This window comes from Equus przewalskii, chromosome 6, assembly GCF_037783145.1.
Source record: "Equus przewalskii isolate Varuska chromosome 6, EquPr2, whole genome shotgun sequence".
Lineage (NCBI taxonomy): Eukaryota > Metazoa > Chordata > Mammalia > Perissodactyla > Equidae > Equus > Equus przewalskii.
In genome coordinates this window covers 14,975,068-15,090,238 of record NC_091836.1, presented here as the reverse complement: position 1 = coordinate 15,090,238, position 115,171 = coordinate 14,975,068, and the positions used below count along the sequence as shown (strand labels likewise).

Here is a 115,171-nt window from a genome sequence, read left to right as displayed (position 1 = left end):
GGAAGGCCTGGCTGATCTCGAAGAAGAATCCCTTCTGCTTCTGCTAGTGGGTAACACCAGGTTCAAGACTTTCTCCATCCCTCCACGTTGGTTTGGTCCCAACGTGATTCTAAGATCAGCCTCTCCACCTTGTGGAGGTTCTATAAGTCAGTACTTTCATAATGCTCTTGGTGTAGAAATCTGATCCATGGAAACCACAATACTCTTAGCTGCCTGTCAGTCCAGCTAGACAAGCTCCTTGCTGTTCCACTCCAGCTCGCAACTTCTGTAGCTTTTTTTCCCAGCCAACCTTAACTCCCAGGTGCTCCCATCTCATCTCTTGGTCTCAATGCCCTAGCCACTCAGAGATCAGCTCTTGGTTCATATGGGACCAGCAATGCCCCAGGAGTATGTCCTACTAAATTCTCGATGTTATGGTGCATGGGAATCTCAGAGAGCTCTTAGTTATTCCTGATACTAGATTAGGACAATCAGCAGTAATATTCAATAGAGGATACAGATTAAAAACAAGTAGAATTATTTTTATGTATTCATAACCCCGAGCCTCACCCTTGGAGATTCTAATTCAATAATCTAGAGTGAGCCCGAATACCAATATTTCCAAAAGTATCCACTAGCAGAACCAATGTAGATCAAGTGCTCATTCTGGGACCTAGTTCTTGTTAAACACTCAATACCAAATAGCTACTTTAGAGCCATGTTCATGTGACTCACACAAGAAGCCACTTTGGCTCTCTGTTCCCCATCACAGCAGCTTAAATTCCTCACTGAGGCTGAGTGTTGTAAAGCATCATAATCTAGACCCAATCTACCTCTCAAAATTCACTTCTCACTGATCTTAAACAAACACTCTTTGATTCAAGCAAATCTTTTTTTCCCCTTTTTCCTACGATTCTGGTCTCGGCATTTTGTTTATATTATTCTCTTTGTTGGATCACTCTGGTCTCAAATTTCTACTCCCTGTAGATTAAAAAAAGCAGCCATGGACTTTAAAGAATCCAATTATGCTTTGTAGTCCTGGACTCTGCTATTGAGAAAGAGACTTATCCACTCTGAGTCTCAGGGTTCTGATCTTTAAAATAGGGCTACTAGCAATAATTTTCCAGCATCTTTGAGTGGCTGAAAGGACCTATCTCAGTACTAGAACACAGAAATGTCTCAATAAGTTCATTGCTTTTTCTCTCCTACATTACCAATCCAAAAACTAGTTCTCCTGTACCTACAGAGTGTGCCTTGATATCCCCTGCAGTCTTTCCTGATGGATCCAGGTCATATTTAATTGGCTTTCTTCTGATAGCTCACAGCATTTTTATCTATGCCTTCATTTATTGTCACTCTAATTCTTCTCAATGCTTATATTATATCTCCCCAAATTATCAGTTCGATAAGAGCAAGTGCATAGTTCTATCCTTTGCTTTTACACTCTGCATTACCCAGAGCAGTGCACGCTGGGGAGTAGCACATCACACAGGGCAAGTATTGAATGGGGGTACAGCTGGCGTCTCACCCAAGTTCCATAACGTGCGCTTGCCAAGTTTCTGAACCAACTGTTTACCTGGTCTTATGCGCAAAATGGAATCAATGCTTATTTAACTTGCCTAACCTACACAGTTGTTGTGATAAGCCATGAAATAAAGCATAAGAAAAATTTAGAAGCTCTTTAAAAAGAAAAATGTTTTGGTATTACCTTGATTCAGGGATATGGCTCATGACCACACTAGGTGGGAGTCACACCCACCATTCCATCCTAGGAAGTAAGAATAATTATGAACTCCCCCATGCAGATGAGAAAATAGAAGCTTAGAGATGTTAAATAAATTGTCCAAGATCTACAGCTAATGATGGAAGTTGATCCCAGGGCTATTGGACCTCAAAGTCTATGTTGATAAGCTGTACAAAAGGGAAGGTGTTACACAAAGGAAAGATAAAATAACATGTTATGATTGGCTAGTGCTCTTATTAAGAAGTATTAATTGCAATGTTCTAACAGCCCTAAAACCATAAAGGAGAATAAGAAATGGGTAAGCTAAGAGGGTGATGGCTTTCTAAGGGTTGAAAATGGCACAACCAGAACACAGGGATCTTTTGCCTTCTGTGTAAGAGATTTTCATGCCACCTACTGTTATTAAAAATGATATTGTTGCATGGATGGGCTATCACAGGCAATTTCGACATGAGGATTTTTAAATCATCATGCTTCTTTTAAAACATTACTTATAATTGGACAGCTACATTAATTTAAGATGATTTTATCTATGTAATTAATATTCCATCTATGTAATACTATTTTCTAGGTACATAGCTTAGCTGATAAACTGATTACCGCTATAAATTATCCCTATAAACTATTTTTATTCTATCTAAAAATCCCCATTCAACGTAGGTAATTCCATTTTACTCACTGTAAGAACCTTTTCCGCTTACCAGAATTTTGACTGATTTGAGGATGCTCGAGTGTGTCCAGAAAAACAAAGAAAGAAAATCCTTTCCAATCCAGTCTATCATTGCAACCATTGATTTTAGTTTTTTAATTAAAGATTATTGTGGTATAATTTATATAAAATAAAATGTAACCCTTTTAAGGATACAATTTGATTATTACTGACACATATTTTAGTACATCAATATCCCGATCAAGACGGAGAACATTAACATCACGTCAGAAAGTCCCTTCATACCCTATGCACTCAATTTTCCTTTACCTCCTCCTCAGGCAATTAGTGATCTGATTTCTATCACAATACATTATTTTTTCCTATTCTAGGACTTCATATAATTGGAAGCATAAGGCATATATTCTGCTGTATATGGCTTCTTTCACTCATAATAAAAGCTTAACTTTTTCACCTATCTTTTTGCATATATCAATAATTTGCTCCTTTTTTTTTTTTGCTAAGTAGTATTCCAGTGCATGCATATAGCACAATTTGTTTACTCATGCAAGCACCTACAATGGATATTTGGGATGTTTCCAGTGTTTAGCACAATCCTTTTTGAGGAAACAGTGGGCCCTTGCTACTAGTGGCTCTCTGCTTAGCTTCCCAGGGTCAGTGAGATAATCAATTGATCATGAGCTTAGGGTTCTACAACCCCAGGTCCAATGCCTCGCCATCCTTCTCTGGCTTGGATGCCACCTCAGCCTGCTTCAACTCAGTGGTGTTTGGTCCTGGCTGGTGGAAAAACCTTCATGTGAAATCTTTTAGGCATTTGGGAAATAACTAAATAAATATACAGAAAAGTAGAAGGGAGACAATATATATGCAGTTTCTGCTTTTTTCCCTGCAATGTTTCCCTGTGGCAAGGAGCACAAGATTGTGCTGCCAACTGGACTGGGCAAGTAGAAAAGTAAAAATAAAAATATCCTGAGAAAAAGATTAAAATCTAGACAGTGAATTTTAGTTCAATTAAAATAAAGGTAATACTTAGCCTAGAGACTAAGGAAGCAAAACTGGAGCCCATATGTCAAAAGACAAGTGTATTTTTAATTGTATAGAGTTTTAAAATGTAATAATAGAGCTATCAATATTTAATTTAGATATTTCAAGCGCGTGTGCACATATACTCACGTGCACGCATTCATGCACACACACGCATGCATTGAACGTTTTAGTAACTCTGAGTCCTTATTCTCTTAAGATAGTACGGTAATAAATCTAAGAGTATTTTCAGTAAATAAATTGAAAAGTGTAGGGCTAATATCTGCATTTCGTTATTAGTTCATCTTTTATCAAACAGCTATAAAATAAATTGACCATATGGAGTTTATTTCTGGGACGGTCAATTGAACATGTGCTCACTGAAAGCAATGGCCTCTTTGGGTGTTCCTGGGCTCCTCTGCCTTCAGTTTTAATGAGTTCTCCAATATTTCATTACCCATTTCCCTAATAAATTTCTTTTCTTTAGTGCTCACTACACTACAATATTCTGAATATCCAAGTTACATATTGGGTTTCATTTTTGTCTCTTGAATGTGAGGCCATGGGGGCAGGGGACCATTGTCTGTTTTTGTTTTTATTTCTTTTGAGGAAGATTAGTCCTGAGCTAACTGCTGCCAATCCTCCTCTTTTCACTGAGGAAGACCGGTCCTGAGCTAACATCTGTGCCCATCTTCCTCTACTTTATACGTGGGACGCCTGCCACAGCATGGCTTGCCAAGCGGTGCCACATCCGCACCCACGATCTGAACCGGCGAATCCCGGGCCACCAAAGCAGAACGTGCAAACTTAACCAGTGTGCCACTGGGCCGGCCCCCATTGCCTGTTTTGACTGAACCCCTACCACCTAGAACAGTGTCTGGCATGGAATAGGTCATTCATATATACTTGCTAAATGGATGAATGGAAGAGATGCATGAGGATTCTCACAAAAGATAAACTCAATGGATAATCCACAAATAATTAACCTTGGTAATTTTTCTAGTGCAAAATATTGATATTAAAAGTAATAACACTGGGGCCAGCCCCATGGCTGAGTGGTTAAGTTTGTGCGCTCCACTTTGGCATCCCAGGGTTTCTCTGGTTCACATCCTGGGCATGGACCTAGCACCACTCATCAAGCCAGGCTGAGGTGGCCTCCCACATAGCAGAACTAGAAGGACCTACAACTAGAATATACAACTACTTTCTGGGGAACTTTGGGAAGAAAGAGAAGAAAAAAGATTGGCAACAGATGATAGCTTAAGGCCAATCTTTAAAAAATAATAATAATAATTATAACATGACTTATTGTGTGCTTACTAAATGTCAGGCAATGTTCTATGCATTTTATACATTTTCTCTCATTTGATGATCAAAATTGTGTAGGTATGTGCTATTAATGAAAGTATTTTACAGATAGAGGAATCAAAGCATGGGAAAGTTCAATACCTTGCTTGAGAACAGATAGTTAAAATGCTAAGTTTGACATTCTTAGTCCAGGACCTGAGCTTTTAATTTCTACAGTGTCCCTCAAAACAGAGCCACCTGAAAAAGAAAAGCATTATGTTAGAAAAGATTTGATCCTGGTGAAAAATATTTCCTTCCTAAAAGTGGAACTGCTTCACAGGGACACATAGCTTCTAGGACACAGTCTAGATTTGGGGCATGACGGTACAGGTCACAGTGCTCCAGCTTCTCCAAATGCTATACGCTGAATGTCTGTGTCCTCTCCAAATTCATATGTCGAAAATCTAATGCCCAAGGTGATGGTATTCGGATATGTGGCCTCTGGGATTTGAACCAATCATGAAAGCAGAACCCTCATGAATGAGGTTGGGGCCTTATAACAGAGACCCCAGAAAGGCCCTGCCATGCGAGGACATGGCGAGAAGTCAGCAGTCTGCAATCCAGGAAAAGGCCTTCACCAGGACCCAACCTGACCCTGATCTTGGACTCCCAGCATGCAGAACTGTGAGCAATGAATTTCTCTTGCCTGTAAGCCACCCAGTATGTGGTATTTTGTTGTAGCAGCCCACATTGACAAAGAGACCAAAAGATGAGTTACTTTTCTAGATCACATTCTAGTGAATGAGAGATTCACTATTGTGTGAGTTTAATTGTATACATACTTTTCATTCCTTTCTTGTTCTCCAAGCCCCACGCCTTTTCCTACCCTGACCCGATCCAGGTGTGGGTGAAGGAAGTTTCCCAAGGATACACTCCTTGATGCTAAGATTCAACAATCTGGTTAGTTCTTTGGGAAAAAAAAATGAAGTCAAGCATATACATGCACAGTGGGTATTTCGCAACATGTGTATACACCCTGCTGAAAAGGAAGGTGGAACAGGCTTTCAGTTTCACACCGCACTTCAAGGCTGACAGGGAGAAGCCATGGCGGGTGAGTTTCTTACTGTCTGAAAGGACACGTTTTGGGGAAGAAATAGTTTTGGAAGCCATAATTAGGTTCTGTGACTGCTTAAGTGAGCAGAACCGAGGGAGTGGGAAGAGAGGAAGGAAGGAGAGCAGAGGGAAGAAGGGAAGAGGCCCGAAGACTTTCACGGTCTTTACATAGGAAGGGCAAGGGCCAGAAAGGAACTGGGTTTTACTGGTCTCCTGCTGTCATTTTGCAATATTAACTGAATTCTTATATGTCGTAGTCTGATGGAAAGTGCAGAATTGGAACAAGATGGCTACCAGCAGCTGTGGTCCCCAAAGGAAATGGGCTTTCACGGTTTCATTATTTTATCATGCAGAGTTGAATAAACAGGGGGCATGTCAGGGTGATCCCTGGTTTTCAGGTACTATGTAGAGATAGTGAATCTGAGTCTTTGAGCCACTCAGTGAGCACGTGTGGGTAAGACTGAGGGAAGAGTAGGAGATGTGGGTGTCCTCAGGACTACTGCACTGTGCAGAGGGACATTTTATTGATTAAATCTAAAGGAGGTTATTCCCTGTTGCTGACATGAGAGGAAAATGAGACTGTTTCGTGACGTGAGGAATCCTTGTTCTTCAAACAGGCAACGTCCTGAAGGAAAAGAGGAGGCTGTTTATCCGCTCAGTGGGCACGGGTACAGTAAATAGCTTGCTGGATGAACTGTTAGAGAAAAGGGTGCTGAACCAGGAAGAGATGGAGAAAGTAAGAGATGAAAATGCTACAGTTATGGATAAGGCCCGAGCTTTGATTGATGCTGTCATTCGGAAAGGGCCCCAGGCATGCCAAATTTTTATCGGTCACATTTGTGAAGATGACCCCCACCTTGCAGAGACACTGCGCCTATCCTCAGGTAAGGATCAACGACTCAGACTAAAGTTCAGATAGTTCATCGGTCATGTTACTGTGCATACAACTTCCTTACCTCTGGTTTCAGGGTCCTATTTCTATAGCAATGGCCTTATTGCATGTCCCCTGGCTCTTTTACTCTTGATTCTTGTTTCTTTGGCCTCTGTGGCCTTCTTTAGATTGAGGCTCACTTCCCATCCTGGGTATGTGGTAACTCATTTGTTGAAGTTCATGAGAACGGTTTGAGAAGCTTCATACTGTATTCTCCAGTCCTCCTGGCAAGACACCTTATTTATTTATTTAGTTAGTTAGTCAGTTATTTAGTTAAAGTCTAGGGGTCCCTAGGAACTTAAGTAATCATCTGACATGAAGGCTTAAGGTCTGTAATCAAAGACCTTTTAAAAATTCTTTCCAAAATTTTGCTCTCCAGGAGGAATAAAGTATTTCAGTGATGGTGGAACACACAGAGAATAAATTGAGTGCCTCTATAAAAGTAAGATCTTAAGTGAGGCCCACCCACTCTACCTCCAGGCCTCCTGAGGGCCCAATACAGGTTCAAGCTTCTGAGCTGCCCCTCCTATGGTTCCTTAGTCCTTCCATGCAGCAAAGATGGGAGCTCTGGTGGAATCTCAGCTCCTGGGTTCTTTTGCATTTCTGAAAGCCATTCAGAAGATGTTCTTTGAAAGCAGAAAGTCTTGTTTTCTAGGGATTAGGGGAAGCCTATGCCTGTCTGAGTGATGTAGCAAATGTTTTCTGTGTTCATCTATGGGTAATAAACCTCTTGTTTTTCTTTTGATACCACTTTTTCATTTAATCCCCCTCCCCCAAATCAAAGACAATCAATCAATAGCAATCAGGATCTAGAATAATTGTATAATAGCCAAAGTTTATTCTTTGGTGTCCCATTCCTTTCAACTCATAGTCCTTGAATTTTAGCAGCACTTGTACACCCCATTGTGGCAACTCTAACCCCTGGAGTCTGCCTCTCTAGCTGTCAGATGATACCTCCGCAGTCAGGGCTGTCATGGCTTTGTCTCCTCATCTATTTGTCAATTTTTTCAGAGCAATAGAATGTGATAATTAGATGTAATATTTGAATGTACTTTAATGGGAGAGGTCTAAAAGAAAGTTCTTGGCATGCACGCCACTGCTATAACAAGGCCTCCTCCAGAAAATGTTCTTGAATTTATTGATGGTTAATTTAGTCCAGCAGTCTAGAGTGGAAGATGGGACAAATTGCAGCCTATGCCTTGGGTCTGAAGTTTTGTGGGACATCCTATGGCTATCCTCCATTTAGGGCAAGGAAATGGACCATATTTTGCCTATAGAAATCCTGTCTTCAATAGGTACCATGAAATGAAGACTTGGAGTATTTCTCATTTGTTAGCTCATGCCAAGTTTTAAAGTTTCTGGAATGAGTTTCTAAGGTGGATGTTGCTGTATTGAGATCTTTATAAAACCCTAAATAAATTAAACTTAATTCTTGTTTCTGAAATTGATAATCGTAATAAATAGCACCCCAGAGAATTTATTAATAAGTTTGAGTGAGTTTATGCAACCAAATAATGTAACTGAGGCTTTCCAGTGTTTTCCTCCTCAGAGTCTGGCTTATGCCACTGAGTAGGGCAAATGCAGATTACAGAGAGATTGTATTCAGGTCTCCTGTCACATGTACAACTGTACAGTACCTTTTGTGGGCTGGCAGAGTATCTTAGTGATTAAGAGCTCAAGATTGATAGTCAAGACAGATTTGTGTTCATATCCTGGCTCCAGCAATTTCCCGTTCCATGGCACTTAGGAAATTTACTTAACATTGACAGGGGGTAAGCCAGTGGCACCCCTCATCATAATTTTCTGCTGTGATAAAACTTGGCAAGGCTAATTGTCCAAGTGCTTTTTCTTCTTAGTTTTCTCCAAAGTCCAGGTCAGCTCTGAGTTAGACAACTTGACTTTGCACACACCTGTTAGGTAGTAGTAGTCCTGTCAAGAGTCACCTTGAAACACACATATTAAGGTAATTCTTGATCCTATAGCTGATGCTGTCTCAATTCCATTTTCATCTTAGAAAGTAGAAATCAAGAAACTCACTTCTTGACACTTTGGTTCTGCCCCAAGTGTTAAAGTTCAGTCATTCATGCGCAGAGGCTTTTGTTTCCTTGTGATGAATGTGGCTCCAGGTAAGTCATATCTTGAATAGGATCAAGGCCTGTGGAAGGCATTTTTCATACAGAGTGTTCAACACATTGGGGTAAGATTCTTCAGAGATCGTAAGTAATTATTTTAATCTCCTTCATCTTTCCTCAGGTCCACAATCTGGAAATTTTCTTAAAACACAAGACTCCCAAGCAGTGGTTCATTCCTCCCCAGGTAATACTGTTTTCAAAGCAATAAAATTCTTTGAACCCCATCTTCCATGATTTTAGCTTCAGATTCATAGGATGAACCTAAGATGAGGTGGCTGTGGGTAACTCTCATGGATTGATCCTATGGTTTTTTTCTTGTGCTCTATTCTGCTTTAGCAGAAGCCTTTCCTACAGCTTCACTACCATGTCTATACTAACAAATTCTGAATCTGTGTCTCAAATCCTGACTACCTGAGTGCCACATTTCACTATTTAAGTGCCTACTGAACACATGCACCCACATCTCCCATAAACACCTTTATCTATACATGCCCAGAGCTGAACTTGCCACCCTTCATCACCTTGCTTCTCCTCCAGTTTCCCCTATCTTAGTTAACGGTGCCACCATTAGCTAGTTATTCAAACCAGAAGCCTGAAATTATCTTCAGCTCTTTCTTCTCTCTCACTTTCAATATTCAAGCAGTGGCCAAGTTTTGTTGATTCCTCTCTCAAATCCAATCTGTCTTTCCATTTCTACTTCTACTACTGTGTTTCCGAACCCTTATTCTTACAGTGCCCTGTGATTCTACAGCCACAACTCTCGCTCAATTTTTTTTTGTCATTTTTAAATAAACGCATCCTTTCCCCCACTGGACTTTATGCTTTATGAGGAAATTAAACATGTCTGACTTATGCATAGGTAGGATCACATGTAACAGAAGTTGGCTTAGAACGTACATGCAATAAGTATTTGTTAAAAGACTATTTCACTGAATAATTTCATCAGGATTACTATTACTCACTAAGCCATTAGAAAAATATTCAGCATATGCCTACTGTGTTACAGACCCTGTTCTATGGACTGTTTGGAGAGTAATGAACAAGACAAATAAATTTCCTGCTTTTATTGAGCTTACATGAATATATGAGTTACGAAGGAATAGGTATTAAGAATCTCCACCATCAAATTAGAGATAGCCCAAAATTTAGGGATGGAAATGACACTACACACGCTTGTATCAGTTAAGATGGTACGCAATGCTCTAACGGAGTCAAACATTTGTAATGGCTCAGAGAGGATAGAAATTTATTTCTCATTTATGAAAATTCTAAAATGGACATTCTTCATTAGCAGGCAGCCCTCCTCCAGGTGCTAACTCAGAGAAAATATTCCTCCTCCTCTTCACCATATGTACCCACCGTAGAGAGATCTTAAAGGACAGGACAAAAGCCCGCCATTTCTTCCTTCTCTCCCTCCTTTTTTCCTTCTTTTCTTTCTTTGAATCTCTCTAATGCCTACTCTCATGCCTGTTAATAAAACAAATAAATAGATAGATAAACATATGCATTTAAAAATATGTTAAAATAGACCTACCTCCATTAAATTTTACCAAAAGCTTTAAATCATTGAAAATAAATTTATAATTAACTATTTCATCTGACATGTTGATTGTTTTCTGAGAGTTTTATCATGCATGGACTTGAAACACTCTCTATTTTTTAATCTAAAATATTTATAAAAATGCTGATCCTAAAAGATGAAGGTAGATTCTTGTGTCACACCACTGGAAATCTCCTCTGGCTTGGAATGTGTTCTATTAACAATGACTTACTCAACAGTGCTGATGACCAGCACAGGCTCTCCTCCTAAGGATTCATTTCCTCCTCTGTGACTTTATACACAGATGATGCTGTGAGGAACACCAAGTGGGACACACAGGGATGCCATTATTCATAAAGTTTCTTGTCTCTTGCAGCTCTTCAGGCAATGCCGGATGACCTGGCTAAGCTTGCATTGTCAGGGCCAAAAGTGAGCCTCAAGCTTTGTTCACCAGAAGTGGTCGAAAGGATATGGAAAGAAAAGTCAGCAGAGGTGCTGTTCTCAAAACACAGGGATGGGAATGAAAGACACACTGGAGGCAATCCTGAAGTGCAGTGGCTCTTTTTTAGAGCCAATTTCCTTGAGAGGTTCTGGAAAATCATCCTGCTGCTTCCCTTACATAAAAGATTCTTATCTCCTAGAATCCCAGGCTTATGTAGAAAGTTCCAAGTTTCATCCAATTCCCTGAGTAAATAATTATAACAACAATGGCATCTATTGAATGCTTAATATAATCAGCCACTGTTCTAAGCAAGTTGCAAACAGTAACACCTTGAAACTTCATAAAAACTCATTTTAGAGACCAGGAGACTGAGGCACAGATAGTTAAATATTTTGGCCAAATCAGTAAGTTGAGGAGTCAGTTTTAAAAATTAATTATTCTGGCTTCAAAGCTTTTTCTCACAACCCTACCTCTCAAAAATAATTAAAGCAAGTGCTCAGCTGCTAATCAGACATTTGAAAACTCCATTTCCACTTCCATAGTAGGACTCATTCCCCCTCCATGTTTTTATGTATGGTTCATGAGATTTGGTTTCTGGATAGGATGAAGGGAGGAGAAGTTGTCTTAAACAATCAAGATGAATATTTATTTAAGAACAAGTCTGTTCATCCAATCTGCATTTCCTACAGATGTACCCAATAATGGGAAAGTCGATGACCCGCACACGGCTTGCGCTCATTATCTGCAACACAGAGTTTGACAATCTTTCCAGGAGAGCTGGAGCTGAAGTAGATATTGCAAGTATGAAGGTGCTGCTAGAAGGTCTGGGGTACAGTGTGGAATTGAAAGAAAATCTCACCGCTTTGGTAAGGTCCATCATAATGTAGAGACAATGGTCATATCCTTCATATTCCTAAAGAATGTTAGAAAGCTTGGTTGTAGCACCAGAAACTTAATCTCTTGACAGTCTAGAATCTAAATTTGCCATTGGAGGGTGCTGCATGCTACAGTGACCCCTTCTAATGTAGGGTCTTTTAGAGAGAGTTTGGTGAAACTTTTAATTGGGAAGTGTTCTATCAACTCAATAATTCTCCTTTCTCTCTACTAGAAATCCATGGATGGCATTCTATAACCCTTTCTTTACCTTTCTCTGAATTGAGACTTCAATTATCTTTTGCATTCCATTGATTTTTATATCACCCAGGAATTCCTTAAGTGTCTTTTTATTGGATTCCCACGGTGCCATGATAATGAATCACATTGTCTAAAATCAGGGGTATGGTCTTTTCCAGGACATGACTACAGAGCTGAAGGCATTTGCTGCCCGCCCAGAGCACCGGTCCTCTGACAGCACTTTCCTGGTGTTCATGTCTCATGGTATTCGAGAAGGCATTTGTGGGAAGAAATTCTCTGAGAAAGTCCCAGATGTATTAGAAGTCAACACCATCTTTCAAATTTTTAACACCAGGAACTGTCCAAATTTGAGGGACAAACCCAAGGTGATCATTATCCAGGCCTGCCGTGGTGGTGAGTGCTGATGTCTGTTAGAACATGAGACATTCAAGTATTGACCTTATCTTATGTATCCAGGATTTTTCAGCTTTTTTGTGTCTACTCCTTAATGTCAAAGTATACCACTGTCACCAAACAAGATTGAAACTTCTGTGAGTTGTATAACTGGTTAGTAGACAATTTATTCCATTTTCAACTAAAAAGATAGGACTTTTGTCTTAAGATTTTGATTGGATGCCGTTAGAATTCATTTCAGGGTTAGGAGAGATGAGTTGTTGAAAAGATATGTGTGTATGTGCATGTGAATGAAAGATAGTGATGAATAAATCAATAAATATGATTGAGCAGAGATTTATGGGGAGAAAGTAGTTCTCTTGACTGTTGGAATAATGAGAAACCAAATTTTGTTTTTCCAGAGAATCAAGGGGTAGTGTGGTTAAAAGACTCAACAGGAACTTCTGGAAGTAGCTCCTCACTGGCTCCAGACGATTTTGAGGATGATGCCATTAAGAAAGCCCATGTAGAGAAAGATTTTATTGCTTTCTGCTCTTCAACACCAGGTAATGAGTGCCTGTGTAGGAGGTCTTTGTGGGTGTTACTGGCGCAGCAAATCAGACCCACCCACTAGAGAATGGATATCTGTGTTCACGAGACTTCTAAAGAAAAAATTAAATCTTCCCCTCATTACACCTTCAATGTCCCTTATCCACAGAGACCAAATGTGCATATATTTTTACTTAATCAGTAACTAGTAAACTCCCGTGGTGCAAAATATTTACCTGGAACTGTGATGGATAAATAGAAGAGCATCTACACTGAAGTAAATTAGAATCTGACTCCACATAGTAAAGGTTCACGATCTCGGGATGATTCAGCAGTCCAATGCCTAGACGTCATGTATTTACAGAAGGGTAGGATTTATAGAAGGGATAGGAATAAGCAGAAAAGCAGACAAGTCTGATTGAGTCCCTAAGTTAAAGTGGTTTCAACTAGAAGTATGGAGCATATGAAACAAGAAATCTGAATGATTTTCAGTCCAGGCTTTGGATTAAAACTACGGCTGATTATATTCTGACCGTGCCATTTAGGATTTATAAACTGGCTCCAGTTATTTAGCCTCTCAGAGCTTTCTTTGAATTCCTCACTGATATATGTGAATACAAATACCATTGTTCTAAGAATTAAGTGAGACAATATATCCAACATATTGAGCATGGCACAGAGTAAAGAACACATTAAACGACTGCTATTATTCAAGATGTTTCCACTTTGTAACTTAACTCAACATTTTGCCTTGAGTAACTTTTCATCTCAGGGTTTAAATAAAAGTCATTTGAACTCTTTCATCCACTACATTTTGGAATTTCTTGAGCATTCTCATTCTCTTGATTGCCTCTGGCCTTAAGACTTTGCCTCAACTCAAACAGTTTAATTTACAGATTATTTTCTGTAATGAGATACTATCTCTCAGGAGACAACCTGGTTCTGCATTGTGTTGACCATGTCTTGATGTAGAAATCAATGATTTTGTCAGTGCTCAAAATCAATGACACTAGGCAAAAAACCTATGCATTTACAGCTTAAGTGTATTTAGGAAATGTTAGTATTAAACATAACTATTCTTTAAAATCCTTTAATGCCAACCTTCCTCAAGAGATTTACTTCTGGCTGTATAGCCATTTGTAGGCTCCCAGCTTCTTTACATCCATCTTGTTGATTTCTGTCTCCTTTTCTTTTACTTTCCTCCCCGCTCCTTTCAAGATGATTCTTAGATACTTTATTCAGTTATCTTCAGCTTCCCCTAGTAAACCTACCTCCGCATGCTCTAGCATTAAAGCCAACTGTGTTACAGAGCTCTCCTGAAGAAAAGTGACCATCCACTCCCTTAATTTCACAAAGAACTTTTAGAGATCCCTGCCTCCACGCTCTCTCCCATCTACTCCCTTTAACTGGAACCAGCCTCACAAGATAGCTGTGGTTTTAAATAGAATTTTAATCTATTATTATTATACAATTTATTACCATTTTTATTGGCTAAAAAGTTTGGTTCTATATACAGCTATTTATACCACTTCTTTCTTATATATTTCTTTGAATAATTTTAAAATGGCCTCGTGACTTTTATGCCACTACTTTTTTATATAATTAATACCATTCTTCAGTATTTCTCTTCCATAAGTCTGTTTTGTCCTTCAATAGAATACGATCTTTTTCTGTTAAGCCTCTTCTAGCCTTGTACTTCTTTTATGTTGGTACCATTTTCATATTCAATTAAAATTTTCTTTGTCTAAATACCTTATGGTCAGAATTAATTGATTTTTGATTTAATTATTTATAAAGTAGATAAGTTGAAATGTTATTAGTATAATTACACTGTATAGACTGAGTATTACATACCCTATATTCTCCCAGGCATTTGTAACACATATAGTTAATCTTCAAATATCACTTTGCACCAGAAATTATCATCTTACTCTTTGTAGTTGAGGCCACTGCATTTCAGAATGTATAATTAAATTAAATCAAGTCAGTTAGTAACAATCCTGAGATCCACATTCAGGTGTTTCTTCCCGAAGGTCCAATCATTCCCCTCTACCCCATTCTGCCTTTCCCTCCCTCTCTACTAGATTTGCGACTCCTTGAACTCGGAAGCTGTGCTACCCTAACATCTGCACAATGCACAGCATAATTCATATGATCTTAACAATTATTGAGTATCAGTAAAAAATACTCACCAAACATTGAATATATTCACTAAAAAATGGCATACAGTGTATAGGAAACAGCTTGAACTCAACAGGGAGCCTCAGCTGGTATGGAACTCCTAGGACTCCACCTCTGTGGCCAGGCAAGAGCCTTGTGTGAGATTTGGAATGTGCTTTATTCGCAGATACTGTTTCTTGGCGAAGTCCCACAACGGGCTCTGTTTTCATTGAGAAACTCATTGAAAATTTGCAAGAATATGCCTGGTCCTGTGATCTGGAGGAAATTTTCCGAAAGGTAAGACTCTAGATGCTTCTTGCACTCCACATCCGTGCATGTTTGACTACTCCCATTGGAAATGTAGGGAGCAGCACTGGGTGTGTTTATATTCCAAAAATGCCTTTCTCTCCAAACGAGCTTTGAGGTTCTTTGGTGAATCAGCAAACCTGGAAGCCAGATCCAACCTGTTATGATCTACAAAACAACCTTTAGAAAACAATTATTTATTTTAACTCTCCACTTGCTGTGAATAGATGAACAACTGGACTCCAATATGCCTGTGTCCAGAGTTATTAGATCCAGCAGCAGATTTAAAAAGTCTGGTCATTTTATGCTTAGGTATGCATGTTGCTATGATTCTTACAGATATACGGCCTTTTGGTTTTTACGATTTATTTTGCTATACTCTTTGTAATTTTTCCAGCTTAAGTGAAAATTCTTCTGCTAATAAAAGAACAATCTATAGACTATCTTTTCCATTTAGGTCCGATTATCATTTGAGTTGCCAGATGCTAGGGCACAGATGCCCACTGCCGAAAGAGTGACTTTGACAAGACGCTTCTACCTCTTTCCAGGATATTAAAATAAGTACGTGGTATCAGTGTCTATGGATAGATGTGTGTGTGTGTGGAGGGAGGTGGGGCAAGGTCGGGAGAAGAATACTGAAACTTCATCCTGGTCAAGGTCTCAATGTCTAGTATAAGCAATAGGAAATATCTAAAGGATGCCTTTCTACTGTTCAGTGCAGAACGCAGTGCTCTTCTCTCAAAATTCTGCAGCGTTAGATGGCCCTTTCTCAGGGTCAGCTGATGTAGGTGGAGTGGTGGCCATAAGGTGAGGAAAGCTCGGTTTTAGATGTTCCTCCTCATTTCCTCAGCAGGGCGATATTTAGACATAACATGGGCTCTTCCCTTCTATGAGTGTGTGTGTCCCCATGGATGGAGTGATTTTATAACTTGCATTTCTTTTAGCAGAATTCTTTTTCATGTTTGTTTTATTTCCTTTTTCTGTAGGAAGCCAGGAATTCTGTCATTCTCTACCTGTTTTTGGAATTATGTCTGTAGTAAATAGATATTTCTTTAAATATTCCAATAAATCTGAAATAAAAATAAAAGATTGTCTTTTTTTTTTTTTTTTTACCACTTTGAAAAGATAAGGGTTGGAATTCGGAGCAGGCGATGGATTTAGAGTTTTTAGACTTGATCCAGAAGAGTTGAACTGGCTAACAGTACCATTCTTTCTTTCTAGAAGCCATTTGTTAGACTTTCTGCTTTAAGAATACAGATGCAAGTCACAGTAGGTAACTGATTTCAAAGAATTTGGAGCTCAGCAAGAGAGATGCACAGAAGGCAGATAATGTGATAACAGACTTATCTAACATTCCAGAGTTCACTATTCACAAAGCCATTACCAGAAATTACATATTTCTATCCTTCCTTAAGGCATTTCAGGGATACAAAGTAATTTTGATTCAACTCCAACTAGTGGTTTACAGTCTCATTGAGAAGACAAGTCAGCAAACGTGAAACATTTAGCAGACAAGACATGACACCCTAACAATAAGCACTAGAGTGTGTTGTATGCAGAATAATGTCCCTGCATGGTGCAAAGATCGTGAGTTTGGAGTGAAATCCCAAATCCCACCCTGAGCAATGCTAGACTCAGGAAAGACTGGAAGAGCTACCCTTCCACTTGTAAGTATGAGCGCTTTCTAATCCTAACTGTCAAAAGTGAAGATGAACTTCTGACATTTTGAACACCGTCAAAGTTCAACTATCACAGTCGTTCTTTTTCACATTCACTAACTGTTCTTCCAGACATACGTCTTTTGTACTATCACACATTCATTCTACAGCAGCCTGAGACTGCTTGTATGATGACTCTTTGTTCAGAGAAAATCAAAATGGGGAAGTGAGCAGTCACCGTCAGTAAAAATTATATGTTGAGGCAGGCTTAGGTAGGTAAAGAAAAGCATGAGGGGAGTGGAGACCAGGGCTCCTTCAGCACTCATCTCCAGTAAAAGATTGAGAAGACAGGGAGACAGGGAGCGGATGATATCATCAGGATCGGCACAGTTAAAACAGGAAACAGAAGCAATTTGGGTCATTCTTATCCGGAAATGAAAGGAGACTTGTTAGTTTTAACTTCTTCATGATGTGCTTTTGGACGAGCAAAGGAAAAATGCTGAGAGATCAGAAGGACAGAGAGAAGGAGGTGTGGGGGCAGTGAAGAGAGAGAAGGAAAAGGAAGGAAAAAACAGTCAGAGGGGCCAACTTATAGGACAATATTCTGTCATTTCCATTTTTTTTCTTCCAAAAGGAAGAAACTTTTCTTCCTAAAGGACTGGGTAACTCATTTGCGGACTACTGGGTATTTCCCAACAATGAACCCAGAAGTTCTGAGCAGTAGTTTCACAATTCATGATTAGATGGCCCCTCCCCCTGTGCTAAGGAAACAGCCAGTAACTTTCATTTTCAAGCCTGTGGCTCTCTTCAAGGCAGCAGGAAGAGTCTGAGGCTGTTACCTATGGCTGGTGAGTAGGGGTCCTTTTCTGACTAGGAGTCAGTGACTTGGGTCTTAGAAAACACTGTGACAGGCAGAAATAACAAAAGGGAAGTGAGCCAATAGTGTGCCGGCTGAACTCTTCCCTTTGTTAGCTTTGTGTAACTTGAATCAGGGGACACTGCCTGAGAAATGCTGAAGGAAAGTGCTGTCTCCAGCTATCTCAGATCGAGGAAGAAGTTAATTCCTTTCTTTCAGCTTCTAGCAATCAAAGGGAAGGTAAAGACAAATAGAGTAAGTTACTTGTGTGTGAGACAACTCTGGAAGTTTCTATATGTACTCTGAAATCTTCTCGGTTTCCTCTTGATTCCAAAGTAGTCATCCTGGTCAGGGTCATAAATACTGCTCCCAGAATCAGATGAGTGAGGCTTTGAATTCCTGCCCCCTTCGTCAGCTCCTGTGTTGAATTACACTCAGTCTGTTTAAAGTGACTCCAGTTTTCCCCCCTTTCTTTCTAGCCCTGGTGCTAACTACTGGAGCACAGTATTTCTTGGATTTCCTGGCTATCACAGGTTTTGTTTTTGGGGACTATTAGCCGGGAGCTAACATCTGCTACGAATCCTCCTCCTTTTGCTGAGGAAGACTGGCCCTGAGCTACCATCTGTGCCCGTCTTCCTCTACTTTATATGCGGGACACGTGCCACAGCATGGTTTCACAAGCGGTGGGTAGGTCTGCACCCAGGATCCAAATTGGCAAACCCTGGGCAACCAAGCGAAGCATGTGAACTCAACAGCTAGGCCACCGAGCCAGCCTCCTGTGTTTCTTTTTTTAATCACGATAAGTGGGCAAGAGACATTAGCTGTTATTAAGTTAGTTGATATTAGGTAACTTTTTATTCATGCTTGGTAATTTCCATGTTTCTTTCTCATAATCATTACCCAATAAACATTTATTGAAAGAATAATTCAAGTTAATGGGGACAATGAGCCTGGTGCTTCTGAGCCAAAGTTGTTCTTCAATATTCTGGCACATTTTTTTCAGAAAATGTCATTTTGTGTCAAGGCTATCCTTATATCCAGATAGAATGGATAATTCCCTCAGAATTAATTGGTAATTAATGCGATATCCTGCCTTCCCATAAACTATCGTATCCATACCATATGTCCAAAATGTATCTGTGGTATTAAAATAAAAGATTTATTATGTTGACTTCTACATTCCCCTATAAAAACTCAAATTATCTCAGAGAGTAATAAATTAACCTGGCATCAAATTAATCTACCATATTGAAAGTTTAGTCATCAGACTATTTTCAGTTCTCAATTTTGATTGAAACAAGATGTAAAGTATTAGGACTCTAGATGCATTCACTCACTTATTCATTAATTCATGTATTCAGGAGGCATACAAGTACTTTTAAGTATTTTAAGCATAAAGATGTGGGTAAGGGATGTGGATACAATGATGTAGATTCAAAGGCATGATGCTTTTACCAAGGAAACTAAATACAGAGGAGGGAAAAGATCCTACAGTCTAGTGGGAGGAATTTACAGTTTGGGTAAGAGCATGGACTTTCCTTGAAGCATGCATTCCGGGTGGATCATCATCACTGTGAGAAAGAGAAAGAGAAATATGAGCCCCGTGAATGACCAGAAAGCTAGCATTAGGCCCAATGTCACAGAAGGGAAATGAGAAGCTACCAAAAAAATCTTAAGTGGCAATGAATCAAACACAACTTAGTATGAATTTGATAGGCTGAAAGAACGCTACAGGTACAATGAAAGAGGTATGTACTTTGCTGGGGAGACAGTGAAATAGTCAGAAGGTATTTTCAGGGGTATTTCACATTACAGGGAGCTCTTTAAAGTCAGGGCAAAACTCTTTAAGCTGTTCCCACAAATGAAGGAATCTTTGTATTTCTGACAGAAGACAGACAAGAGAGAAATCTACTTAAAACTTTGGAATCTGTGGGCAAAGAGCTCATTACTGGCCTTTCGGTTGGCTTGGTGGAAAAAGATGTCCTGAAATTGAAAGAAGAGGAAAGGAAAAAATTTTATGAAGCCAAACCTGGAGACAAGCCCTGGGTCTTGGTGGACTCTGTGCGAGACAGACGCCATGAAGCAGGTCAAATTCTTTGGCAAGCCTTGTTTAACATAGACAGAAGTGTCATCAGTAGAAAAGGTAAGACCGGGATCGTTTACCACAGATACTTCAAATTTTCCAGAGTTTACTTAGCTCCAAGTCCCCTCCACTGTCCTCTATAGTCCTCCCATGCTTCTATTACTAAAGTATCATTTTCATTAAATCTGTCATTGTCTTTAAAGGCTGTCTTGTCTCTCGTGAGAGGGGATTAGATTTCCAATTAGCTAAGAAGCTGAGTCTTTGCCTTTAGATTCCTCATAGAAATAGCTAATTGTAGAGACTTTGTAGTAAGGCACACCTGAACCTGAGCCCAGGTTCTGTCACTTTGGACACTCTGTGATTTCATTCAAGTTTCTTAACCTCCCTAGGCATCAGTCACAGCATTTGTGGAATGGGGACAATTTTAGCCACTTCTTAATAGGCTTTGTGAGGCAAGGAACATAATGACAGGCACAGGCTGAAAACTCCTAAGATTTTAGCTCTTGTCCAGAACTCTCCTCTGAGCTCCAGATGCATTTAGCTCTAGCTGCATTCAACATTTCCACTCAAATATTCCACTGGCACAGAACTAATATATGTACAATTAAACACTTAATTCTCCTCATCAAATCTATTCCACTTTTATCCCCATTTCTGTCTCATTAGACAGGCCTATAATCCACCAAGTTTGTTAATCCAGACCATAACTGTTTTCTTCACCGACGAGTAACACCTCTTATCAGAGTGCCATGTACATAGCAGGCACATAATAAATAGAGGATACATAGACAAATGAAGAACATGCATGCAATAAATATTAGTTACCATAATTATTATTTGGCTTTCAATATTTAGACCTTTCCAGTGCTTACTGATTTCTGTGAGTTACAAAATATGATGAGGAGGTCTAAGCGTCTAAGACATCAGAACTTTCAAAGCTTTTGACCTAGGTTGAATTATAAATATTACTAGAGCCTAAATATCCTCAGGCCCAAGTTCATCAGTGACAGATTGAATTCGCTGAGTTTAGCCTGAAATCCCAGCCCTCAATACTAGGGTTTATCAATAATAATAAGCAGTAATAAACAAAAGGCAGTATAAATTACAGAGACCTCACTATAGCAAATCAGCTTTTTCCCTAAGTCCCTCTCTACGGAGAAGGGACAGTCCCACCAGGTGAAAGCACATGCTACTCTCATAGATGTCCAAGATTGTGGCCTAGGCTCTGTTCTCATTAATATTTAAGCCGGTCTTTGTGCAGGTTTGTGATTTTCTCTTAAACCTAGGATGGGATGGAAATAATTTGGAATTAAAAAAGAAAATCATAGATAATTTAACAAATGAGAATCAGAATTGAAGTAATGGAGGTTTCAATGACTTTAGTAATCCCAGGATCACGATCACAACAAACATTAAAGTGAAGGACCTATCCCATCAGAAGAATCTGTGGCAGGCAGGAGGCAGGTATAGACTCTCTCATGGAGTGTCCAGTGGCTCCCTGGCATCCATCTGCACAGGGAGCCTCCAGAGGAATCTCAAGACCCCTAGCGGACACTGGCCCAGCAGGCCAGAAAGCTGGATGAGCTGGGCTATTGGAATATACAAAGGCCCTGGCCAGGCCTGTTGAACATGGATACAATTCCGAGAGGTCCTAGCGCAGTACTGAGGAAATGGAGTGGGAGACAGGAAGAATGCAAGCTATTTGTCCATTTATTAATGAACTCATATATGGACGTACCATGTGCCAAAGACTGTTACTGAGTCAGAGAGATAATTACTCAAATTCCTACCTGCCAAGGAGATGGTTTTGTCTTACCTTGTACTAGTCTCTTTCCTTTTTGTATCAATTTAAGGGGTTTCTGAGCGTTTCATTAGGTAACAGATAAGATTTAGATGTTACAATTTTTATCTAAACTCCTAATTCTCTCATTTCTTTCTGCTGTGCTGCCAAGCTAGTAGGAACTCTCTTGGACAGCAGACTGCATTATAATATTTATTACGCTGTAATGAAAGGATTCGTTTTCATACTAATTTTACCATTAGATGTAGGTTAGAAATCCTAATTCCCAATTTTATCTGCAAACCACTCTATCTGTACATAAACACATAATGGTCATTAGGAGATGACATTTGTTAAGTTAGAGAGTTCACCAAACCTGTAAATAACCTGGAAACAGAGGAGACTTCTGGCGAGAATACATACCCTCTGCCCAGGGAATACTCTAGGACTCTGTGTGCCTTCACATTGGCAGAATCTTCTGCAATAGGAAGGGAGAGTGCATGCCACTATTTAATTTATAAAAAGAAATGTTCAGAAAGTTTGGTGTTCTTGAACACTTACAATTTGCTGCATCTCTAGAGTTTAGCTTTTTAGCATACTTTTTAGAAAGATATTTATCAAAAAATATTATTTATAAACTAATGGCAATAAATGAGTGAAATAGAAAAATATTTACAAAATATAAAAACTGAAAATTGTATGCAAGATAATATTGCTTTTCTCATTTAAATAAAGTAAAATCAGAGAATGTCTTGGTTGGTTCATGTAACTGAACCGAAAGATTTATTCCTTTTATGGACAAAACTCTTGTTATGTCAGATCTTGGTAAACTTCTCCTGTGATTTCTGTTTAAGAATTCTTCTTCCTTCCTTCTCCCAGGGAGGGCTCTGGACTTCCCCAGTCTCTTGCGAAATCTCAGTCAAAGGAGGGCAAGCAGTGTCGGATAATATCACATTGCTCTGGGATTGAGTCAGAATGAGTCAGAAGCAAACTTCCAACAGGGAAGAGTTATTTCTGTTCCTTGCATTTTAAAACATGGGTTGAAAACCTAGTGCTGGTTGTTCAACACTCTGGAGACAAGGACACCAGGACTATGTTAGAATCTCTGAGAAAAAATTGTCCCTTCAACTCTGGATACGGCACTATGGTTACCAGATAGCACTTCTCCTTTAAATAGCTGACTTCACAACTGGATGAGGAAATGCTGAAGCCCATCTCCTTTGGAAAGGTTAAGAATTCAGACTGAGGTTGCTGAAAAAATAATACTTGGATGGTATAGGATTCAAGATTCTATTACGTGTTTGGTGTGTATATGTGTCTGTATGTGTTGTGTGAATTAGGACTGGATTTGTGATGTTAAACCATCCAAGACGATAGCTACTAGCTACTAGCCACCTGTGGCTATTAAGTGCTTGAATTGTGGCTAGTAACACATGCTGAAATGATAATATTTTGGATACATTATGTTAAATAAAATATATTATCAAAATTAATTTCATCTCTTCCTTTTTTGCTTTCCTAATGTGGATTAGAAAATTTAAAATTGTACATGTGATTCAATTATATTTCTAATGGATGTCACTCTGATAAATATTCACTCAATATACACTTGCTCGAAGACATCAGAAAGGCCACATGGATGAGTGAGTGTCCTGGAGTAAAACCAGTGGAAAAAGTCAAACTGTTTTGCTGAATATGGAAAGGCTAAATTTGATCCCAAATCATTGAGGTGTTTTCCTCTGAATGATCAGAATCTGTTATTGCATTTTTGAGTGGATCTCCTTTCTCTACCAAGGATTTCTTCCTTCTTTCCCAGTCATAATACATCCCCTTATACTAGAAGTTAGATAGAATTATAACTCCTACATGTTAAAAAATCTTCTCCAGGGTATCCCTTCCCTGTCAGTATTCTTAAGAGATAGTTGGATCTCAGAGGCAGATATCATAAGTTATATCTGTATATCTCATATATCCTGCAGCTCTTGAGGAAATTGCGGCTGGACCAGCTGAGTCAGCAGAACCTACGGATACCCTCAAGCTTTGTCCTCATGAAGAATACCTGAGACTGTGTAAAGAAAGGGCTGAAGAGGTGCTGTGCTCTGTATATAAAATAGAGAAAGAGGGAGAAACAATTACTTTCACTCAATCCACAATTTCTTAAAACACTAGTTGCAGAGAGGAGGAGCGGGGATGGTGATGAAATACAGATCTTTCACTTTGTTCACTTATTTGTTCTCTTACCTGTTTGGGATTTCTGACAATTTTAGCTGTAGTCATAGACTCAAAAAATTTGTAAGATAACACGACTGAGTAGTAACTCTGTGCATTCTATTTGAAAAGCCTAAATGTGAAGCATATTTAAAAAATATCATTGAAGTCTGCAAGGCATGTTATGCTGACAAGTTAGAAACAGTACCAAAATAATAACATTACCAGAGGCAAATGAGCTTTGATGTATTCATTTTTAGCTGGAGCTAAATGTCTCCTCGTTTTTATTAAATGTGACCTGAATCTTGAATGTTAAGAAAGATTTGAGTAGCTGGAGAAAAGAGAGGAGAAGAAGAGGGTAGGAATTATTCTAGTGTCCTCAGGATTCTTGAGTAACCATCCCAGACACGTAATGGGTCTTGTTCTGGGCTCTTGAAAATAATTCACTTCCAATTTGTGCTTCTTTCTACTGTCAACTCAATCCATTTCAGAGAGAGGGAGGCAGTGTCTTCTGGTATGGGATAGGGGAGAGGGCAGCTCTATGAACCCTTAACAAAGCAACAGTGATTGGTGGATGAGGGTTTAAAAGAGAGTTAGGTAAATCAAACTCACTGCATTCCACTTCCTGCAGATCTACCCAATAAAGGACAAAAAGGATCGCACTCGTCGGGCTCTCATCATATGCAATACAGAATTTGACCATCTCCCTTTCAGGACTGGGGCTGACTTTGACCTCTCAGGGATGAAGAGGCTGCTCGAGGATCTTGGCTACAGTGTGGATGTGAAAGAGCAACTCACAGCCACGGTAATGGCCCCTCACCCATCCCTAACACGCATACATTCAGCATAGATCCTCCACTAACAGATTTGCTTTATGATATTAGGCAGATGCTTTAACAACCTTAGGCAGCTGTGTGTGTGTGTGTTTGTTTACAAAATTAAAGCATTAGGTAGGTGAAGTCTGTGTCTCTTTTGAGCTCCAAATATCCTCAGCTCCAGAAAACTGGACAAAAAAGGATTGGCATGTGTACCCACACATTTCTTTTTTCCAAAGTGGGATGATTAGGATTCAGCCCAATATTCCCCAGAAAATTCTAGAGTAATGAATATTTAGTGAGTGTGTACTTGCCCTATAAATATTGAGTCCACACTTTGTTTTGGGGCTATTCTTGGCACTGGGGATAGGTCTGTAAATGAGACAGGAAGTTCCCAACTCCCATTGATCTGGGTTCACTTGGTGGGGGGGTAATCAAGCTGTAAGCCCAACAGAAAATTTCAGAGATTTGGTGTACCTATGTGCCTCTATAAGAGTGAAAAGAAAGTTAAAAGTAAGTGAAAAGAAAAGGAAAAAGGAAACATCAGAGCTAAGTGGTGAGTGGGGAGTAATAATGTTTGATGGGATGGTCAAGAAAAGACTTTTTGAGGAGATAATATAGGAGCTGACACAGGACTCCAAGAAACAAGATGGCTCTGGAAAGGTGTGACTGAAATACATTCCAAGCAAAAATGGCTACAAGTGAAAAATCTGAACTGAATATGAAACCAGCACATGAGAAGCACAGAAAGGCCAGCGTGAGTAGAGGCTAGAGCAGGAGGAAGGACAGTGGGAGGGAGGAGTATACATTTGTCAGAAGTCTGATTTTATTCTAAGCACAGTGGGAAGGGTCTTAGAAGGAAAGTGGTATGATACATTTATGATGAAAGGCTCTTATTAAGTAATGAGAGAAAAGACAGAGATGGAAAGGAAAAAATATGTGACAATAAGTAAATACAATATGTATCACGAGGACAGTTTTCTTCTTGTCAGCACAAGCAAACAGCTGAACCCAGTGCTCCAAGATAGAAAGACCAACCACTTTTTGAAGGCACTATGATTGGAACATGACAGATGTTTCTTTTACTGCTCGTGATAAATAGGAGGTTAGATTAATTTTAATGTTTGTCATGTTAAAGTAAGACTTTGTGGTCTTTTTCAGGATATGGAGTCAGTGCTGCGGGAATTTGCTGCCCACCAAGATCACAGGTCTTCAGACAGCACATTCTTAGTGTTCATGTCTCACGGTATCCTGGATGGAATCTGCGGAACGACACATAGTGATGAAAAACCAGATGTGCTACCTTACGACACCATCTTCCGGCTATTCAACAACAGGAACTGCCCCAGTCTAAAGGACAAACCTAAGGTCATCATTGTCCAGGCCTGCAGAGGTGGTGAGTTCTGAGGTGGAAAATCCAAAGGTCATGAAGCTGTTTGCAGACGATTGTGACCTATGTTTTGTTTCTAGGGGAAAAAATCTTGGACCCCATCCAGTGTAAATAAACTCAACTAAACTATTTGGAAATTCCATCTAGGGGGCTGGTATTATGAGAATTTGTCTCGTTGTCTAAGAAATTTCAATTCGATTTAATCTAAAGTAAGTGTAAAGGAGGTTATCAGAGTCCCTATATCAAAGTAAAACAAAAATATTCAAACTGTGAAACGAAATCAGTTTAACGACAGCTTTACTTGTAAATGTTTTACAGACATTTTGACACTCTTGAGGAGAATTTCATTTGAAAATGAGGCTATAATGTAATAGCATCACCCTTATTTTTCTCATACATTGTTGAAAGGGAAATGAGTAGGAAGATGAGGGAAGTTGGAATTGCAGTAAAAATTTTCTTTTCTTTTTTTTTTTTCTGACTTCCAATTGCCTCTTAGCTTTTGAAGCAGTGTTTGAGAAGAAAAGAGCAGAAATAATTTAGCTAAAAAATAGTAACTAAGCTATGAAATTATGCAGATAAGGTTTTAACTCCTTAGTTCTTTAACTTCTTCGCTCAAATGGATTCCTCCAGTTTCTTTAAAATTTACTCTTCTTAGTAAATAGATTCTTTCCATTGTAACTATTTATTGACATGATGCTCTTACTATTAGATGGCACATTGCCCAAAAAAACTAGAGAGAGGCAAAGTGTTGTGTGTGTGTGTGTGTGTGAAACTGGTTAGAATAAACATTTAAAAGGAATGAGGTGGGCAACTGTGATAGTCACACTGAGGGAGGCACACAATGTGTAACAAGTTGATGTCTCTACAGCAAATCGTGGGGAATTGTGGATCCGTGACTGTCTAGCAGCCTTGGCACCTGAGAACTTGGAGGAGGACGCCGTTTACAAGACCCACGTGGAGAAGGACTTCATTGCTTTCTGCTCCTCGACCCCACGTATGTGTCTTTCAGTTGCAGACAGGGGTTTGTGGGTCTGAGGGCACCTCAGAATGATTCTGGAAAATCAAGATAGGCTCTATGCAGCAATGATCTGAGATAAATTTTGAGGGCCGTCAATACATTTTACATTTTACCTTTTCTGTTTTGTGGAGATGGAGATTCTGGTTTTTTCCACTTTTTAAAATCATATTTTCATTATGTGTTGCACTTTACAGTCAAACGTATACCAAACATTAAAACAACCTAATACGAGGAACGCCCTTCACCATACACTATTTAAAAACAAATGACAGATTCAACTTTCTATTAAATCCATTTAACATTTTGAGTAGAGTCCGGGGTCCCTGGAGTGGCTGCCCTTTCTCAAATTATAAACTCTAAGCCTTTTTATCCATATTTCCCATCTGATGCCATTTAGAGTTGTGCCATTGCATGCCCCAGCAGGGATGTGAATGTCCTTTTAAAAGAAATAGAAAAGAAACTATGAGGCTTAATAGGCCTAAAAATAGGTGAATAGTCTTGACCTCTGGGTTATCATCTTAAGAAGCCCTATATTTGAGTGTTCCTAATTTGCAAATTTTTAAGTTTTTTTTTAATCACTTTATGGAGATATGTGACATACAAAAAGCTGTACATATGTATAATGTATATAATTGAATGTGTTTGAGGTAAGTCCATACCCGTGAAACCATTGCCACAATCTATGCCATAAACATATCCTTCCCCTCCAAAAGTTTCCTTTGGATCTGTTTACCTATTTTGTTTATTATATTGTGAAAGACCACATGGCATATAATCTAAACAACCACCTGTGTGAACATGGGAAAAGTCTTTAATCCTTCTGACCTCCTATTCTTTCCTCTCTAAAATGAGTTAATTCCAGTTACTTGGCAAGCCTCTTTTCAAAGCCAAGCAAATGAACATAAGGCACATAGTAAAAAGTCAGTCCCCAAAATACAATTCAATCACTATGCAATCTCCAGCAATGCCAGTGAGCCCCCCTTTAGTTTAACCTCTGCCAGTTCTTCATGTTCTCTCTGTGGAAGATGAGTTAATGTAGGGTTATAAGTGTTTCCCCTAAATATTTCAAGATAATTCCCAAGCTACGTTAAAGACAAAAAATCAAAAATGTAAACAAAAAAATAGTGAAGGCCACAGCCCAAGGCTTACCACTCCCTGTCTTCATAGATAATGTGTCCTGGAGAGACATCACAAAGGGATCTCTCTTCATTACACAACTCATCACATGCTTCCAAAGACACTCTTGGTGCTGTCATGTAGAGGAAGTATTTCGGAAGGTAAGCCTCTCTTTCCTTTCCTAATCATTTATTTGCTCAGGAAGACTTTACTACTATTTGTGTTTCAAGTGACTATGACAGACTTTGTCAGGCAAACAAAAGGAAAATGGCACCTGGTTTCTGTCCTCCAGGTGTTTAAAATCTGACTTAGAAAAAAGAAGATGTTAATACATCACAGGATGAGATCAAAAGAGAACAAAATAATATAAAATGTAAGTTTGTATGTTATTGGCTATAAGTTCTTACCATTCAAAGAATGGAAAGTATTTTGAATTAATTTTCATTGCTTAACTTATTAAATATTGGGTGTTCTACCTGGTAATGAGTTCTTTCCTAGAGATGCAAGGGTGAATGAGACACAGGTGACATCAGGTTACCTAGGACTTACATTCTTGTGAGAGAGATGGATACTAAAGATGTAGGCCAACAAACAAATGTTTGATTATAGATTCTGATAGGATCCATAAAGAAAAAGACCTAGGACATGTAAAAGAGAATGTAGGAGAAAATATTGTTTGAATGGAGCAGTCCAGAAGGGAAGACCTGATACTCCTTCCCCAACTCAGGGCATTCCTTATTCCCTGCTCCTTCCCAGCTTATTTTCCTCTATAGCTCTCACCACCACCCATTCAATATATATTTCATTTGTTTGGTTTTTACTTGTATTTACTCATTTGAATGCAAGCTTCATGAAAGTAGGACTTTGCTCAACACTTCAACTTAATATCCGTTGAATAAATAAACACATTCATGAATGAATAGGTGCTCCTCCCTTTTTTAGGGAGAAAAGCATTGGTATTAAGAACATGGGAGGATGTGGTTATTTTTAAATTCGAGACCATAGAGAAGAGGAGCACTCCTGTGGAAAAGAGGGATATATCTTTAGTCAGTTGTAGATTGCATCATAACATGCGTCAGTGTTTCTGTGAATAGAAACTTAGGAAGTTAAGTCCCGTTGGATGAATAGGATTTAAACTTTGTGTTTTCAAGGGCATTTCCTAGGAAAAGACTAGAAATAATGGATCTAGAGCAAATACAATCACATTGATCAGTCCGTGGCCAAAGACTTCAGAGGTCAGCTTGGTGGTGGGGATGTAAAAGTTGTTCACTATTCAGGCTTAAGGACAAAATCCTGGAATTTGAACCTTATTGAATTGAGGAGTTAGCCTTGGTGGAGGTTGAAGGTAGAAGATCTTTGGGATCCAGTTCTCATGAACAGACCCCAAGGGATAACTGATCGTCAGAGCTATAGATCAGAAACAGAAAATAGGAGAAATGGAATTTTAAAGGTCTTGGGTTAGGCATGAGGTGTTTATTTTGAGATAAAGAGCATATTCTGAACTGGGGTGTCACTTCTAAGAGGTAGGGTAGCAATGGAGGGAGCCGGAACATCCATGGGCTTGGTCCCATCAACCTTAAGAGCCCTCTTCATTCCCATAATTTTCTGGCTTATGGCGCAAAATGTTTTCTGAGAGTGCATATGAGGAAGGTCTCATCTAGAGCCTCTTTTTGATTTTAGGTGCAACAGTCATTTGAAAAACCAAGTATTAAAACCCAAATGCCCACCACTGAACGACAATCCATGACAAGATATTTCTACCTCTTTCCTGGCAACTGAAAACAGTAAGTTTCAAGAGTCATTGTTGGCAAGTCAAATAAATGGGAGAGTAATATTGGTGGTGAGGTCTAATGACCAATGACAGCTGAACACTTGGGTGGTCAAATTAGTATTCCTTGTTGACATAGTTTGGTGATTAGTTGCTATTTTTTACTCTACTTATATGCATCTGGATCCCCCTCCATCTCCACAATCAATCGATCAACCAGTAAATCAAGGAGGTAAGCCAAACCAAGACAGGAAGTATTAAACAAGGAAGGACATGGTAGCAATTATTAAAATGGAAATGTACTCATGCTTCCACTATTACTTATATTCATCTCTCTTGCTCTCTCTCTCTCATACACACACACACACACACACACACACACACACACACACACATTGAGCTACCAAATACTGCCTCAGATCCTGAAAAACTAGAAAACAGAAGATTTGACAGTAGAGAAAGTATGACTTTGGTCCCCGGATGCATGTATCACATTATTGACATTGAGCTACCATTGCCAGATAGTATAAATTATATCCTGGTAATGTTTGTGTTGATGAATACTCTGGTTCCCTGACTGTTCTCACACTACAGATCGCAGAACACTCAGAATCTGCTCTGAGATCCTCAATTACTGCCAAGAAACTTTTTCAAGCACCCATGTTAACATTTAAATTTTTGGGGGGTGAAATATCTTAGAAGAGGTACATTGAGTTTAGACCCAACAATTACTTCACTCACTCATAACAACTTTATATAACACTATAGTATGGACATATTATTAATCTTTCTCCCAGAAACATAAATAAAATTATATTTTATAGTAAAGTTTACCTCAATACTCTAAATATTTGCCACACCATCTCCTACCCCTGGTTTCTGACACCCAGGTTGCATAATCCCATAGATACTTCAGCAGAACAGCTTTGAATACCTCATTAGTCTGATAGAAGCACATTTGGGGATTGACTTATTCATTTGACTAATATTTCTCAAGCACTTACTATGCTCCAGGTTCTGTTCTAGATTCTTGGAATATACCAGTGAACAAAATTAACGGTGCCCTGACTCTCGGAAAGCTCATACTCTAGTGAGTGGAGACAAACTCTAAATACACAAACAAGTAAATATATTTCAGAGAGGTATAGAGCTAAGATGAAAAGTAAAGGAGACTAAAGAGACATAAAAAGATAGATGTTGTTCTGCTATAGCTAGATGATTAAGGAAAAGCTTCTTTGAATTGATAATGATGAAATCAGAACAAAGAATGGAGAGTGAGGGAGGGAATCCTGTGGGTCTATGAAGGAAAAGTTCCCCAGCACAGAGAATAGCAAGTACAAATGCTTAGAGGCAGATATGTGCTTAACATGTTTAAAGAATAACAAGATGACAGTGGACTGGAAGGGAATGAGAGTGGGAAATGGCTGAGACAAATTCAGAAAAATGGTGAGAAGCTTGATTGAATGGGCTTTGGTGACCATGTTGTAAATGTTTTGAACTTTTTATCCTGAATGAGATAGGAAACCCCTTAAATGCTTTTGAATGGAGAAATGACATAAGCTAACTTTGATTTTGCAGAGATCACTCTCAGCACTTTTTAGTGAACAGACTACAAGGGTCACAGATAGAATCCAAGGGAAGTGGCAAAAGCAAATGGAAGAAGAATCATGACAAGGGGTGTATTGAAAGCTTCTAGGGATCACTGTCTTGATCTTGTGTTCTTTTTCTCTTCTTCAGGAAACACAGGCAGCCCAAGCCTTCTTGATTAGCTTTAAGAAGCATCTTGTCCAGTCCAGCGCATGTAGTTAACCTTTTGCTATTCAACAAAAGTGGAAACAAATGAACTATGTCTTTTGGATCCTCTAATAGAGAATAGAATATCAATTAAAATGGTGGGTGAATGGAAAAGAAGTGGAAGAAGCTACCGGATTTTCTAGCCTTATGACTCATAGAATATCTGCACTTCACTGAGTGAAGAGAACTGGCTATGACTTGTCCTCAACAATAGGGTGAGAGGAGATGTTACCTATCTGGAGATGAGGACTGTAAATCGGTCAGCTACTCATTTGTACACTCATCAAACCATGAGTCTTGAATGATCCAGAAGAAGTTTTCTAATTTATTACTTAAGTAATTTCATAGGTTGAGCTCATTTTATCCTTCAGTAAACTATTATGATTTTAGCAAATTATTCCCATATACCTCTCTTGCTTGCTACTACAAGCTAATTAATTTTCTTGTCAATTATTTTCTTTGTAGACCTTTGCACATTCTACAATATGGGAAAATTTTATGCTTTAGCAAGAACTTGGCAATTGTCTAAAATAAATTGGGCTTTGGTTTAAGATGGTGTAACCTCAGTGCATTTGTGTATTATGGAAATACATATATATAATTAGTTAGACAGTGAAAAGAATGGGGAGTGTCAGCAATGGATTATAAAATGTCCAAATTTCTGGAAGGGTGAATGTTGGTAGAGGAATTTTGGCATCATGGCCATCGGAGCTACTATGAAAGGAGATGTACCACTTCTGCAATGTACACGGAGAATGCTGAATAAATATTTCAGTATATAACTTAACTGGGTTAAGAAAATACGGGTATGCTCTAAGTGTCAATTATAACCATAATAGTTAATATTTATATAGATTAATTTTATGTCAGGATTATTGTAAAGATTTTGATTATTGTAAGAGATTTTATATATAAGTAACTAACTTAATCCTCACAACAGCTCTGTAAAGTGCTTATTATCAACATCCCGTTTTTACAGATAGTGAAAAAAAAAGAACATAGAGCTTAAAAGACTTGCCTAAAGTCACACAGTTAGTTAGTGGCCTCACCAGAACTTGAATGCAAATTGATTTGCTCTGGAATCTGAGCTACTAACCACTATCCTGCATTACCTCTCCAAAGCATGGAGAGACTGAAATTGTAAGGGTTAACTGAATGTTGAATTGTAAAGATTAATTAACACTACAAAGATTCATGATGTTTATATTTCTGGACTTTGTCCATGTGGAAACATGAGACACGTCACAAAGATCCAAAGGGATAGAGGAAAAACACTTAATTTGAGAAAATCTATAGCTTTCTTATGCACAAATATTAAAATATTACAGTCAAATAAAATACAAGTCAAAAATATTTCTATTTAATTTAGCACTAGACTTCCTTCCAAGCCAATAAAACCAAAAGTAAAAAAGTTTGCAACACAAGAAACAAAATCTTAACCATTCCTGGAAAATATTATGTATTCATCGACAAATCTCTTCAAATTAATAATAAATTCCCCACATTTGCAAGAATTCAGATCAATATATGAAATTTAATAATATTCCTGTATTCAAAAGGTGCTCAGTCAGGAAGCGTTTGCTTTTTCTAAGCCTCTCTTTGCAACAGCAACAAATGTCATAGGATCCTTAAAGATAACTCTAAACCAATAGTTGCAAAATATACATGAAAAGAATATTTTAAAAAAAGATTGAGTGACATGAAAGAAGATTTAACTAGCATGAGGGATATACCACCATCATTGATGAGAAGACAAATAAATGTAAATGCTTCAATTTTCCACCCAAATTAATCTATAAACTCAATAAAATTCCAAATAAAACCTAACAGGATATTTTCTTGAACTTGATAGGTTGTTTATACTCTTTGTTTAGAATGTAAAGTAGTGAGACTAGCCAAGAAACAATTTTTTTAAAAAGTGGAGGGAGATTGCCTAAAGACAAATCATGACATAATATAAAACTCTATCAGTTGGCACATGGGTAGACAAATAGACACATAGAAAAAAATACAAAGTCTAGAAATGAACAATATAGAATATGGCACATTTCAGAGGTAAAAAGTGAAAAATGATTGAAGAAATTATTTTGTAGACGAACACACACATGCATACACACTTTTTCTACCTCAAGCCATACACAAAATAACATGCCAGATGGGGTACAGACCTAAATGTGAAAAACAAAATTTTTAAGTTATTAGGAGGAGAAAAATATAGGGAAAAATCTTTATGAGATCCAGGTAAGGGGAAATTTCCAACAAGATTCAGAAAGCACTGTGCATAAAGAAAAAGATTAATAAATTTAATATAACAAAATTTAAGAACACTGTATACAATGTTAGCCTTTAATTCGGGTGATACTATCATAGGTAGATGCGTATGTCTAAACTCATCAAAATGTATACATTAAATAAGTGCAATGTTTTGTATATAAATCATATCTTAATAAAACTAAAATAAAAGCAAATATGAATACATAGACAGTGGGGGGAAAAAGAAGATAAGCTGCAGAAACTAAAGGGAAGGACTTTTTAAAATGCATAGACTCAACGAAAAATCCATTCATTCAGTCAACGTACAAATAATGAATATTGACTATATGTCAGGCATTAGGCAACAAGCAGAAAACAAAGCAAAGTCCTTGTCCTCTTGGAGCTTGTAGTCTAATAGGGAAGAGAGAGATAATAGGCAGAAGCAAAATAAGTACATAATTTATTAGCAGAAGAGACTTGAAGAAAAAGAAGGAGCGAGCATGAGATATGTGAAGGAAAAGCATTCCAGACAGAGGGAAAGCAAGTAGGAATATCCTGAGATAGGAACATGGTTGGTGTGTTTGAGGAGTAGCAAGGAGGTTAATAAGGCTAGAATTTAAGGGCACAGGGGAGTGAGGGAAGACTGGACATGGGATCAGAGACATGACCAAGGTCCAGATCATATAAGATATCATTGCTATAAAAGACCATCCACTTTTACTCTAAGATTGAAGGCTATGAGAGAATTTTGAGCAGAAGAATGAATTACATTATTAGAGCCACAATTTATCAAGATAACCCCGGCTACTGGGTTCAGATGAGAATGAGAATGATGGGGCCAAGATAGACACAGAAAGAGGACTTAGAAAACTATTGCAAAAATTCAGATTTTATGGTAGTCTAGATCTACCATCAAATTTATCCAACAGAATTGGATAAAGTTGTGAGAAGGAAAGAGAAGGAAGTCTTCTACTGTGAATAACTGAAAGGTTAAAATTTACTTGAATAACTGGAAGAATAAAATGGGAAACACTCTCAGAGGTGGTAGGTTTGGGGGGATTGAGATCTCTAATAGGCATTCAAATAGATGCCTGGTTGACATTGGCTATATCAGTATGGCATTCACGGGACAGGCATAGGTTGGAAGTTAAAATTTTGAGTTGTCTTCCTATGTACAAACAATATTGAAAACAAAGTTACTAGATGAGGCTGCTAGATAAGTGAAGACAGTAGATCAGAGCCCTTGAGATATGAATTAACTGACAAAGTTTACTAGAAGCAGCTGCCAGTCAAGCAACAGGAGAATCAAGATAGAATTGTGATTTGCATTGAAAATGAATGAGGGGTTTTGGGAAGAGGTGCAAAAGTCATTGTGAAATGCTTCCAATAGGTCAAAAAATGATTGAGTATTAAACATTTAATTTGTCAGTGTGGAAGTTACTGGCTACATTAATGAGAGTCGTTTTGATAGAAGGATAGACATAAAAGAGTGATTGGAGCTGGTTCAAGAGAGAATAAAGGATGAATAGAGACAGTAAGGATAGATGCTTTTGAGGAGTTGTGGGGAAGTAGAATCAAGAGAGATTATTATTTTTTTTAAATGGGTCATTACAATGTGTTTTTATAGTTATAGTAATGATATGATTAAGTGAGAAAACTAATGATGCAGGAGAGCAATGGGGTTATTGTTGAACAATGTCCTTACAAGGGTGAGAGGAAGTTGAATGAAAAAAGTGATGTCTTAACTTTAGAATTACAGGAAAGAAAGCTAAGTATACGAGACCAGGTAATGATAAGTTGGTATATTGTTAGGCTGGAAATATTCTTCTTTGAACAGAAAATTCTTAAGTAGATCAAACCCAAGGAGAAGAAAATGTAGGCCCAACACATCATTTGGCCAGATTACAATATATATATAGCCAATAACAATATAAAAGCTTTTCATTTTTTTTTCAACATTTATTCTATGGACAAAGCCACAGAAGACTTGGCTGTGGATACAGAAGTGAATGAAAATCTTAATAACTTTGAAAATGTGAAATAAAAATATAGGTTAAAATGATGGTCTAGGGGGCCGGCCCAGTGGCCGAGTGGTTGGGTTCACATGCTCCACTTCCGTGGCCCAGGGGTTTCACCGGTTTGGATCCTGGGTGTGGGCAGAGCATCACTCATCAGGCCATGCAGAGGCAGCATCCCACATAGCACAACCAGAGGCACTTACAACCAGAATATACAACTAGGTACTAGGGGCGCTTTGGAGAGAAAAAGAAGAAGGGGGTAAAAAAAAAAGAAGATTGGCAAGAGATGTTAGCTCAGGTGCCAATTTAAAAAAAGAAGAGTGATGGTCTAATTGGAGGTGAGAAAAGAAGGAGAAAATTGTATGAGGCTGTCATCAACTTACATAGAGGAGAATTAAGCTACTGACCAACACTGGCGGAAGAAGAAATGAAGGTTAACTGTTATTTAATGGTTAAAAATTAGTCAAGGAAGGAATTGAAAATTGTGATGTCATCAAATATTAGGTAGAATAGGATAGAAGTGAGGCAGTGTAAGTGAACTACATCTCATTTTCATATGAGACAGTCAATGACATAGTTTATATTTATATATCAGAAAACAGAGCAATAAAATAGACATGTTACTGAGTGTTCTAAAGATTACCACCAGAAAATAAACACAGGTAATTTAGGGACCTTGTAGGTAGGATGTGGGATTGAAGATGGGGAGAGTTGTACTGGAGAATATGGTTTTTATTATATGCTTTTCTATGCTACTAGGTTAGTTGCCTTATGTATGCAATAATTTGACAAACCATTTTAAAATTATACTCAGCATTTTTAGTACTATACAGTCATCAAAAAATGAGATAGTTCTTAATATGTCGACTTTTATAAATGTTCGACATATACTGTCAAATTATAAAAAAGCAAATTATTGGGGCCGGCCTGGAGGCATAGTGGTTAAGTTTACACACAGTGGTTAAGTTTGTGTGCTCTACTTCGGTGGTCCAGGGTTTGCAGGTTTGGATCCCGACATAGACCTAGCATCTATCGTCAAGCCACACTGTGGTGTCCACATAAAATAGAGGAAGATTGGCATAGATGTTAGCTCAGAGACAATCTTCTTGAAGCAAAAAGAGAGTGATTGGGAACAGATGTTAGCTCAGGGCCAGTCTTCCTCACATACACCAACACACACACAAAGCAAATTATTGATAATACGTGAAAAAAGTTATAGGTAAATATGTGTTTGTCAGTTATCTGTTGCTGAGTAACAAACCATCCCAAAACTCAGTGGCTTGAAGCAATAAGCATTTACTATTGCTCATAAGTCAACCAGTCAACTGGGCATCTTCTTGTATCTGGGATTATCCATGTGTCTGAGAACATCCACACATTGAGTAGGCGTCTCTACTGACATTTCTGGGATCTCATATATTTGGAAGGCATCTGGCTTTGGAAAGTTTGAAGGTAGTGTAGGATGACCTTGGATGAGACAGCTAGGCTCTCCTCCATATGATGTTTCTTGTCCTCTAGCAATCTAGCCCAGGCTTATACACATGGAGGTTCAGATATTCAAGAGAAAGAAGTGCATGATGCTTCCAAAGACCTGGGCTCAGAACTGCACAATGTCACTCTACAGCATCATGGGGACCAAAATCAAGTCATAAGGCCAGTTACTAGTCAGGGCAAAGGACATGGATACAAGAGGACAATGGTTGGGGCCATCAATAAAATCAATATTGTATTAAGTGTTTTTTAGAAGCACAGGAAAAAATTCACGAAGACGTAAGCTAAACACATAATTGTGTTTACTTTTTAGTGTATTAAAGAAGCTGGGTGATCTTACTCCAATTTATACAATTTTCTATTGTTTAATTTTAGTGGCAAACATCTATCTATTATTTTAAAAAGTTTTTAAGTAAAAGAGCCTTGTGCATTCTACAAAAAAAATAGATACACATGAATCTCATGGATAAACAATACCTAAAATTGACATATAAGCAGATCAGGAAAGAGAGAAGAAAAGAGATTACTTCTCTGGGTTTTTAGAACAGTGATAAGAGTATCACTGTGTCACAGGTCTCAATTTCTCACTTCTCTCCAGCCTCCCAAATTCACACTTCACTTCCAGGTTGAGCAGGCATCAGTCAAGTGAGGCCTCACTGCCATTTAGTGGCTAAGCAGTGGTACAGGGACAAATAATGGTCAATTTGACTTATTAACAGTGTTAAAAATAGACTGGAAAACAGAACACCAAAACTTTTTGTTGTGTGTGTGTATTACATTCTGGTGACTTTGTTATAGCAAAGAGAAAAGACAAGTGTTGCTTCCTGCTTTCCAAAGCAAAGAAACTACACACCACAGAGGAGTAGTCAAATTCTAACCTGGCAAAGAGCAAAAGAATTTGAGAAGCTGCAGTTTCCCATCTAGTTAGTATCAATATACAGGTCCAGTGAGAGCAAAGAGAGAAAGCTGCTTTCATTTTCACTGTTTTTCTGCCCTGGGAGCCTGAGCAGTAGCAATGGCTGGTGAGTGGCTGTGGGTTTTCCTGGGTTTCCTGTTTATGACTATGTTTGGGGGGAGTTACAGCTCAGGAGGAGGGGCTGGGGGACGGGGGAAGGAGCTACTAAGGGGGACACTCAGTAGACACAATGATTTTACTCTGGGTATGTAGAGGATGGAAGCTTGGGGCACAGAAATGAGTATGCTAACAGACAGAGTATTTTAGTGAATATGTTATAGCTTTTTGGACAAAAGGAAAATGTAAAAGATCTGGATTTATGTTCTTCAACGCCTTCCTGCGATTTTAGGCGTTTTTGTGGATTCATACTGACCCAGAATTCTCATCCGTTTTCTAAGTGTTCTTTTGTCAGGGTGAGAGGGCATGCAGCTGAAGAGAGGAACTTGCATTTCCTCCATATTTCTGCTCTCTGTATGACGTCTTATTGATAGCAGCCAACAAACCAGCTACAGTTTGTCCTCTCAATCTGCATACAGAGCCGCCCTGTCAGCCCTGCCTATGGAAACCAAAATATCTTCTTTTACAGGTGTAAGACATTTCAGTTGTAATGCTGTAAATACTGAATATAATGGGCTTTTAAATTATGTATTAATAAAAGTGACAGGAAGTGAAGGGATCATGCGTTATGCAAACACTGAACGGAGTCAGCTATCACTAAGCTCCTTGGTGAAGTTGCTTCACTTCTCTGAACCTCAGTTTCTCCATCTGTCAACAAGCAGAGAATTGAACAAGATAGGTGTTACTCTAAAGTGTTGTCTTCAGACCAGTAGCTTTGGCATCTCCTGAGAAATTGTTAGAAATGAAATTTCATAGGCTCCACCCTAATCTGTCAAATCAAAATCCCTGGGAATGGGGTGCAGGAAGCTCTGCTTCTCAAGCTTTTCAGGAGATTCTGTTGCATGTTAAAATTTGAGAACCATTGGCCTAGAATCAGATATCTATAGTCCTGACCATATCAAAAATCCCATCATTCTCGCAGGCAGGGGGCCAGAGAAAGAAGATCCGGTCAACCTGATGAAGTCCATTGCCAGGAACATGTTTGAAGGCTTTCTTGATGACTTGGAAAATAATGTGTTAAGTAGGGATGATCTAAGAAAGTTAGGGAAAAGAGTGAACCTCATCGTGAATGGGACTGAAAACCTAGTTGAAGATCTCAGTGAGAAAACAGAAGTGGCAGGCAAAATATTTTTGAAACATCTCTTGAAGCCAAAGAAACAGATGAATTTAAGTGAGTATCTCCAGCCATAAGGCTAGTAACTGTTCTTTATCTGCTATCCTTATGTAGTTTCTGTCTTCTTATTTCTGTTTGCAAGTGGAGAATAAACGATCCACATTTCTAGTAATTTCTTTGTCCATCTATTGTTTTTAATACTGAAAAATGCCTTTACCTACCCTGGTTCCTGTTCCAACATCCCCAATCACTTTACACTGCTGCACATTTTCTTTTTTCTTTAGCAGTTGTCACCTTCAGTCATTCCATAACATTTAAGTGTTCATTATATTATATCTCCCCCTGCTAAAATGTAAGCTCCGTGAGGCATGGATCTTTGAATATACCTCAAACTCATGGAAATAACACCTGACTAGGTGCTGGGTAAATATTTATTAGATGAATAAATGGTGCTGGAAATGTATTAAATTCAATGATAGTCTTTAGCTAATCCATGTTACTCTAGCCATACACTATGGACTCTAGAGCCATTCCTAGATATAGAATGTTCAAGAGAAAAAGCCCACCTTCTTCTGTTTAGCTGTGACTTAGCCAAAGGAATGAATCTCTTGGAACCTAGGTTTCTCCTTGTTAAAGGAAGACATGGACATAGGGAATTTGAATGCTGGTGAAACATAAATGCTTCTTTTTCTCTAGAGCACAGGTTGGCACATTTTTGCTTTGAAGGGCTAGATAGTAAATATTTTAACGTTTTTGGACCATATGGTCTCTGTCACAACAACTAGAATCTGTTGTTGTAGCATGAAATCAGCAACAAATAATAAGTACAAAATGAGTGTGGATTTGTTCCAATAAAACTTTATTTACAAAAACAAGTGTCAGGCTAAGTTTGGCCTACAGGCCATAGTTTTCTGACTTCTACTCTAGAGTGAAACATATGCATGAATACATTCCCAATTATTGGAACATCTCTTTGGGTTTATCTTTTTGCTGAATGACTATCTAACTTTGTACAGACATGTACTTTTCTTCCTTAGAGTGAAAAATGCTATTGCCTTGATCAAAGAATTTGATTATTCCTTGAATTATATAAACGTGAAGATACTGAACTTTTTTTTGTTTCAATGAAATCCTGCCTTCTCCTTCACTTGGCAGAAGGTTACAGTCCTCTAAAACAAACCTGGAGCTTAGAGAATTAGCTAAATCTTCAGGTTTCATAGGGTAGCCCCAGGTGAACATAGTCATTTCCTTGTGAGTGAAAGGGAAAGAGTTTGAAGTGTGTAGGTTCTAGAAACTTAGTTCTTCTAACAAATCTTTTTTTTCATATTATTTCAGAATCTCTTGCTGATTATGAGGATGATGAATCTGAGGACACTGAGTCACCTTTTTCTTCAACAGGTAACTGCCTCCAAATCTCACCTCATAGGTGAAAACTCTTAGACCTCTAGTGCTGTCAGAAGGTGTTCTGGTAAAGACATAGTAAACCTGTGTTCTCAGTCAATTTCGTCTTTGGAAGTAACATTCAGAGTAGAACACTGATCCTTAACTTTTTATTCACTCCATCTCAGAATCTGAAGATGAAAGTGAAGAAAGTAGCGATGAGGAAAAAGCTGAATCAGCCCAGGGATTGGCTATGTCTCCAACAGGTAACTGTCACCAAACCCAGTGACTCATGGGAAACTTTCTGCATCACTGGGGGTTAGGCAGCTGACAGGGGCCCTACATTATAGTGGAAAGACCACTGAATTGAAGTTTAGGAAATCAGGGTTATTTCTCCCTTCTGCTCTTAACAAAGTCTCTCAAAAATAAAGTTAGCACTTACAGCCCTGATTTTTAATTCTCTTAAGAATCTGCATGTGAAGGTGAAGATGAGGAAACTGAGGAGAATGCAGGATTGTCCCAGGCATCCGTTCCACCTATGACAGGTAATATTATGGACACTTAATGACATTATTTGAGATAAGGAAGATAAAAAAAACGGGCCCTATGGTGTAGTGGAAAGAGAACTGGAGTGAAACCCAAGAAATCTGTACATTGAGTTCATCACTGCTACTCACTAACCATGTTCTCTGATATAAATATCCCAACTTTCCTGAGACTTATATTTTTCAGTGGGATTAATAACATCTTTAAAAGAATTCATAAATATCAAAGATATAAGCCACTACTAACTGCACAAAACAGCCTAAGGATGTGGTTAAGAAAAGCACACAAAAAAAAACAACCAGTATGAGCCACACATACTATGTAGTCACCAAAGAAAGCGATGAATTATTGGGCCACATTAAAGAATCATAGCATCTAGAAATGGGGTATTGATAGTGTTGCCTTCCAAGTACCACATTTTCAGAGGTTCTGGATAAACTTACAAGGGAATAAAACTTTGTAACTTTATTCATTGTTACATCCATTGAAATACTATATGTATTGATATATTAATTGAAAAGCTACTGTATGCTATTCTAATTACTGTGTTGATAGCAGCAAGCAAGATAAATAAAGATCTTGCTTTCATGGAGTTTACAGTACAGTGAAGGTAGATATATAATAAACATATAAAAAAATAGTATAATTTCAGTAAATATACAAGAGAAAAGAAGATTAGGCCATAGAAAGAGATGTTGTTGTTAGGGTTGAGGTCGGCACATGAGCCAGGGTCAACAGTTATGAGAACGCTTTTGAGGTGCTATTTCAGCATATATCTGAACAATAGGGAGGGAGCTGCGCCAAACTAAGGCAAAAGCATTCCGTGGAAAGAGGCAGGAAGAGCAAGGAGATGTGTTTGGAATGGCCTTTAGAAGTTTTTAAGCAGAAGAGTGAGAGACTAGCATAGAATCAGAAAGGCTAATTGAAAGTTGTTTAAATGTTTCCATTAAGAGATAATAGCTTTTAGACTGGGGTTGTAGTAATAGAGATGATGACAAGTGGTTAAATTAGGAATCTATTTTGGAGGTAGAGTCAATAGAAACTACAGATGGATTGGGCTAATGAAAGAGACAAAGGAATCAAGAATGATTCTAGGTTTGGGGCTTGGCAACTGGGTGAAGGGTACCAATTGCTGAGACAGAGAAAACTTGTGGTTGAGAGAAAACTCAGGAGAAACAGATTTGTAGGAGTGGACAAGTATCAGGAGTCTTTCTTTGCACGTGTTTAGTTTAAAATGTGTTACACCCAAGGGTGGATGTTGAATAAATAGTTCACAGAGGAATTAGGGGTGGGAATAAATACTGAGATCCCTCAGCATATAGATAGTATTCAAGATGATGGGACTGTAAGAGGCCACCTGGGGAGAGATATTGATAGAGAATAACAGAGAGTCCAATATAGAAGAACCCAACTTTTGGAGGTATGGCAGAAGAGGAAGAGCCAGCAATGAAGACAGACAGATTTAGAAAGAAAGGCCGGAAAATGCAGCATCACAGAAGCCTAGAGAACATTTTTCAAGAAAAATGTGTTCAACCATGTTAAATGCTAAGAAAGCAACAGTCAGCGGTAACCTTGATAACAACTATTCATTTAAGTGATGAAGATAATATCCAGTTTATATTGCATACAAGAAAAAAAATTCAAGTTGAAAACGTGAAAAGAGATAATGCCTCTAAGGAATCGTGCTGAGAAGTGGAGCAGAGAAACAGGACAATAATCGGTGGTGAAACAAGATAAAGGGAAGGTGTTTTTAAAAGAAAAATTGATATTAAGACATGCTACTAGGCTACACAGTGGAGAGAGATGGAGAAATTGACGATGTAGAAGACAGGGCTGAATAAATGCCAGAGTAAAGTCCTTGTGTGTGAGAGGGAATGGAACTCAGAGCATAAGTGGAACTCAGAGCATAAGTAGAACTCAGAGCATTAGAAGGAACAGACGACTTGTTGCCCTAAGGGAAAACAGAGAACCAGGGGACACTTGGTAGCCATTTTCAAATATTTGAAGATAACTATTTATTTACAAGCAGATATAAACTTTTAATCAGTGCCAGATATCATTCTAGATAGAGGCAACACAAAGATTAAAGACATCTCCCCTTTCCTAATTAAGCTTACGATACAGTAAACACAATTAAGATAAAATACAATAATTGTTTACATGGGGTATTTACATAAAATAATAGAAACATAAGGAAAGATGTATTGAAATCATGAAAGAATTCACAGGCTTTAATAGGGACAGAAATTAGATGTTTTTCTCTATGATCCCAATGTGGGAAATAAATAGCAATGCTTCTAAGGTTCATACTTTATGATACTCAGAACTGTTCAAAAATGCTTTAGAATTTTTTAAGTTCCCTGTTAGTGGAGATATTTCAGAGAGTGGTAATAATAAAGCAGGGATATTGTAAGTGGAGTTCATGTTTCTGAATAAGTACATGACTAGGCTAGATGAACATTAGGCTTCCTTCCAAATCTTAGATACTGTGTTCATGTGAATCTAATGTATTGAGTCTGAAAGATTAGTCAATGTCATGACCACTAAAAAAAACAGAAACGTATGATGGGGTCAGTAAGAAGCAGAAAGAAAAAGAGAGAGTAGTCAAGATTTTTGTTTCATTTTAAATATAAAATGATTTTCTTATTATATTAAGCTTTTTGGTGGGATGGGAGTAAACATTTCAGAAGAATCAGGGCCCATCTAAAAGATGTGCATGATTGCAAGGCAGAGGATATTACTGCTTAAGAAGTCATTTTTTTCTCTTTTAGATCCTCAGGAAACCCAAGTTTCCCAACCTAAAGACAAGTTGAAGCCTTGTTCTCATGATCATTTCTGTAAACTGAAGACAACAAAGGCAGAAGAGGTGATATGCTTTGGAACAGGGAGCCATAAGATTGTGCACTCAAACAAGATACTGGAGACTCACTGGGAATTGTAGTTCTTGATATAAATGCCTTAAGATCAGTCCAAAAGACATAGCATGTTATCTAATCATGTTATTAATTAAGTGGCCTTACGTTAGATTTCTTGTCTCTTCCATCCCATCATGGGACACACTAAACTCCTATCCAACACCCAACCAAAGCCAAGTTCCTAGAGTGTACACTCACATCTAGCACGTGTTTTCAGTCGGTGGTCCTGTCTCTTTCCTGAGGAGGACATACTTCCATTCCCAAGCTCTCCAGCCATCCACTCCATAATTGCAAGGACCCGTACGGATGTTGGAGGCAAAAGGAAGGAGGCCTGGGACAACTCATTCTGTGTCTGTTGTCGCAGATGTATCCAGTGATGGAGAAGAAAGGCCGAACACGCCTGGCCCTCATCATCTGCAATAAAAAATTTGACTATCTTTCTGATCGAAATGGTTCTGAAGTTGACCTTGTGGGGATGCAAGACCTGCTTGGAAACCTTGGATACTCAGTGGTTGTAGAAGAGAATCTCACAGCTCTGGTAATGGCCCAGGAGAGTGGGACAGGCTTCCTTCCCTCCTAAACAATTTTGAGCTTCTTCCTTAGCAGCTGTAAGAAACAAAATGCATGTTACAGGAATTATATTTGCTCCAGAATAGGACCCCCTCGATCTCAGCCTCCTCCAGTGCACAGTCTCGTAGCAAAGATTTAGAGCAGCTCTCTATGAACCATTTCACTAACCAAGTTGGGTCTTTTTAAAGTTCTCAGTCTGGGAGGCCTCTGCTATCTTGATAGTCTGGGTGAGACACAAGCTCTTGAAATTGCCTGATATCTACAGAATGAGCTCATGAGACTTTTATAATTTCAATATAATGTGTCTAAATTTAAAGCCACGTATGTAGTAAAATAAAAACTTTGCACACGTATATGTATACCTAAAGAAAAAGCTGTGATTCTGGCTCTGCCAAAAATATCCTGAGTGACATTACACAAACCATTTTAAACTTAACTTTCTGCTGTTCCTCGATGAAGGAATTTGTTAAGTGTTTCTAGTTTTTGTCAATAGAAAGCTCTCTCTCATTGTCCCCGTCTCTGTCTCTGGTCGTTCTCTTTTTAATCAAAACTTACAGAGACTCCAACATGTAAAACAGATAACTGCAAAGCCTTCCTGTTGGAGACTTGACATCTCACTTGCCCCTCATTCTACTCTATCTCCCAGCATCTTCCAAAGTCTAAGGTTCTATTGAAAACCATTGGGCTAGAGGGCATATAAAAACCCTACTAACTTTAACATTCTATACCTCTAATTTTCTGGTTTTGTGTCAGAACATAATTTCTCTTACAATTCCAATCAGTCCAAGTCACCTGATTCCTTAGTGTTGGCTCCTTTTTGTGAACTCCATCTATTTGATTACAAACTATTTGGAGAGTTCCTCGACAGTAATTCTAGAGTCTCTTTCAGGAAATGGAAACAGCGCTAAGGCACTTTGCTGCCCGCCAAGAGCACCGATCCTCAGACAGCACATTCCTGGTGTTTATGTCACATGGCGACCTGGATGGTATCTGTGGGACAAAGCACAATGAAGAAGAGCCAGATATTCTTCACGATGATACCATCTTCCAAATTTTCAACAATCGTAACTGCCGGAGTCTGAGAGACAAACCCAAGATCATCATCATCCAAGCCTGCCGAGGCAGTGAGTCTGAGCTGGGGGAACCCAGGGAGTGGCGTGCACTTTTTTCTATTAGCTTGGTGTCTAGCCTTCATTTTCCCAGGGATGGGTCAGAGAAACAACATTTTAGTACTACTCTTTGGTCCAGTCCAGGAAGAATTATATTGTCTGTACCATTTTTAAAGAAATGAAAAGTCTCCTAGAATAATGAGGAATGTCTTGATCACTAGGGACTAGGTTGTCAACACGGCTATTCTAAACTTAAGTGGACTCTATGCGGTTCCCAATCAGTGAGGTACTTTTTCTAGTTGTGAGATGCTTGACTTTTGATAAATATCATGTTGAAATGTACTGAAGCAAAAGTATAACGTTAAAAGAGATTGTGTGTGTGTGTGTACGTGTGCGTGTTTGTGTGTGAGAATATATTATCTTTCATAAGACAGGCATGTCTCTCCTAGGAGGTGATGGGAGTGTTTGGGTGACTGACACGGGAGTAGCCTCTGCCTATAGTTCTGACCAGCCCTTCCAGGGTTACATCTGGAATGATGCTGTTACAAAGACCCACGTAGAGAAAGACTTCATTGCCTTCAAATCTTCAACTCCACGTAAGTGTGTTCAGGTACAACAATTTCTAAATCTCCTGTTGGTTTCTAACTCATGGGTTTGGCTAAGATCATATCTTATAACTAATATAATAACATTTCTTCTCTAACTAATGAGATATTTTAGGTGAAGAAGAGATTTAAAATAATGAGATTTTCATAACTAGAAAGCTATAAGTCTTGATTTTGGAGAAACTTTCAAAGTAAACAGGAGTTGGTGAGGATCCAGAGTTAAAATAGCCTATAAATAAATGAAGAGATTTTTGTTTTATTTTGTTTTTTAATATAGCAATGGCACAGAAATGTATCATCTTCTCATAGTTTGGTATCTCCGATAATCTGCTAACAATTAAATGTGCCAACCAGTAAAACAGTAGTACTTGCTCCCCACATCCTAGAACCTCTTGGTCTGTTATTTGAATGTAATCTTAGGAAATTAATTAACATTCAAATGTCTTCCTTCAGGATAATGCAGCCAGTGATGGAAAATCCTTCTGTGGCTGGAAAGCCATAGTAGAAGGTAGAAATAGAAGATATTCTTGATTGTTTATGGTCAAATCTGCAGAAAATCTATTTAACACTCATCCACGGTATTGCTTTATCAATGATGTAGATAACAAGGGCAATTTTAATAACCTAGTTTACACAAGCCACAGTTCTAAGGGCTCTAGCGTAGTAATCGCAAACTTTCATGTGCTTAGAAATCGCCTGAGATTCTCATTAAAATGTAGATTTCTGATTCAGTAGGTCTGGGGCAGAGCCTGAGATTCCACCTTTCTAAAAAGCTCCATGGTGATGCCAGTGCTGTTGGTCTCTGATCACACATGAGTAGCAAGGAACTAGAGGACCTTCTGTGTTTAGCCTGGGGAAATAGGAAAAAGTCCATGCAGGCAACACCCACTCCACAACTGGAATAGTTCTACATCTCTTTGTTTTATATATTGGAGAGTTAATAAGGTTTGATTTGAAAGAAGAGCTCTACAATTTTAGCTATTAAAGAAAGTTAAAAAGGCATATATGGCCTGATACATACGCTAAGAGATTATTTAATTTAGTGGAGAAAATAGAGCCTAATATGTGAAATTCTTGCACTCATTTTTTATACACATAACTGTGCTAGGTGCAGGGCATATGATACACAACTATGGCAGACATGAGTACTGAACCCTTACAGAGTGTCTAGTCAGGCTGGAGAGGCAGAAATTAATCGGGGGGAAAATATATGCACAATATAACAGAAATAATGATTATCACTTGTGATAAGTTATTTAAAGAAAAATTTGTGCTCACATTTTGAAAATGAAGAAGTTAACCACATCAAGGGTAAGGGAGGAACATTCCAGATAGAAAAATTAGTGTACAGAGAGGACCTGAGAAAGAAAGGAGCTTACAGAAGAGGGCCAGTGTGGCTGAGCACAGAGCCAGGGGAGAGTACCAAAAGGGAGTTTGTAGAGGTAGGCAGAGCCACACAACTTGAGGCCTCATATGTTTGGGAAGGATTTGGTCTTTTATAACAACATACTTTATTACTGACATTGCTTTATACTAACAGTACTAGGTAATTTTGGTGAAATTTAAGTAGTGAACTGATGAGATTTTCATTTTTAAATGATCACTCTGGGGGTTATGTGGGGAATGGATTGCAGTACAGCAAGAGTAGATATTAGGGAGATAGGTTAAAATGCTACTTCAGTATTATAAGCCATAGGTGATCATCTTTGGATAAGTTAAGTTGTTGGATCCAAGAAATAATGAGCCTACAAAATTAATATGACCTGTTGGTTTAGTGGATATGGCAGGTGAACAAGAAGAGATGATAGAGGTGATTGAAGTGTACAAGTGGATGACTGTGGTGCATTCATTGAAATGAGAATCCTGCAAAAAAGTTTGAGATGCCTTTGGCATATTTCGAGATGAAATGAAGGGTAGGGAGTTACACAGCTGTATATTTCAGAGGAGAGATCTGCATTAGAATTTTTGGAGATGCTTGCCTAAGGATGATATTTAATATTTTCAAAATTGATGGAATTATCTGAGAAAGAGAATAGAGTGAGAGGAGATCCTCAAGCTGAGGCTGGAAGAACTCTAGAGTACAAGATCAAGGATAGAAATATTAGTCAACAAATTAGACTCAGAGGGTATGATCAGAGACCAGGAAAGAAAAATAGGAGAACGCGTTTGTTGCCAGTTACCAAGAAATAATCTTTTGGAGTTACCAACAGTTTCTGATGTGAATGAGAAATCAGGTAAAGGTGAGGCCTGATGAATGGCCAGGATATTTAATGTCTTGGAGGTCTTGGATGACCTTGGGGAGAACCATTTGGTAAAGTTAGTATGGGATGGAGAAGCCACACAGGAATGAACAGCCTGGGAGGAAATGAGGATAATGAGTAGAAACAAATTTGAGAAATTTAACTATAAAAAGGAAGGAGAAATAGGAAGGTAACTGCAGATAAGCGACAATTAGACGAATATTAGCTTTTCTATGGTAAGAGAGATTTGATCACATTGAATGGTAAAGAGAAGTAGTAATTCAAAATACGTTCACACAATAAAACACTTAAGTGCAAAAAATTATAATAAGAAACAGTATGAATGAAGAGAAGCCCCAGAATTAAGGAATATCAAGAGCTGGATTCTTTTTTTTTCTATTATGTGGTAAATGCTAAAAGGACTCATGTTCATTTCCACTACTTGTAATCCTAGGGGCCATAACTTTGGCCCAGACTACTAAGAAAGTCAAAGGAATTTATGATTGAGGGTTCATGAGGGTTTTCTCTGGGCCTGCTATTGAAATTTGAGGTCCCAGCTTTACCCATATTTAGACTCCCTCTCTCCTATAAAGCACCCAAATAGAACTTTGTCCAAAAGCTATGGCTCCTGGAATCTTCTACACTTATACAAAGGCCACATGTTCCAATATTTTAATACCTTTTATTTGCAGATAATATTTCCTGGAGAACTGACAAAACTGGCTCAATCTTCATTTCCAAACTTATCTACAACTTCAGAAAATATTCTTGTTGTCACCATTTGGAGGAGATTTTTCGAAAGGTAGGGATCTTCTTGTCTTTTCAATTTTATGTTCCGGAAAACTTTGTAGAATCATTTGCAAAACTTTTTTCAGGAATCTGGAGCCCTTAAGTCATCTTGATGCTCCCTCCTGTACTCCACATTTATTTAAAGAGGAAGTTTTTTGAAGTACTACATAGAACCAGCGTGAGTTTCTCCTATTCTGATAGTGTTGCTCATTCAGGGAACGCTTTTGAGGGCACTATTTCATCCATGTATGCACTATATCCAAGGAAAAGCTAAACATTTCTTCTGTTTATACTGCCTGGCCATGGCCTTAAGACACACTATAAATTTTCTCACTCCTGAGAGAAGTCCAGATTTCCCTTTTAGAAAATTTCTAAAAGCTTTCCTTATTACTTTAGGTTCAACGTTCATTTGAGATCCCAAGTGTAGTGATCCAGATGCCCACGATTGAAAGAGTATCCATGACGCGATATTTTTACCTCTTCCCTGGGAATTAAAACTCATACAAAGCATCTCAGGTAAATGTATCCAAGAAATGGATTTGGGTGCATCCAGCTCAGCGTCTATACATAATATTCAGTCTCTATTCTATTTAGAATAGAGAGCAATGATAGAGTTCCACTGCCCAGTAGTCACTGAGGCTCATCTTATCTTCCATTTCTTAATGGCCCTTGGTGAAACCTTGGTTTTGTGTGACTTTGGCCATAATATAATGATTGCATAAGAAATGATAAGTTCAATGATGGCCAGCTTGAAAAGCTCGCAGTCCTCATTTCTCTCGAGGACTTAGTGAGTGGAAAATATTTAGTTTTGCTAAATGCACAAAGCAAAATAATGGGACCTGATATACAGCTCTGTTTGGCTTCTTCCCCAAAAGCCGTTTTGCTGAGTCACATCCCTTCTCTGTAGTGAGGTCTGACTGTACCACAGTGCCACAGTGTCACCTGACTACTCCTGGGTCTGTGCTGAGGCAATAAAGCCCTAGTACAGGTCTTCCCATTTGATGATGACAGGTCCATAGCCCTTTTATGAAAGTATATCTCACAGTAGAGATTAGTTCGATTTATATCTTACCTCCAATAGCCAAATTACTCATATTCTCTTCTCTCTACTTTTTCCAGGAAAATGGGGGCCTTATGACCTCTATGAATCCACTATTTTAAAAGTGAAATTTTTGATCAAAAATATTTTTATACCAAACTTCCCAACTGCCTACCTCTACAAATACCAGGCTAAAGTTACTCTCATACTGTTGCTGAGTTAATGCTTAATAAATTCTTTTAAAATTATGCTTGTTTTGGGGCTGGCCCCTTGGTCGAGTGGTTAAGTTCGCGCGCTCTGCTGCAAGCGGCCCAGTGTTTCGTTGGTTCGAATCCTGGGCGCGGACATGGCACAGCTCATCAAACCACGCTGAGGCGGCGTCCCACATGCCACAACTAGAAGGACCCACAACGAAGAATATACAACTATGTACCGGAGGGGCTTTGGGGAGAAAAAGGAAAAAATAAAAAAAATCTTTAAAAAAAAAAAATTATGCTTGTTTTCTCATTTTATCATTAAGGTAAATGTAGGGAAGGAGGAAATTTTCTCCTACCCTTCTAGGTTCTTCTGGCTGGTCTAAGAATTAAACTGACATGAGACCAAATAAGAGGAGAAAATCAAACAAAGTTTAATAACATGTATAAGTGGGAGAAACCCAGGAAAATTGAATAACTTGCCAAAATTGTTGAAGCTACCATCTTAAATACCATCTTCATCTAAAGAGGATGTGGGGGATAGTGGTTTGGGACTTCAAAGGGGAGGAGGGCAATTCACATAGAGATGTAAAAGCAAATGTTTGGTGAGCAAATATTTCCCATGCTTGCAGAGACAGTGGGACATGGAGAGGACTTTGATCAAAGGGGCCTTGCTGGGTCCCTACCTGTCTACCACTCCTACTTCATATACTATAGCTATCTAGGGTGATGGTGATAGTTCTTTCCTGGAACAGACTTCTATCTTAAATTCTTTTAGGCCGTTAGGGGGAAGGTCAAAGTTTCTTCCTGAGTCTTTTGTTCCTAAAAATAATCAAGCAAAAGAGACAAATTTTGGGCTAGCAAATTCCGCTCCCTTACGTAAATCATGCTCATTGCAAAACAAATTTTAAATATAGGAAAACAAAAAAACTGTTAATGAAGAGTAATACTTCTTAACCTTTTTGTAAATAATCGTAATAAACTCAACTTATTTTTATGAAGTTCATTAATTTTGTATACTCAATTTTGTATCTGTTTTATTATTTTTTCATAACCATCACTAATAGTAATAAAAGATGTCCCATATATGATTTTTTATTTTATAATATTCATCAGATGTATATACAACATATTATTCAAACTTCTACCTTACTTTTCAATATTTATTTCCTACATGCTGTGTGATGATGAAGATGTTTATGTTTTTACTTTTGTTTCAGTTTATTTTCTTAGAATGTATTCCTAAAAGTGGAATTTCTAGATGCAAGTATAAATACTTTTACACTTTCTATTGTCAAACTTTTATGCCAAATTGTATGTATACAAGAAATCTAAGATAATGACTGACAGAGAAGTGAAGATAAATGTCTATTTTTAATACTGTTGCTAATAAATGAAAAACAGTTATTCTCCTTAGCACATTTTTTGTTTTTATTAATTGTTTTATCTTTATTAGCTAGACTTTTACATAACTTATTAATTTATATCATTTTTCTGTTTTGTTTCAAGTTTTGTATTTTTATTATCTTATGTAAATGCTTTCTGTGTAATGACATATTAGTTCATGGTCATTTGCCTGGCATTTTTTAGTTAGTTGTTTGATAGTAAATCTTGTGTTTGATATTATGTGACACACAGAACATTCAAGTTTTCAGCAAGGAAATCCTTTTACATTTCTTTCTGTGTTTGCTTCTGTTTTTTAAGCTTAAATATTGTAATACTCCATCTATAATTTCTTATAATTATTTTATGACTTTTTTATTCTTCTCTAAATTATATTTAAGTTATTAGCTATGAACTATGCAATATTATTACTGGTATTTTTTCAATGAATTACCAACTGTGAAAGATAAACTATTTGAATCATGCTTCATTTTCTTACTAATTTTAACATTGTCTTTAATATTAATTTAGAATACACTCTGGCCTATTTTTTTTGAAGGATGTAAAATAAAAATACTAGGCTTTTATATCTGCGTTAGGGGATCTTTTACTGCAAGAGATTAAAATCCACTCAAACTACCTTCAGAAAAAAATGAAAAACAAAATAATGTTCTTGATATAAGTATACAGTAGGTAATCTGATATCCTTCTGGTAGAAAACAAAAAATAACCAGATCTGGGGAAATCTGGTCTAGAAAATAGAAAATCAGGAAATCATTCTCTCTGATTAGCATTCCAATATAGATGAGGACTTCTTTTAAATCCTGCATTTATAAAATGCTAATTGTGGCTTTTTAAATAAATCAGTTGACTGCTCTGACGCCAGTTTCCAGTATGAAGTGGGTACACTAATGTTTGACTCATTTTGAGCAGGTGTGATGTTATGTGCATGTAGTTCCTCCCTTTTGCACTCCCTGTCACATAGTGGGCAATTGTTTATGGTAGAAGTCACTGTTAAATGTACTGATTTATCTTTCATGGCTATGCCGCATCACACTGCTAATTACTGTTGGTTTATCATCTTCACTAGTTCTCCCTCGTTCACCCTTGTATTTCCCTTGGTTACCCTTGTATTGTACAGGCTTCCAGGAGAATTTTAGAATGATGTTCTGAGTCTTCTGACAATTAAAAAGGGGCTCTAATGGTATTTAAATATGAATACGTGATTACCTAGGACCATATTTTATGTAATCATTAAACCACATATTCTTCTTTTATCTTTAAGCAAAGGTTTATATTATTTTTATACAACCTCCTCAAATTTGGGAATAAGGGTATTCCTAGACAGATTGCATTTTCTTACTGTTTTGAATTAGAACTTTTTCCTCCATTGCTTCCAAGTGATTATTGCTGTGGGTAAGAAAAGAAAAGGACAGGCATTATTGATTCTTAAATATATATAAACTTAATTCAGCAGCTCGGCTGAAAATTCACTGACCTAGAGAATTTTTCACTTAGTTTTTCTTTTGAAAATTCTACATATAAAATTTCATCATCTACAAATCATAGATTTGTCTCCTCCTTGCCAATATTCACAGGTTTTATTTCATATTCATGAAGTTTTATATTTATCATATACGTCTAGATAAAATATACAATTAAAATTGTGATAGTGGGTGTTCTTTATTATTATTCTAATGGAAATGCTTTCACCATTCCATCATTAAATATAATATTTCCTGTTGACTTAAGCTAGATTTTTTGATAATATAATGTATATTTATGTTGATATTTTTCACATGGTTTATCTCCCTCTCAGGGGTGAATGATATTTTGGGCCCTTATGTAGAAAAGAGGAAATAGGAAGAATGATTTTTCTTTTTGAACTTCATATATGATTATATTAATAGGTTTTCTTATATAAAGCAATGACTATATTATTTGAATTAAATCTTTTCTTTGTCATAGAGGACAATTCATTTACTCTCCACTTGAAATAATACTACTAATATTTGATTTAGAACTCCCATGTTTATATTTAAAGATAAGATTCTCACTTATTTAGGTTCATTCCTAGCTTGGCCATAGGATTTTTTTAATAGTATTTTTTCAATGAACTATGAGTCATATTTTTTATGAACTCTAGAATAGAGGCATGCCTCAAAGACATTGTAGGTTTGGTTCCAGACTACCACAATAAAGTGAATATCAGAATAAAGTGAATCACATGAATGTCTTGGTTTCCCAGTACATATAAAAGTTTTGTGTTCATTATACCGTAGCCATTAAGTATGCAATAGCAATATATCTGAAAAACAGTGTACATACCTTATTAAAAATATTTTATTGCTAAAAATTTCTAACTGTCATCTGAGCCTTCAGCGACTTCTAATCTTTTTGCTGGTGGTGGGTCTTGTCTCGATGTTGATGGCTGCTGATTGCTCAGGGTGGTGGTTGCTGAAGATTGTGGTGGCTGTGGCAATTTCTTAAAATAAGACAACAATGAAGTTTGCCACATCTGTTGACTCTTCCTTTCACAAACGATTTCTCTGCAGCATGTGATGCTGTGTGAGAACTTCTCTCAAAACTGGAGTCAGTCCTCTCAATCCCTGCCACTGCTTTACCAACTAAATGTATGTCGTATTCAAAATCCTTTTCATTTCAACAATCTTCACAGCATTCTTCACCAGGAGTAGAGTCCATCTCAAAAAACCACTTTCTTTCTCATCCATAAGAAGCAGCTCTTCATTCATTAAAGTTTTATCATAAAATTGGAGCAATTCAGTCACATCTTCAGCCTCCATTTTTAGTTCTAGTTCTCTTGCTATTTCTACCACATCTGCAGTTACTTTCTCCACTGAAGTCTTGAACCCCTCAAAGTCATCCACGAGGATTGGAATCAACTTCTTCCAAACGCCTGTTCATGATGATATTTTGACAATTCCCATGGATCATGAACATTCTTAATGGCACCTAGAATGACGAATCCTCTCCAGAACCTTGTAGATACATTTATTCCTATCCAAAACGGCCAGAAGACATTTGGTCCATGCCAAAAGGTCCTTGACATTTGGTCCTGTCTAAAATGTCCGTGAGCTTATTTGGTTGATGCCAAATGGTTTTGGACAGGACCAAATATCAAGGACCTTTGGGCATGGACCAAATGTTTTCTGGTCATTTTGGATAGGACCAAATGTCTACTAATCTTCCAGAAGTTTTTCAATTTAGTTTGCCCCGATCCATTAACGGAATCTCTATCTATGGCAGCTATAGCCTTGTGAAACTTATTTCTTAAATAATAAGACTGTAATGTCAAAATTATTCCTTGATCCATGGACTGCAGAATGGATGTTGTGTTAGCAGAAATGAAAACAACATTAATCTTGTTGTACATCTTCATCAGAGCTCTTGGTTTACCAGGTTCATTATCACCGAGCAGTAATATTTTGAAAGAAATCTTTTCCTGAGCAGTAGGTGTCAACAGTGGGGTTAAAATATTTGGTAAACCCTGTTGTAAATAAATGTGCTATCATTCAAGCTTTATTGTTCCATTTATAGAGCACAGGCAGAGTACATTGGCATAATTCTTAAGGGCCCTAGAATTTTCAGAAAGGTAAGTGGGCATTGACTTCAACTTAAAGTCACCAGCTGCAACAGCCAGTAACAAGAGAGTCAGCTGTCATTTGAAGCTGTGAAGCCAGGCAATGATTTCTCCTCTCTAGCTATGAAAGTCCTAGAAGGCATCTTCTTCCAACATAAGGCTGTTTCATCTACAGTGAAAATCTGTTTAGTTTGGCCACCTTCACTTATTATCTTAGCTGGATTTTCTGGACAACTTGCTGAAGTTTCCACATCAGCACCTGCTGCGTTAGCTTGCACCTTTATGTTATGGAGATGGCTTCTTTCCTTAAATCTCTGCTAGATTCAAACTTTTCTTCTGCAGCTTCCTCATCTCTCTCGTAGAATTATCTGTGAAGTGCAGTAAAATGAGATATGCCTGTATCTGAAAATGTTTTATTCCTGAGTTCACTTATAAGTTCATCTAAAAACACATATAAAGGCAGTCTGAATTCATTCCTTTTAAAAATTATAACAATTTTGTAAAATTTTAAAAAAACTACCAACATAGATCTGTATGTGTGTATCATTATTTTAGCATTAAATCTGTGGATGAAGGCCAATTCATACAAGCACTAAAAAAAGCTTTATTTTGTGTTAATTTCTCGAACATCAAGATTATATAAAAACACCTCAGTCGATTTGAAAGTTATAAAGAGGGAAGTGAAAATCACCTGTGTTCCACAAGATGATTTCTGTTCTTTCATCTTGCTGTCTTTCTCCCACTCTCTTCACATACACAAACTCACGGATAATTTAGAAACATATTGTACAAGCTACTCTACCGCTTGTATTTTTATTTTTTTAAAAAATAACTGTCTAGGATTAAAGTTAGTAACAGAGATGTGAAGCCTCAGTAATATAAACAGTATACGCTTAGAAATGTGGGGGAAGGCAAGCCAGGACTCACGAGGGGGGGTCTCTTTGTCATCCTCACCCAGGCTGTCCTTTCTATCAGTCCTTATTATATTTCAAAGGCCACTTCTTGGTTCAAGGTCACTGCTGGAGCTACAAAGTTCACTATCATTAAAAGCACAGCACTCCAGCCAGTAAAAAAGAGGAAGAGATGAAAAGCCCTGCTTCGTTTCTGAAGAAGCACATGTCCTGCTTGCTTTCTGAGAACTGTTTTTCCTGTAAGTCGTTAACCACAACTTAGTCGCAAAACAACTCACAGCTGCAACGGGAGCTGAGAAATGCTGGGTTTATTGTGTGTTGACACATACCTGGCTAAAAAATTAGAATTTCTATTAGGAAAGGGGGACAAAAAGATATTGGGCCTCAACTGGCTGTCTCCACCACACATAGTTTCCATATTTAGAGGCTCTCTAATATTCTATTTAATATGTATTAGAACGTATTTTAGGAATTTAGGTAGTTTCTAAATTTATTATACTAAGCAATCTTATAATAAAAATTTCCTTGTAAATATATCTTCAAATTTCTCTCTGATAATATTATTAAAATAAACTCTCAGAACTAAAATGATAGGATCAAACACATAAAAAATTAAATTTTCTGTGTTGGATATTAATCAAAAAATTGTCCAAATGTGCACTCTCCATGAGCTGAATGTGATATGGCCCTTTTTCCTATACTGTCACCAACACGATGCATAATCAATTTTGTTAATTTTTAAGGCCCAAAACAAAATTAATTTTTATTTCTTTGCTTTATAAATTGATTAAGCATCCTTTCCCATACTTATTGGTCATTGTATACAAGTTCAATGTTAGCTGGTGTCTCGTCTTGCCTACAAGTTCTACCCAGGGTTGCCTTAAACTCATAGTGATGAGGATTTTAGGCTAGTTAATTTTAAAATTGCAGAGGAGAAGCAGACTCTGAGGACTGGAATTTGCTTGCTCTTTGATGAGAGATATTTGCATATGTGAAGGAAGGGGGGATGGCTTTATCTCTGGAAACTCTTAATGGGGAAGGCAAGAACTTAAGCTGTTTACTGTCTGGCAACCTCATGTAACTGACCCCCCCCCCCCCCCCCAAATCCTCCTTTGTCTTTGGCTGAGGATAATATTTAAGTGGTGACTTCTGCCATTTACTCAATCTGGTTTGATTCTTATCTAAAAGTTGTGGGACCATTTTAACTGTTTTTGTCTTGTAAAGAGATAACACATACCTATGCCTTAAATTTAGCCTTACTCTCCACCCATGTTTGCAGCAGAAGTGGCAGCAGCAACATGCTGGCAGCAGCTCTGCCTGCCCATGGGTCCTCTCCCCATGCCAGCGGCGGCAGCAGCAGCTCCCCATGCCAGCAGCATCTCTGACTGCCCGTGGGTCCTGTCCCCATGCTATTCCATACTATTCTCTAAGTAAAAGAGCACTACTGCCAGATCTTAAGAGTCCAAGAAATCTTTCTTTCGACTCCTCCGCTCACAGACCCCGCATCAGTAGCAACTGGCTCTTGGGCTTCCTCTCTGGCTTCAAGCCCTGCCAGGGCTCTTCCTCTTACCTGACAAGCATGTTCTCACTTCAGAATTTGCTAACCTCTCTGCCTGAAACAATCTCCTCTCTCATCCCCATGTCTACATGATTTGCTACTGTGCTTCCTTGAATCACCACTAAATCAAGACCTTATCAGTGAGGCTTTCCCTCACCACTCGAAATAAAACAGCATGCCCTCTCCTGCCTTAGATACAACATACATCCTTATCCTGCTCCATTTTTTCCACAGTTTTGATTACCTTATGACACATGTAATTATTTGTACGTCCATCTCTCTGCATGAAAATATAAGTTCCATGTGGGCAATGACTTTGTTTTGTTTGGTATGGTATGCGAAGAGCTTAGAGGAGTGCCTAGCACAGAGCAGACACTCGATTTTTGACTTGACAAATGAATCTATCTGGGAAACATTATGATGTGGAGCTATAGAGATAAAATATGTAATATATTTTGCAAATGTCTTTGTAATACAAGCTTTGTTTTTTTGCAATATAAATGGTAGGTTTTGTTTTAGTTGGGAATTTTTTTTCCTATTTTACTGAACCTGTTCCATTTTTTGTAGATTCTTTTTTGGGAGCATCTATTGTTTATGTGTTAGAAATTCAAAATGCATACTTGCCTTCACAACCAAATATCTTTCATTCCATAAACAGTATCTGTATGATTGTCCCCTGCCCAATTCAATGGTAACCCTTGGCAATATAACAATGAGAAAGATAGACATGTGTGCTGCTTATATAGAGCTTATTTAACATAGATATCTGAAACACATTGCTTTCATCTGAATGTTTGTGTTCCCTCTGAATTCATATGTTGAAATCCTAATGGCCAATGTGATAAGATTAGAAGGTGAGGTCTTTGGGAAATGCTTGGGTCATGGGAGTGGAGAACTCATGAATGGGATCAGCACCTTATAAAAGAGGATCCAGGGAGATCCCAAGCCCATTCACCCATGAGTATACAAGGAGAAGTCTGTGACCCAGAAGAGGGATTTCCTTCACTCGACCCTGCTGGCACCATGATCTCAGACTTCCAAAATCCAGAACTGTGAGCATTAAATTCCAGCTGTTTATGAGCCACCAAGTGTGTGGAATTTGTTAAAACAGCCTATAAATACATATATAAATGCTCATAATATTCATTCATTGAGTCTCTCTTCCAAGATCATATCTTCCATTATATGATATTTATTTATTTTCTTTATTTTTGGGGTTACATCATTATATTTCAATTTCTGTGTAGATTACATCATGTTTACCAGCCAAAGACTAATTATCATCCATCAAAACACACATGTGCCCAATCACCCCTTTCACTCTCCTGCCTCACCCCTTCCCCTCTGGTAACCACCAAACTAATCTCTGTATCTATGTTTGCTTGTTGTTGTTTTTATCTTCCATTAATGAATGAGATCATATGGTAATTGACCTCCTCCCTCTGACTTATTTCACTTAACATAATATCCTCAAGCACCGTCTATGTTGTCACAAATGGCAAGATTTCATCTTTTTTATAGCTGAGTAGTATTCCATTGTGTATATATGACAATCTTCTTTATCCATTCATCCCTTGATGGGCACCTAGGTTGTTGCCAAATATTGGCTATTGTGAATAATGCTGCAATGAACATAGAGGTGCTTACATCTTTATGTATTTGTGTTTTCATATTCTTTGGATAAATACCTAGCAATGGAATAGCTGGGTCATATAGTAGATCTATTAATTTTTTGAGGAATCCCCAAACTACTTTCCATAGAGGCTGCACCAGTTTACATTCCCACAAGCAGTATTTGAGCGTTCCCTTTTCTCCACATCCTCTCCAACATTTGTTATTTCTTGTCTTGTTAATTATAGCCATTTTGAAGGGTGTGAGGTGATATCTGATTTCAGGTTTGATTTGCATTTCCTTAATAATTAGTGATGTTGAACATCTTTTCATGTGTTTGTTGGCCATCTGTATATCTTCTTTGGACAAATGTCTCTTCAGATCTCTTGTCCATTTTTTAATTGGGTTGTTTGTTTTGTTGTTGAGCTGTATGAGTTCTTTATATATTTTGGATATTAACCCCTTATCAGATATATGGTTTGAAAATATATTCTCTAAATTGTTAGGTTGTCTTCTCATTTTGTTGATAATTTCCTTTGCTGAGCAGAAGCTTTTTAGTTTGATGTAGTCCAATTTGTTTATTTTTTCTTTTGTTTCCCTTGCCAGTCAGACATGGTACTTGAAAATACACTGCTAAGACTGATGCCAAAAAGCGTACTACCTACGCTTTCTTCTAGATGTTTTATGGTTTCAGATCTTACATTCAAGGCTTTAATCCATTTTGAGTTAATTTTTGAGTATAGTGTAAGATGATCTATTTTTATTCTTTTGCACGTGGCTGTCCAGTTTTGTCAATACCATTTATTGAAGATATTTTCCTTTCTCCATTGTAGGTTCTTGGCTCCTTTATCGAAAATTAGCTGTCCACAGATGTGTGGGTTTATTTTTTGGCTCTCGAATCAGTTCCATTGATCCGTGTGTCTATGTTTGTGCCAGTAACATGCTGTTTTGGTTACTATGACTTTGTAGCATATTTTGAAATTAAAGACCGTGATGCTCCCAGCTTTATTCTTTTTTCTCAGGATTCCTTTGGCTATTCGGGGTCGTTTTTGGTCCAGAAAAATTTTAAGATTCTTTATTCTATTTCTGTGAAAAATGTTGTTGGAACAGTCATAGGGATTGCATTGAATCTGTAGATTGCTTTAGGAAGAATGGACATTCTAACTATGTTAATTCTTCCAATGCAAGAGCATGGAACCTCTTTCCATTTCTCTGTGTCTTCTATTTCTTTCAACAATGTTTTATAGTTTTCAGCGTAATGGTTTTTCACCTCTTTGGTTAAATGTATTCCTAGGTAGCTTACATTTTTTGATGCAGTTGTAAATGGGATTGTATTCTTTATTTCTCTTTCTGCTACTTCATTATTACTGTATAAAAATGCAGCTCTTTTTTTTTTTTTTTGAGGAAGATTAGCCCTGAGCTAACATCCATGTCCATCTTCCTCTACTTTATATGTGGGACACCTGCCACAGCATGGCTTGGCAAGTCCTGCATAGGTCCGCACCTGGGATGTGAACCAGTGAACCTAAGGCCACTGAAGAGGAAAGTGCAAACTTAACCACTGCGCTACTGGGCCAGCCCCTAAAATGCAACTCACTTTTGTATCTTGATTTTGCTTCCTGAAACTTTACTGTATTAATTTATTATTTCTAATAGGTTTTTTGGTGGATTCTTTAGGGTTTTCTATATATATAAAGTAATGTCATCTGCAATAGTGACAGTTTTACTTCTTCCTTTCCAATTTGGAGACCTTTTATTTCTTTTTCTTGCCTGATTGCTCTGGCTAGGGTTTCCAATATTATGTTAAATAAGGTTAGCGAAAGTGGGCATCCTTGTCTAGCTCCTGTTCTTAAAAGGATAGATTTCAGTTTTTCTCTATTGAATATGTTATTGGTTGTGGGTTTATTACATATAGACTTCATTATGTTGAGGTACTTTCCTTCAATACTCATTTTATTCAGAGTTTTTATCATAACTGGATGCTGTATCTTGTCAAATGATTTCTCTGCATCTATTGAGATGATCATGTGATTTTTATTCTTCATTTTGTTTATGTGGTATACCACGTTGATTGATTTGCAGATGTGGAAGAATCCCTGTATCCCTAGAATATATCCCACTTGATCATGGCATATGATCTCTTTACCATAGTGTTGTATTCAGTTTGCTAGTATTTTGTTGAGGACTTTCACATCAATGTTTATCATCAGTGATATTAGCCTATAATTTTCTTTTTTGTGTGTTGTACTTTTCTGGTTTTCGTATCAAGGTAACGTTGGCTTCATAGAATGAGATAGGAAGCTTCCCCTCCTCTTCAATTTTTTGGAAGAGTTTGAGAAGGAGAGTTGTTAAGTCATCTTAGAATGTTTTGTTAGAAGAGGAACTGTTTTGTCCTGGACTTTTACTTTTGGGGAGGTTTTTGATTACTGTTTCAATCTCCTTACTGGTTCAAATTCTCTATTTCTTCTTGATTTAGTTTTGAAAGGTTGTATGATTCTAAGAATTTATCCATTTCTTCTGGATTATCAAATTTGTTGGTAAATAGCTTTTCGCTGTATTCTTTTATTCTCTCTTGTATTTCTGAGGTGTCCATTGTAACTTCTCTTTCATTTCTGATTGTACTTATTTGAGCCTTCTCTCTTTTTTTCTTGGTGAGTCTAGCTAACAGTTTCTCAATTTTGTTTATCTTTTCAAAGAACCAGCTCTTAGTCTCTTTGATTTTACCTATTGCTTTTTACTCTCTATTTCATTTATTTCTGCCCTGATTTTTTTGTTTCCTTCCTTCTACTGATTTTGGGCTTTGTTTGTTCTTCTTTTGCTAGTTCCTTTAGGTGCACCATTAAATTATTTATTTGAGATTTTTCTTGTTTGCTGAGGTAGGCCAGTATTGCTATACACTTCTGTCTTAGTATCACTTTTGCTGTGTCCAGAATTTTTGGCATGCCATATTTTCATTTCCTTTTATTTCCAGGTACTTTTTGATTTCTCCTTTGATTTATTTGTTGAACCAATTTTTGTTCAGTAACATTTTGCTTAATCTCCAAATATTTGTGGCTTTTCCAGCTTTCTGCTTGTAGTTGATTTCTAGTTTTATGCCATTATCATCAGAAAAGTTGCTTGGTATTATTTCAATCTTCTTAATTTATTGAGACTTGTTTTGTGGCCTAATATTTGATCTATCCGGGAGAATGCTCTTTGTGCATTCAAAAAGAATATGTATTCTGAGGTTTTTGGATGGAATGTTCTGTATATATTGACTAAGTCCATCTGGTCTAATGTGCTGTTTGAGGCCAATGTTTCCTTATCGATCTTCGGTTTGAATGATCTATTCATTGTTGTAAGTGGAGTGTTAAAGTCCCCTGCTATTTTTGTGTTACTGTCTATTTCTCCTTTTATGTCTGTTAATAGCTACTTTATATATTTAGGTGCTCCTATGTTTGGTGCATAAATATTTACAAGTCTTATATCTTCTTGTTGGATTGTTCCCTTTATCAGTATGTAGTCCCCTTCTTTGTGTCTTGTTACAGTTTTTATTTTAAAGTCTGTTTTATCCGATATTATTGCTACCCCAGCTTTCTTTTCATTGCCATTTGCATGGGATATCTTTTTCCACACATTCACTTTCAGTTTGTGAGTGTCTTTAGGTCTGAAGTGGGTCTCTTCTATGCAGCATATATGTGGGTCTTATTTTTTTGTCTAATTAGTCACTGCGTGTCTTTTCACTGGAGTATTTTGTCCATTGACATTTAAAGTAGCTATTAATAAGTATGTACTTATTGCCCTTTTGTTACTTTTTATGAGTATTTTAGTTGTTCTTCTCTGTTCCTTTCTTCTTCTTCTTTTGCTCTCTTCTCTTGTGGTTTAATGCTTTGTTTTTTTCATTTTTTTCTTGTAATGAAGATTCATGCTGAGCTAACAACCATTGCCAATCCTCCTGTTTTTTGGTTAAGGAAGATTTGCCCTGAGCTAACATTTGTGCCAATCTTCCTCTCCTTTGTATGTGGGATACCTCCACAGCATGGCTGATGAGTGGAATATTTCTGCACCTGGGATCCCAACCTGTGAACCCTCAGCCACTCAAGTGAAGTGAGCAGAACTTTAAACACTCAGCCATGGGGCCAGCCCCTTTGATGGCTTTCTTTAGTATAGGTTTAGATTCCTTTCTCTTCATTTTTTTTGTGTATTTATTATAGTCTTCTGGTTTGCAATTACCATGAGGTTCATATATAATAACCTATGTAAATAGCAATCTACATTAAGCTGATGGTCTGTTAAGTTTGACTTCTTGCTAAAAGCTCTACTCTTTTACTCCCCACCCCCAACATTTTGTGTTTTTTATATCATATTTAATCTCTTTTTTGTGCATGTGTATCACTTAAGCTCTTATCATGGAAATAGATAACTTTACTACTTTTTTCTTTTGACCTTCGTATTATCTCCAAAGGTGAGTGACCTGCTACCTTACTGTATATTTGCATTTACATTGATTTTTATTTTTTTTTTAATAATTTTCTTATCCTATTTGTGGCTTTTTCTTTTCCACTTAAATAAGTCCCTTTAATATTTCTTGTAAGGCTGGTTTATTCATGATAAACATCTCTAGTTGCTGCTTGTCTGGAAAACTCTTTATTGTTCTTTTCATTCTGAATGATAACTTTGACATGTAGAGTATTCTTAGCAATAGATTTTTTTCCTTTCAGCACTTTAAATATATCATGCCACTCTCTTCTGGCCTGTAAGATTTCTGCTGAGAAGTCAGCTGATAGCCTTCTGGGGTGTCCCTTGTATGTAGCTTGTTACCTTTCTCTTGTGGCTTTTAGGATTCTCTCTTTATCTTTAATTCCTGACCTCTTAATTATAATGTGTCTTGGTGTGGGCCTCTTTGAGTTCATCTTGTTTTGTGTTCTGTGTCTCTTCTCCTTCTAGGACACCTATAATATGGATGTTAGTAAGTGTTGATGTTGTACCAGAGGTCCCTTAGATTGTCCTGTTCTTTTTAATTCTTTCTTCTTTTTTCTGTTCAGCTTGAGTCATTTCCTCTAGTCTTTATCCAGTTCACAGATCAGTTTTTCCGTATCATTTACTCTACTACTGTTTCCTCCTAGTGAATTTTTTTCCATTATTGTATTCTTCAGTTATGATTGGTTCTTTTTTGTATTTTCCAATTCTTTGTTGCAGTTCTAACTGTGTTCATCTATTCTTCTCCCAAGATCAGTGAGCATCCTTATGACTATTAGTTTGTAATCTTTATTAGGTAGATTGTTTATCTCTGTTTCATTTAGTTCTTTTTCTGAGGATTTGTCCTGTTCCCTTACTTGGAACATATTCTTTTGTCTCCTTATTTTGCCTATTTCTCTGTGCTATATCTATGTATTAGGTAGATCAGCTACATTTCCCAATCTTGAGGAAGTGGCCTTATGTAAGAGATGCCTTATGAGGCCCAGCAATGTGCTTCTCTCTCATCAGCAGTTCTAAATGTTCCAGGAGTGTCCCCTCGACATGAACTACATGTGTCCTTCTGTTGTAGTGGGGTTGTTGTTACTGCTTGTGCACAGGTGGGCTAGGCTCTCCCCTGCCTGGCTGTTTGTAAGGCTCAGATGTGTGAAGCTGCTGTGGTCCCTTTAGTCACTTTATTGGGTGGGGCAAGGCCCAGCACAGTTGTCTGCAAGGTTTAATAGCACACATATGCCGTTGTTTTGCTGTTAAGTAAGCAGGCCCCCAGTGCGGCTGGTTGCTAGGCTCAAGGGCTTACAACTGCTGTAGGCCCCTGGCCTGCAAGGCTCTTATGAGCTTTCTCAGCAGTGCAGCTAGGTGTAGCCAGCCCCAGGTGTGGCAGCACACAATTATTTCAGGTGTTGGAAGGTGAGGTGGATCCCCTATGTGGCTTAAGGTTTCTCCCAGCTGTGAAGCCCCACAGGTAGAATAAGGCTTTGTCCTCTCCAGAAAGGTATTTCTGCCTCTTCCTCTTCCAACAGCTTTGTCCTTTGTTGTGTGGGTTCTTTTTATCCAGTTTCTGGTTCTCTTTCATGGGTAATAGTTCCAGGGGTAGTTGTAAATTTGTTGTGTCCATGGAAGGACGTAAGTTCAGAGTGCTCCAGTACTGCCATCTTCCCAGCAATCAGAATCCTCATGATATTTAATACCGTCTATATGTTGAGACATTCTCACTGTGTATACTCAAAGATTTGCCTTCTAAGTTTCACATTAATATTTAACTTATTACTAACTGGGTATCTCCCTTGGAGCATAATTCCAAAGTTGAATTTGCATTCCTTACTCCCCCCTCCACTTTCCAATTTACTCCACTTTCATTCTTCCCACACTTTCTTAGTAAGTGATACAAGTACAAATACAGAAATTTGGCAGTTACTTTTAATATCTTTCTCTCATGCAAACCCCACTTAAATTTGGTCACCTAGATCTGTTGATTTCTTCTCAATTTCACCCATTTCACAACATTCTATACTTTAGCCCAGGCTGAGACACCATTATCAACTATCAGAAGTACTGTTAATTCCATTAAAACATGCAAATTATTCTCTTTCATCAGGGGAAATGAATGAATAGAAAGAATAGATTTTGTGATTATGACACATCAAATTAGATGGCTCAGCTAATGGCATTCTGTAATGGACAATTTCTGTACTATTGAGAATATTAAACTCTTCTCTAGAAGACAAGAAAAAAAACAAGATGGATGGGATTCATAAGAAATGCTAAGCATTGGGGCTGGCCCCATGGCTGAGTGGTTAAGTTAGCGCACTCCGCTGCAGGCTGCCCAGTGTTTCGTTGGTTCGAAGCCTGGGTGCGGACATGGCACTGCTCGTCAGACCACGTTGAGGCAGCGTCCCACATGCCACAACTAGAAGGACCCACAATGAAGAATATACAACTATGTACCTGGGGGCTTTAGGGAGAAAAAGGAAAAAAATAAAAAAAATCTTTAAAAAAGAAAAAAGAAATGCTAAGCTAGGTTTTTATCAGAGTTGGCAAAGCCCAGGCAAAGGAAAGCCTCCACTGGCATCAGTCCAACATCCAAGGAACCAGATTTTGAAAGACCCAAGAAGGAAAGAGGAGCCTGGAACTCTTTGAGGAATTCAAGTTTCTGAAAGAAGGCAAGTAGAATAAGTGCTGTTATTGAAAGTCAGCTTTTAAAAGATTTGGATTTTGAAGATAAAGAGAAATTATATAAGTAATTGAAACTTACGTAGAATACCTATGGGATTCCTAAATTAGGGCACACATTTGCATGCGCATGACACACACACACACACACACACACACCCTGAGATATAAGAGAAGGAAGACACACCTCTCTCACCTCCCACTCTGTCTCACTTTTGTCTGCTTTCCTAGTGCTTCTGTCTCAGATGTGTTTAATCCTCTACTGGAATTTAGTGTATTTTGGTATAACACGACAATTCTCAGGAAGAGAAGACCCCATTTTCTAATAACTTCAGAACTGGAAAAGGGGGTATTGACCTTCTTCCCTATCAGAAGATAACTATATAAGACAAAATGTCCTCTGAGCATGAGAAACTAGGAGACCAATTTTCCTGACCTTTCTTCATTAGGCAGCATATATCTTCACAGGATAGCAAGTGACAGAAGGGAGAGGGCCTGTGAAACTAAACTGATAATAGATACCCCTGTCTCTTTCTGCCCCATCCCCACTCCCACCCCTGCCCCTAATTTATTCTGCAAACAACCGCCTGAGTGAACTTAGACTAAAATACAAAATCCTTATGAGGCCCTCCTGGCATCTCTAACTTCATTTTACACCATTTGTGTTCTCTGAACCACGCTCAGCCAAGTAATTTCTCACCTTAGGGCCTCCATACAATCACATGTATTTCCCTCTACTTGAAATAACCTTTCCTTCACTGTCCGTGGGACTAAGTCATAGGTCTCCTTCAGCCGTCATCTTAAGAGGTACTTCCTTACAGAGGACTTCCCTGACCCCCCAATATAAAATAGATGCCCTGTTATTTACTTGCATAAAAATGGTGGGATTTTTTTCCTCCTTCAATGCACTTATCACAATTTTAAATGATATATTTTCCAAAGTGTTTTTTTGTTTGTTTGTTTAAAATTTGTCTTCCCCTGATATATAAACTCCCATGCTAGATATACTGGAGATTAGGCTAGATGGAAAGGACATAAAATTACTTATAGATAAGAATTGAAATATCCTTTATGACTTAAGTTCAAAGTGTTTTATCTTCACACCAAGCACATCTTAGCTATGTGGTCTCCAGGATGTTTTTCAGAGTGTTAAATATTGATCAGGACTCCTAGAATTATAAAAGAGTTGTGATCTGAGAGATTTATTCCATTTCTTTTCAAGTCTATTTGAACATAAGAAAATCTTCTTAACAGTGAGATTTACACCCTCTGGAATAAATTTCCAAAATAAAGCTTGAAACATTCATTTCTATTCAAATCACTAGATGACCCTTCAGATCAAACCGGCTCTGGCATAGAGAGATGCTGATGACGTGTAGAAACTTTTCTGACTCTTGACTTACACAATGATGTGATATAAACCATGACTGCCTTTTAGGGTGTTTAAAATCTGTCATCTTGGAGATGGTAGTTATAACATTACAGCATGAAAGACTCAGAAATATTTTCAAGTTCCAATTTCTTTTTAGAGTGCAGTAGAGCCAGTTATAATAATCTCAAATTTATTATATTGTACCTGGCTTCAGAAATAGAACAAATCAACCCATGACCTCAGATCGTAACTGATTACCCTCAAGACAAAAGATGTCTTGTGTATAAAGGGGATATTATTTGTATCTTTTAACCACAATTCATTATTTATTTATTTATTTATTTATTTATTTATAATGGGGTTAAGATAGATTACAACCTTGTGAAATTTTGGTTGTACGTTATTATTTGTCAGTCATATTATAGGTGCACCACTTCATCCTCTGTGCCTACCCCCATCTCCCTTCCTCTGGTAACCACTAATCTGTTCTCTTTGTCCATGTGTTTATCTTCCACATATGAGTGGAATCATACAGAGTTCGTCTTTCTCTATCTGGTTTATTTCACTTAACATAATACCCTCAAGGTCCATCCATGCTGTTGTAAATGGGATGATTTTATCCTTTTTATGATTGAGTAGTATTCCATTGTGTATATATACCCTATCTTCTTTATCCAGTCATCAGTCAATGGGCACTTAGGTTGCTTCCATGCTCTGGCTATTGTGAATAATACTTCAATGAATATAGGAGTGCATGAGTCTTTTGAATTGCTGATTTCAAGTTCTTTGGATAGACTCCCAGTAGTGGGATGGTTGAGTCATATAGCATTTCTGCTTTTAATTTTCTGAGAAATCTCCATACTCTCTTCCATAGTGGCTGCACCAGTTTGCATTCCCACCAGCAGTGTATAAGGATTCCTTTCTCTCCACAACCTCTCCAACGTTTGTTATTTTTTGTCTTGGTAATTTTAGCCATTCTAATGAGTGTAAGTGTTAGTGTAGTTTTGATTTGTATTTCCGTGATGATCAGTGATGATGAGCATCTTTTCATGTGCCTATTGGCCATCCATATATTTTCTTTGGAGAAATGTCTGTTCATATACCCTGCCATTTTTTGATTGGGTTATATGATTTTTTGTTGTTGAGTTGTGTGAGTTCTCTATATATTTTGGAGACTAACCCTTTGTCAGATATATGGTTTGCAAATATTTTTTCCCAGTTGGTGGGTTGTGTTTTTGTTTCAATCCTGTTTTTCCTTGCCTTGCAGAAGCTCTTTAGTCTGATGAAGTCCCGCTTGTTTACTCACAATTCATTTTTTGTGTCAAACTCACAGCTAATAAAGTGGTATTATGCCTATTTAAACCTTTTAATTTCGGTTTACCTGCTATAAGAGTACTGTCCTACCTAAGGGATAAATTTAAGTAAGGCATATTTTCAAATATCATGTCTTCTCAGACAAGGGAAACAAAATATAAAAGAAACAAGTGGGACTTTATCAGACTAAAGAGCTTCTAGGCAAAAGAAACTAGGATCAAAACAAAAAGACAACTCACCAATTGGCAGAAAATATATGTAAATCATATATCCGAAAAGAGGTTAATCTCCATAATATATAAAGGACTCACACAACTAGACAACAAAAAACCAAACAGCTCAATCAAAAAAAATGGGTAGAAGATACGAACAGACATTTTTCCAAAGAGACATACAGATAGCCAATAAGCACATGAAAAGATGTTCAATATCACTAATCACCATGGAAATGCAAATCAAAACTACACTAAGATACTATCTTACACCTGTTAAAGTGACTATAACCACTAAGACCAAAACAACAAATGTTAGTGAGGATGTGGAGAAAAGGGAACCCTCATACACTGCTGGTGGGAATGCAAACTGGTGCAGCCACTGTGGAAAACAGTATGGAGACTCCTCACAAAACTAAAAATAGAAATACCATGTGGCCTAGCTATCCCACTACTGGATATTTACGCAAACAACTTGAAATCAACAATCCGAAGTTACATATGCACCCATATGCTCATCACAGCACTATTCACAATAACCAAGACACAGAAGCAATCCAAGTGCCATCAACAGAAGACTGGATAAAGAAGATGCAGTATATAAATACACAATGGAATACTACTCAGCCATAAAAGAGGGCAAAATCATCCGATTCACAACAACATGGATGGACCTGAAGGGAATTGTGTGAAGCTAAATAAGCCAGACAGAGAAAGGCAAACACTCTATGACTTCACTCATGTGAGGAAGATAAACAAACAGACAAAGAGCACAGTTCAGTGGTTACCAGGGGAAGAAGGGGGGGATACAGGGGGTGAAGGGGAGCACTTCTGTGGTGATGGACAAGAAATAATGTGCAACTGAAATTTCACAACGATGTAAACTATTATGAACTCAATAAAAACATATCAAAAATTTAAAAAATAATAATAATTTAGATAAGGCACACTGACTCCTATTGGGATTTGTGGCTGATAATTATGTTTGTCTCCCTTGTGTTGAGTTCTGAATGAACAAAGAAGTGCATACACTATTCAGATAGATAGAAACAGCAATAGTTGTTTTATTACTGATTAAATTGATGTCCTAATAGGATTTTGAGTATCTTTTGTCTGAAAGTGAGGTACTTGCCCATAACAGCAGCTTCCTTTCTGCTGCATGCACAGACCCTGCTACAGTACAATTATTTCATAGAAGAGAAGATAGTGAGTACTTTCTAGGACACGCCACTCCAAAAAAGGCAAAGAAGAGGTCAAACTGAGTATATGCAATACGTTCCTCTAATCTTACAAATTACATAAATCACTTTGCTTCCCATTGTGTGAGGGTGAATAGAAAGATAGAAAGAAGGGTAGAAATTCTCTTCCCAGTGTTATTCCCTCCTGGTTAGAGTAACCCACCCTTTGTAAGCCAAGATAAAAGTTCAGGAAGAACAAAACTATGATTCCAGTTGAAAACTTTCTCCAGTTTTCCTAGCTATCTCTTACTCCTCAGTTTAGAGTTTAAACACCTCTTTCTGTTACAAGCTTCCCTCACCACACAGTTAAGTCTATGTCATGCTGCTTACCCTAAATCCTTGAATTGCTATCTATAGACATTTAGGAAGAAAATAAGTAGGGAAAGGTAACTTTTAAAATTTAAAGGATTATGAATTATATAAAGAACAAGAAAACAAATTGTATAACATCTTATACACAAGTCAATTTATTAACTAATGGCATTTTAAAAATGTTAGTATTTTATAGTATTAAAAGAAAACATAAAGAACCAATAAAGTAATAAAAACAATTTTTGTTACACACAAGAAAGCAAAAAAATAAAAGAGAAATACGGATAGATTTGTCTGCCTACAATGGATATTAAGAGAAGCAAATTAGTCTCTCCTGGCTTTTTAAATAATATGACTCATAGTTACGATAATTCTTATTTTTCATCTTAGTTATTAGTGGTTTGAAAGTACTTCTCTTTGGACCTGGACCATTGTCAGACATTTTTTGTTTGGATGTGTACATGCATCTATATCTTGGACAAGCAGACGTGCAGTTGAAGGTCAAGCTGTCATAGAAAATAGAAAAGTACAATAATTGGTTAACAAGTCAAAATTAAGACTGACAGATTCAAGTATATAGTTATTGCATAACTTATATACCCACATCTTGGGTGACAAACGAGGTAGAAGTGAGAGAAAGGCCAGGACCTTGATGCCATAACTTAAGGCCTAAACTTCTTTTTCAGAAGGTGTTAATTTTCTGACCAGGTACATCCCTAACAGGAGTCAATCGATTCCCTTTCATTATTCAAAACTCTGTTCTAATACAACCAAAGAAATCTCATTCTCACTTCTTGTTGAAAATATAAAGTAGAAATTAAACAGAAGTTTTTTGTTTTATTTTCTCTCCCACTTGAGTCACGCTCAGTTTGACAAACATTTACTTGTAAAAACTAGATGCCAGGCCCTGTGCAAGAATTTTGAGATACAAAGAGAGATGAAATATGGTCCTTGACCTCAAGGCACAGACAATCTCATGGGGAGTCCTCTCATGGGCAGCTATTTATTGCTCAAGGTAGGTGTCTAGGGTGATTACCCAGATGGTAAGGTAACCATGTGGGACAGAGCGGTGCATGGAGAACAGAGAGGAGGAGCATTCAACCCAGAAAGGTATATTAAGAAAGGCTCTTGCATTTGAATCTTAAACAATGGGTAAATGTTACTCAGATAGAAAAGGGCAAGAAATATAATTTCAGGCAAAAATATCCCAACATAAGTATAAGCATAGATGAACGGTAACAAGTTGTGTTAATTGGGGATTATATCTCTTTTGAGTTGCTGATTCCTAAAATGTAAGTTGTAACTATTTCTGTTTGCTGGGGACTCAGTCAGTGCTTTCCCTGCGAAGTAAGGAAAGTTTTGTGGATAGTGTCCTATGCCATCATAGACCCTAGCCTAGATTTGCTCTTTTTTTCCTTTAAACATTCTATGTGCTTAGTTCTCTTGCTTTTTGCTTCTCCTTATCACCTCCTCACCTCTCAGTCTATTAACTGGTGTTTGCATTATTTAACTTCCACATTCTGGCCTTTTCTTTCCTGCACTGCAGTTTCCATTCTTCCTTTACCTTGATTTACCTGGTCTCTGGGTACCGTACTTTAGTTCCTTCCTGAATTATCATATAGAAACTAAATGACAATTCTATTTTTATTAATCTCTATGAACTTGAACTCCAACATGTTTACATGCCAATCTCCTGGTGCAGACTCTTCCTTTCAGGCTCAACTTTTGACCATGCATATTCATAAGCATGTACATATTACATAACTTTAGGAAACACCATATTGTAACTAAAATGGATACCCTTAAATCAGGATATTTTTTGAAGAATTGTAAAATAAAAATTGCACGAGACCAGTAAAATAGGCAAGGAAGAATTTATTCAAGACTATTACAATAGGGGATAGAGAATGAACTCAATTCCACTGAGACAAAGGAGAGTACATTCTTAAGCACTGGAATAAGCTAGTGGAAAAATATTGGAGGACATTGGCAGAGTGGTCGATAGGGCCATCTTTGTTAATTGGTATTTACAGGAGTTAGTCTCCTACCTTGTCACAGAGACTGGAAGATAGGGGCACTATCTTTCTTGATAATTATATTTCAAAGAAATAGCTCCTGGGTCTTTGAGAAAGACATTCTTTGGTAGTAAAACTGGCAAGAAACTGGAAGAAGATTTACATTTCAAAGAGCAGAGAGAGAATTTACAATCGCAATTTTTCTAAAGTAGATGCTCCAGGAAAAGAGAGATCAGGGGTCTATGGTCAAGAAGAAGCCTCTCTAAAACTTAGCCAAGCTAAGGGGAACATTGAGGCTGTCGTGGTCAGAAACCAAGTTCACAAAACGTAGTCCCTAGCCCATAATTCTAAGCTTTAGAAATTATTTCTTTAAAGACCATGTTTACATCAACATTTTCATGGTAAGATCAGAATCATATTTACTATTGCCTCTACAGTTTGGAAAACAAGGCAAGCTTCTAAAACGAAGCTCCCCAGTAGACTAACTAATAGCTGTTCAATCTTAAAGTCTTACCATGCAATCTACCTTAAAACAAGTTTATACTGATACCATTCCATCTCCTTACATCATGATCACACTTACTTGGCAGGGTAGGAAGGTCCTTCTGAGAGTTATCTTCTTCCCCAATTCAAAAATCATTTTGTTTCTTCACTATGTTGCTATTTTACAGATGATCTATGTAGACTTTAGGCTTTGGAGCACAGCCTATCCCAAACAGGATCCTTGCTAATAACTTCCATGGATGGCAGTTGACCGACAAGTTATCGTTTCTGTATCATAACTTTGAAATTATGCCTATCTAACCTTGAATAAGAAATTCCTTCAAATCGAAAAAAGCACATTGTCTTTGATAGCAATTTGGACCATTTTATTATATTCTATGGCAGTTATATCCCAGTACATTTCACTGCATAATGGCGTTTCAGTCAATGGCAGACTGCACATGTGACAATGGTCCCATAAAAATAGTTCCATATAGGCTAGGTATGTAGTTGGCTATGCCATCTAGGTTTGCGTAAGTACACTCTAATGAAGTCTGCACAATGGCAAAATCGCCTAATGGTGCGTTTTTCAGAAAGTATCCCCATCGTTAAGCGATGAATGACTGTAGTTTTCAGTGCCCCTTAGATTACCCACCCCCTACCCCAATGAGTTGCTTTAATTACCCAGCTTTCAATTAGATTCTGATTTTCAAAGAACTTTTGCAGTGTTACTCCTACATATATCTTTAGTCTTGAGGTGGCAGGATCTAGTATCTACTACAATTTCAATGAATACCAACCACTTATATATCTCAAGTGCCACCACTCAAACAATTCAGATTGTCAGTTTAACTTTATTTGTTGGTGGTGATGGTGGAAAAGATAGGACTTTGCAATCACTGACCCTTGAAAGTTATACCAGGAAACACAGAAAAATAAAAGCAACACATAGTCTTCAAAGTTTTCTCATCCTTCAGTTTTCAGTGAAAATTTTACCTCTTCTCAGAATCCTCCGCTGCCTACTCTACCTAAAGTACGTCCCTTCTCCAGTCACTTTCCATTGAATCACAGCTCATTTCTTTCACAACACTTATCATGATCTGCAATTACTTTTAAAACATTTATTTACTTGTTTATTGCCTGTCTTCCTACTAAAATGTAAACTTTTTCATTCAAGTAACCTTCCTCTTTAGTATTCTATTGGTCTTCAAGTGCATGGAATAATGCAATGGAAATTACCAAAAATTGGACCTTCCTGGGTATTTATCCCAGAGAAAGGAAAACTTATACTCACACAACAATCTGTTCATAAATTTTTATAACAACTTTTTTCATAATAGACACAAACTGAAAACAGTGCAAGTATTCTTTGATAAGTCAATGATTAAAAAAACTGTGGTATATCTACATCATGGAATATTATGCACTGATATCAACTGATGGACTGTTGATACAACAACTTGGGTGGCTCTCAAGGAAATTATACTGAATTAAAAAAGCTGCTTTCAAAGATCACATGCTATTTGATTCTATTTATATAATATCCTTGAAATGAGACAACATATAGAGATGGAGAAGAGATTAGTGTTGTCAGAGGGTAGGAATGGGGAAAAAGTAGTTGGGTATGGCTACAAAAAGATAGTATGGTGGATTCTTGTGGTGAAAGAACAGTTCACATTATCATAGAGGTGGTGGTCACAGAAATCTACACATGTATTAAAGTTGCATAGAACTATACACACATGATGAGTGTATGTAAGATTAGTGAAATCTGAATGAGATCTATGAATTTTATCAATGTCAATTTCTTCATGTTGATATTGTGCTACAGTTACACAGGATGTTACCAAAGGGGGAAGTTGGCTGAATGATACACAGGATCTCTTTGTACATTTTTTCCTGCATATTTTATATTCCTTTATTCAGTGAGTACTTGTTGAGAACCTGATGTGGGAACTCAGTGTCAAATAGATTGGATGAGACTTCTGTGTGATAGACAAAGTCAAATTAAATAACCACATTAATCAATGCTGAACTGCATACTATAACAAGAGCAACAAGGACAAGTTATGGGGAAGGAGCTTTGAATATTGGCACAGACTTAGGGGAAGATCTGACGTATCCTAGTGTCCCTACCGGCCTGGAATATAGCATGGAACTCGTGACCTAAACACCTGCCACTTTTGTGTGAGTGTGTGTGTGCATGTGTGTGCATGTGTGTGTGATAAAATTTATAAACATAAAATTCACTCTTCTAACCATTTTTAAGTGTACATTCAGTGGCTTTTAGTATATTCACAGTGCTGAGCAGTATTCACCACTAACTGATTTCAGAATATTTTCATCACTGTGAAAGGAAACTCCATGCCTAATAAGCAATCACTCCCCATTTCCTCCTCCGTCAGCCTCTGGGAACTAACCTTCTGTCTCTACGGAGTCGCCTACTTTAGACATTTCACATGAATGGAATCATACTGTATGTAGTTTTTAAAATTTGGCTTCTTTCACTTAGCAGAAGGTTTTCAAGTTTCATCCATGTTATAGCATGTATCAGAACTTCTTCCTTTTTTATAACCAAATAATACTTCATTGTACTATGGATATACCTCTTTTGTTTATCCATTGATCAGATGATGGGCATTTGGGTTGTTTCCACTTTTTGGCTATTACTAATAATACTGCTATAAATATTCATCTACAAGTGTGTTATTTATTTTACATATGCTATCAAATCTTGGGAATACCTAGGAGTGGAAATGCTGAGTCATTCTATGTTCAACTTTTTGATTAGTCTATTCTTTGCTCTAACTGTTATCCCTTGCCCCAAACAGCAGCAACTAATATGTTTGCCTTTAAATAATTTTGACAAATGCCACTGGGTAACCTCCTCAGTCCTAGGAGAGTTCTGAGTTAGGCGAAATAGAGACAAGCCCGTTGGGCCAGGCCTTCAGGAAGCCACCAGACAGGTCAAAATGAGCAACCACAATTCTTTGAGAGTACGATCCACTCAGCTTCCTCTGGTATTAGACACTTGTTCCAGGACTGCAGGCTGGTGTCTTTGAGAACACTACCAAGTTGGGGACCAGGGGATGGAATCTAGACAAGTCAAAAATGCTGCAAAGCTCTTTTACTGAGATTCAGCTGGGTTTTTTTTCGATTGAACATTCCCCTGGTTGCTGTAAGATTTTGAGTGGTATCCAGAATCTTAAAAAAGTTGGTTTCACAGTTTTTGCCAGTTTATTCACTGCTCTTGTTAGTGAGACTGAATTTTGGAGTTCTCTTCTATGTCATTTTCACTGATGTTTACTGTGCGTACATATTTTTGTAACTTCCTATGAATCTGCAATTATGTCAAAATAAAAGGTAAAAAAGTAATAAAACACTGGATCTCCTGTGTGTATTTAATAAATTATTGAACAAGGTAATAAGAAATAAAATATTAATAGCTAAGAAATAAAGTATTATTTAAAGTTTACTTCTTTTGCATCCTTTCAACAGTCAAATGTTAAACTAGAAAAATTTTGTTCCTTAAAAAATTTGGTAGAGTATTTGGTAGCACAAATACATTAATTATATTAAAAATTGTTAATTTAATGTGGATTGATTCAACTCTTTTTCCAAGTATTATGAGACATTGAGTATCTGTTGAACATGGCTTCAATCCAGAATGCAAAAAATATATTTGCCATCTCTGGAGATGGGAATAAAAAAGTAAGACGTATGTTTTTGAATGTAAAAATAGATAACTTGAACACAGCAATTACCTCAGCTGCCTACCAGTATGTTTCTATTTTATTTCCTGTTGAGACAGTGTTGTTTCCTATATTTGTATGAGAAATATTTAAATTGTAGTTTCTTTAAGGAGGCATTTATTTCAAGTGTATAGTAAGTGCTGATTCTGCAATTACTGCTAATTGGGGAATTTCCAACTTGCTTGCTGTGTTGAGAGCCTCGTGATTTTGTCATTATTCCTTTCTCCTTTGTACTTCAAATTTATAGAATGAAAAATATACTAAACTAAAATTACACTTTCAAATACATAACACTACAACTAAACTACTTTTTACGCCTCACAGATGGTGCAATCTCAGCAGTGACAGATCTTGCATTTCAATGACCCCTCTATGCCAGTCAGTCAGGATCATGTAAAGGTTATTTGTGGTACTGAATTTCACATTCCTAAAATAATAAAAAAAACGTAGTTTTCACTTTAAGTATGAATTTACAATATACATTTGAAAATGAAATTACAATATGTTTTTATTTGTTAACAAAAATTGTATATATTTATGATGTACATGATGTTTTGATATACGTAAAAGTGAAATCATTGTTATATTCAATGTTATGTTAATTAGCTACATTCAAGCTAATTAACATTTCCATTTCATCACTTAGTTGACATTTTTTTGAGTGTGTGGTTAGAGCTCTTGAAATCTACTCTTTTAGCAAATTTTCAGTACACACTGCAGTATTAGTAACTATAGTCATCATACTGTACATTAGATCTCTAGACTTATTCATCCTGCATATCTGCAACTTTGCACTCTTGGAACATCTCCCCATTTACCCCACCTCCCTACGCTTGATAACCATCGTTCTACTATTTCTACATATTCAACTGTTTTAGATTCCAGATATAGTTAAGATCATGCAGTCTTTTTCTTTCTGTGTCTAGCTTGTTTCACTTATAATGTCTTCGAGGTTCATCCATGTTGTTGCAAATCTAAGGATCTCTTTTTTTAAGGCTGAATAAGATTCCATTTTATGTATATACAAATATATAAAAATATATATACATATATAAATATATACAGATGCCACAATTCCTTTATCCATTCACCTGTCAACAGACACTTATGTTGTTTCCATATCTTGGCTACTGTGAATAAGGTTTCAATGAACATGGGAGTGCAGATATCTCTTCGAGGTACTGATTTCATTTCCTTTGGGTATATACCCAGAAGAGGGATTGCTAGATCATATGAGTCTATTTTCGATTTTTTGAGGATCCTCTATACTGTTTTCCACAATGGCTGTACCAATTTTCATTCTACCAACAGTGTACAAGTGTCCCCTTTTCTCCATACCCTTAGCAACACTAATCTTTCATCATTTTGTTAAGAGCTATCCTAATAGTCATGAGGTGATATCTCATTGTGGTTGTGATTTGCATTTCCCTGGTGATTATGATGTTGACTACCTTTTCATACACGTGTTGACCATTTGCATCTTCTTTGGATAAAGACCTATTCAGGTTCTTTGCCCATTTTTTAATCAAATTGTTTGTTTTTCCCTATTCAGTTGTATGAGAACAATCCATACTTTTATTAGTAAGAAGATATTACTTTAGGCACTACTTTCATTATTATTGTCACAGCTCTAATTATCTTTCCAATGTTGTTTTATATTAACTAAAGCAACATTGATAGGAAGTAATAATTATTATTTTCCTTTCTCTAACTTCATGGAGAATCAAATTAAAAGAAATGATACTGATGAAGATCTTTAATCATTTAGACATCAATCTTTTCATAGAAGTAAATGTGGTAGTAATTAAATGGGCCATTTTAATACTAATGCTATTTGTTCAGAGAACTATTAGACATTACATTAGATATTGAGGGAAGGGGAAAAGAACAAAAAATTATATATCTCAACACTTAAGTTGGAATTTAATGTAAGGTTTATATATGAAAATATACTTTAATATAAAAATGAAATTTTGTAAGTGAGGGCTCTATGTTAGCACTATGAGACAGGGTTTTGCTTTTGTTTTATTTATTTTGTTTTTAGTTTCAGGTTTATTGAGGTTTAGTTGCCAAATAAGATTGTGAGATATTTAAAATACATATCATAGTGATTTGATATATGTATTCCTTGTGAAAGATTCCCCGATCTAGTTAATTAACACATCCATCACCTCATATATCTACCATTTTTTTGTATGAGAACATTTAAGTTCTACTCTTAGCGAGTTTTAATTATACAAAACAGTGTTAACAACTATAGTCACCATGTTTTACACTAGTTCCTCAGAACTTATTCCTCTTATATCTGAAAGTTTGTACCCTTTTACCGTTTTTTCCTTGTTTCCCTCATCCTCTAGTCTCTAGCAACCACTTTTCTACACTCTGTTTCTAGGAGATTGACTTTTTTCTTTGGATTCCGCATATAAGTCATGCCATGCAGTATTTGTCTTTAATCTGACTTATTTCACTTACCATAATGCCCTCGAGTTTCATACATGCTGTCACAAATGGCAGGTTTTCTTTCTTATGGCTGGATAATATTCTATTATCTATCTATCTATATATATATACACACACACACACACACCATATTTTCATTATCTATTCACCTGTCTATGGACACTTAGGTTGTTTCCATTTCTTGTCTATTGTAAATAATGCTGCAATGAACGTGGGGGTGCAGATATCTTTTTGACATAGTGATTTCATTTCCTTCAAAAATGTATACTCAGAAATGGGATTGCTGGGTCATATTGTAGTTCTATTTTTAATTTATTGATGGACTGCCATACTGTTTTCCATAGTGCCTGTACCAGTTTACATTCCCACCAAAAGTTGTAAGGGTTCCCTTTTCTCCACATGTTCACCAGCAGTTGTAATCTCTTGTCATCTCTTGTCATTTTGATAACAGCCATTCTAACAAATGTAAGTGAGATCTCACTGTGGTTTTGACTTGCATTTCCTTGACGATTAGTGATGTTGAGCATCTTTTCATGTACTTGTTGGCCATCTGGATGTCTTCTTTGGAAAAATTCACATCCTCTGCCCGTTTTTTAGTCTATTTTTTTCCTATTGAGTTGGATGAGTTTTTTATATATTTTGTATATTAATTCCTTTAATTCATTTGGAACAGCAAAAGACTCTGAATAGCCAAAGAACTCTTGAGAAAGAAGAACAAAGATAGAAGCATTACATTTCCTGAGAAAAATGTGTATTTTGCTGCTGTTGGATGAAGTATTTTATAAAAGCCTCTTACATCCATCTGGCCTAGAGTGTAATATAAGTCTGATGTTCCCTTATTGATTTTCTTTCTGGATGATCTATCCATTGTTGAAAGTGGTTATTAAAGTCCCTACTATTATTGCATTGCAATCTATTTCTTTCTTCAGGTCTGTTAATATTTACTTTATATATTTAGGTGCTTCAATGTTGGGTGTATGCATATTTACTAATGTTATATAATCTTGTTGGATTGACCATTCATCATTATATAATGACCTTCTTTGACTCTTATTATAGTCTTTTCTTAAAGTCTATTTTATATATATTTATATTTATGCATATTTATGCATATATTTGCATATATACATATGTATATATGTGTATATGTATATATTTGTATAGTTCCTCCTTCTTTCTTTTGGTTTCCATTTACATGAAATATCTTTTTACATACCTTCATTTTCAGTCTATGTGTGCTCTTAAGGTGAAGTCAATCTCTTGCAGACAGCATATGATTGGGTCTTATTTTTTTATCCATTTAGCCATTCTATATCTTTTGATTGAAAATCTTAGTCCACTTACATTTAAAGTAATCATTGATAGATATAGTCTTACTATTGCTATTTTGTTAATTGTTTACTGGCTGTTTTGTAATTCCTTTTTCCTCTCTTCTTCTCTTTCTCTCTTCCTTTGTGATTTGATGATTTACTATAGTGGTATGCTTAGACTCCTTTCTCTTTATCTTCTATGTATCTACAGTAAGTTTTTGCTTTGTGATTACCATGAGGCTTACATAAAACATCTTCTATTTATAATTGTCTATTTTAAGCTGATAACTTTAAATTCATGCTAAATCTCTACATTTTTACTCCCCCTTCCCCCATATTTTATGTTTTTGATGTTACAATTTACTTCTTTTTATCTTGTGGAGCCATTAACACATTATTTCAGTTATCATTCTTTTTTAATGAATTTAGCTTTTAACCTTCAAACTAGACTTACAAGAGATTTCCCCATCATCATTACATTAGAGAATTCTGAATTTATACTTTCATATATTTCCCTGTTAGTAATTAATGCCCCTCCTATTCAGCTTGAAGAAGTCCTTTTAATATTATGTGTAAGGCTGGTCTGGTGGTGATGAACATTTTTAAATTTTACTTGTCTGGAAAACTCTATTTCTCTTTCAATCATGACATCTTTCCTTTGTTAAGTATTCTTGGCTGGCAGTTTTTCAGTTTCAGCACTTTGAATAGATTGTACCTCTCCCTCTGACCTGCAAAGTTGCTGCTGAAAATCTACTCATAGTCTTATGGGGGTTCCCTTGTATGCAGCAAGTTGTTTTCTTTTTTTTGCTTTTAATTGTCTCTCTTGTGTCTCATTGTAGGTCTCTTTGGATTTATCTTTTTAGGAACTTTCTAACCTTCTGGGATCTGGATGTCTCTTTTTTTCTTAAGATTGGAAAGTTTTCAGCCATTATGTCTTTGAAAAAGCTTTCTGCCCCTTTCTTTCTCTCTTCTCCTTATGGGACCCCTTTAATGTTGGTTTATTTGATGGTGTCCCGTAAGACCCTTAAGCTACTTTCAGTCTTTTTCATTCTTTTCTCTTTTTGCTCCTCTGATTGGATGAATTCTTATGCCCTGATCCTTTCTACTGCTTGATCTAGCCTGCCGTTGAACTCCTCTATTGAATTTTTCGTGCAGTCATTGTATTCTTTGGCTCTGTGATTTCTGTTTGTTACCTTCATATATTTTCTGTCTCTTTGTTGAAATTCTCACTTTTTTATACATTGTTCTCTTGACCTTGATGAACATCTTTATGATCATTACTTTGAACTTTTTGTCAGGTAAATCACTTATCACAATTTCATTAAGATCTATTTCTGGAGTTTTATCATGTCCTTTTTTTGGAATGTATTCCTTTGTTTCTTCACTTTACTTGACTCTCTTTGTTGGTTTCTGTGCATTAGATATAACAGCCACTTCTCCCAATCTTGACGGCATGGTCTTTTGTAGGAGACAACCTTTTCATTCAGTCTAGCACAAGCTGATTCTCTCTCAAGGCTTTGTGATTATCACTACCTTCTTTGTTTTTAGTGGCTCCCAGTAATTGAGAGTGTGCCAACCCTTATCACTGTCTCAAAAGGGAGGACCTCAGTCAGCACCTACAAACAGGCTGATTGGAAGCCAAACTCTCAGGCAGCGGCTTTCAAAGTAGGCGTCTGGACCTGTTTCAGGGAAAGACTGGGAGATGGATGTTTCTATCTCCTCCGTCTGCACTGAGCCCTGGGGGACTGTGAGTTAGGAACCATTTCTTTGTTTGCTACAAGTCCTGTGGGATCAGCAATAGAAGCTCTATTGGCCATTAGAGTGAGTTAATCAAAGGGTACCTCCCCTAGGTGGCAGCCACAAAAGCTGGAGTACCGGATGTGTGCATAAGCTCCTTCCAGGGAGACTCCAGTCTGAGTGGGCCAGAGAGAGAACACTGAGACTATAGCCACAGGCCTCCCAGGTCTTCATGGAGGATTGTAGTCATCCTCTAGATGTGTACTAAATTAGAAGCCTGACCTTCTGGCAGATGCTTTCAGAGTATAGAAATAGGCCTCTTTCAGAGAAAGACGGGGAGGTGAGTGTTTCTGTATGCTCTCTGTGCTTAACCTTGGGACAACAGACACAGCGAGTCCTCATGAGTCTGTTAAGAACTGTTGCTTTGTTTGCTATAATCTTGTGGGTCTCAAGAATGCAAGGCCCATTGGCTTTCAGAGCTAAGTGTTTTGGGGGCTGACCCTCAGGTGGAAGTGTTAAAAGTTATTGCAAAGATATTGAGTCCAAACTCTTTGCTTCTCAGGGACAATTTGGGAGTTGTGGGTTCCCTCTCGATTGTATGTCACTGTGCCAGGGTGGAGTTTATGGCAGGAGTCTCAGCCTTTCCTATTGTTTCAATGTCAGTGATTTGGGTATTTACTTGTTTGCCTGATTTGTAAAAGTTACTTGGTTAGTTTCTGGATTTTTTTCAGAGGGAATTGCTCCATGTGTAGCAGTAGATTTGGTGTGTCTGTAAGAGAAGGTGAGGTCAGGAGCCTCCTATGTTATCATCTTGAACAGGAACCTCTTGTTTTTCTTTTAAAAATACCTTATTCCTTTCTATATGCCCAATGTTTTGCACTTAGTAGATACTCAAGTCACATCTGTTTAATGAACAAAGTGTCATAGTGAAAATAGTCAATTGTATGCATTTTGATTCCTAAAAGATTGTTAGGTAGAGTCTTAATTTCTCCATTGTTTTATATGATGAGATTTTACTTCCCCCCAAAATGTGAAGGCTGGTCAATAATAAGGGAAATGGAGCCATACTCCTATAACCATAAATAAGGACCCAAAGAATTAGAAAGGATGAACACATGTGACTTGTTTTAGAAATCATGGAAAGTAATAGGAGTTTTTGAACATAAAATGATATCTTTCTACTTTTCCTTCTCTTCTACTTAATTAGAGCCACATGAAGCTTGCATAATTCTTGTGTACATATCTTGTGTAACTACAGCTTCTCCTTTTCTCCTGATATCTTCTGACTATGGTCGCATTTCTTCCAACTTAAAAATCTCAAACTCCTGAACAACGGCACGATTCAATAGCTTATTTCAATTTATATTCTCTATTTGTGAATGTCTCTTCATTTCCAAAGTTACTGTAGCTCGATTCCTTTCACAACTACTTCACAGAAAATGCTCTTGCCAGGGTCACCAATTATTTCTAAACCCAAAGTAAAAATTTTTAATTACTTAACTCCTCCACAGCAAATGTCATGGCTGGTTTTTAACCTTCCATGTTCTTTGGATTCTGTATCACTTCTCTCATGACTCCTCCAAAGGCAGGTTCTTCTTTGACAACTCACTTTACATTTGGTATTCTCAAGTCCTTATTTCTAGGCTCACTTGTCTGTTTTACATATTTTATCTAGAATATCTTATTCACTTCTAAGGATTCAATGGCCATGTATACAGATATGGCTCCAAAATCTGTATTTCCTAAGCTCTAGACCCATAAATAAAATCCTGTATTCAACCCTTCCAATAGATGTATTGCAAAAACAACAAATTCAAATGTGGTATCATCACTGCATAACTAACCTGATCTATACCTTGATTTCTCTGTTGAAGTGAATGGTAGCAACATCAAAGCCAGAAACAAGGAGACTTCCTTGTCTTCTCCTTCTTTCTCTCCATCCACATCAAATCAATCTCTAAACCCTATGTCTTTCAAAACTATCCATTATTTTCACTGCCATAATTTTATTAAGGCCAATATTCTCTCACACAAGGATGATTTTTTATATCTCCTTACTGACCTCCTTGCCTCTATGATATTTTTCCTGTTTTAAATTCTCCAATATTTTTCCATCATCCATAGGATAAAATCTACCAGACCTCACTGTGAGGTCTATCATAGTTAAGCCCTTGCCTACATAGTTTCTCACTACTACTCTCTGCCTTGTACTTTAAGATCTAATCACAACAAAATTTGTTTTATCCTGTCATTGTTCCAGCTTTCCCATAGACATGCACCAAACCTCTGCATGCAACAACCATGTGATGTGAATCTCTGCTCCTCCTTTGTTTGGATAACTTCTTATTATCATTTTGGTCTTAATATCAATCTATTATTTCCTAGTAAAAGCCTTTTCTGATTCTCCTAATTCACTTATAGGACATATGAATATCTCCAGGGGAGAAATCCTTCTCCCAGAGCACCCAGGAAGAATCTCATTAAATTTTAAATATGATTGCTGCCTAGTAATTTTGGGGTCCTTATGCCAAGAGACTAGCAGACAAGGAATGGAGTCACTTCAGGTGTGGGTAAATGACCCTGATCTTCATAAATTAGGACTGATGTTATAGACTGTAGGAAGAAGACAAGGAAAATACACTTGACATCCGGTAGATCCATTTAGGCATCTCTTGGTACTCCTCTCCTTAATTTACATGACAGACAAAAAAATATAGCAGCCAGAACTGTAGAAGGATATTGGTGATCAGGATCTTGGGCCCCTTTTGGGCTACCATATAAGCCTCCACAACTAGCAGAGATGCAAGCTGATGGTGAAGATAGAAAAGAGAAGAAAGGGATGATGAATATCAATTGTAGCCCTTGGAGCAGCTGCAGCAGCTGGGGCTACACTTCCTCTGACTTTATATGTTTCCCCATGAAAAGAGATCATTTGGAATCCTGAAGGAGCTGTTCCTACACAGGTTAACTTATTTTACAAAGCAAGTGTGTCTGAATGGCTCAATGGGATGCTGTTTTGTGCTAATCAGATCCCCTTCTATGACTGAGGTACTCTCTCCCTCAGTTGCAAGTAATGCTGACTGCTGAGGGCCCCCTGCTAAGCTCATCCCCATGCATTTATCTACTATGAAGAGAACATCCAAAGCCAAGAGTATTTCCCTTGCCCAGGGTAGAACTCACATTTAATTGCTGGTTGAGTGAAGTATAAAGTCACAACTCCTTTATATTCTGTATCACTGAAAGTTCATTCCACCTTGGATGTGCTCCCCATGAGTTTGGCTGAGGCCTCGGTGGAAATTGCATCGCATTTCACCTTCTCTGTCAGCCCACATATTTTTCCTGTTTTTTCCGTCCCTCACCTATTTTGTTTCTGAAGAACATTCTCCAAACAATTTCCTGCACTTCAAACTTCATATCAGTGTGTGTTTTCCAGACGACTTAACATATATTAGGCTGAAAGTATGTATGTACTATAAGGCAACATATTATTAATAGGAAAAGTTATGAAATTTTTTTTAGTACCATGGAAAATGCCCGGGATATAAGTACTATTGCTATACACAAGGAAGACAAAACATAATGTAACTTCTAGAGAAGATCATCTACCATTTTCTATGGTGAAGGTTATGAGGAAGGTGGAGGAACAAAACAAAACCCAAACTGAATCTATATAGATTGAGCATAATCCACTGGGCCAAAAAACCAGTTTAAAGGTAAATTCTATTGGAATATTAGAGATAAAGAAGAGAATATTGATCCACATATTTATGTAGGCATTATTATTATTATTATTTTTTAATTTCAGTGATGTCAAAATTACTCTGTGAAACATATTTAGCAATTATCTCAATATTTCACCCTTTAAACAATTCAAAGTCTTTAAAGTATATTTTAACTTGATTGCATTGAAGATTTAAGATTTGCGATGGTGTTTCAAACCATATGGAACCAGATACTTGGTTAGCATCAATTTTTCAAAATAACTCAAATTTAAAGATACTTTGTTGGGGCTGACCCCGTGGCCGAGTGGTTAAGTTCGCGCGCTCCTCTGCAGGCAGCCCAGTGTTTCGTTGGTTCGAATCCCGGGCGCGGACATGGCACTGCTCATCAAACCACGCTGAGGCAGCGTCCCACATGCCACAACTAGAAGGACCCACAACGAAGAATATACAACTATGTACCGGGGGCTTTGGGGAATAAAGGAAAAAAAATAAATAAATAAATAAATCTTAAAGATACTTTGTCATTAATATTGATTGCCCACCATCTAATTCAAAAGTCTATTTGTGATTTTTAGATCAGAAATGAGCTAAAATAGACATTTGCATATATGTTGCTAGGTATGCATACATATATTTGTATATGTATATATATCTCCATAATAAAGAAGAGAAGAAAATGACATATTCATTAAGTAAATGGTTGTCTAGTGGGTGGAGAAATAAAGTTTATATGATATTTACTGAGTGCAAACTACGTCCCAGGCAATATGCTAACAGACTTGCATGCATTTCCTATTTTTACAGAATTCCCTATCCTACATTGCAAGATAGTTCTTATAATCTAGGTTTCAAATGAAGAGATAGAGGTTTAGAAAGTATAAGGAAGATTTTCAATATCATATAGCTAAAAAAAGTTTGAATTGATATTGAAATCCTGTTTCTAGAGCTTAAGCTAAAGTAAATGAGGTCAATAAGACAGGTAACCACCTGATTAATTGACCAAAAGAGAGCATGATAAGTCATAAAAAGGACTATCAATGCAGTGTTGAGGGAGTATGGAAAACAGAGACACAGCCTTTTTATTTCCTCTAGATTGATAATTGAAGGTGCTGAAAACTTTAAAATATTTCAATTGAGTGCATGAGCAGTTGATCACACAGAAGAAGAACTATGAATCTGCATGCTCACACATAGAGAAAATATACTATCTTAACCCAATGTAACATAAAGTCCATATTTTTGCTTATCAGCTTTAGCTGGCTGAACTATATTCAAATCTGAAATAGTCAAAGAAGTTGACTAACTTGATATTTTTGTGTGGAGGAGACAGGATGGTTTCTTTTTTTTCGCAGATCTATTAAAACTGGTAAATTACTTTGTGGATGTAGAAATAGTCCCAAAATAAAATTCTCCTTTGAGAGTATGCCAAGATAATTTTTGTGCTAATTTTTTTTCTCGTTTGTTCCCATTCCTTCCATTATAGCACGTAGGGAGACATCTTGCTTTACACATGCTTAAGAGATTTGTGGCCGAGTTTCATGGCTTTGTTTCCCAAAACCTAGAGAAAATATATGAAAAGAAGGGATTTGTACCATGAAAATAATATTCTCTAAAGTGGGAGAAAAGAGACGGGTCTGGACTATTGAGCAGCAGAGAGCTGGAAACTGTTACTTTCAGAGCCTGCAGGATGTGGAAGGACCACAAAGGAAATGGTAGTGTGGTGTGCCAGGACTCCTGCTGGTGGGCCTGGGACTCCCAGCCTCATCAGAGGTCCCTGTGTCCCCATATGACACAGTAGCAGAATAGCAGCAGCTCTGATGTGACTAAATAGGTCAGGACAACAGGATTCCTAGCAACAATCAGTGTCAACAGGGAGCAATTGCCAAGACACAACAAATGCTTCGGCTTCAAGCAAGATCCCAGAACTCAAGCATTCCTCAAAAGCTGGAGCTAGGGGTACAATCCAAAGTAACTGAAGTTTGTTTTCCATCCAGTTTTTGAGATTGTCCTCAGAGTAGGAATTAAGTTGATTTACAATAAATAAAAAATACGGTGGAAATACAAGTTCATCCGAGTTTGTAGATCAAAACTCCTGTTTGCTAGAGGTACATGAGAGTAACTGAACAATGACTAATACATTTCCATTTCTAAATCAGAGACTACAAATTAAAGTTGCTTATAAGTTTAATATTTTATATTTCAAACTGCATTTTATAGCATTTTTTTAAGATTCACATAATAGATATCTTTCTCAACATGAGAGAAATTCCTCTAGTTACATCAATTACAAGTGATTTTCAGTGCACATTTTTTCAGTCTGTTATGGCACTTATTTTCTGCAATTAAGCTTTAAGTTAATTAAATGTGAAGCCTCAATTCCCATTCATAAAATCTGTTCTCTTAAATATAAATTGTTTCCTGGGTGAAATCTTAATTCACAAAATATCGTTCTTGATCTTGAACTAACAACGGAGCTTTGAGTTTCTCTAAGTTAAAAGTAGAGTGATTGCAAATGAAAAAAATCCCATATTTTTTCCAAATTAAGTTGATATAATGCTTTATGATCAGCTTACTGAGAAGTAACATATGTCAGAGAGGATGATATTTAGTATTCCATTTGCATTTGTTCATTTGCACAAAGCTGAGCTTACAATCCATAGAAATTGTTTTTCAGGGCTGAATTTAAAAGTTCTGAATATTAAAAATGGTTAGTTCTTTGGAAAAGATGTAAATTCTGATATGATTCTTAGTGCGGCCTTAGGTCTTGAATGACGTCTTCAATTTTTTTTTAAATTTTCTTTATTCCTTTTATAAAAGTGTTAATCTTCAAGGAAATAATATTAATGTGTTGCAACATTTATGTGATAATTCATTTCTAATATTGTTGACTAATTATAATGATAATGTAGTCTAGCATCTCTAGGTTAGGCTGATGTCCCTAAGTAGTTTCTATGGTCCTGGGACAGAATTATCTTCATATTGTTCTATGAAAGGAAAAAAAATTATTTGTGTCTAAGTAGGTCAGTAAGACTTCTTTGACATCAATTCAAAATTCAATTCTAAAGTTGTGTAGTTGCTGCTGTCAGTTTTGAGCAGACCCTTTCTTTTCTCTGAAGTTCTCTTCCAATCCTGTGACTTCCATAAGTGAAGTCTCTCTGTCTTTGCATGGTTCTGTTACAATCAATGACTCTTCACTTCCTGAGCAAAGACAGCTGACTTTGGTGGTCTGCTTAAATAGTAATTTTTCCAATCTTTGAACCAAGTCAGATTTTGATGTGTCCTGACCTCTTTGCCACTATAAGAGATATCTGAAATTGCCTGAGCTTGCTGAATATTTCAACTCCAAAGAGTTTCCCTTTAACAATAGCCAAATTTTCTGGGTAAAGACAGAAAGCATGAATCTTTGAAATTGAAGGAGATGACATGCATGCCTTAATAGTAGCTGGGTAAAGCTCTCCAGCTCATCTTCATTGTGTCTACATGACAGGCTTACCTTGAAAAGAAGTCCACAGACTTAGACTTCTCTTTTAGTCTTGGAATCAAGTCCCTATCTCAAGAAAAGCTCTCTAATGAAGGCATTACCATATTTCTCACCAGATCTCCTTTGAGATGGATTGTCTCTTTTTTTGGTCCAGTTCATGACACACCTAATCTATTGTGATTTGCACCTCAAATCCTATCATTGAACAAGGAGAAGTGACTACTCTCTCCTACCTTGTTCAGGCCTTTCCTGTCATACTTCTCAGAATTATTTTCTTGTACTTGTTTGCACACCTTTCTCACTAAACTTGAATTGCAGAAAGGAGAGAAGAAACCATTTCTTATTAATTTTTATGATCATGGTCACTGCCATGTTGTTGTTGAATGAATGGCTTGAATAACACATTTTACTTGTATATGTAAGCATAAAATTTGCCACTTAGTTTTGTGACTCTGGGGAAGATATTTAATAATATTAAATCTCAGTTTCCTCATTGTAAATAAAGACAATAATGCTGCCTAACTATAACTCAAAGAGTCTGAAGGTTAAATAAAATAAAACATGGGGAGACATTGTGTAATTGTAAAATATTGTATAGATGTGAGTGGCATGAGAAGTAAATCATCATGCAAATAGACTCAAATGACCCGTCTTGCTATTTATCTTCTCTTTGTCAAAAGAAAATTTTTTCAACTAAGGCACTAAAATTCAAAATAAGAAATTTGCGAAGATCTACTAATTCATGATTTTAAAAAACTAGGTTAGAGATCTAATAGCAGGTAGTTATATTATGATTATATTTATTTTAAATTGTGTGCATTTAGATCATATGAAAAGATGTTCAAAAATTTGTCAGTGTGATTTCAGGAGGGGTTTGCATTAATTTTTTAAATGTTTTTGATGATTTACTTTTTGACAGAGAACAGTTATCATTTTTACAGTTACAGAAGAGTAAATTTCAAAACAAAAACTGTAGGAAAAAGATTGTCTCCCTTTACCGCTTCTCTTTCTCACATTTCATTCATTCTTCAAAATTCTGCATTGTACTTGATAACCCCATCACTTTATGAAAATGCTCTTGCAGATCTACCAATGGTTACTTGATTACCAAATGCAACAGACTCTTTTAAACTCTTTCAACTTACCAAACACCCCTGAGCTATGCAATTGCTCTCTTTGTCCCAAAACTTTGCCACCCTTGATCTTAGGAACATATCTTACTCCATGAGTCCTTTTGCTTCTCTGAATAGCCATCCAATTGCCTTCTTTTAGCAGACTTTACATCTTTGGTCCTTTTTTTTCTTCTTTTTGCTGAAGAAGGTTAGCCCTGAACTAACATCTGTTGCCAATCTTCCTCTTTTTTTTGCTTGAGGAAGATTAGTCCTAAGCTAACATCTATGTCAGTCTTCTTCCAGTTTATATGTGGGTCACAGCCACAGTGTGGACGAGTGGCATAGGTCCATGCCTGGGATCAAAGCCCACAAACTGGGGCCACCAAAGCAGAACCCAGCAAACTTAACCACTACGCCAAACTTAACCACTGGCCAGCCCCAGTCTTCCTTGGTCTTTTGGAAAGTTAATTTTCAGGAAAGGATAAAATTATGACTCTCATTCACATGTAAAAATGAACGTATTTTAAAGATCTAGTCATTTCATGAGGGATTCAGACAGATGTTAAAAGAAATTTAAAAACAGGCACATTTATAGATCAAGAATATGGAAACGAATGTATAAATGGTGGCAAGACTGGATTTTTCTTACAGGGTAGAAGGAAGATAAGTAAACCTCTGCCAGACAAGACAGAATTAATTTTTTTTGGGGGGGGGGGCGGAATTAGCCCTGAGCTAACATCCACTGCCAATTCCCCTCTTTTTGCTGAAGAAGATTGGTCCTGAGCTAACATCTGTGCCTATCTTCCTCTATTTATATGTGGAATGCCTGCCTCAGCATAGCTTGATAAGTGGTGCGTGGGTCCACACCCAGGATCAGAACCTGCAAACCCTGGGCCACCGAAGTGGAGCATGCAAACTTAACTGCTGTGCCACCAGGCCAGCCCCAACGTCTCCCATATTTTGATAATAAAAATCCCAAGAGACATGAAATAATACCTCCTTGTGGGTTTTTTGTTTGTTTTGTTTTTATTACTTGATGAAGATCAGCCCTGAGCTAACATCTGTGCCAATCTTCCTCTACTTTGTATGTGGGATGCCTCCACAGCATGGCTGATGAGTGGAGCAGGTCCTCCCTCAGGATCCAAACCTGCAAGAGAAACAAATCCTGCCATTTGTGACAAATGGAATAATCTAGAGAACGTAAAGCTAACTGAAATAAGCCAGACAAAGATAAAGACTGCATTGTATCAGTTACATCTGGAATCTTGAAAAAAAAAAAAAACGAACTCATAGACACAGTGAGTAGAAGAGTGGTTGCCAAGGTCTAGGGGATGGGGGAAATAGGGAGAGCTTCATGAAAGGGTACAAGCTTTCGGTTGTAAGATTAATAAGATACAATGTAAAACATGGTCACTATAGTTAACAACACTGTATTCTATACTTGAAATTTGCTAAGAGAGTAGAACTTAAATGTTTTCATCCAAAAAAAAAGAAAAAGGGTAAATATATGAGGTGATGCAGGTGTTATTTAACTTGACGGGGAAATCCTCTCACAATGTATACAGACAAAATTATCACGTTTTACACTTTAAATGTCTTACAATTTTGTCAATTATATCTCAGTAAAAACAATTTTTTAAGTCTAATGGAGGCAATATTACTAAACTGAACTGTACTCTTCAAAACGATTAGGATGGTAAAAAGAGATCTATAGAGTGAAACAGTAAAACATTTTAAAATAATTGTAATAAGACTTTATACTTGTATGCCATTTTCTGCCTTTTGAGACATTATCACATCCCCTATTTCATTTAATATTTGCATAAACCCACAAACCCATAAGAATTTAGTATTTTGCAAATGAGGGAATCCATTTTACATACGAATATATTTTCTCAAAATATTAAGTGACTTACCCACGGCATTAGTGGTATATAGACATATACAAGTCAGATCTTAGTCCTTTTTGTATATTTTGTTTTCCAATATTTCAGGAAATGAAAATTAAGTGGAGTTGGGCTGCAGGTGTTTTAAAAAATCTTTCTAGATTATTCTAACGTGGTTGGCAGCTATGGTTGAGAGGTACTTCTTATAGTCTTGAGAATTGAGAGATCAGGATGTTCCTGTTGAGCGAACTATTTCTTAACAACCAATTTATTCCTAACAGACCTTTGCAGTGTTACATACAGACGCCTAGAAAGATGACCTGTAATTCAAAAGACAACTTTGCAGCTATTTCACTGGGAAAGTTGAATACCTTATGCAATAGCCACAACTGTCCCACCGTTTTATTTAAGTCTTTACAATGACATCAGGATTTTCTTTATTCAAGAGTGTATGCCCTTGCACTTGAGGAAAAAAAGCACTATTTTGCATCTACAATTTATAGCAATGGAATTCAGTTTTGTTTGTTGTTGTTGTTGTTGCTGTTTTTAAGGTCTGTGTGCGTCTGTCTGCTTGCCCGTATTCAACAAGGTAGTACAAAGCCATACACATATCAAATAAATGCTACTATACTTAATTCTTTTAGATCATCTGTGTTCTTAATAACTTCCGTTAATACAGTGGTGTAGAGATGGTAGCCATTAGCCCAACAAATTGATTTATACAAACAGCGTTTAAACAAGAAAAAGTCAATGCCAGAAAAAGAAACCTTTCACATATATAGTACAAACATAAAAGTAATCTTCATTCGGTCTCCTGTCTCTCTGACTAACAGTCATTAACAGGATATCTGCACTTTCCTTCATCATTTCAATTATGTAGCATATTAATCTTTAAAATTCCATTACCATGTTTCATTGCAGATTAGAGGAAATTTTTGAATAATATCTGAATATGCACAAAAAAGGGACACGACCTGCATCTAGTTGTTATTAGTGTGTTATGGCACACACATAAGCATGTTTTGTTTTATTTTTCAGCAATATAGAAATGTGCTATATTCAATCTTTTAAACGATAATAACATTTCCTTTCTGCTTTCCTAGGCATGTAAAGCCATAATCTGTCTCTTTTTCTAAGACAGTGGTATCAGAATGTGATATCTTCCTTCTGAGAAGTCATGGAAGCCAAAAACTGTATGAGCACAGTTTAGAAAAATGCCACAGCCCTGGATAACCTCTTGTTCTGTCATCTGAAATGTAATAGTGTGCTGCCTGTTCACCTCAGGCCAAAATTGTCATTTGTACTATATCTGGGCCACCACATTTCCTCTGGCTAGTAGTCTGCCTTATGTGTACTAGGGGCTTCTGTGGATGCTGGTCTGCACAGTTACTCTATGCAGAATTGGATTTTTGTCCTCTATTAGGGAATTCAATGCACTATGTCTAGTTACTTTTATTTTTGTCATCACATCACTCTAAATCTGAAGTGAAAAGTCTCAGCATTGTCTTGTGTGTGGCCCAATTATTCAGAACCTACTGCAATTAGATGTAGGTATTGATATGAATATTGTAAATTCCAGGAAACCTTAAGGCCAGGTAACTAATAAATTCAAGAGAATTCAAGGTCAATAAGAGAGTCACATCTACATTAATTGTGTTGTTCTTCAGAACAAAGGAAGCTTCACTTCAATTTATGTGCCTAAAATTGTACCTATGGGCTTGATGACTATACAATGGCTGGAGGGAGTTAGATGAAGTGCCGTGCATTTGGCAAAGTGCAGTGAATTCCCTTGTCCTGAGTTGCCGTTAGCCCTCTCACTCTGACAGCAAGTAAATGGGAACACACATGGCAGGTAAAGAATGGCTAAGGACCAGGATTCCCATTTCAGACTCTCCTCCTCTAAGGGAAAGGGAAAGGTAGGGTTGAGTGATGAGTCCAAATGAAGACACATCTCTTCAAGTGTAAAATGTGAATTTTGAATTCGATGACCACAAAGCCCTGCTTAGCTTTGTGAGTCTATGTTTCTATGATTATCTCAAGAATTATAAAAAGTAAATTGTGGTGGATTACAGTTATTCAATAGCCATCTTCAGTGCTAAGTCCTCTTCTTTACTAGGGCTGGGTGAGTTGAACAAAGGCATTTGTTTTAGGGGAGAAGGGAGGTGTGGGAGAATTTGAAAACTCCTCTATCTCCCCTCAAGGCATAGTTTCTCAAACTTAACTTAAAAATTGAGAGATGGAACCACATTTTACTTGGTGTCAAATTAGGCCTTTGGTACAGCATTGGCTAACTAGTATTCCTGAGGTTTGAATAAAGTAAGAGACCTACACAATTGCCTGACTTGTTGATATTTAATAACCAAATTACCAGGAGGTGATTTTCCGAGGGAATAGTAACAGCCAGTTCTATTTGCTATTAGTTAATAAGTGCTGATACAGCCCAGCCTCTGTTCTAAATGTTTTACAGGAGTTAACTCATTTACTCTTCAAAACAACCTAGTGAGATGGGTACTATTATTGTTCTCATTCTACATATGAGAATATTGTGGCCCAAAAAAGATAGCTTTCTCCATTACGCAGGTAGAAGTAGAGAAGCCAGGCATTACCTAAAAGTTCATTGCTTGATTTTTAACCCTTGCCTTCTGTGAGATGACCTAATGTCCTTCCTATGGCCCAGTATCTTGGTGGAAAGTGCAGATCATTTCAGTGAATGCACAGGTTTTTGCCTAGTTATTGCCTGTAGCGTAGAACAGAAGACAGACTTGTCTGGAGGCTTTCTTCCAGAAACAGTAGCCAATTCTAATCCAGAAGGAAGAGGCATTTGTTCACTCCTGGCCATGCAGATGAGAAAATGTGCATCTTAGCCTCTGCCACTGACAGTAAAAGGTAACCCAATGGTCAAAGATGTGAGAAAAATAACCTTGTGCAACTTCAGTAATGGGCATTTCACTGCCTTTAATTTGGAGCTCTTCAAGCTGAGTGTTTGTCGTCCTCACCCTTCTGACTTTACTTCCTCCACCTTCCATAGGAGCTCAACTGTCTATGCTCCTAGGGAAAAAAATCAAACCTTAACGGCAGGTGGAATAGCAAACCCTAGATTGCCCATCATCTTGCCAGAGGTGCTGAATCATTAACGGCCCACTCCCAGACAAATATCTTGGGCACCTTTTATTTGTTATAGCCTTGCATCAATTGACTTCCTCCTCTTCCTAACTGGTCTAAAACTTGCAGCATTTGAATTATACTTTAGATTGAACAGTAATGTTCTATTCTGTTAGAAAGCATACTTACCAAGAACCCACTGTGTGTCAAACACTGTCTAACTGCTAGGAGCACAGAGATGAATAACTAAACACAAGGCCTTGGTAAATTTATAGTACAAGGACTTATCTTCAGTCCACCAGTGTTAACATGCACTCATTCTTTGGGGACAATGACAACAGCAACCACAACACAACAGTAACTGCTAAATATTTATAGAGCATTTTCTATGGGATGGGTATTATTATAAACACTTTGCAAAGTTTATCTTAATGAATCTGCATAATGGACTAATAAAGAAGTTGTTACCCTTATTTTATAAATGAAGAAGCTTGGAAACACAAAGATTGGATAATTTAGTCAAGATCACACACCCAAAACTCCTAACCACTGAGGAAAATAATGGCAAGGATAGGGGACAGGGAGATCTTTCTTGAATCTTATAATAACCTAGAAACCAAGATAAAGTTCTTAAACAAGCTAGTTCTCTGGAAATTGCAAGGAACTGGTGCTGAGGGATAGAGATACAGCATAACGATAATTTTGCTAAGTCAAGGAGTTCTTGAGCCTTGAAAATTATGACAGGAGTAAACTGCAGAGCACAATGAAAACTTAGCTGCCAGGGTTAGTGGAATGAGCACCCTCTTGAGTTCTCTGGACAATTTGAGGTATCTTAGGGGCAATCGACAGGGATTTTTTTTTCCTGCATACACCTAATATTTTAACTTATTTAGAATGCCTTATATAATGATTGTTTTGTACTGGAAGACTTCTTGGGATTACTTTTAAAATTTAAGTAATATTTTTCTATGACATCCACTCTTTTATTTCACATTTTCCTCTGACAGTTCTTGCTTTCATCTGGCTAATTTTGAGTTTGATGTTTGGGGCCATAGTTCTACCATGCAGCCTGTTCTTGCACCTGAAAATATCTTCAGAAATAAAGTTCAGCTCTGCTAAGCAGGGCTGTTGTTTTTGGTTTGTTTACTTTCTTATGCAGGAATTATGTGAGTTTGCATTTGCCAGGTGTGTCCGGAATCAGTTGTGGAAATTTGAGATAAATGGTACCATAGCTTTGACTTCCCTCCCATGGCAGTCTGAGCAACAGCCTAACCTATGTCTGTTTCCCACTCCTTTCTCTGCGGTTTCCTAATGACACCAAGGCCTCATTTTATGTGCTCTTCTTTGTACAGCATACATGGAAAATAGTTGTTTGTTTACTCTTCAAGCAAATTATTAGTTTTGAGTAGATGGAATTAAGAAAAGAACATGTCAATCATGTGAGAATAGTCATGTGATTTATTAGTAAATCAATGAGTCATGTCGACTTACTGAACCATTCTTTAGGATATTTTATTGACTTCTAGTAAAAGTGGTTCCCATTCTTTCACTGTAATAAGTCAAAAACCTTATATCTCTTAGGAAACTTTAAAATATATATATATATATATACACATTTAACTACCATTTTAAATCATCTGCTACAATTTCTTAAAATTTCCAGTATTCATTGAAAATGTGACCAATCAGGGAAAATTTACTAGATGAAGCATTTTATTAGTTAAAAATGTTTTCTAGAATCTAGAGCAGATGCAATTTTAGGCTTGAAATCAGAATGATGCTGAAGACAGCATTCTTCCTCCTTGACCTTCTTCTGAAAACAGATTGCTTCAGGGGCTTTGAAAAAGAAAATGTGAAAGAAAAAGTGATGTGTCAATTTCCAAAAGACAAGCAAGGATATTAAATGTAACCTGATTTGAGTGATAAATCATTCTTGTACTCTTATCAAAATGCATCTTGCTTATTATAATTCTTAGTTTCCGTTTAGCCACTTCTGAAACCTACTCCTTATAATATACGAATTGAGAATGTTTAAATCTCCAAATAGATCACTGAAAACATACATTTAAATTAAATAACTCTAAAATATTTGGATTATAACTTAAATATCCCATGGTAAATTAAACTATTCCTCAGACTTCTCACTGTCTTCAGTAAAAGTAGGTCATATAACAGAACTTGATTATGGCCATAGAGAGGCATTGGAAAAATACATAAAAAGCAATGAGATCAACAAGTAATCCACCCCATATTTACAAATCTGTAAAAACAAACTGTGAATTTGCTAAATCACAGAAATGAACTCAAATGGAGTCAGAGACAAATACTATGTTCTAGAATAACATCACAATACACAGGAAAACATCATTAGAAACTCTGTCAAGAACAAATTTTTGAAATTTTCTTATTTACAGTGTTCCCTGTGAACTAAGATTCGAAGATTATAATGTCTCCAAGTCCCCCTCCCTTCCCCTTTGAGTATTAGTCTTCAGGATTTGGGAATAAGAAATTAGAATTCTTAGGAATTCTTGGCAATTTCTGAAATCATATCACTCTTAGAATAATTGCAAATTTCTTCACACCCTTTACTAATTATTATGGATACCTTTTAAAAAATTGTTCCACAAAAATGAAATTTTAGGGTTAGCAGTATTTACAAGGAATTGCAGTATAGAATATATATTCAAATAGTAGAAATCACTAATGATCCTTACTGGGTAGTATTTGAATAATGTGACATTAGGATCACCTAACAAGGTTAACAGCACTACATAGAATCACATGTTGATCTCATGTTGGTGTCAAGATGGTGGAGTAGGCAGACTCTGAACTCACTACCTCCCATGGACACAACAAATTTACAAATACTCTTGGAATAATTACCCCAAGAGAGAATTGAAAACCAGATAAAAAGAACTGCAACAAGGGACAGTGTTGACTGAAGTGCAAGAGGCAGAATTTCCTTTCTAGAGAGAAAAAAAGCCAGCTTCCCAAACTGTGGCACTTCATGGCTGGCTGGAAGCAATCCTAAGGTACACAGCCTTCCCTGGAGGAGTGGGGGATCTGAGCAGGGAAGCATTACTGCTATAAGCAGCTTTTGGACCCAGCAAAACCCAGATGAGTGTCATAATATCAGGCTTTTCTGGCTACTGACAACAATGGGGAATACCCCCAGAAAAGCTATCAGACATAAGGAAAAAATGCCGGCACTTAAAGGACCAATGCACAAATTCACCCATTTTGGAAAGCAACCAAAAATCACCAGAAAGAAAGGTGTACAGTCCTTTGGTGAAAAAATTCATCTGATAGGCTCTGGGTGCATCTCATTGAGAAGTGAGACCTCTCCAGTGACTGAGGCATTGGCAGCAGTTATTATTGTGACCAAGTACAGGTGTGCTGATACAGACTTTGGCATACACCATTGGAGTTCTTCCCCTGACCTATTAGCCAAGGGTCTGCCCCACCCACTAGAGCACTGATTTAATCCAGCTCAGACTGGGCAGGCAGCCCTCCCTAGGGACTGGTCCCAGCCAACAGCAAGTCCTTGGGTAACTTGTGGACCTACATAGATGGGGCACCTGGATCCTCTGCAGCCAGGCAAGTGTCTGCCTCTGCAGGGCAGGGCATGTGTGAGGAGCAGGTGGTGTGTGTGTGGGGCCACAGCAGTGGTACAACTGGGTCCACTTCAGGAGGTCAGGGCATGTGCACAGGGCAGGACTGCATTGAAGGTGTGTGTGGCTCTGTGGGTGGTGGGGCTTATCAGCTGCAGAAGACTTGTGCTTTTCAAACAGCCACATGGGGGATTGCCCCCAACTTCCTAAGCTTGAAAAAATTAGGGGCTCCCATGCCTGGGGCCAGCCCCACTCAGCTGTAATCCTGAGAGAGCTGACATCAGCCTTGCAGGCCAGAGGCCTATAGCAATTGTAAGCCCCTGAGCCTAACAACCAGTCACACCTACTCACTTAACAGAAAAACTACAACAGGAACATGTGATTAGACCTTGAAGTCAACTGTGCTGGAGCTCCCCATGCCCATAGAGTAACTGAAGAGTCCATAGCAGCCACATGTAGCTGAGCATTACAACCAGCTGGCCAGGGGGATAGCATAGACTCCCTAGTCACCTGCAGCAAGAGAAACCCTGCCACAACAGAAGGACACATATAGCTCACATGGAGGTCACTCCTGGAACATTGAGAACAGGTAATGAGAGGGAAGCACATTGCTGGGCCTCATCAGGCATCTCTTACATAATGTCACCTCTCCAAGGGCAAGAGATGTGACTGATGTGCCTAATACCTAGAGATAAGCAAACAGAAAGAGGCAAGATAAGGAGGCAAAGGAATACACTCCAAGTAAGGGAAAAGGACAAAACCCCAGAAAAAGAACTAAATGAAATAAAAATAAACAATCTAGCTGACAAAGAGTCAAACAAAAAGTCATAGGTGTCACTGGAGTGGGTACCTTGCCCAGGGCCCCAGGCCAAAGAAAGTGGAACTTTGGGCACCCTCAGGAAAGAATTCAAGAGATCTACAGAATAAAGTATAAAACAGTTTTATTAAGTAAGACTTATGTAAGGGAAAGGTCAGGCTATAGAGACCCTGGGCTGTCTCACAAAGCAGAGAGAACAGCCTCAAGCTGAGTTGAAGGGGATTTTTTTTATGGGACTATAAAGGGAAGTGATCACAGCAGCTGGGGATTGGACCTAGGGACATGAACTGTTGGCTGATTGGTTCTGGAACTGCACATTCAGTTTGTTCTCCCTCTGCAAACCAAGTAGTTTGCAGCAGGTGTGGAGGGGCTGCTGACTTGCTCTATGTTACAGAATGTGTGGTTGACTTCAGGTGGATGTAGTTTCCTGTACGTGCAGACTTGTCTAGGCCAGGGGCCACCCAGCTCACCAACATACCTGTCTCATAAGGATGCTCATTGATGTTGGGAGACGACTGGATGAACTCAATGAAAATTTCAACAAAGAAATGGAAAATATAAAAAAGAACAAATGAGAAATGAATAATGCAATACCAGAAATGAAAAATTCACCAGAAAGATTCAATAGCAGAATAGATGATACAGAAGAATGGATCAGCAAGCTAGATGAGAGACTAGAGGAAAACCACCCAAACTGAGCAGATAAAAGAAAAAAAAAAATTAAAAGAATGAGAACAGTCCAGGGGAACTCTGGAACAACATAAAGTGCACTAATAGTCATACTATGGGCGTCCCAGAAGCAGAAGAGAGAGACAAAGGTGCAGAGAATCTATTTGAAGAAACAATAGCTGAAAATTTTCTTAACCTAAGGAAGGAAATAGACATCCAAGTACAGGAAGTGCAGAGAGCACCAACAAGATAAATCCAAAGAGGCCCATGCCAAGACATATTATAATTAAAAAGTCAAGAATTAAAGATAAAGAGGAAACCCTAAAACCGGAAAGAGAAAGGCAACAAGTGACATACAAAGGAAACTCTATAAGGCTATCAGCTGACTTCTTAGCAGAAATCTTACAGGATAAGAGGCAGTGGCAAGATATATTTAAAGTTCTGAAAGAAAAAAACCTACAGCCATCAATGTTCTACTCTTCAGAATGGAAGGAAAGAAAAAAAGTTTCCCAGACGTGTAAAAATTAAAGGAGTTTATCACCAAGAAACAAGTTTTACAAGAAATACAAAAGGGAGTTACTTATGTGGGAAAGAGAAGGCCAAAAAGAAGAATACGAAAATTATCACTCCCCAACAAAAAAAGCAATAAAATCACTGGTAAAGACAGTAAAGGTAGCAGATCAACCACCTATGAAAATAGTAAGAAAGACAAAAGACAAAAGTACTAAAACTACTTATTTCCATGATAATATGGCAATGGATAAACACCCAAACAAAAAGGAGGTTAGATATGATATCAAAACATAAAATATGGGAGTAAAAGAGTAGAGCTTTTAGCAAAAGATCAAACTAAAGAGATCATCAACTTAATATAGATTTCTATAAACATATGTTATTATATATGAACCTCATGGTAATCACAAACCAGAAACCTATAATAAATATACAAAAAAAAAAAAAAGAGAAAGGAACCCAAATATGATATTAAAGAAAGCCATCAAACACAAGGGAAGAGAGCAAGGAGAAAGGAACAGAGAAGAACTACTAAAACACCCAGAAAAAAAAATTAACTAAATGGCAATAAGTACATGCTTATCAATAGCTACTTTAAATGTCAGTGGATTAAATGCCGCAATCAAAAGGCATAGAGAGGCTTATTGGAAAAAAACAAGACCCATATATGTGCTGCATACAAGAGACACACTTCAGATCTAAAGACACTCACAAACTGAAAGTGAAGGAAAGGAAAAAGATTTTTAGATGCAAATGGCAATGAAAAGTCAGCTAAGACAGCAATACTTAGATCAGAGAAAATAGACTTTATAACAAAAACTGTAACAAGAGACAAAGAAAGGCACTACATAATGATAAAAGGAACAATCTAAAAAGAGGCTATAACACTCGTAAATATGTATGCACCCAACAAAGGAGCATCTAAATATATAAAACAATTATTAACAGACACAAAAGGAGAAACAGACAGTAAGAAATAATAGTAGGGGACTTTAACACTCCACTTACACCAATGGATACATCATCCAAAGGGAAGATTGATAAGGAAACTTTGTCCTTAAATGACACAATAGACCAGATGGACTTAGTAGATATACACAGACGATCCATCCAAAAACCACAGAATACGCGTTATTTACAAATGCACATGGAACATTCTCCAAGATCAATCACATAGTAGGCCACAAAACAAGTCTCAATTAATTTAAGAATACTGAAATAATACCAACCATCTTTTCTGACCACAAGGGTATAAAATTAGGAATCAACTACAGGAAGAAACTCAGAAAAGCCACAAATATGTGGAGATTAAACAAAATGCTACTGAAGAATGATTTGGTCAATGGAGAAATCAAAAAATACCTGGAGACAAATAAAAATAGAATTATGGCATGCCACAATTTATGAGATAAAGCAAAAGTGGCTCTAAGGGGGAAGTTTATAGCAATACACGCCTACCTCAACAAACAAGAAAAATCTCAAATAAACAATCTAACAGTTCACTAAAGGAAATGGAAAAAGAAGAAAAAGCGAAGCCTGAAATCAGTAGAAGGAAGGCACTAATAAAAATCAGAGCAGAAATAAATGAAATAGAGACAAAAAATAGAAAAATAATCAATGAAACGAAGAGCTGGTTCTTTGAAAAGATAATCAAAATTGACAAACTTTTAGCTAGACTTACCAAGAAAAAGTGAGAGATGGCTCAAATAGGTAAAATCAGAAATGAAAGAGGAGAAATTACAATGGACACCTGAGAAATACAAAAGATTATAAGAGAATATTACTAAAAGCTATATGACAACAAATTGGATAATGTAGAAGAAACGGATAAATTCTTAGAAGCATACATCCTTCCAAAACTGAATCAAGAAGAAATAGAGAATTTGAATAGACCAATCACCATTAAGGAGATCTAAACAGTAATCAAAAATCTCCCAAAAAATAAAAGTCCAGTGCCATATGGTTTCTCTGGTGAATTCTACCAAGCAGTCAAAGAAGATATAATACCTATCCTTCTCAAACTCTTCCAAAAAATTGAAGAACAAGGGAAACTTCCTAACTCATTCTATGAGGCCAACATTATCCTGATGTCAAAATCAGACAAGGACAACACAAAAAAAGAAAATTACAGAAATATCCTTGATGAACTCTGATGAAAAAAATCCTCAATAAAATAATAACAAACCAAATGCAACAATATTTTTGAATGATCATACATCACAATCAAGTGGGATTTATTCCAAGGATGCAAGATGTTTCAACATCTGCAAATCAATCAATGTGATATACCACATTAAAAAAATGAAGAATAAAAATCAGATGATCATCTCAATAGATGCAGAGAAATCATTGAACAAGATAAAGCATCCATTTATGATTTAAAAGTCTGAATAAAATGGTATAGAAGGAAAGTACCTCAAGATAATAAAGACCATATATGACAAACTCACAGCTAATATCATTCTCAATGGAGAAAAACAGAAAGCTATCCCTCTAAAAACAGGAACCAGACAAGGATGACCACTTTGACCACTCTTATTTAACATTGTATTGGAAGTCCTAGACAAAGCAATCAGGCAAGAAAAAAATATATAAGATATCCAAAGTGGAAAGGAAGAAGTGAAATTGTCACTATTTGCAGATGACATGATTTTATATACAGAAAACCCTACAGAATCCACCAAAAACTTCTAGAAATAGTAAATGAATACAGTAATGTTGTATGATACAAAATCAATACACAAAAATCATTTCTGTTTCCATACACTAACAATGAAGTAGCAGAAAGAGAAAATAAGAACACAATTCCATTTACAACTGTGAGAAAAAGAATAAAATACCTAGGAGCAAACTTAACCAAAGAGGTGAAATATCTGTACACTGAAAACTATAAAACATTGTTGAATGAAATAGAAGAAGACACAAAGAAATGGAAAGATATTCCATGCTCTTGGATTGGAAGAGTTAACATTGTTAAAATGTCCGTACTGCCTGAAGCAATCTACAGATCAATGGATTCCTTACCAAAGTTCCTATGACATTTTTCACAGAAATAGAACAAAGAATCCTAGACATTTTATGGAAAAACAAATGACCCAGCACAGCCAAATGAATCCTGAGAAAAAAGGTAAAATACCTGGGAGTAATCACAGTCCTTGATTTCAAAATATACTACAAAGCCATAGTAACCAAAACAGCATGGTACTGGCACAAACACAGACACACAGATCAGTGGAACAGAATCAAGACCCTTGAAATAAACCTACATATCTATGGGCAGATAATATTCTACAAGAGAGCCAGGAACATACAATGGAGAAAGGAGAGTCTCTTCAATAAATGCTGTTGGGAAAACTGGACAGCCACTGGCAAAAGAATGGAAGTAGACCATTATCTTACACCATACACAAAAAGCAAATCAAAATGGATTACAGAACTGACAGTAAGACCTGAAACCATGAATCTTCCAGAAGAAAACATAAGCAGTATGCTCTTCGACATTGGTCTTTGCAGTGTATTTTCAAGTACCAAGTCTGATGGGGCAAGGGAAACAATAAGAAAAGTAAACAAATGGGGCTATATCAAACTCAAGAGCTTCTGCACAACAAATGAAACTATCAACAAAATAAAAAGACAACCTAACTATTGAAAGAAGATATTTGCAAAGCATATGTCTGATAAATGGTTAATATCCAAAATATATAAAGAACTTATACATCTCAACAACAAGAAAACAAACGACCCAATTGAAAAATGGGCAAAAGTTCTGAACAGATATTTCTCAGCAGAAGATATAGATGGCCAACAGGCACATGAAAAGATGTTCAACATCATTAACTATCAGGGAAATGCAAATCAAAACTACAATGAGATATCACCTCACTCCCGTCAGAATGGCTATAATCAACAAGACAGGAAACAACAAATGTTGGAGAGGATGTGGAAAGAAGTGAGCTCTCATACACTTCTGGTGGGAGTGCAAACTGGTACAGACAATATGGAAAACAGTATGGAGATTCCTCAAAAAATTAAGAGCAGAACTACCATATGATCCAGCTATTCCACTGCTGGGTATTTATCCAAAGAACATGAAAACACGAATGTATAAACATACAAGCCCCGCTATGTTCATTGCAGCACTATTCACAATAGCCAAGACTTGAACCAAACCAGGTGTCCATCAAGGGTTCAGTGGATAAAGAAGATTGGCATATATGCACAATGGAATACTACTCAGCTATAAAAAAGTATGAAATCTTGCCATTTGTGACAACATGGATTGACCTTGAGAGTATTATGCTAAGCAAAATAAGTCAGAGGGAGAAAGTAAAATACTGTATGATCTCACTCACAAGTACAAGATTAAAAGATGACAAACACATAGAGACAGAGATTAGATTGGTTGTTACCAGAGGGGAAGGGGAGATGGAGGAGGGCAAAAGGAGTGAGTAGGCACGTGTGTGCTGAGGGACTGTAATTAGTCTTTGGGTGGTGAACATGATATAACATACACATAATTTGAAATATATTATGATGTACACCTGAAATTTATATAATATTATAAACCAATGTTACCATAATAAAAAAATATTAAGAAAAAGAAAGGATCACACATGTTGAAATTGTCATTTTAAGGACTTATTTTTTTTCCTAAGCTTGATGTTTCTTGAACACTTTATATGCCAGAATGACTCACCGCTAGCCAAACATAGGACCATAAGTACAAGCTTATAGCTACAGATAGAGGTAACACTGACTGATGGGGCCATGATCGCTTCTCTCTTGCCTGCAAAATGACCTTGACCTTGGACTCCGCACATCAGCTTTTCTTCCGTCAAACCAGTAATGTCTCTATTTTGATTTTTAGTCTTTAATTCTTGCAGAATAATCACTTTCCTGATTTCTCAATTTTTCTTGAGATCCAAGATTAAGAAAAAATACAAACTTCCTGAAAAATATCAGCAAGGAAAACTACATGAAAACACTGAATTAATATTTTTTTAATAAAGTATAACTATGATGGAGTGGGATTAAAGGTTTCACTATTATTTAATATTTATTAGTTATTACATGATGTTTTTAATAGTAAAGGTATCTTTTTATTGAGTTATTTTAAAAAATTACAAAAACTACCAGTATTGCTATTTATTTAAATAGCAAATTATAAATATCAGTGTCTACTATATGAAATGAGGTTCAGAATAAAATTTAAGTAAATGATTACCGTGCTTCTAACACAGCTCAAGCTTTTTCACATTAAAGATCTAGCTGATCAATCTTTCCCCCTCCTGTCCTCCTGTGTAATAACTACAACCTATCCTTTAAGAACTGGCTTAAGGTCAATATTTGTGAAGCTTTTATTTTACTGCCTGCCCCAACCTATGGTGATTGTCTACCCTGAATCCTATATCCCTTTGGTACTTGTATCCTTAGTCATTTAAAAAACTTTGTATTGTGCCCACCAAGATTTCACAATATGGCAGAGACCTGAAATAACATCCAGCATGTTTATAGCATTTACTACCGTACCTAAGATAGATTTAGAATAATTGCTCAATAAGGATAAGTTGATAGAGTCAGATCCTCCAATAGGCTACAGTTTTCTTTATACTTTGCACAGTTTGTTTTAATGATTTTATATAACTTTGACAAAAACTTAGGGAAAAATAAGGGATCTAGTTATTGAATTAGAAAGAACCTCATTATAATTAGCTGCCCATCCTCCTTCTCACCCTTTTTCCTCTTCTAATATGGAAGTCATACCAATATTTTCTTGTATGTGCTCTTTTTCCTTAACATCTGTATGCCTTCAGCTTTAAATTGATACTTCAAAAAGGTCCTCCATTCTCCATTCTCATAATTTTGTAAAAAATTAAAGTATCTGGGTTGCCTTTATAGGAAAGTGAAATATAAATTTTATGATATAGGGCCATTCCAACATGACAGCCATTTCGTTGTTTGTAAGCTCTGTCGGCTTTCAAGGAGTTGGCTCTCACTGGCTCTAAATGAGTTATATAGGCTTCACTTTTATTATGTATGATTGACTGTGGGGCTTAATATTGAATAAAATAGCTGCCACAGCTGCTCAAAATAGGTATAAATCAAGAGTTTTCATTCTCAGTGGCATGTGACAGTGTGAGAACCTATTTACACTGCAAGGCAGCCTGTCCTTGTGGAGAAAGATTTGCCCCAGGGAAAAAGCAGGAAGGAACACAAATGGATCTATAAAACAGCTCAAGCCATAAGCATTTCTGTCCCTTTTTGGGCATCAGGGCCCACCAGAATTTAAAGTAAGTGAGTTGTCAATTTATATTCTTAAAACTAAGGTATTATTCCTTCTCAAATACACATTCACTTACCCAAGGACAAAATGACCAGGGTTTTTTAAAACAGCCTATTGAATATAATTTACACATTTAACATTTACCCATTGTAAGGGTACAAAATAATTTTCTAGGGAGAGCTGGGAGACCGTCTGGTGGAAGAGAAATCTTGAGGCAAAAACTCAAGATAATGCTCCTCAAATGGCACCACTAAACAGCTATCAACCTGATCTTCTCACAGAAGAAGCTTTTTCCTGCTTCTTTTGCCAACTAACTATATACCTTCACCTAGATTTTTAAAACTTTCCTGTAACTGAATAGCTACTACAATATTTACACTCTTTATTTCATTCACATCGTTGTTAGAATCAAATCATTTAATAAATATGGAGCTGCTTTAAGAATAGTGTTATCCAAATGTATTATTACAGCAAATAATGCTTTTACATAATTTCTCCAAGCAGCAAATAATTTAAAAAGCTTTGCAAACATGGGAAATATAACATCTCGTGTAAAACCTTCAGGACTAAGCAAAGAGGAAATGTGAGGAGAATATGCTTCCAAAAATGAGATGCAGTGAAGCAAGCCAAGTTTCAAAATAAAAGCTCAGACGTACAAAATCTCTAAGAAACCATCTCAAAACAGTACTATGTTTTATGTGATCTCAGACTACCCATCTCTCCAGCTCTGACACCAGGCTCTGTTTCATGCTGAGTCAAATCCCACAGTTTCCAGAGGTGCATTTTTAGAATGTTTGCTCCAAATACAGCTGGATTAAGGCACTATCACCAAATCTGTGATTATTCTGGAAGTATAGAAGTCTTTACTCTTTGCAAACAGGGTTATCCTTGATTCACTAAAATTGAAACTGAAGTTAAGAAAAGCAGAACTTATGGTTCAAGAATCTAAACTTCCCCTCTTGGTACCATTTCCTAATCAGCATTATGGCAATGATTCAAAGGCCGCAGTTCTCAAGCATTTTCAAATTTACATATATTTTCATAAATACTCATATGATTCAAAACATGCACCATGAGTCCTCAAAACAAATGAAAAAAACTATTGTATTATTTAAACTGAACCATAACTTTTTTATGAATCACTGTATACACTCCAGGAATACTTCAAGGAAGGAAGAACATAGGGAACATGGGAAGGTTTGGGGGGTAAAAATTGAAGAACTAGGAGATTGAGAAAACTGATTTACTTAGTGCAAATGATCTTCATTTGCTGATAGCATGGCAAACAGAGCTTAGAAATTCTGATGTCCACATCTTCTAAGAGTTTACTCCCACATACTAAGTGGGAGGCAAATATACATGTATAAGCAAGCCTCACCTTTGAGTGACCCATGAGATGCTATGTCTTGTAAGCATGGTTCATTAATACTGATGTCATTAACTTTTGCAATATTTTGAGAAAGGTTTTTTTTGTGTTTTTTTTTTTGGTGAGGAAGATTGGCTCTGAGCTAGAATCTGTTGCCAATCTTCCTCTTTTTTTCTTTTTTCTCCCCAAAGCCCCAGGACATAGTTGTATACCCTATTTGTACATCCTTCTAGGTCTTCTATGTGGGATGCTGCCTCAGTATGGCTTGACGAGTGGTGCCAGGTATGCACCCAGGATCCGAACTAGAGAAACCCTGGGCCACTGAAGTGGAGCATATGAACTCAACTACTATGCCACTCGGTGGACCCAAGAAAGTTGATGTTTAATAAAAGCATTAAGTTGTGAAGAAGAGTGAAAAGTTTGTTCCATTATCCTACATAATAACATGATTGATATAAATAAATATCCATAAAATTTTAATTCGTATACTAGTGTAACTATTTAAAATCTTACTTGATACAGTTTCTTTAATAATTTGAAAAATACCACTTTTTATCATGTTTGAAAACTTAGAGATAAGGACAGAAAAGGATGGAGATAAAATTTAAAACATTCATAATGTCATAATTCATGGATAATCACAATTAACTTTGAGGGTATAGGAATATGTTTTGTATGTGTATGGGTTTATAATTGGGTTAAATATTGTAATGATATTTTCTCCTAAAAACATTGAAACTTGTGTGATATTAAATATTTTTCTAAAACAGAAATTTGAATAGATTAAGAGTGTTCATTGTATGAATATTCCATAATACCATACTTAACGAATTCTCAATTATTGGATTTTATTTATTTTTCAATCTTTTATTTAATAAACAATGCTATAGAGCATACAATTCTAGATTAATCTTTGACAATTTGTTGGTTATAACCTTAGAGTATAAATGATATGGAGTTATTTGATCAATGAGATCACCCTTTAAGACTTTTGACATATTTTCTTCAAATTGATCTCCATAAAGTTTTTACTACTTTACAGTTTCACCTGACAGTGTAAAAGAAGGTCTATTTCTATATATCTTTACCAAGTTTGAACACTATCATTTCTTTATTCTTTATTAGATAGGTAAAAAAATTTAAAAGACATCTCATTGTTGGGCTAAATTACATTTGTATGGCAGAGTGGTTAAGAATATTGTGTATTAGAGTTGGTCAGCCCTAGATTTGTGACCCAGCTCTACCACTAAGTATCTCTGAGCAATTTAACTGCCCTCTTTATGTCTCCGTTTTATCACATATAAAGCAGGTTTTACAATAATACCTGCCTGCTACATCTGCTATGTTTAAATGGTATAACTCAGCATGGTACCTGGCATGCATTAAGTATTTAATAAATGGTAGAAATTATTTTATTGTTATTGCTACCCTAAAATCGATTTGCACTTCTCTTTACATTCATTAAATATGCTTATTTATTAATTTGTGAATTACATGTCTATTTTTAAGATATATCTAAATCACGAGAATTTTTCTTATTTTTTTGTAAAAGTTCTTTACTGTTAAGATTTATTAAGCTTTTTCAACATTATATCTGATATAACCAGATTATTCCTATTTGTATTTATTCTTTTAATATGGCTTATGATATTTTCTGAACTTCAGAATTGTCTAATTCTCTAGCAAAACTGAGTGAATTTTCCTTTGTTGACTATGCCTCTGCTTATACACTTATGAAAGTTTTTCTTGCACTAAGATAATTAATGGATATTAACATCAAACCAAGACATCTAATTAAAGGATTTTATGTGCTAAGACATCTAGGAGCCAGCAAAATGTCATGACTGAGAATCTACATAGTTGCTATTAGAATTTCTGAAAGAAGCCCCCAAATATACCCAATTACATAATCTGCTTGTGCTTGAAAACAATCAAAGTATTAATCAAAACAGACATCCATGTCTACTGAATGGGAAAATTTGAGAAGTTGTAATAGAAAATCTTGATAGAGATTAGGCCAAATGTCAAGAGATATGATGAAAAATTTATAAATAGTGAGAAAAAATGCGTGGCAAAATAAAGCTATATTTGAGTTTCATGCCTCTATGTTAAATTATCCAAGAAGATATGACTATCTTTAATATCTGTAATTTAAAAATGATTGCTCTCCAGCATGTCTGTAAGCATTAGATTACATAATAAGTCTTTGAATTTCTGTGTTTTGTAGTTTAGTGTTCTAGTTCCATTCTCTAAGAATGTGTATTAAAAATAATTAATTTGTGATTTATTTCTTTATGGGTAACTTTTACTTTGACAAACAGGCCTCTAAAGCAAAAAATTGTTTATGGTACATTTTAATTTTTTTCCTTTGTGTATATTGGACACATAAAAATATGTTTCTTTCCAGTTACTGGTTATAGATTCAACAATTGTAGAGGGACATTTCAGAAAATACTACAACAGAATTCAAGAGATTGCTGGATCATTGACCATCATGATTTCTGAATCGTAGTGTCCTTCCTAGACCTTCAAGCATTTGCATTTTAGTTGGCATCGAGACACTACATAAAAACTATTTTTTATATAGTCCTAAGAAGGAAGACTCAAATGCAGTCTTTTTTTCCTTATTTTTAATACATATACTATAAAAATGTAAGAAGAAAAGAAAGCATTTTCTTCTTTGTAGTGTCCTTAATGAAATGATTTTTATGATTATTTGGTGACATCTATGTGAATGCCATTCCATAGATATTACTGCCCAAGCTTATAAAGGATCAGAGGTAAGCATGTATTATTTGGAAAGAACTTAGCTCCATCTCTGTTAATCACAAAGTCTTCTTGGGATTACTGTTGGATAGTTAATAAGGTAATAACCTTTGTCTATATAGATCTAAGGTAATTAGAGAGCAGACTGCAATAAAGTAATCATGGTAGCATTAAAGCATTAACAGATTTATCCAGGGAAAATTAATCATTTTGCAGCTATCAAAATGATAACAGCCAGACATTTTTGCTTGCTTACTATTTAAGTACTTTTCTAAGTGCTTTACATGTATTGAATCATTTAATCTTCACAATACTTCCAAGAGATGCGTACTAATGTTATGTCCAATTTATAGGTAAGAAAATTGAGACACACAGGAGTTAAGTAGCAAGTCTGAGTTCACACAGGTAGCATGAAAGATCCCAGATTTGAATTTAAGCAGAATGACTCCAAGGTTCTCATTCTTAACCACTCACTATTTTGAATCTAAAAAGAGAAATCCTTTCATATTCTTTATTTGAACCAGGTCTTCAAAGTAAGGTGAGGAGAAACATCTCCAAACTGTGGATCAGCACCACCTGGCTTAGGCTGCAGAGAAAATTCTAACTTTGAACATTAGATTGAAATATACAACTTGGTAAATTCTTCTAGCACTCTTAGGTGTTCTGTATTTCAAAATGAAGGGGAGAATTAAGGCAATTGTTGAGAGATACAATAAATAAGGGAATAAGATGAATGAATTAACTTCCAAAAATCTCTCCACATAAGTCTTGATTAGTCTCTGCATTCAGGGAAACTCAAATTAAGATACTCCCTATGCCAAGGTAATTCTGTGTAACTTTTACAAATAAGCTTCAAATTTTATCATTGTCACTTTCTCCATTCCCATTTCCATTGAACTGCTTCAAATATACGTAAATTTAAAATTTACAATATTATGCAATTACATAAGTTATGAATTTATGATAAATATGTAATTTATCATAGATATTTAGAGTAACAGGGATTGAATTTACCCTTCTGCCCAAAATAACTAAAAATAAAAACTACAGGAAAAAATATGAAAGTACAATTTTCATGATATTGCAAACTAGGTAATGAATGACAGCTGTCTATGAGAGATAAGAAACAAACCAGGTGAATCCTAGGACTATCCCATCTTATTGCCTAGAGAGAAATTCCAGGCTACAGTGCCATGAGGAAGAATCTGGGCAGAGTCTAGTGTTTACCCTGAGCTGAGGAGAAGGACTTGGTAGCATTGAGAGGAAAAAGCAGCTAGTATTTGAAGGAAGAGTCCCAGAGAGGAGAGAACTGCAGAAAGAGAGGAGGGAGGGAAGGAAGGAGAAAGAGAGAGATCTGGAGATATGCACAAAGTTCCCTCAACTCTTCAGCTAAGTGTTGATCAGTGCAGGCATGTGAGGTAACTACCAGAGACCAAGGAAAAACCGTTCAACATAATTAGAGGGAACAACAAGGGAACTCACACCGGGCCAGGAAGAGTGCCTGTTCCCAACAGCAAGAATGGAAACCCTCATAACAGATGACACATTGAGTATATGGGTACAAAACTAAGAAGGGGATTGCTCCATAAGTGGAGTAAAATTAACTTTAGACTAAAAGCTCCTCCTGCCTAAAAAATCTTAAAAATTAGACAAAAAGTATCAAATAATTTCTACATAAATTAACTGCTCATAAACATATGTAGACACACGAAAGTATTCAGCACCCAGAAAAGTAAAATTATCAGTGGCTGGAATCCAATACAAAATTACCAGACATGAAAGAAACTAGAAAACAATACATAATAAGGAGAAAAGTAATAAATTGAAATTGGCCCTGAAAAAAATACAGATGATAGAATTAACAGATAAAGACATCACAATAGTTATTATAATTCGTTCCATATGTTGAAGAAGGTAAATTGAACATGATAAGCAGAGGGCTGGATGATATTGAAAAGATCTAATTCAAACTTCTAAAGTTGAAAGCAGATGAAAAATAAATTGGATAGGATTAACAGTAGTTTAAACTTTGCAGAGGCAAGGATTAAAGATATAGAAACATAAAGTATCAAAAATGAAATACAGAGAAAAATGAAGACTGAGAAAAACATTATCAGAAAATCAGTGAGCTGCGGGGCAATTTCAAGAAGCCTGATACAGTTCTAATTTGAATGCCTGATATGAAGAAACATAGAAAAAAACAACAAGTATGTTTTCAAAAAATAACGTCCAACTTTTTTTCAAAA

The 115,171-nt window shown here is 36.9% G+C and overlaps 3 protein-coding genes across 5 annotated transcripts; all 3 read left to right on the top strand.

The window, feature by feature from the left end:
* Positions 1–2,139: 2,139 nt before the first annotated feature.
* LOC103559838 (caspase-1) lies at positions 2,140–16,469 on the top strand. Of its 2 annotated transcripts, none has more exons than XM_008533633.2 (10): positions 2,140–5,814; positions 6,434–6,700; positions 9,001–9,063; positions 10,796–10,911; positions 11,551–11,727; positions 12,154–12,388; positions 12,790–12,933; positions 15,264–15,373; positions 15,840–15,943; positions 16,369–16,469. In XM_008533633.2, exons 1-9 carry the CDS (start codon positions 5,808–5,810, stop codon positions 15,936–15,938), a joined length of 1,218 nt encoding a protein of 405 aa, XP_008531855.2. In that variant the 5' UTR covers positions 2,140–5,807; the 3' UTR covers positions 15,939–15,943; positions 16,369–16,469. The 2 variants fall into 2 exon arrangements, 1 of the variants encoding a protein (XP_008531855.2); XR_547068.2 differs by having other exon boundaries at positions 3,521–5,814; positions 12,154–12,541.
* Positions 16,470–17,481: 1,012 nt separating this feature from the next.
* Positions 17,482–32,419, top strand: LOC103559837 (caspase-13-like). 2 transcript variants are annotated; one of them, XM_008533631.2, is made up of 9 exons: positions 17,482–17,888; positions 19,785–20,039; positions 23,739–23,848; positions 24,599–24,772; positions 25,944–26,178; positions 27,041–27,166; positions 28,358–28,467; positions 29,987–30,090; positions 31,812–32,419. In XM_008533631.2, the coding sequence occupies exons 1-8, from the start codon at positions 17,882–17,884 to the stop codon at positions 30,083–30,085; spliced, it is 1,116 nt and encodes a 371-aa protein (XP_008531853.1). In that variant the 5' UTR covers positions 17,482–17,881; the 3' UTR covers positions 30,086–30,090; positions 31,812–32,419. The 2 variants fall into 2 exon arrangements, with proteins under 2 accessions (XP_008531853.1, XP_008531854.1); XM_008533632.2 differs by having other exon boundaries at positions 17,514–17,888; positions 19,788–20,039.
* A 5,835-nt stretch (positions 32,420–38,254) lies between these two features.
* On the top strand, positions 38,255–51,499 carry LOC103559836 (caspase-12-like). The gene is made up of 12 exons (XM_008533630.2): positions 38,255–38,652; positions 39,625–39,873; positions 41,152–41,214; positions 41,385–41,462; positions 41,664–41,741; positions 44,514–44,608; positions 45,022–45,195; positions 46,117–46,351; positions 46,786–46,932; positions 49,874–49,983; positions 50,367–50,486; positions 51,090–51,499. Exons 1-11 carry the CDS (start codon positions 38,646–38,648, stop codon positions 50,463–50,465), a joined length of 1,335 nt encoding a protein of 444 aa, XP_008531852.1. The 5' UTR covers positions 38,255–38,645; the 3' UTR covers positions 50,466–50,486; positions 51,090–51,499.
* The last annotated feature ends 63,672 nt before the right edge of the window (positions 51,500–115,171 follow it).

What these genes read in the sequence shown, in the direction of transcription:
- LOC103559838 (XM_008533633.2), top strand. An exon ending in AAGAAAATCTCACCGCTTTG is followed by an intron (nt 11,728 to 12,153) that starts GTAAGGTCCATC and finishes GGTCTTTTCCAG; the next exon opens with GACATGACTACAGAGCTGAA. An exon ending in TTTCTGCTCTTCAACACCAG is followed by an intron (nt 12,934 to 15,263) that starts GTAATGAGTGCC and finishes CTTTATTCGCAG; the next exon opens with ATACTGTTTCTTGGCGAAGT.
- LOC103559837 (XM_008533631.2), top strand. An exon ending in AAGAGCAACTCACAGCCACG is followed by an intron (nt 24,773 to 25,943) that starts GTAATGGCCCCT and finishes GGTCTTTTTCAG; the next exon opens with GATATGGAGTCAGTGCTGCG. An exon ending in TAGAGGAAGTATTTCGGAAG is followed by an intron (nt 28,468 to 29,986) that starts GTAAGCCTCTCT and finishes TTTTGATTTTAG; the next exon opens with GTGCAACAGTCATTTGAAAA.
- LOC103559836 (XM_008533630.2), top strand. An exon ending in AAGAGAATCTCACAGCTCTG is followed by an intron (nt 45,196 to 46,116) that starts GTAATGGCCCAG and finishes AGTCTCTTTCAG; the next exon opens with GAAATGGAAACAGCGCTAAG. An exon ending in CTTCAAATCTTCAACTCCAC is followed by an intron (nt 46,933 to 49,873) that starts GTAAGTGTGTTC and finishes TTTTATTTGCAG; the next exon opens with ATAATATTTCCTGGAGAACT.